Raw genomic sequence first — 144,179 nt, 5'->3', positions numbered from 1 at the left:
GAAGAGATCTCTAGTATTTCCCATTCTATTGTTTTCCTCTTCTTCTTTGCACTGATCGCTGAGGAATGCTTTCTTATCTCTCCTTGGTATTCTTTGGAACTTTGCATTCAAATAATGCCCTGCTGCTGCTGCTGCTGCTAAGTCACTTCAGTCGTGTCTGACTCTGTGCGACCCCATAGGTGGCAGCTCACCAGGCTCCCCCATCCCTGGGACTCTCCAGGCAAGAACACTGGAGTGGGTTGTCATTTCCTTCTCTAATGCATGCAAGTGAAAAGTGAAATGAAGTCGCTCAGTTGTGTCCGACTCCTAGCGACCCCATGGACTGCAGCCTACCAGGCTCCTCCATCCATGGGTTTTGCCAGGGAAGAGTGCTGGAGTGGGTTGCCATTGCCTTCTCCAAATAATGCCCTACAAAGCAGCAAATGGTCTTTTCACATTCCCATCTTTGTACCCCTGTCATGTTCTTGCAAACAAGCTGGTATATTCGATTGTTCACCTTTTAGACCCAGCTGTGATGACCATCTACCTTTTTGACTGAATTACTTTCATCCCTACAGACCTGATTTCCGTGGCTTGACTTCTCTGCCTGGAGTCTCCATATTTAGGTCCCTGCAAGGCTAAAACAAGCAGACAGGTACACTGCCAAGCCCAGGTTCTCAGAGATCTTTTTATATGGTAGCTAAAATGTTGAGAAAAAAGACTTCTACTGGGTCCAGGCTGTGTTAAGACTCCTGCTGGTGTTATCCCATCCTGGGTAAGACAGCAAGCAGGGCATTGATAGGGGAAGGGCTGGAGAAAGAGGTGGAGCTCAGGAGGCCACACTCTCCTCAAAATCACCTGCAGTGAGTATTTTCATTTCTCCCTCCCAGGGGAAGTAGCTGCAGTAACCTTTGAAATCATGGACTGAGCATGCATCCCCAGGGACAAGACTGGCAATACATCATTCCCAGAAGCATCATCGTGATAATCTGAGGTTACTCTCATGCTCCCATTTCTCAGATGGGAAGAGTAAGTCAGTTTCACATAGAGGAGGTCTGTAGTGCTCCTAAGCACCCTACCTGGGCTTGGAAAATTCACTGCCTTCTTGGTGGTCACTGTGATCCTGAGAGCACTGTGGTTGCTCACCTCTAGGATGGTCTAGGTCTTGTCCAGGGATACCTTGTCCAGGTCTGGGGCTTCAGAGATTCAATCTGTAAGTTCATCTCCTTTTGCAGAGGCCATGGGAACTGGGCTCCCCTGAGATGCTGAAGTCTAAGGAGCACCCGGTCAGGGCTGAGTTCTGGCTGCTTGTGATCATATTTAGCCTTTCCCTCTGACTTTCATGGAGAAGGAAATGGCAACCCACTCCAGTACCGTTGCCTGGAAAATCCCATGGACCAAGGAGCCTTGTAGCTTACAGTCCATGGGGTCGCAGAGAGTCGGACGCGACTGAGCGACTTCACTTCACTTCACTTCACTTCTGACTTTAAACACTGCCCTTCTCAGTGAAATATACCTCTTCCCTTCCCTGTATGGGTCTAATTGCTTTACTTCTGTCTCTTCCAGTTGGCTCTAAGCACCATGAGAGAAAGTCTTCCCTTTATATCTAGAACTTGCATAACTCCTGGCACAAAAGGTACAGCCCATAAATGCTGGAGGAAGGAAGAAAAGAATGCAGGAGAAAATCTCCTCATGACTGGAGTGACTATAGAGCTTGGGATGTGAATTCATGATTCACATGTTGTAATCTTGTTGGAATCTTCTTCCTCAATGCATACTCACCTGAATCTTCCGCCCCACCTGCACTTTGAGAGCCTTTGGAACTTGGCCTGCCTGAGTGCTGCAGGGGAATGCTGGCACCGAACTCCTATTCTCATAAATGTGATTGACACTCATGAAATCATGTCCAAAGTCATTGCTGCATCATCTGTGTTACTATCAAATAGACTTGCTTGGACAGTGTTTGTATGCTTTTTGATTAGTGATGTTGAAATATCTAGGGACCCTTGATTAACAGGCAAGCATCTTCTCGCTAATATTCAGCTGTTTCTCTTCCATCAAGTCACTTTTCTGTAGCTGAAGTTCAGTATCTTCACCTCTATAAAAGGAATAATACTTTAGTGATAAAATTGTTAAAGAAGAGCAAGTTATCTTTTTATCAACAATTATTCTGAGCCCACTCACAGGTCACAATTTTAAGTCTCCTCCAGGACAAGTGAGTGATGTGAATGGAATTATTTGGGGTGGAGGTGGAGGCACGGGGTCAATAAGGAATGGTGGAAATAATGGAAACTGGACAGAACACTTTCCCCCTGAGAAGACAGCTGCTCTCCTTTTTCTTAATTCTAGCTTTTTGAAGTGTTTTCCCTTGAGCAGCACCATCTATGCCTTGGAAACCTTGTTGATGCAGATACTCAGGGCCCACCCTGTGCTACTGAATTAGCACTCTGGTGGTAGATATCTGTAATTTGTGTTTGATCAAATAACTAAGGGATTCTGATGCTCACTCAAGTGTGAGACCCATGGCGTTGTTAAATCACAGGACTGTGATGCCAGTGTTTTACTTTTTGAAGCATTGTTAGAATTTTTTTTATATGAAATCTGAGACCCAGGGATTGAACTCACATCTCTTATGTCTTCTTCATTGACTGACCAGTTCTTTACTACTAGTGCCAAATATACTATGTGCTCTCAAAATGAGGTGCTCTTTTATCATCATGTAGTGAGAAAATGGTCACCCATTACTCAGATATGAACATACCTCACAGAGGGCACAGCATCTCAAATGTCTAAACATCTTCTGTTTGCCCTGGGTGCATTCCATCCATTTCAGAATATGGCCTTAGATAGCAGGAAATCCAAAATTGTCATTCTTCAGAAGGAGATACTGAGGAACAGAAGCAGAGATATGATCTGGGGTCCCAGAGGGTTAGATGACTTGTCTTCATCCAGAATGCAATCATGGTTTTGTTCCTGTCCTGTAATTTCTCTAAAGAGACCTGCAGGAGCCAGGACATTTTCGATTGTATGTTTAATTTGATTGGAGGTAATTACTTTACAATATTGTGTTGGTTTTTGACATACATCAGTTTGAATTGGCCAGAGGAATATATGTGTCTCTCTGAACACCCCTCCCACCTCCCTCCCTAATATGTCCACCCGAGTTGTTCCAGAGCACTGTTTTTTTATGCCCTGCTTAATGCATCAATTTGCACTGGTCATGTGTTTTACATATGGCCTTGTACATGTTTTAATGTTATTCTCGCAAATCATCCCTCCATTGCCTTCTCCCAGAGTACAAAGGTCTGTTCTTTACATCTGTGTCTCTTATGCTGCCCTGCATGTAGGATCGTCAGTATTGTCTTTCTAAATTCCATATATATGTATTAATATACAGTATTTGTCTTCCTCTTTCTGACTTGCTTCACTCTGTAGAACAGGCTACGGGTTCATCCACCTTATTAGAACTGACCCAGATGGGCTTCTTTTTACATCTGAGTAATATTCCATTGTGTATATGTACTACAACTTGCTTATCCATTCATCTGCCAATGGACATTTAGGTTGCTTCCATGTCCTAGCTATTGTAAATAGTGCTGCAATGAACATTGGGGTATATGTGTCTGTTACTGTTTCTAGATTTTTGATGAAGACCATTCTGCCCGGTTTGTGATGATACCTCATTGTGGTTTGATTTGCATTTCTCTAAAAATGAGTGAGGTTGAACATCTCTTCAAGTGTTTATTAGCCATCTGTATGTCTTCTTTGGAGAAATGTCTGTTTAGGCTTTTTGCCTGCTGTTTGATTGGGTTGATTTTTCTGGTGTTGAGCTGCATGAACTGCCTGTATATTTTGCAGATTAATTCTTTGTCAGCTGTTTCATTTACTATTATTTTCTCCCATTCTGAGGGCTGTCTTTTCACCTTGCTTATAGTTTCCTTCACTGTGCAAAGGCTTTTAAGTTTAATTAGATCCCATTTGTTTATTTTCATTACTCAGGGAGGTGGGTCATACAGGATCTTGCTGTGATTTATGTTGGAGAGTGTTCTGCTTATGTTTTCCTCTAAGAGTTTTATAGTTTCTGGTCTTATATTTAGGTCTTTAATTCATTTTGAGTTTTCTTTTGTGTACAGTGTTAGAAAGTATTCTAGTTTCATTCTTTCACATGTTCAGTTCAGTTCAGTTGCTCATTCGTGTCCGACTCTTTGTGATCCTGTGACTCACAGCACACCAGGCCTCCCTGTCCATCACCAACTCCCGGAGTTCACTCAAACTCACGTCCATCGAGTTGGTGGTGCCATCCAGCCATCTCATCCTCTGTCGTCCCCTTCTCCTCCTGCCCCCAATCCCTCCCATCATCAGAGTCTTTCCAATGAGTCAACTCTTTGCAGGAGGTGGCCAAAGTACTGGAGTTTCAGCTTCAGCATCATTCCCTAGTTGATCAGTTTTCCCAGCACCACTTGTACAAGACACTGTCTTTCCTAGACTGTATATTTTTGCCTCCTTTGCCAAAGATAAGGGGTCCATAGATGGATGGATTTATCTCTGGGCTTTCTATTTTGTTCCGTTGATCTACATTTCTGTCTTTGTGCCAGTGCATTACTGTTTTGATGACTGTAGCTTTGTAGTATAGCCTGAAGTCAGAAAGGTTGATTTGGGGTCTTTTATGTTTCCATACAATTTGTGAAATTACTTGTTCTAGTTCTGTGAAAAATCATTGGTAATTTGAAAAGGATTGTGTTGAATCTATAGATTGCTTTTGGTAGTAAGTCATTTTCACTATATTGATTCTTCCAATCCAAAAACATGGTATGTATCTCCATCTGTTTGTGTCATCTAAGATTTCTTTCATCATTGTTTTGTAGTTTTTTCTATACCGGTCTTTTTCTTCTTTAGGTAAATTGTTCCTAAATGTTTTATTCTTTTTGTTGTCATTGTGAATGGGATTATTTCCTTAAATTCTCTCCCTGATTTTTCAATGTAACTGTATAAGCTGCAAGGGATTTAGAGCCCACCCTTACACATGAGCAGGGACAGGGGAGATGGAGGGAGAACTAGCCCATCAGGTAGCTTATGTATCTGGGAGCCTCTAACTTGGACTAGAGGAGGACAAGGAGAGGAGGACATGGGAAGAAAAAGACAGACAGATGAGAGGTGGGGGACGAAGAAAAGAGGAGCTTCTGCTATTAGGGAGAGTCTCTGCTGCTCCCTGGCCTCAGGTGGACAGATTGAGGCAGAAATAGGGGCAGGGCAGGAAGGTCTCCTGAACTAGAATCCTCATTCTCCCATCTGCAAGTTGTGTTTCCTGAGCAAGTGGTTTTACCTCTGAGACTCTGATTTCTCCTTGATACAATGGGATGAGAATCTCAGATTTTGTAACAGTGACATGAGGCTAAATAAAGTGGCACATGTGGAATGTCTCAGGAGATAGTAGACAGTCACAGTGCCTTGCAATATGAATTACAGGCTGCTGATCTCCTTCTGTCCTAGGGCAGCTCAGTAATGAGAGCTCCTGCCCTTCTCAAGGGAAAGGGTGTCTTTGCCTGGAAGGCAGCCCCTCCTGTCTTCTTCAGCTCATCATCCAGCTCTGTGCCTGCTTGACATTTGGCTGGATTGCACCTGGGGCTTCTGGGCATGGAACCCAGCTCCCTTCTCCTTGACCTGGAGTGGAGCACACTTTGTGTCTCTGTGTTGTGTGTGCATGTATGTGTTTGTGAGTGGAAGTGCTTTTCTGAGTGTAGTTGAGCTGGAGGGAGGCTAGTGCTACATGATTTCACCTGGGAGTGAATATACAGGAGTGAGTGAAGGGACTGTGGCTGTGTCTTCCCTCACACCTCCCCTGTAGATAACAACTATCAGTGCAGCAGAGTGCATGGGCACAAATTCTGCAGCCAGATCCCTGGGTTCAAAACCTTTTTCTCCACTCGATGGCTGTAACCAACTTACTTTCTTTTGTGTAGCAACAGGTTCCTCCTCTGTAACATGAGGAATTATTAATATTTCCTATGCCACTGATTTAAGGTTTTTGAGAATTAAATCTGTAATTATATGTCAAGTGCTTGGATAATGTCTGACATATAAAAGAATTAACATTTTTCTGTTGTGATTGCTCATACTATTATTATTAATACTACAAAGGACTCTGACTTCTCAGGGAGAAGGAACATATGTCTGCTGTGCCTGTTCCTTTCATAGCAACCCCTGATATGGGCAGCTCTGACCTCACCTGACACCTGAAGACATGAGGACTCTGGGAGATTTCCATCTGCAGACACAAAGATGATAAAAGGCAGAGCTGGTCATAAAAATGAGGTCATGTGACCAGAAGACCCTTGGAGGAGAGAGGATGAGGAAGTGGGTGGATGTGGACAATTTTCTAAGGTCCCCTGAAGTCCACTCAGACAGGCATTTCTCCTGTTTGTGAAACCAGGTGAGGGACGGCAGGTAGTCAGGCTGTGGAGATGTGTTCAGCTCCCTCCTTTCCCTCTGTCCCCTTCCGTTATCTCTTATTCGAAACAGAAAACAGGGTTTCTGCCCCAGGAGGACATCACTTTCCTAGGTAAGTTCCTGCAGGGAACAGCAAGGTAAAGAGCAGGTCCATCCAGTAGAGAAGCTATGGTAATGGTTGAGGGAACGTGTCTGTGTCACACTGGTCTTCTGAGCTAGGTGAGGGTGTTGGGGCAGGGGGGTGGTGGAAATTGATGCCCAGACGTGATGACCCCTACAGGAGGCTGAAAAGGAGGACCTGAGCTTATACACTGCTATTCACTTATTCATCCTGTGATTTGCTCTCATCCACTCGCTGATTGTCCATCACTTGCCATGCACTGCTCTAGGTGCTAGGAACCTCCATGAGTGACCATATTGGACTAAGTTCCACCTGTACAACTACAAAACATGTTTCCATGAGACTCACAAGCAAAGTCAAGTTTAAGAAACACTTATACTGGACATTTATCCCCATCAGGCTGAAGCAAGACCATGGATAGCTGGGGAGTACACACTGTACAATACTGACCCCAGGCCCTTCTCTTCCTCACTCTCCTCCTGACTCTCTTCCAGTCACTGAACTGGGGTGTGAGAAGCTCAGTCAGCTGCCATCTTTCCTCTGGAGTCCACCTACAAGGGCATGAAGATAAGCCAGTTTTGACTTTTGGCAACCCTTCTCGTCCTCCTGGGCACCCTCGTGGCTGGTATACCAGGGTGTGAAACTAGCAACAAGGCCCAGGGCAAGCCCAGGTTCATCTCTCCTCTCTGGAGGTGGGGGATGAGGGGAGTCCATGGAAGGGATTGGATTGCATGGGTGGGATGAGTGCTGCCAACCATCTCTGGATTTCTTCTGGGAAGAGGGCACTTTAACTCCATGAACAATTTTTGACTCTCAAAAGATATTACTATGTGTTCAGCTTTGAATCAAAAGTATCCCAACTAACTCTAGCAGATGAGGGATCCCATCACTGCAACTCTTCCTTCCTGGACACAACCTTCTGTGTACACATCAGTGTAGTGTAATCACTAGATTCACTTTTGTTCTCTGTCATCGTTCATGCCCAGGCTTCCTGAGACTCTTGGAAATTACTGTCTATCTGTAAGTCCTGAGATAAGTCTAGGATAGAAACCTAGATAGCATCTGGATGGGACTGGACTCCAGAACATACCTTCAGGTGTTTAGAGGGTTAGAACTATCATCTCTCAGTTCCTCTGGGGAGAAGAGAGGTTACTGATGCAGAGTTCAGTTTAGAATCAATGGGCAATGAGTCTATCAAGTTTCCTACCTCCAATCTTAAATTAAAATCCGTAAATACTTTGTTCAGAGAGCCTCAGGGCACATGAGGCATCAAGAGATTGTGAGAGGAGGAGAGTCCTGAGAGAGTTTGGAAGCTCAGCAACCATAACTTCCCATTAATGCCCTACAATTTCTCTGTCCCTGGGTTTTTTGCTTTAAAATAACTGGGGACAGTAAGTAAAGGGCTTTCCTGAGCTCTGTGAGAGGTTCCAATAAGTTTCTGAATATGGGAGTTTGGTCATGACACCTCTGAGTTGATCCCAAGTGTAAGGGACAGAAGGACTTGTGTTCGACACTTGAAGTGTGGGCTGACCTAAGCACCAAGCCCCTGATGTCTGTGGTCTGGGTCACCTCTATGGATTTAGAGTCAGAGTGAATTGGCTCCTGAGATTTCAGTGGATATTGGGGAACTGGTTGCTGTTGGAAGAGACCTCACATATTTTGAGTCAGGGAAAAAAAACCCCAGACTCACTCTTGTCTACCATTTGTCTCTGGAGTGAGGGTTAGGGCCCTGGAAGTATACTATGTGGGACCAAGCACTCAGCACCCCGTCCTAGTTCTCTGCATTTTCAGAATATCTGGCAGAATCAGGTACTTGATTAAATGGGTTGTGACAGGATGGCATCTTGTCCTGATCCCACCACCCATATGCTATGTGTCCTGGGGCAAGTCATCCACATTTTCCTCACACTAGCACAGAGACTAGGTTACATGAGCTTTTTGAAAGGATTACCAGTCATTACTATTAAATTTTGCACATTTTTTGTCAAAGGTGTCCATTTTGTACATTGTTTAGTCCAAAAGCCTCCTCTACCTACATTTCTTCACCAACCCTCTAAAAAATTTCTCTGTCACATATGATCATTTCTCTGTTATGAAATTAATCACAGTGTTGAGGGACATTGATCTCTTCCCTCTAGAAGTAACTGTGGGAGAGCAGGAAATGCAGTACTTCCAGGAGTTTGTTCAAGACAGCAGGCTGTTCAATCCAGATGGTACAATATTAGTCAAGTGAAGGTGTTTATTTTGCTGTCCTGTTCAAGAATTATTTCATTATCCTCTCAAGATACAGGATGTTAGAGGAGACTCAAAATTATATAGACTGGCCTCATTATCAAATAGATTAACAGGGATTTTATTATATCCAGTCTATTCAATAACTGTGCACTTGGCATGAGGATGAAATGGGAGATTCATTTACTTGAAAAAATATTTAACAAATACTAGAAGGCAATGGCAACCCACTCTGGTACTCTTGCCTGGAAAATCCCATGGACAGAGGAGCCTGGTGGGCTGCAGTCCATGGGGCCGCTAAGAGTGAGACACGACTGAGTGACTTTTTTTTTTAATGATTTTTGCCCCAGAAGGCATCTTTCTTGGTGTAAGGAAACCACTGTAAACAAACTATCATAAAAATATGTAAGTTCCATATAGTCAGAATTATGGTTTTAAGCAGTAGTCATGTAGGCACATGAGAGTTGGACCATAAAGGAGACTGAGCCCCCCAAAATTGATGTTTTCAAATTGTGGTGCTGGAGAAGACACTTGACACTTGAGAGTTCTGTGGTTGATAAGGACACCAGATCAGTCATTCCACAGAAAATCAACAGTAAATACTCATTGGAAAGACTGAGGCTGAACTGGAAGCTCCGATACTTTGGTCACCTGATGCAAAGAGCTGACTCTTTGGAAAAGATGCTAATGCTGGGAAAGATTGAGAGCAGGAGGAGATGGGGATGACAGAGGATGAGATGGGTGGATGGCATCATTAACTCAACGAACATGAGTTTGAGCAGATTCTGAGAAATAGTGAAGGACAGGGAAGACTGGCATCTACACTCCATGGGGTCCCAAAGAATGGGACATGACTTAGCAAGTGAACAACTACAAACTCTTCCTGAGGGCATCCCTCGTGGATCAGTGATAAAAGTTCTGCCAGTGCGGGAGAATAGGGTAGACAGTTAGTTTGGGAAGATCCCCTGGAGAAGGAAATCCCAATCCACTCCAATATTCTTACCTGGGAAATACCATGGGCAGAGGTGCCTAGATGGCTACTGTCCATGGGGTCACAAAGGAGTCAGACAGGACTTAGGGACTGAACAACAGCAATGGGATAATGACTTGGTATTAAAGAAAAGAGATTGTCTGAAGTAACTCACTATGCTGCTGTGTAGACTTGGGCAAGACATTTCCACTCTCAGAAACACATATTTGTTCTTTATAAAAGAGGATGACGGTGTTTGCACCGTCAAAGAAATCCCCAGCTTTGTTTCCTTTTGAGAAACTTAACATGCTTTGAATGCCACAGAACAAGGCAAATTATTGAGAAGCACATAGAGTTTTAGTTTCCTCAGCTCCTGACTGCTCTTTAAATGTGCTGTCAAGGGTAGAGAATACAAGGAATAAATAGGACTGGATGCTGTGGTTTTACCTTCTTTAAAAGAAGTTCAGCATCAGGAAGTTCCTCGAGTGCCAGAGTGAAGTCACAATCTCTCTTCCAAATATGTCTCCTTTCTCCTCAGAGGTAACCAAAAGCCCTCTTCTTACTTCAGTGAGTGAGCTCACCCAGGTCCAGGCCTTTATCCTCCCCACCATGCCATTATTTGACTCTCTGGTCGAAAGAGTTAAGTGTTAACTATCATCAATACCCAATGTTATTATCATCTCAAAGGACTTTGGCTTTGCCAGAAAAAGAATATATGTCTATGGAGGCCATAGACAGTGCTTTGAAAACAGCCCAGGATGTCAGCAGCATGATCTCATATAACAAATGAAGACAAGGGAAGTTTCAGGCCACAGGTCACACAGTTAGGAAAAGGCAGAGCTGGGACACAAACTGAGGTCCTCTGATCCCAAAACCACTGGTAGCGAGATCAAGGTTGGAGGGAGAGAGTAGGGGGTTGCAAGTGGATGCAGCAAACCCTCTGATTTCTTCTGGTAAATTGGGCAGTTTTCACTCCAGGGACGTTTCTTGACTCTCAGAAGGTCATGTTATGAATCAATTATGAAAAATCAGTGCCTGACCTGACTCTACCAGATTAGGGACCTCATAACTGATACACTATTTCTGGTCACTGCCTTGCCCCTGATCTTACTGTAGTTTCATAAGAAGATCCATATTTGATTCCTGTCTCTGTTCATACTCCGGGCAACCTGAAGGTCTTGGAACTTTATGCATTTTTATAGATCATAAGATGAGTGAAAGATGAGACCAAATATAGAGTCTGGATGGGACTTGACTCCAGAATTTTCCATCAGCTGATTATAGGGTTAAAACTATCACCCCCTCAGTCCCTCTGAGGACCATACACCGTACTGATACAGAGTTTTATCACAAATGGCCAATGATTCTATCAACTTGCCTGGCTCCACCCTCAATTAAAACCCATGAATGCTGGGTTCAGAGTGCCTCGGGGAAGGTGATACCATCAAGGGATTGAGAAGGGGAGAGCCCTGAGAGGGCTTGGGTGCTTGGCAACCCCAACTCCCCATTTACCCAACACTTCTCCTCCATTAGGCTGTTCTTGAGTTTTAATGTTTTATAATACCTGAGAACAGTAAGTAAATGGCTTTCCTGAGTTCTCTGAATATTTCTAATAAGTTATTGAACATGGGAGGTGAATCTGCAAATTTATAGCCAGTTGGTCACACAAGTAAGTGACAGTAGAAACTGTGATCAATACTTGAGAGTGTGGGCCATCCTCAGGGATGGAGCCCTCATCTTGTGACGTCTGGGCCACCTCTGTGGATTTAGTGTCAGAAGTAAATTGACTCTTGGATGCCCAGTGGGTGTGGGGAACTGGTTGCTATTGGCAGAGGTCCACATGTTTGGTGTCAGGGACAAAATGCAGACTCATTTTTTCTACCATTTGTGTCTGAGGTGAGGCTCAGGGACAGGGGAAGGTATTATGTTGAACAAAGAACTCAGAACCACTTCCCAGTTCTCTGCAGTTTCAGAATTCCTGGAGAAGAGGTTACGTGATTAAATGGGTTGTAACTTGTCCTGATTCTAACACTCAAACATTTTGTGTCTTGGGGAAAGTCATTTGCAGTGTCCTCACGTGAACAATTGGCCAGGTTACATGAGTTTTTTGAAAGGACTAGCAGTCATGACTGGAGAAGGAAATGGCAACCCATTCCAACATTCTTGCTGGGAGAACTCCATGAACAGAGGAGCCTAGTAGGCTGCAGTCCATTGGGTTGCAAGGAGTCGGAACTGACTGAGTGATTAACAACATAGTTGATTAACAATATTGTGATAGTTTTGAGTGGTCAGCAAAGCAACTCAGCCGCATATATAAATGTATTCATTCTCCCCTGAACTCTCCTTCCATCCAGGCTGCCGCATAGCACTGAGCAGCGTTCCATGTGCTCTACTGTTGGTTATCCAATGTCACACTTTCTTTTCCAATGGTGAAATGTTTCTACCACACATATATCCAGAAAATAGTATTATAAACCCACAGGCCATTTTCCAGCTCTGATCATTCTCAACATGTGGAGAATATTCATAATAAATATCCTCCCTTTTTGTTCTTTTGGAGTTAATCAGTGGTGTAATGTCAATGGATCTATAGATATTCAGTAACAACACGTAATTATTTCCAGTATTATCTTGTCACTGTGACACCTAATGACATTGGTAATAATGCCCTGGACAGCAGGATATCAACGGCCCTTTTCACATTCACCCCCTGCACCCCTACCATCTCTATTGCAAACAAACTGGTGGTTTCAGTTGTTCACCTTGTAGACCAAACAGTGAGGATCATCTTCCTTTTTGACCAAGATCCTCCCATTTCTGCAGCCCTGTGACCTGACTTCTGTCTGCTATCTCCATACACGAGTCCCTGCAAGGGCAAAATAATCAGATACTTCTACAAGGTCGGGTCTGGGTTCTTGAAGACGTTTGTATTTGGCAACTGCAAAGCAAAGAATAACAATGTAAAGATTAGGGAGGACTGTCCCAGACCCACGGTGATCCCGGACATGACTTAGTGGCTAGAAATAAACTAACACCTTTTCCTGAACACTTACTGCGAGCCCATCTCATAGGTTACAATGTTAATGCCCCTGGAGCAGGTGAGTAATATGGCTGGAGATATTTGGAGTGGGAGTGGAGGCAGGATGGGCAAGAAGAAATGACAGGAATTATGGAAACTGGAGAGAACACTCCCCTCTTGAGAAGAGATCAGCTTTCCTTAGCTTAGTTCACGGCTTTCAGAATGTGATCTCTTGAGCAGCACCCTCAGTCCTGTAAACCTGGCAGATGCAGACTCAGGTCCCAAACATGTCTTACCAAATCAAGCCTCAGAAATTAGAGGTCTCAGATCTGTGTTTAAACAAATGTCTAATGGATCCTGAAGCTCGCTTAGAGTTGAGACCCACTGCTCCCTGGTGGCTCAGATGGTAGAGAATCTGCTTGCAATGCAAACAACCTGAGTTTGATCCCAGCATTGGGAAGACCACCTGGAGAAGGGAATGTGTGTCCACTCCAGTATTCTTGCCTGGAGAAATCCATGGACAGAAGAAGGTTCTTGTTAAATGGACAGACTGTGTTGTCAGATGGTTCAGTTTTTCCAACAATGTGAGCTGTTCATTTTCTATAAAATTTTCCACTGCTAAATTCTGGAAATGATTTGAAATTGTAAATGGTAATTGTAATTGTGTGGGTTAATAATACTTGGATGCTAGCAAAATTTGTAATCTCTTGTTTGTGTTTTTTGCTTTTTAAGCCTGAAAATAATTCTAATAAAAATAGTATTTACAACACCATTTTAAGAAAGTAAACTACTTATTTTGAAAAAGCCAGGTGCTGTTTTATCAATTAGACTGAAATTGACCCCTCATGCTTTGAATATGAATGATGTTCACTGGACAAAGCCTCATAAAATTCTAAACATCTTCTACATACCCCAGATACATTGCATCCTTTCAGGATGTGGCATTAGATAGTATGTAATTCAAATTTCTCATTTTTTAGAGGGAGATACTGAGCATGAGATGAAGAGATATGATGTGATTTCAGAGTTTTGTGTTCTCTGGTTTATCCGGATATAAACCCAGTTATTTTCCTGTCTTGTGATTTCACTGAAGATGCCCCCAGGAATGAGGAAGCTTCCTAATCAAAGATCTCAGTTATACATGACACAAGGAGGGGAGATGTGGAGAGAGGATCGGCCCATAAGGAAGCATCTGTTTCTGGGGACCCGGGTGGGGAGTTGCTGTAAGTGGGCAAAAGTGAGGACAGGACAGGAAGACACTGGTTGAGAAACACAGACAGATGAGAGAGGAGGGGGCAGGTAAGAGGAGTTTGTGCTCTTAGCAGGAGTCTCTGCTGCTCCCTGGTCTCAGGTGGACAGATTGAGCAGGAAGAGGCGAAGGGCCAGGGGACCTCTTGAACTCAAGTCTATTATTGACTTGTACCATCTGCAGGTTGTGTGTCCTGAGCAAGTGGCTTTACCTCTCTGAGCCTTGGCTTTCTCCTTGACACAATGGGATAAAGATCCGGATGTTGGTGCATTCATCTGAGGCTAAATGAAATCATTCTTGTGAAATATCTCAGGAGAGAGCAGACCCTCCCCTTACAATGGTTGTTTTGTGGATAACTTTCCCTCATGTCCCTCTGTCCTGGGGTAACTTGGTAATAAGAGCCCCTGCCCTTCTCAAGGGGGCTACATGGTTTTAACTGCAAGTAAACACACAAGGTGGAGAAGGCAATGGCACCCCACTCCAGTACGCTTGCCTGGCAAATCCCATGGACAGAGGAACCTGGTAGGCTGCAGTCCATGGGGTCTTGAAGAGTCAGAAACGACTGAGCGACTGCACTTTCACTTTTCACTTTCATGCATTGGAGAAGGAAATGGCAACCCACTCCATTGTTCTTGCCTGGAGAATCCCAGGGACGGGGGAGCCTGGTGGGCTGCTGTCTATGGGGTCGCACAGAGTCAGACATGACTGAAGCGACTTAGCAGTAGCAGTAGGAAACACACAAGGATGAGTGAAAGGACTGTGGGTGTGTCACCTCTGACGTGTGCACTTGACTTTACAGCTTGCAATGCAGCAGAGTGTATATGCACAAACTCTGAAGTCAGATCCCTGGGTCTTAATCCCCTCTTAGAAGCTATGATCTAGGCAAATTACTTTATTTCTTGTTATCTCAGGTAACTCCTCAGTCACATGAGGAACTATCAATAGTTTCTCCCCTTTCTTTAAAGACTAATGAAGATTTGATGAGTTTTATGTGTTAGGTGCTTAGGATAATGCCTGCCGAAATGAGGAATTTAAGTTTTACCTAATGTGATTACTCATTATTGCTATTATTACTACCACAAAGGACTTTGACTTCTCCAGAGAAGGAATACATACCTGTTGCCTCCACTGCCACCATGGTAGCTGCATGATGTGGAAAACACAGATCTCATATGAAACCTGAACACATGAGGGTCTGGGAGATTTAAATCATCAGGCAGAAAGTTAGGAATACACAGAGCTGGTATCCTAACAGAGGTCCTATGGCTCTATCAACAATGAGGGAGAGCAGGAGGATGAAGGTGGCTATAGGCAGTCTTCCAAGGTCCCCTGAAGTCCACTCATGCAGGCAGCACTTCTGCTTGCAACGCCAGGAGAGGGACAGCAACTGGTCATGTGGTGGAGATGTATTCAGTTCCCTGCTTCCCTTTGGCCCCCTCCCCTTACTCGTTTTTCAATGCATAAAGAGCGTTACACTCCAGGAGGCCTAACCCTCTCCAGCTCAGTTCCTGCCTGGACTAATACCTGAAAAAGAGCAAGCATCCATCCAGTGGAGAAGCTGTGGCAATGGTTGCAGGAAGCTGTCCTGTGTCACCCCTGTCATCTGAGGTAGGTGAGGGGGGGCAGGGCATTGAGGTCCAGATGTGATGAAAGTAGCACAAGGCTGAAAAGGAGGACCTGGGCTAACACACTGCTATTCACCGATATGTCCTTTGATCCACTCTCATCCCCTCACTGACTGTCCATCATGTGCCACGCATTTCTCAAGGTTCTGAGATGTCTCTGAGTGTCTATATTGGACAAACTCCATCTGTCTGATCACAGTCTGTGCTTACATTAGACCCACAGGCATAATCAAGCCTGATAACTACTGTTTTCTGACTCATTCTCAGACTTGGCCCCAGCAGACAGAAGGCATGGTTAGGAGGGAGATTTCGCAATAAACAGGACTGGCCCAGCTCCTCCCCTGCCTCACTCCCTTCCTCATCCTCTGATCCCACCTCTCAGCCAGGATATTAAAGGCTCAGTCAGTCCATCCCCAGCATCCTCAGGAGCCCTCCTGCAAGGCCACCACCAAGATGAACCGGCTCTGCCTCTCCACAGCCCTTCTCTTTCTCCTGGTTATCTTGGTGGACAGCACCCCAGTGTATGAACACCATACCCAGGACCAAGGTAGGTCCATGCTCACCTCTCCTGTACAGACTGGAGGGAAATGATCGAAGTCCCTGGAAGGGCTGGGGGCCAGCTGTGACCACACTGCTACCAGTCTTCTCTGAATTTCTCCTGTCAGGTTGGGCAAGGTGTTCGTTTGTTCAGTTTTGACAGCATTGGTCTTCCTGATATGCCAGGATATTCCCTAGTTACCAGGGCTGCTCTCTGGTTGTTGTGTGTGGGCTTCACGTTGGGGTGGCTTCTCTTGTTGCAGAGCAGGGACTCTAGGCATCTGGTTTCAGTAGTTGCAGATCACCTGCTTAGTTACCCCAAGGCATGTGGATCCTCCCAACCAGGGACAGAGCCTATGTCCCCCACATTAGAATGTGGATTCCTATCTACTGAACCACCATGGAAGTCTTATGTTGGAAACTTTTTTTTTTAATTTAAATTTATTTATTTTAATTGGAGGCTAATTACTTTACAATATTGTATGTTGGAAAATTTTAACTCAGCTGACATCATGACACTCATGAGTATATCTTTATTTATTTTTTTTAATCTTCTGCCTGGTTTTTTTTTAATATAAATTTATTTATTTTAATTGGAGGTTAATTACTTTATATTAAATATATATCTATCCCACCTAACTCTACCAGATCAGGGCCCATTTCTGAGACTCTATTCCTGGTCCCTGCCTTGTCCGTGAACCTTGCTATAGTGTAGTAACAAAAGCTGCATATTTGATTCTTGTTTTGGTTAATAGCCCAGGCCTCCTAAAACTTAGAATTTACTACTTTATAGCTTATAAGATGAGTCACAAGAGGAGACTCAAGGTAACTTCAGGATGGGGCTGATCTCCAAGAAACTTCAAACATCCATTTCATGGTTTCAGTTTTCACCACGTCTCATTCCTCTCTGTGGAGAGGGGAGGGACGTGAGAATGAGATTAATCACCAGTGGCTGATGGTCCAACCAACATGCTTGTTTAGTGAACCCTAGGAGAAGGAAATGGCAACCCACTTCAGTATTCTTACCTGGAGAATCTCATGGACGGAGGAGCTTGGTGGGCTATAGTCCACAGGTCACAGAGTCGGACACGACTGAGCGAATTCACTGGCTTAGGAAGAAATACATAAAAACTGGGCTCAGAGAGCTTGTATGTTTTTGAATACAGGAAGCTGATGTGAGGGTGCTGTCCTCACTAGGGCACAGAGGCTGGGCACACCACCCTCCCCCTTTGCACACACATCTCTTACATTTTACTGCCTTGAGTTACATTTTGTACAGTTATCTGGGAAGTGTAAGCAAGTGTTTTTCCTAAGTTCAGCCACCGATTCTATTGAACTGTTGACTTTGAAGGTGGGGTCATGGACACCCCAATTTTTGCCATTTGGTCACAAGCATGAGCGACTCGGGACCTCAGGGCTGGCAGCTGAGTTGAGGACTGTCTCGAGTGCTCAACCTGCAGAGTCTTCACTAACTCCACAGATTTCAAATCAGAAGTAAACTGACTTGCCTGACACTCAATGGGTGTTTGGGGACTCGATGCTCTTAAAGGACCACATATTAGTTGTCAGAGTAAAACCCAGACTCACTCTCCCCTGTGATTCGGGAGCTCAGGTGATGCTCCAAAAGGACCTGGAACTGTTCTCAGCTATCTGTATTTTCAAAATTCCTGGCAGAATCAGGTACTGTATCAAATGGGTGATAATGTGACAGTGTCTTGTCCTGACTCAGATAGCTACATGTCATGTCCTAGGGCAAGTCATCAGCTATTTTCTCATTGGAACAGGGGATACATGTTACATGGGTTTTTGAAGAGAAACCAGTCATGAATATTAATAGTTGAATCACATTTCATGGTGAATTTTGTGCATTTTTCACCAAGATGTGTTCATGTGAAAACGATTTCTCTACCTACTTGCTCTAGGTGAGAAAGTATATGTGCCAAAGAGCAATTATTCCTGTATTATGAATATAACCAGAAAAACCTGGATGAGTGAGCAGATCCACTGCAGAGAAAACAAGAAACACACAGCGCCCAGTGTGGGTTTGCCCCTGGGACCAAGGCTGATACAATATTAGAGAAGTCTCCAAGCCATTTCCCTTGTCCTCTTCTGACTATTATTTTATTATCCGTATTGTCCCCTCCTTGTCCAGTGTTGACTGTTACTTTATTATGCATATTTGTTCCTTGTCCTGGTGCATGACCTCAGGCCCCTGAAACTCCTGGAATCTGCTGTCTTTCATAGGTCTGGAGACGAGCCTTAGAAGGAGACCTGAGAAGCGTTCAATAATAGATGTGATTTCCCATGTCATCGATGGTGTGGTTAAAGGTTTGAACTTTTTCCACCTCTGGGGACAGGGGAGGGACTGGGATTGGGAACAATCTTCACTGGCCAACAATTCAGTCAATATGCCTGTTTAGTGAAACTTCAATGAAAATCCACAAATATGACCAATCAAGGAGCTTTTGGGGTGGTATCACACGACAGTGTTATGAGGGTCCGGTGTTCTCTAGGACATGAAGGCTCCTCACACCTCCACTTCTACTCTGCCCTGCAAGTCTCACTCATTTTTGCTGTGCCTAGATTTATCCTTAATAATGACCTGAGATCTGTATGTGCGTGGTCTCCCTGAGTTTGGTCGTCAGATTTATTGAGTTATTGAACATGGAGTGCTGTAATGTTACTTCCAAGTTTTAGCTACTTTGTCAAATCACAACCACTTCACTGTCATCTGAATCGAGGACAGTTTTGAGCCCTCAACGTGCAGAATCTATACTAACTGCCCAGATTTTGAACTGGAATAAAATTGACTTGAAGACACCCAGTGGGTGTTTGGGGAATTTGATATTGTTGCTAGAGACACCACGTATTTGATGTCAAGGAAACCCAAACTCACAGTCTGTGTGCTTTGGGAACTCAGTTGAGTCCTGGGGACAGGGGAGTAATGCAAAAGACACTGCACTTCTGAGACACTGCGTCCAGAAGCTCTCAGCAGTTATTGGTATTATCAGAGTTCCTGGCAGAATAGGACAGTATATCAAATGGGTTGTGACATGACCATATTTTTTCCTGACCTGCTACAAACATGCTGTGTGTACTGGGGCATGTTGTCTAGAACTTCCTCATCTGAACAGCAGATACCTGCTACATGGATTCTTTGAACATATTACTGATCATAAATATAAAGAGTTTATTCACATTCATGGCCAATTTTGGTGATTTTCCTGTGAATATGTTCATTTGAAATAATTTCACTACCTACTTGCTTGGGGCCAGAAAGAATAAGTATGTGCCAAGTTATGATTATTTCTCTGTTATGAAAGTTAATCAGAGCGATCGGGAAAAATGATCAGAGTATCCAGGCCCTTTCACTTGTCCACGTTTGATTATCATTTTATTATGCATATTTGATCCTTTTCCTGGTTCATGGTCCAAGACTCCTGAAAATTTTGGAATTTTTGTCTTTCATAGGTACCAAGATATTTCATGGACTAAAAGGATTGGCTGACATAATCAGTAATGGAATTAAAGGTTTGAAACTCCTTCATGTGTAGGGAGAAGGGAGGGCACTGAGGTTGAGATCAGTCATCGCTGCCCAAAGATTCAATCAATATCACTATTGAAGGAAACCTCACTAAAGTGAAAGAATGAAACTCCATAAATTCTGGCATTCAGAGAGCTTATGGGTGGGAACCAATGCTGGTGATGTGAGGGTGCTGTGCTCTGGGGCATGAACACTCCTCACATCTCCACTCTTTCTTTGTCCTCCATGTCTCTTGCATTGCATTGTTTCTGAGTTTCCTCCTGTATATTATTCTGAGGACAGTAAGTATAGGTTTTCCTGAGTTCAGTCACCGGATTGATTGAGATATTGAGCATGGAGGTGCGGCCATGGAAACTCCCACTTTTAGTTACTTAGTCAGAAGTATGAGTGACTCGAATCACATGGCTGGCATCTGATGTCAGGAGAGTCTTGATACCTCAACCTGTGGCATTGGCACTAACTCCACAGATATGGTATCAGAGTCAATTGACAGTGGGGCACCCACTGGGTATCCGGAATTGGATGGGTTTTGTGCAGAAACCATATTTTTGCAGTCAGGAAAAACCCCAGACTCACCCTGCCTTGTGATTTGAGAGCTCACAGGAGGCTTGGGGAGGTGAGTAGTGAGAGTAGGATACTGCATCTAGAAACTCTTATCAGTTATGTATATTTTCAACCTCCAAGCAGATCTATAGTGTATCAGTGGGTTGTGATATGGCAGTATCTTGTCCTAATCCCACCACCCACTTGCCTGTGTCACACAGCAAGTTATCTGTAGTTTTCTCATCTGAATAGGGGAAGTTTCTTACATGAGGTCTTTGAACTGATGATGAGTCATGAATATAAACAATTTCTTCCCACTTCATAACCAGATTTGTCCATTTTGTACCACAATGTGTTAATCTGAAAACACTTTCTCTACCTACTTGTTTTGGACAATTAAATCTATTTCTTTATCAAATAATGATTATTTCTCTATTATGAAACCTAACTGAAACATGTGGAGACGCTGTGGTGAGAACTGCAGGGAAAGCAAGGAACACAGCCCTTGTGTAGTAGACTGTGGGAACAAGCCTGAGACAATTTTACTAAAATCTCCAGGCTCCTTCCCTCGTCATTTTTGACTGTCATTCTCTTGTCCATTTTTGATCCTTTCCCTGTTTCATGGACCAGGCCTCCTGAAACTCTTGCAATTTACTCTCTTTCATAGGTCAGGTGATGATTTCCGGAACGCAACTCGAGAACCATACAGTCGGAACTCAACTCGAGAACCATACCGTCGAGGAGTTCCTAACACAAATACTCAAAAATGGTAAGAAAGGTTTTGTATTTTCTGCACCTCTGGGGAGAGAGAAGGTCACTGAGTTTGAGATCAATCACCCATGGCCAATGATTTAATCAATAAGCCTGATTCTTGAAACCTCAGTTCAGTCAGTTCAGTTCAGTCGCTCAGTCCTGTCTGACTCTTTGCGACCCCATGGACTGCAGCACGTCAGGCCTTCCTGTCCATCACCATCTATTGGAGCTTACATTTTCACTCTCCTCTTTCACTTTCATCAAGAGACTGTTTAGTTCTTCTTTCCTTTGAAACCTCAAACCTGAATAAATATTGGGATTCAGAGAGTTTTGGGGTGGTGTATACAAATACATGATCTGAGAGTGCTGTGCTCACTAGGGAAGGAAGGCTCTGCCAACCCACAGTCCCCTTCGTCCTACACACCTCCTCTGTTTCACACTTTGTGAATTTTCATATCTATTAATCTAACAACAATCAGTTAGTGTTTTCCTCATTCAGGTCGTCAGTTCAATTCAGTTATTGAACATGGAGATGTGGTCATGGAACCTCCAGATTTTAGCCATTTGGTTACAAGTATAAGTGACTTAGAACACATGGTTGGTACTAAAGTGAGGACAGTTGTGATCCCTCAATGGTCGGTAAATGTACTAATGGCATGGATTTCATATCAGATGTTAAGTGCCTGGAATATGCCCAGGAGTCATTTGGGGACTTGGTTGATGTTAGTCTAGATACCACATATTTGGTGTCAAGGGAAACCCAAACTCACTCTCTGCACTGATTTGGGAACTTAGGTAAGGTTTGTGGACAGGGAAGTAATGAATGTAGGACACTGTCTCCATAAACTCTTACAAATAAATGGTATTTTCAGAATTCCTGGTAGAATCAGGTATTGTATCAGATGGGCTATGACGTGAGAGTATCTTGTTCAGACTCCATCAGCCCTATCCTCTGTGCTCTGGGGCCAGTCATCTGCAATTTCCTCAAATGAATAGCAGAAAAATACACAAGAAATCTTTAAGAGATTATCAGTCATGAATATCAATCATCTATTCATATTTCATGACCAATTTTGTCTATTTTTCACCTGTGTGTTAATCTGAAGAACATCATCTTTGACCTCTTTTGGTCAAGAAAAAATATTAATATGTCAAGTAATGATGATTCCACTATTATTAAAATAAGCAGCAAGACATAGGATCACTGAGCCAGGAAACTGCAGGAACATGAGAAACAGTCTTTTTAAGACAATACGAGGTTAAGACAATACGAGGAAAGTCTCCAAGCTTCTTCACTTGTCCTCTTTTGACTCTTATTTTCTTATTCATATATTTGATCCATATTTGAACCTTGTCTTGCTTCATTGCCCAGGCCTCCTGAAACTCTTGTAATTTCCTCTCTTTGTTAAGTCACGAGACCACTCAGGGAAAGCAACCTAGGAATCTTCAGGTCTGGGCTGGTCCTCCAAAAAACTCAAACACCCACTTAGAGGTTGGAAATTTCACCACTTTCTTGCCAGCACCTCTGGGGAGGAGGGAAGACTCTGAGATAGAGATCAGTCAACAATGGCCACTAACTGAGTCAATACGGCTATTTATTGAAAACCTCCACACAAATCATAAATATTTGGTTTAGAGACATTTTGAGGTTAATGATAACCCATGCAGACTATTTTGCTCTCCTGGGAGGAGAGTGAATGTTAGAGGGAGATTGACCATTATGTTGATGTGCCCCATCTTCAAGGTGATTTTTTACTAAAAAGAAATCATTTATATCCATTCTATTTGATGACTGTGCACTTGTGCAGAGAATGATAATGGGAGTTATTATGTCATTACAGTGCATTGTTCTTGAGGTGGAGAAAAAGCTGGGAAAAAATATGGCAATCTAGCTTGCCTTGTAGTAGGGAGACAAACAATAGCAAAGAGGAGAAATCCTATGGTAGGTTATAAGTGTTTAGAAAGTAGAGAGTGGTGCGTAGAAAGGATGCTGTGCTTTTTCCTCAGTTTCAGAGAAACCGTCTGTGATAAGGAGGCATTGAGGAGAGTCTGCAGAAGTAACGTGTCTGGTCTGTTTGAGCAACAGCTGGGACCTGGCTGGCTGGAGCCGAGTGGGTGGAGGAAGGGGAGGTGAACGGGATGAGGCAGAGATGTCATGGGGGCAGGTCGTGAGGAGCCTTGTGGGCCTTTATAAGAATCAGGGTTTGATCCTCAGAGAAAAGGGGAGTCACTGAGGAGGTGATCTTTGGAGCAATGGGATAGGGCTCAATATCAGAATGTCTGAGGCTGCAGTGCACAGAGTATCCTCTAGGGGGAAAGAGCAGAGACAGAGGCCCAGTGCAGGTGAGCAGGCTGCTGCAGTGGTCCACAGGCAGCGTGATGTATGTTGCTCCCTGGGTGGATCCCAGGTCTCTCTAATCACATGAATGTCTTGCTCTGTTGAGGTTTCTATGGAGGCTTAATTACCTAGTCATGATGCATTAAATCTTTAGCCATGGCAGAGTGTGCAACAGACAACTCTATTATCTTCCCTGAGACTGAGGGAAGGCAAACGGATAGTGGATAGAAGACCACAGTGGAGGGTGTGAATGAAAGTGCCCACCTCCTTGTAGACAATCCTTTCCTGTGCAATAGGAGCCCATTCTGGTTTACAAGGGTCTATCCAAAATCACTGACTTCACATACCAGAAGACGCTTTCACTGTTCTCATCACATTAGAAATACCAAGCTGTTTAGGAACTCAGTGTCAGAAATAGGATCAAAGAAAAACAACTACACCTATATTTCTTCTTATAATCACAATGTCAAAATATTGATAGTTCAACATTCATTTTATTCAGTCCTCCTGAGGGATCAGAAGTAAACACATTGGTATGTTTTCTTTATGCCCTTTCCCATTATAGCATGATTCCTTCACATTTATTTTTTCACAATGGAACATTTTTACTATATACAAAATGCAGACAACAGTATTATAAAACCCAGGTACCCAGACCCAGTAATTATTGACATATAGGGAATGATTTTCACCTGTGACCTCATTTCTTTGCGATAGAATGTATTTCTTCTTTTTGAGCATTTATTTGGTGCTTTTGTTGTTAGTAGCAGGCCACAGCCTCAGTAGTTGTGGCCTGCTGACGTAGATGTCCCTCAGGATGTGGGACTTTAGTTCTCTTACAAAGGGATTGAACCCAGGAATCCTGCATTGGAAGGCAGATTCCTAACCAGTGACCCACCAGGGAAGTCCTCTAGAAGTTTTTGAGGCTAAATAAAGGCATTATATCAATTTTTGTTAAAATACTTCTTGTTGAAATATAGAAATTTACATGATTAATATATTATTTCACCCTTAGCAACAGTCCTAATTATGTCACAGGAAGGTTTTCAAATGGCCTTTTCCATTGAACCATCCTCCTCAAGCCTAGCATTCTCTATCCCAAAGAAACTGGCAGTTCTAGCTGTTGTCCTTGTATGAGCTGTGGTGACCGTCCTCATAACTGAGCCATTGCCCCTCCTTTCCCAGCAGCTTCTAAGCCTGAATTCTGCCTGGAGCCTGAATTAAAGGGTCCCTGCAAGGACCAGATGACCAGATACTTCTACAATGCCACGGCCGGGTACTGCGAGCCATTTGTATATGGCGGCTGTGAAGGGAATAAGAACAACTTCCAGACGTTATCGGACTGCTTAGCGACCTGCTCTCCAGTGACAGTGTCCCTGTGGTAAGACAGGGGGCAGGACACAGGGGCAGGGGAAGGACTGGGGAATGAGGTGGAGCTCAGGGGACCACACGCCAGTCACACCTGCACAGCGTCTTCCTCCTTAATGCTTCCCGGGAGAAGAGGCAGCAGTGTCCTGTGAAACCACACACTGAGCAAGTTCTCCAGGGGTCAGCTTGGCAGAAGGTCAAACCGAGATGCCTTTTATGACAATCTAAGCTAATCACATGCTCTTCCATCTTAGAGAGGAATACTGAGTCAACCACCCTCCAGGGCAGGTCTGCAGTGCTCCTGAGTACTCCACCTTGGCATGGAAATCTCACTTCCTTCTTGTTGGCCATTCGGGTCATGAGGACTATGGTTTCATACTTTTTGTAAAATCTAGCCTCTGTCAAGATGATTGGTGTCCTCGTTGGGGATACAATGATGGCACTCAACAGATTCCTTTCTTTTTGCAGAGGATGTGTGAAGAGTGGTTCCCAGAAAATGTGACGCCCGAGGAGGACCCCTGCAGGGCTGGGCCATGGCTGCTCCTGAAACTGTTCAGTCTCTCGCAGTCCTTCTCTCCCCTACCCTCCACAGCACAACCTATTTGTTTCCTGTCCTCTATTGGTCAACATGTCTGATTCTGTCTCATCCAGCTGGCTCTCAGCACCATGAGAATGTCTTCCCTTTACTCCGAGCACTTAGCTCAGTTCCTGGCACCAAGTAGACAGTTCCTAGTTATTTGAGGGAGAAAGGAAGGAATGTAGGAGCACATTCATCATGACCAGAGTAACTGTAGAGCCTGAAGTTTGACACAGGATTTTTGTCTTAACCCATATGCTCACTACATCCTCCACTTCATCCCCCTCCCTACCATCACTGCTCTTTGTGAATGTCCAAGGTAGAATATCTTGCATCTAGCTGTCAGAATCAGTAATGAGAGAAGTGCTTGTGATGAAGAAGCTTCTTGACCCTAAAACGTTGTTGCAATTTTTCCTTTCTGTAGCTTCAAATACTGTGGTTTATATTTCAATAATGATGCATTTTTAATAAATAATTCAATAAATGCATATTCTAAATTAAACTAACTGGCTTGGAGTCTGTGGCCTGAAACTACAAACCTTACCCAAAAGGGTCCAGGGGAATAGTGGTCTTTCCCACTATTCTGCAACAAAACCAGAAGGAAACAAACAAAGAAACAAACAAACAAAAAACACTGACAAAATACAGGCCTAATCGCAACTTCAAGCAGAGAAGTACCACAACGTTTGCGTCTGCCACCAGCCGGCAAGGGGATGAATAGGGAAGTGCAGGTTGCATGCTTAGAGTATGGATGGGGCCGCAATTCCCCGAGGACAATCTGAGGTAGCTAAGGAGAGATAGCAACCCTAACAGTGAGGTAGACAGAGAAGAAAATAGAGAGAGAGAGAGCGCGAAGGGACTTTTCCATGAAAAGTTCTAACTTAAGGTGCAGCTTGGCTCGCTCACAGAACAAAGGGTTGAGTGAATGCCAAGGAGAGCTAGGCGAGTGCAGACTGGCTCATACCCCTCCAGAAGCAGAGAGGCACGTACATGACAGCCAAAGCTGGAAGGCAAGGGGCAATCACAGGTCGACAGATGGCATCACCCACCAAACTGTGGGCCAGCTCCCAGTCTCTAACCAAGTCTTCCCAGGATCCTGGACAGTTGACATCTGTCTGGATGGCCACAGCCAGAGATCAGCTCCTTAGAAGAGACACATGGCACGCTTGAGATGATGCTCTTATGGAGCACATAGGAAACCAAGAGCCTGGGACTGGGGAGGTGATTAAGACACACAGCCCACCTTGGACAGTGTGCTCACTAAGCACCTGGTCACCTGAGCTCCTTGGACTTGGGAAGGGCACAAAATGTACACCCAAACGAATCTGTGCAATTGTGGAGTACCTGAGAACTTGAACTCTAGCAGCTTAGATCTGGGAAGGGCAGGAAAACATGTGCCCGCTTTGGACAGTTCCTCTGCAGAGCAAGCTGGAGTCTGAGCATTGTAGACCAGGAAAGCACATGTGCCATGAGCTGGGGCAAACCCAGTGTGGTCCATGCACTGCAAGTACTCCCCACACATGCCAATGATATTTTTGCAGTGTTCCACCCTCCCCACAGCAGAACTGAACAAGTGAGCCTAAATAAGTGACCACCTTCTTCTCCTTGTGTCAGGGCAGAAATTAGACACTGGAGAGACTTGCAAACAGAGGAAAGCAAAATAAACCAAGAAGAGAGAACTGCTCTGGAAGTCACAGGTGCAGCAGATTAGAACCCTGTGGTTAGCAATGACTAAGCTTTGAAAAGGGCCTATAGACGCTGAGATGATGTATAAGCTGGAACAGGGAAGCATCTGAAACTGAACTGACCCCACACTGCCCTGAATAGCTCCAGAGAAATGCCTAGATGTATTTTTCCGCTTTCATTTTCTAATTTTTTTAAAAAAAATTATTATGTTCTTATTGTAGCCATGATGTTAAAAGACGCTTACTACTTGGAAGGAAAGTTATGACCAAATTAGACAGCATATTGAAAAGCAGAGACAGTTCTTTGTCAACAAAGGTCCGTCTAGTGAAGGCTATGGTTTTTCCAGGAGTCATGTATGGATGTGAGAGTTGGACTATAAAGACAGCTGAGTGCTGAAAAATTGATGCTTTTGAACTGTGGTGTTGGAGAAGACTCTTGAGAGTTCCTTGGACTGCAAGGAGACCCAACCAGTCCATCCTAAAGGAAATCAGTCCTGAGTGTTCATTGGAAGGAGTGATGTTGAAGCTGAAACTCCGGTATTTTGGCCACCTGCTGCGAAGAGCTCACTCACTTGAAAAACCGTGATGTTGGGAAAGATTGAATGTAGGAGGAGAAGGGGATAACAGAGGATGAGATTGTTGGATGCCATCATTGGCTCAAGGAACATAAGTTTGGGTAAACTCTGGGAGTTGGTGATGGAGAGGGAGGCCTGTGTTCTGCGATGCATGGTGTTGCAAAGACTCAGACAAGACTGAGCAACTGAACTCAACTGAACTCAACTGATTACTCTTTTAATTTTCCGTTTTATAACCTACTATCACCTTCCAAAAAAGACTCTGTTTTTAAAGACAATTTATATATATATAATAAAATTTCTGATTTTGTTTTGTATTTTTAATATTGTATTTTTGAGAGTCTAAAGTGAAGAGGAGCTAAAAAGCCTCTTGATGAAAGTGAAAGAGGAGAACGAAAAAGTTGGCTTAAAGCTCAATGTTCAGAAAACGAAGATCATGGCATCCGGTCTCATCACTTCATGGGAAATAGATGGGGAAACAGTAGAAACAGTGTCAGACTTTATTTTTTTGGGCTCCCAAATCGCTGCAGATGGTGACTGCAGCCATGAAATTAAAAGACGCTTACTCCTTGGAAGAAAAGTGATGACCAACCTAGATAGTATATTCAAAAGAGGAGACATTACTTTGCCAATTAAGGTCCGTCTAGTCAAGGCTATGGTTTTTCCCGTGGTCATGTATGGATGTGAGAGTTGGACTGTGAAGAAGGCTGAGCGCCGAAGAATTGATGCTTTTGAACTGTGGTGTTGGAGAAGATTCTTGAGAGTCCCGTGGACTGCAAGGAGATCCAACCAGTCCATTCTGAAGGAGATCAGCCCTGGGATTTCTTTGGAAGGAATGATGCTAAAGCTGAAACCCCAGTACTTTGGCCACCTCATGTGAAGGGTTGACTCACTGGAAAAGACTTTGATCCTGGGAGGGATTGGGGGCAGGAGAAGAAGGGGATGACCTAGGATGAGATGGCTGGATGGCATCACGGACTCGATGGCCGTGAGTCTGAGTGAACTCCGGGAGATGGTGATGGACAGGGAGGTCTGGCATGCTGCGATTCATGGGGTTGCAAAGAGTCGGACACGACTGAGCAACTGAACTGAACTGAACCTATACTTTAGATTTTTAATCTTTGCTTTTTGGAATTTGTTATCAATTTGGGGCCTTTAAAAATCTAATCTTCAGTACCCATTTTTACTTAGGAATGTGATTACTGAATGATTGCTGTCTCCTCTTTTGGTTTTCCCTTTTCTCCCTCAGGTCACCTCTATCTCATCCCTCTAACTTCTCTTCTCTGCTTAACTCTGTGTCTATCCCTGGGTGTTCAAGGCTGTGAAGAACTCTTAGGGAACTGATACTGGCTAGATTGTTCCCCTCTCCTTTTCACTATCCCTCTTCTTCTCCTGGTCACCTTTATCTGCCTCCTCCTTATTCTCTCCTCTAGGTAACTCTGTGAACCTCTCTTAGTATTCCAGACTGTGGAGTACTCAATTCCCACATAGGAAATTGATTACTGGCTAGACTGCTCTCTCCCATTTTGATTCTCCCTCTTCTCCTCTGTTACCTCCATCTCACTTTCCTCTTCTCTTCTTCATGTAACTCTGTGAACCCCCCTGGGTGTTCTTCACTATGAGGAATCATTTCAACATTAACCTAGATTTATTATCATTGGTGCTGTATGGATGGAGAAGTCTTGAAGCTACTATTATAATAAGACTGAAAGCCAGAGGCAGGAGGCTTAAATCCAAACCTTGAGAACACCAGAAAACTCCTAACTCCAGGGAACATTAATCAACAAGAGCTCATCCAAAAGCCTCCATAACTACACTGAAACCAAGCTCCACCCAAGAGCCAGCAAGTTTCAGAGCAAGACATACCATGCTAATTTTCCAGCAATGCAGGAACATGCCCTGGGCATTAAAATACAGGCTGCCCAAAGTCAAAACAAACCCATAGGCACCTCAAAACTCACAACTGTACACTTCATTTCACTCCAGGGCAAAGAGATCCAACTCCACACACCAGGACCCTGACACAAGCTGCCCTAACCAGGAAACCTTGACAAGCCACTGGTCCAACCCCACCCACAGGGAGAAACCTCCACATTAAAGAGGGATCACAGTCTCCCAGCATACACAAAGGCCACCCCAAACACAGTAAACAAAATGAGAAGGCAGAGAAATATTCTGCAGGTAAAGGAATATAACTGCCCACCAAACCAAACAAAAGAGGAGGAGATAGGATGTCTGCCTGTAAAAGAATTCAGAATAATGATAGTATAGATTACTCAAATCTTGAAAACAAAATGGAGTTACAGATAAATGGAGACAAAGATTGAGATGATGCAAAGAATGTTTAACAAGCACCTACAAGAAATAAAGAAGAGTCATTCAATAATGAATAAAGCAATAACTTAGATAAAAAACACTCTGGAAAGAACCAACAGTAGAACAACTGGGGCAGAAGATAGGATAACTGAAGTTCAAGACAGAATGGTGGAAATAAGTGAAGCAGAGCGGGAAAACGAAAAATAGAATTAAAGGGGTACAATCAAAGAGACCTCTGGGACACTGTTAAATGCCCCAACATTGCAATAATAGGAGTCCCAGAAGAAGACAGAAAGAAAGACCATGAGAAAATACTTGAAGGGAAAATAGTTGAAAATTTCCCTAAAATTAGGAAGGAAAAAGCCATCCAAGTCCAAGAAACCCAGAGAGTCCCAAACCAGATAAACCCAAGCCAAAACACCCCAAGACACATATTAATCAAATTAACGAAGATCAAAGAGCAAATATTAAAATCAGCAAGAGAAAAACAACAAAAAACACACAAGAGGCTTCCCATAAAGGTAACAGCTGATCTTTCAATAGAAACTCCTCAGGCTAGAAGGGAGTGGCAGGACATACTTAAAGTGATGAAAGAGAAAAACCTACAGCCCAGATTACTAGAACCAGCAAGCACCTCATTCAAATATGAAGGAAAAGTCAAAAGTTTTACACACAAGCAAAAGCTGAGAGAATTCAGCACCACCAAACCTACACTACAAAAAATGATAAAGGATCTTCTCTAGACAGAAAACATAGGAAACGTTTATACTCGAACACAAAGCACCAAGCTAATGGCAACAGGATCATACTTATCAATAATTACCTTAAATGTAAATTGGTTGAATGCCCCAGCTAAAGACAAAGACTGGCTGAATGGATACAGAAACAAGACCCCTATATATGCTGTCTGCAAGAAACCCACCTCAAAACAAGGAACACATACAGACTGAAAGTGAAAGGGTGGAAAAAGATATTTCATTCAAAAGGGGGCCAAGAGAAAGCAGGAGTAGCAATACTCATATCAGATAAGGTAGACTTTGAAATAAAGGCAGTGAAAAGAGACAAAGAAGCACACTTCATAATGATCAAAGGATCAATCCAAGAAGAAGATGTCAAAATTATAAATATACGTGAACCCAACATAGGAGCACCACAATATGTAAGCAAATGCAAACACGTATGAAAGGGGAAATTAACAGTAACACAATAATAGTGAGAAGCTTTAATATCCCATGAACACATATGGATAGATCAACTAAACAGAAAACGAACAAGGAAACACAAACTTTAAATGCTACAATGGACCAGTTAGACTTAATTTTTATCTATAGGACATTTCCCTCCAAAACAGTGAATTTCACCCTTTTCTCAGGTGCACATGGGACATTCTCCAGGATAGATAAAGTAATTCGCCTCCAGTTAAAATAAATTAATTAAAAAAAAAAAAAAACCCTCACCACTTCTTGGTATTTTCAGAATTCCTGGCAGAATCGGGTACTTATTTAAATCGATTGTGATAGACTGTGTTGTCTTTTCCTGATTTTATTACCTACATGCTCGATGTCCTGGGACAGTTCTATCTACAGGGTTTTCATGAGAACAGGAAGTCAATGTTTCTAGAGTTTTCTGAAAGGATTATAAGTCATGAGTACAAAGAATTTACACATTTGTGGTCAGTGGCATCTGTTTTCCACCAAACATTTCAGTCTGAAAGACTTGTCGACATACCTACATTTCCTCATACACTTCCAAGAATATATATGTGTCAAATAATGAACATTTTTCTTTTATATAATTAATCAGAGAGTTGAGTGTCTGCTGAGCATCTTCCCTTCAGAGGCAACTTCATGTCGAGCAAGAAATGCAGTGCTTCCTTGAGTTTGCTGTTGGGGCCAAAGACGGCATTTCCCAGGCTGCTATGATATTAGTAAAGACACAATGCCCTTCCTCTTGCTCTATCAGATTATATTTCATTTTCCTATAATGATATAGATGACAGTTACACTCATAATTTTATAGACAGACCTCCTTATCATAGAGACTAACAAGCAGTTTACTCTATCCACTCTCTTCAATGACAAGGCACTTAGCATGAAGTGAAATAGGAGAGTCATTTACTTAGAAATATTTATTGAAAGGTATCCTTTTTCTTCTGAGAGCATAGTTTTTTTGCATAGGGAAACAGCTGTGAAATATATACATATAGTAAAATAATATCCTTCTAGGAGGGAGACACACAATAAAGACAAGGGAAAATCCTATACCAGGTCATGATGAGTGTTGTGAAGAAAGAGATTGATGGGGATAAGGGGGCCAACGAGGGCCAGGGAAATGTTCTGTGATAAGAAGGCCTTGAGGAGAGGCTCCAAAAAACATGCCTGGTGTGATTGAGCAGGAGACAGGACCAGGGTGACTGGAGTTGAGTGCGTTTGGGGGAGGAGAATGGAAAGGGATGAGACAGAGAGGCCACAGGAACAGGTCATGGAGAGCTTTGTAAAACTTTAAACATCAGAATCTGACTCTCAGTCAATGAGAGATTGGTCATGGGACCCATGGGATAGAATTCACTTTGAAACAGGATTCTTGCAGCTGCAGTGTGAAGAGTGGTTTCTAGGGAGTGAAGGCAGAGTCAAAGGCCTCTGGGCAGGCTGCTGCACTGGCCCAAGTGAGCCATGATGGAGTATACCCATATTTTTGCCTGGATTGATCTCAGTTCCTTAGAATACCATGAATACTATGCTCTGTTGAGGCCTGTTGAGGCTTCATCACAAGTCACAATTCACTAAATTTTTAGGCATTTGTGATGCATTTACCTTTCAAACCCTCACCTCTCCTTGAGGTATGAGGGCAAGGAAAAGGCAAAGGTGGAAGTTAGAACTCCACCCTCTAATCAGGTGTTGGTTATCCAAACAACCAACCTCCATTCTTAGGTTCGATTGAGGCTTTGTTTGTCACCTCACTCACATGGTAAAAGGTTCTCTTGGTGCTATCATCGCTTAGGAAATCCAATGGTTTTAGGAGCTCTGGTGCAGGAACAGGACGAATACTAAATTAGTATTTCTTGTGGCTTCTGGTGGCTCAGCTGGTAAAGAATTTCCTGCAATGTGGGAGACCTGGGTTTGACCCCTGGGTTGGGAAATCCCCTGGAAGAGGGAGTTGCTACCCATTCCAGTATTCTAGCCTGGAGAATTCCATTGACTGTATAGTCCATGGAATTGCAAAGAGTCGGACACGACTAATGGACTTTCTTTTTCACATGTAGGTCACAGTCAGTATTCCCTCAATATTTCTTTATTCTGGTGCCATGACCTAAACAAACTGAACACAATGATGGGTTTTATTCCATGCCTTTCTGCATTAAATCATGATGCCATTACTCCTTCCTTTTAATAGTGGAAGCTTTCAAGCAAACACATGTACAGAAAATCGGATTATAAACCCGTGAACCATTGTCCGGCTCCAATCATGATCAACGCATGGAGAATATTCTTTTTTTTTTTTCTTTAATTAATATAATTTTTTATTTTTTTTTATTTTTTATTTATTTATTTATTTTTTTTATTTTTTTATTTTTTTAATTTTTAGTTTTTTATTTTTTAAATTTTAAAATCTTTAATTCTTACATGCATTCCCAAACATGAACCCCCCGCCCACCTCCCTCCCCATAACATCTTTCTGGGTCATCCCCATGCACCAGCCCCAAGCATGCTGCATCCTGCGTCAGACATAGACTGGCGATTCAATTCACATGATAGTATACATGTTAGAATGTCATTCTCCCAAATCATCCCACCCTCTCCCTCTCCCTCTGAGTCCAAAAGTCCGTTATACACATCTGTGTCTCTTTCCCTGTCTTGCATACAGGGTCGTCATTGCCATCTTCCTAAATTCCATATATATGTGTTAGTATACTGTATTGGTGTTTTTCTTTCTGGCTTACTTCACTCTGTATAATCGGCTCCAGTTTCATCCATCTCATCAGAACTGATTCAAATGAATTCTTTTTAACCGCTGAGTAATACTCCATTGTGTATATGTACCACAGCTTTCTTATCCATTCATCTGCTGATGGACATCTAGGTTGTTTCCACGTCCTGGCTATTATAAACAGTGCTGCGATGAACATTGGGGTACATGTGTCTCTTTCAGTTCTGGTTTCCTCGGTGTGTATGCCCAGCAGTGGGATTGCTGGGTCATAAGGTAGTTCTATTTGCAATTTTTTAAGGAATCTCCACACTGTTCTCCAAAGTGGCTGTACTAGTTTGCATTCCCACCAACAGTGTAGGAGGGTTCCCTTTTCTCCACACCCTCTCCAGCATTTATTGCTTGCAGATTTTTGGATCGCAGCCATTCTGACTGGTGTGAAGTGGTACCTCATTGTGGTTTTGATTTGCATTTCTCTAATAATGAGTGATGTTGAGCATCTTTTCATGTGTTTGTTAGCCATCCGTATGTCTTCTTTGGAGAAATGTCTATTTAGTTCTTTGGCCCATTTTTTGATAGGGTCGTTTATTTTTCTGGAGTTGAGCTGCAGAAGTTGCTTGTATATTTTTGAGATTAGTTGTTTGTCAGTTGCTTCATTTGCTATTATTTTCTCCCATTCAGAAGGCTGTCTTTTCACCTTGCTTATAGTTTCCTTTGTTGTGCAGAAGCTTTTAATTTTAATTAGATCCCATTTGTTTATTTTTGCTTTTATTTCCAGTATTCTGGGAGGTGGATCATAGAGGATCCTGCTGTGATTTATGTCTGAGAGTGTTTTGCCTATGTTCTCCTCTAGGAGTTTTATAGTTTCTGATCTTACATTTAGATCTTTAATCCATTTTGAGTTTATTTTTGTGTGGGGTGTTAGAAAGTGATCTAGTTTCATTCTTTTACAAGTGGTTGATCAGTTTTCCCAGCACGACTTGTTAAAGAGATTGTCTTTACTCCATTGTATAGTCTTGCCTCCTTTGTCAAAGATAAGGTGTCCATATGTGTGTGGATTTATCTCTGGGCTTTCTATTTTGTTCCATTGATCTATATGTCTGTCTTTGTGCCAGTACCATACTGTCTTGATGACTGTGGCTTTGTAGTAGAGCCTGAAGTCAGGCAAGTTGATTCCTCCAGTTCCATTCTTCTTTCTCAAGATTGCTTTGGCTATTCGAGGTTTTTTGTATTTCCATACAAATCTTGAAATTATTTGTTCTAGTTCTGTGAAAAATGTGGCTGGTAGCTTGATAGGGATTGCATTGAATTTGTAAATTGCTTTGGGTAGTATACTCATTTTCACTATATTGATTCTTCCAATCCATGAACATGGTATATTTCTCCATCTATTAGTGTCCTCTTTGATTTCTTTCATCAGTGTTTTATAGTTTTCTATATATAGGTCTTTAGTTTCTTTAGGTAGATATATTCCTAAGTATTTTATTCTTTTTGTTGTAATGGTGAATGGAATTGTTTCCTTAATTTCTTTTTCTACTTTCTCATTATTCGTGTATAGGAATGCAAGGGATTTCTGTGTGTTGATTTTATATCCTGCAACTTTACTATATTCATTGATGAGCTCTAGTAATTTTCTGGTGGAGTCTTTAGGGTTTTCCATGTAGAGGATCATGTCATCTGCAAACAGTGAGAGTTTTACTTCTTCTTTTCCAATTTGGATTCCTTTTATTTCTTTTTCTGCTCTGATTGCTGTGGCCAAAACTTCCAGAACTATGTTGAATAGTAGCGGTGAAAGTGGACACCCTTGTCTTGTTCCTGACTTTAGGGGAAATGCTTTCAATTTTTCACCATTGAGGATAATGTTTGCTGTGGGTTTGTCATAGATAGCTTTTATTATGTTGAGGTATGTTCCTTCTATTCCTGCTTTCTGGAGAGTTTTTATCATAAATGGATGTTGAATTTTGTCAAAGGCCTTCTCTGCATCTATTGAGATAATCATATGGTTTTTATTTTTCAATTTGTTAATGTGGTGAATTACATTGATTGATTTGCGGATATTGAAGAATCCTTGCATCCCTGGGATAAAGCCCACTTGGTCATGGTGTATGATCTTTTTAATGTGTTGTTGGATTCTGATTGCTAGAATTTTGTTGAGGATTTTTGCATCTATGTTCATCAGAGATATTGGCCTGTAGTTTTCTTTTTTTGTGACATCTTTGTCAGGTTTTGGTATTAGGGTGATGGTGGCCTCATAGAATGAGTTTGGAAGTTTACCTTCCTCTGCAATTTTCTGGAAGAGTTTGAGTAGGATAGGTGTTAGCTCTTCTCGAAATTTTTGGTAGAATTCAGCTGTGAAGCCATCTGGACCTGGGCTTTTGTTTGCTGGAAGATTTCTGATTACAGTATCAATTTCCGTGCTTGTGATGGGTCTGTTAAGATTTTCTATTTCTTCCTGGTTCAGTTTTGGAAAATTGTACTTTTCTAAGAATTTGTCCATTTCTTCCATGTTGTCCATTTTATTGGCATACAACTGCTGATAGTAGTCTCTTATGATCCTTTGTATTTCTGTGTTGTCTGTTGTGATCTCTCCATTTTCATTTCTAATTTTATTGATTTGATTTTTCTCTCTTTGCTTCTTGATGAGTCTGGCTAATGGTTTGTCAATTTTATTTATCCTTTCAAAGAACCAGCTTTTGGCTTTGTTGATTTTTGCTATGGTCTCTTTTGTTTCTTTTGCATTTATTTCTGCCCTAATTTTTAAGATTTCTTTCCTTCTACTAACTCTGGGGTTCTCCAACTCTTCCTTTTCTAGTTGCTTTAGTTGTAGAGTTAGGTTGTTTATTTGACTTTTTTCTTGCTTCTTGAGGTATGCCTGTATTGCTATGAACTTTCCTCTTAGCACTGCTTTTATAGTGTCCCACAGGTTTTGGGTTGTTGTGTTTTCATTTTCATTAGTTTCTATGCATATTTTGATTTCTTTTTTGATTTCTTCTGTGATTTGTTGGTTATTCAGAAGTGTGTTGTTCAACCTCCATATGTTGGAATTTTTAATAGTTTTTCTCCTGTAATTGAGATCTAATCTTAATGCATTGTGGTCAGAAAAGATGCTTGGAATGATTTCAATTTTTTTGAATTTATCAAGTTTAGATTTATGGCCCAGGATGTGGTCTATCCTGGAGAAGGTTCCATGAGCACTTGAAAAAAAGGTGAAATTCGTTGTTTTGGGGTGAAATGTCCTATAGATATCAATTAGGTCTAACTGATCTAATGTATCATTTAAAGTTTGCGTTTCTTTGTTAATTTTCTGTTTAGTTGATCTGTCCATAGGTGTGAGTGGGGTATTAAAGTCTCCCACTATTATTGTGTTATTGTTGATTTCCCCTTTCATACTTGTTAGCATTTGTCTTACATATTGTGGTGCTCCTATATTGGGTGCATATATATTTATAATTGTTATATCTTCTTCTTGGATTGTTCCTTTGATCATTATGTAGTGGCCTTCTTTGTCTCTTTTCACAGCCTTTGTTTTAAAGTCTATTTTATCGGATATGAGTATTGCCACTCCTGCTTTCTTTTGGTCTCTATTCGCGTGGTATATCTTTTTCCAGCCCTTCACTTTCAGTCTGTATGTGTCCCTTGTTTTGAGGTGGGTCTCTTGTAAGCAGCATATAGAGGGGTCTTGTTTTTGTATCCATTCGGCCAGTCTTTGTCTTTTGGTTGGGGCGTTCAACCCATTTACGTTTAAGGTAATTATTGATAAGTATGATCCCGTTGCCATTTACTTTATTGTTTTGGGTTCGGGTTTATACACCCTTTTCGTGTTTCCTGTCTAGAGGATATCCTTTAGAATTTGTTGGAGAGCTGGTTTGGTGGTGCTGAATTCTCTCAGCTTTTGCTTGTCTGTAAAGCTTTTGATTTCTCCTTCGTATTTGAATGAGATCCTTGCTGGGTACAGTAATCTGGGCTGTAGGTTATTGTCTTTCATCACTTTAAGTATGTCTTGCCATTCCCTCCTGGCCTGAAGAGTTTCTATTGACAGATCAGCTGTTATCCTTATGGGAATCCCCTTGTGTGTTATTTGTTGTTTTTCCCTTGCTGCTTTTAATATTTGTTCTTTGTGTTTGATCTTTGTTAATTTGATTAATATGTGTCTTGGGGTGTTTCGCCTTGGGTTTATCCTATTTGGGACTCTCTGTGTTTCTTGGACTTGGGTGATTATTTCCTTCCCCATTTTAGGGAAGTTTTCAACTATTATCTCCTCAAGGATTTTCTCATGATCTTTCTTTCTGTCTTCTTCTTCTGGGACTCCTATAATTCGAATGTTGGAGCGTTTCATATTGTCCTGGAGGTCTCTGAGATTGTCCTCGTTTCTTTTAATTCGTTTTTCTTGTTTCCTCTCTGATTCATTTATTTCTACCATTCTATCTTCTATTTCACTAATCCTATCTTCTGCCTCCGTTATTCTACTATTTGTTGCCTCCAGAGTGTTTCTGATCTCATTTATTGTGTTATTCATTATATTTTGACTCTTTTTTATTTCTTCTAGGTCCTTGTTAAACCTTTCTTGCATCTTCTCAATCCTTGTCTCTAGGCTATTTATCTGTGTTTCCATTTTGATTTCAAGATTTTGGATCATTTTCACTATCAATATTCGGAATTCCTTCTCTGGTAGATTCCCTACTTCTTCCTCTTTTGTTTGGTTTGGTGGGCAACTCTCCTGTTCCTTTACCTGCTGAGTATTCCTCTGTCTCTTCATCTTGGTTATATTGCTGCGTTTGGGGTGGCCTTTTTATATTCTGATAATTTGTGGAGTTCTCTTTATTATGGAGCTTCCTCACTTTGGGTGGGGTTCTATCAGTGGCTTGTCAAGGTTTCCTGGTTAGGGAGGCTTGTGTTGGAGTTTTGGTGGGTGGAGCTGGGTTTCTTCTCTCTGGAGTGCAGTGGAGTGACCCGTAATGGGTTATGAGACATCAAAGGTTTTGGGATAATTTTGAGCTGCCTGTATATTGAGGCTCAGGGGAGTGTTCCTGTGTTGCTGGAGAATTTGCGTGGTATGTCTTGTTTTGGAACTTGTTGGCCCTTGGGTGGAGCTTGGTTTCAGTGTAGGTATGAAGGCATTTGATGAGCTCCTATTGCTTAATGTTCCCTGAATTCAAGAGTTCTCTAATGTTTTCAGGCTTTGGGTTTAAGCTTCCTGCTTCTGGTTTTCAGTTTTATTTTTAGAGTAGCCTCTAGACTTCTCCATCTATACAGCACCGATGATAAAACATCTAGGTTAAAGATGAAAAGTTTCTCCACCTTGAGGGACACTCAGAGAGGTTCACTGAGTTACAAGGAGAAGAGAAGATGGAGGGGGTAGTTAGAGGTAACTGGAATGAGATGCGGTGAGATCAAGAGAGGAGAGAGCAAGCTAGCCAGTAGTCTCTTCCTTATGTGCGCTCTATAGTCTGGACTGCTCAGAGGTATTTACAGAGTTATACGGGGAAGAGGAGAGGGAGGAAGTAGACAGAGGTGACCAGGAGGATAAGAGAGAGGAATGAGTAGGAGAGAGACAAATCCTGCCAGTAACCAGTTCCTTAGGTGTTCTCTACCGTCTGGAACACACAGAGATTCACAGAGTTGGATAGAGAAGAGATGGGGGAGAAAAGAGACAGAGGCCACCTGGTGGAGAAAAAGGAGAGGCCAGAGGAGGAGAGAGTGGACAAGCCAGTAATCTCGCTCTCAGGTAAACTTGGGTAGTGAAGTTTGGGTTTTTAAATGTACAAAATTGACAACAAAGATTAAAAATCTGGAGTAGAGGTTGGATTTTCAAAGATACAATATTAAAGAAAAGCAGAAGGAAAAAGGAAGAAAGAAAAAAAAAGAATTATTAAAAAACAAACAAACAAACAAACAAAAAAAAACAAAACACCAACAACCATCCAAAGAGTATATATGGTGTTTGCCTTAAAAAAAAAAAAAAGTCTTTTTTTTTTTAAAAAAAATAGTAATACTAGGTTATAGAAATAAAAATTAGAGGAGAAATAGAAGACTTAACAATTAAAAAAAAGCTCGGAAAAAAAGAAAAAAAAAGCAAAAGGCAAAAAAAAAAAAGAATGATTTTAAAAATATTAAAAAATTAAAAATATATCTGGCTCTTCTCTGATGTTATGGGCCGTGTAGGCTCACTTCCAAGGTGGTTTCCTCTGTTTAACTTCTTCTGTTTGCTGGTTTTTAGGCTCACTAGTTCAGTCGCGCTGTGGGGAGGGGGGATGCTGCAAACAAATAGCACTGTCGTATGTACACAGTATCTCTGCCCCGCTTGACCTGTCCTTTCTCGCGGCGCACAAACCGCTCTGGCTCTACGATGCTCAGCCGGGAACCGTCTGGGGCCGGCCCTAGGCTGCGTGCACTTCCCCGGTCCAAGCCGCTCAGGTTCGGCCCTCAGGCAGCCCTCAGAGGCACAAATGCGGCTGGGACTGCGCTTTGTGCCCTTCCCAGGTCCGAGTAGCTCAGGAGTTTGGCGAGCGCAATCGCCGCGGCTTGTCACCTTTTCCGCCGCTGCTGCTCAGCTTTCTGGGTGGACCGCTGGCGCACCCCGTGAAGCAGACTGTGACTGTCCAGCACCCCCAGAAGTCTTAGCAAAGGAGCCTGCTTGCAGTTAGGTAAGTAAAGTTTCTCCGGGTCTGTAATTGACCCTTTCCAGTCCTTACGGCTCTGGCTGCCTGTCCCCGGCGGGGAATGGTCTGCAGCCGGCTTTTTCCGCTCCGTCCTTTGTTCTGTGCTCAGTCCTGGCGGTGTCTTATGTTCGAGCTTTTTGCGTGGTAGCTGTCCCACAGTCTGGTTTGCTAGCCCAAGTTAGATCGTTCTGGTTGCGCGTGGGGCATTCCTGCCCGATTCTTACAAAGCTCTGCAGCCCGCGCCTCCCGCACGTCCCTGCCCTGCCCCCACTTCCCAATGGCGGATGCAGGCGTCTGTGCTGCTTTTCCGCTGGGGGAGTTACTGGTGGGCTTGTAATCTCTTGGTTTTAATTATTTATCTATTTTTCCTTCCTGTTATGTTGCCCTCTGTGTTTCCAAGGCTCGCCACAGACTCGGCAGGGAGAGTGTTTCCTGGTGTTTGGAAACCTCTTTTCTTAAAATTCCCTTCCCGGGACGGGCTTCCCTTCCCGGGACGGAGCTCCCTCCCCACCTCCTTTGTCTCCTTTTTCGTCTTTTATATTTTTTCCTACCTGTTTTGAAGAGAATGGTCTGCTTTTCTGGTTGCCTGATGTCCTCTGCCAGCCTACAGAAGTTGTTTTGTGGAGTTTGGTCGGCGTTGAAATGTTCTTTTGAGGAATTTGTGAGGGAGAACGTGATCTTCCCGTCCTATTCCTCCGCCATCTTTCCCTCCCCCCGAGAATATTCTTAATATGTATCATTTATCCCAGATAATCAGGATGGTGTGATCACACACGTAGAGCCAGACATCCTGGAATGCAAAGTCAAGAGGGCCTTAGAAAGTATCCCTATGAAGAAAGCTAGTGGAGGTGATGGAATTCCAGTTGAGCTGTTTCAAATCCTAAAAGATGATGCTGTGAAAGTGCTACATTCAATATGCTAGCAAGTTTGGGAAAACTCAGCAGTGGCCACAGGATTTTAAAAAGGTCAGTTTTCATTCCAATCCCTAAGAAAGGCAATGCCAAAGAATGCTCAAACTACCACACAATTGCACTCATCTCACATGCAAGTAAGTAACTCTAAAATTCTCCAAACCAGGCTTCAACAGTAGGTGAACCGTGAGCTTCCAGATGTTCAAGCTGCATCTAGAAAAGGCAGGCGGAACCAGAGATCAAATTGCCAACTTCCGCTGGATCATCGAAAAAGCAAGAGAGCCCTGAAAAACATCTATGTCTGCTTTATTCACTATGCCAAAGCCTCTGCCTGTGTGGATCACAAGAAACTGCGGACAATTCTGAAAGAGATGGGACCATCTGATCTGCCTCCTGAGAAATCTCTATGCCAGTTAAGAAGCCACAGTTAGAACTTGACATGGAACACAGACTGGTTGCAAATTGGAAAGGAGTACACCGAGGCTGTATTTTGTCACCCTGCTTATTTAACTTATATTCAGAGTACATCATGAGAAATGACAGACTGGATGAAGCACAAGCTGGAATTAAATTTGCTAGGAGAAATTTCAATAACCTCAGATATGCAGATGATATCACCCTTATAGCAGAAGAGCCTCTTGATGAAAGTGAAAGAGGAGAGTGAAATATTTGACTTAAAATTCAACATTCAGAACACATTAGTTCATGGCATCCAGTCCCATCACTTCATGGTAAATAGATGGGGACAGAATGGAAACAGAGAGCGACTTTATTCTTTGGGGCTCCAAAAATCATTGCAGATGGTGACTGCAGCCATGAAATTAAAAGAAACTTGCTCCTTGGAAGGAAAGTTATGACCAACATAAATAGCATGTTAAAAAGCAGAGACATTACTTTGCCAATGATGATCCATCGAGTCAAAGCTACGGTTTTTCCAGTAGTCATGTATGCATGTGAGAGCTGGACTATAAAGAAAGCTGAAAATGAAAGAATTGATTACTTTTCACTGTGGTGTTGGAGAAGACTCTTGATAGTGCTTTGGACTGTAAGGAGATCCAACCAGTCCATCCTAAAGGAGATCAGTGCTGAGTATTCATTGGAAGTTCTGATGCTAAAGCCAAACTCCAATATTCTGGTTACTGGATATGAAGAATCGACTCATTTGAAAAGACTTTGATTCTGGGAAATATTGAAAGTGGGAGGAGAAGGGATGACAGAGGATGAGGTGGTTGAATGGCATCACTGACTCACTGGGCATGAGTTTGAGTAGACTCCAGAATTTGGTCATGGACAGGGAAGCCTGGTGTACTGCAGTCCATGGGGTCTCTGGGAGTGAGAACCAACTGAGCAACTGAACTGCACTGAACTGGTCTGATCCTTTATTCTTGTTCCATTTGCAGCTAATCGGGGCATCATGTCCATTCATCTATAAATATTCAGTAATGATAGGTAATTATCTATAATATTACCCTGTCAGTCTGAAGCCTAAAAACACTTATAATAATGCCTTACAAAGCTTAAAATGGTCTTTCCACATTCACATCTCTGCACCCCTACCACACTCTTCCAAACAAGCTGGTATATTTGATTGTTCACCTTTTAGACCCAGCTGTGATGACCATCTTCCTATTTGACTAATTTACTTTTGTCCCTACAGATCTGTAGCCTGACTTTTGCCTGGAGCCTCTATATATGGGTCCCTGCAAGGCCAAAACAAGCAGACACATACAATGGCAAGTCCAGATTCTCAGAGATCTTTTTATATGGCAGCTAAAATATTAAGAAAAAAGACTTCAACTGGGGGCCAGGCTGTGTTAAGACCCCTGCTGGTGCTGTCCTATCCTGGGTAAGACAACAAGCAGGGCATGGGATAGGAGAAGGGCTGGAGAAAGAGGTGGAGCTCTGGAGGCCACACACTCCTCAAAACTGCCTCCAGTGAATTGCCTGCAGTGACTATTTTCATTTCTTCCTCCCAGGGGAAGTAGCTGCAGTGACCTCTGAAATCATGGACTGAGCATGCCCCCCAGGGACCAGACGGGGAAAAGGTCACCCTCAGAAGCACCATCCTGATAATTTGAGCTTACTCTCATGCCCCCATTTCTCAGATGGGAAGAGTAAGTCAGTTCCCCATAGAGGAGGTCTGTAGTGCTCCTGAGCACCCTACCTGGGCTTGGAAAATTCACTGCATTCTTGGTGGTCATTGTGATCCTGAGAGCACTGTGGTTGCTCACCTCTAGGATAGTCTAGGTCTTGTCCAGGGATGCCTTGTCCAGGTCTGGGGCTTCAGAGATTCAATCTGCAAGTTCCTCTCCTTTTGAAGAGGGCATGGGAACTGGGCTCCCCTGAGATGCTGAAGTCCAAGGAGCACCCAATCAGGGCTGAATTCTGGCTGCTTGTGATTACATTTAGCCTTTCCCTCTGACTTTCAACACTATCCTCTTCAGTGAAATCTATGTCTTCCCTTCCCTGCATGGGTCTAATTGCTTTACTTCTGTCTCTTCCAGTTGGTTCTAAGCATCATGACAGCAAGTCTTCCCTTTATCCCTAGAACTTTGCATAACTCCTGGCACAAAGGATACAGTCCATAAATATTGGAGGAACGAAGGAAAGATTGCAGAAGAAAATCTCTTCATGACTGGAGTGACTCTAGAACCTGGGATGTGAATTCAGGCTTCACGTGCTGTAATCTTCTTCCTCAGTGCAGTTCAGTTCAGTTCAGTTTAGTCGCTTGGTCGTGTCCGACTGTTTGTGACTGCTTGGACTGCAGCAAGCCAAGCCTCCCTGTTCATGACCATTGAGTCAGTGATGCCATCCAACTATCTCATCCTCTGTTTCCCCCTTCTCCTCCTGCCCTCAATCCTTCCCAGCATCACAGCCTTTTCAAATGAGTCAGCTCTTTGAATCAGCTGGCCAAAGGATTGGTCTTCAGCTTCAACATCAGTTCTCCCAGTGAACAGCCAGGTCTGATCTCCTTTAGGATGGTTGGTTGGATCTTGTTGCAGTCCAAGGGACTCTCAAGAGTCTTCTCCAACACCACAGTGCAAAAGCATCAATTCTTTGGCACTCAGCTTTCTTTACAGTCCAACTCTACCATCCATACAAGACTCATCTTAATCCTCCACCCCACCCCCACTTTGTGAGTCTTTGGAACCTGGCCTGCCTGAATGCTGCTGGAAATGCTGGCACCTAAATCCCATTCTTGTAAATGACATTGAGACCCATGACATCATGTCCAAAGTCTCTGCTGCATCATCTGTGTTGCTATCAAATAGATTTGCCCGGAGGGGCTTGTATGCTTGTGTATTAGTGATGTTGAAATATCTGGGGACACTTGATTAACAGGTTAGCATCTTTTCCCTAATTTTCAGCTGTTTCTCTTCCATCAAGTCACTTTTCCATAGCTGAAGTTCAGTATCTGCCTCTCTAAAAAAAGAATAGTACTTAAGTGATTAGACTGTTAAGGAAGAGCAAGGTATCTTTTTTCAACACCTACTCTGAGCCCACTCTCAGATCACCATTTCAAATCCCCTCCAGGACGAATGAGCAATGTGAATGGAAGTATTTGGGATGGTGATGGAGGCACAGGGACAATAAAAAATGGTGGGGATGATGGAAACGGGACAGAACATGTCCCCTCTTGGAAGACAGCTGGTCTCCTTAGCTTAGTTCATGCTTTTCGAAGTGTGGTCCCTTGAGCAGCACCATCAATGCCTTGGGAATCTTGTTGAAGGAGATACTCAGGGCCCACCCTATGCTACTGAATCAGCATTCTGGTGATAGAGAGCTAAGCTCTGTCTTTGATAATATGGCTATAGGATTCTGATGCTCATTCAAGTGTGAGACCCACAGCCTTGTGTGTGATTTTAAAGTGTGTGTGACACTGGTGTTTACTTTTTCAGCATTGATCAAAAAAATTGTTTATATGTAATCTCTGACCCAGGAATTGAACCCACATGTCTTATGTATTCTGCATTGGCAGACTGGTGCTTTACTACTGCTGCTGCTGCTGCTGCTGGTAAGTCGCTTCAGTGGTGTCCGACTCTGAGCAACCCCATAGATGGCTCCCCGTCCCTGGGATTGTCCAGGCAAGAACACTGGAGTGGGTTGCCATTGCATTCTCCAAGTCATGAAACTGAAAAATGAGAGTGAAGACGTTCAGTCATGTCCGACTCTTAAGGACCCCATGGACTGCACCAACAATATTATGTGGTCCCGTAAGTGAGGTGTTGTTTTATCATCATGTAGTGAGGAAATGGTCACCCATTACTCAGATATGAACATACCTCTCAGAGGGCACAGCATCTCAAATATCTAAACATGTTCTGTCTGCCTTGGGTGCCTTCCATCCATTTCAGAATATGGCCTTAGAGAGTAGGCAATACAAGACAGTCATTTTTCAGAAGAGATAGTGAGGAACAGAAGCAGAGATATAATCTGAGGTCCCAGGGGGTTAGATCACGTGTCTTCATCCAGAATGCAATCACAGTTTTGTTCGTGTCCTGTAATTTCTCTAAAGAGACCTGCAGGAGCCAGGAAGATTTCTTTTTTTGTTTGTTTATTTAATTTGTTGGAGGATAATTACTTTACAACATTGTGTTAGTTTTTGACATACATCAGCATGAACTGCCACAGGCATATATGTGTCCCCGCTCCTGAACACCCCTTCCACCTCTCTCCCCACTCTGTCTACCCGAGTTGTGTCAGAGCACTGTCTTTTGGTGCCCTGCTCAATGCATCAGTGTGCACTGGTCATGTGTTTACTTGAGGCCTTGTACATGTTTCAATGCTATTCTCTCAAATCATCCCTCCATTGACTTCTCTCACTGAGTACCAAGGTCTGTTCTTTACATCTGTGTCTCTTATGCTGTCCTGCAGGTAGGATCGTTGGTATTGTCTTTCTGAATTCCATATATATGTATTAATATACAGTATTTCTCTTTCTTTTTATGATTTACTTTACTCTCTATACTAGGCTCCAGGTTCATCCACCTCATTAAACTGACTCAGATGCTCTCCATTTCATGGTTTAGTAATATTCCATTGTGTATATGTACCACAACTTCCTTAACCGCTCATCTGCCACCGGACATATAGGTTGCTTTCATGTCCTAGCTATTGTAAATAGTTCTGCAGTGAACATTGGGGTACATGTGTCTCTTATTGTTGTAGATGTTTGATGATGGCGTTCTGACTGGTGTGAAATGATACCTCATTGTGGTTTTGATTTGCATTTCTCTAATAATGAGTGAGGTTGAATATTTCTTCATGTGCTTATTAGCCACCTGTAGGTCTTCTTTGGAGAAATGTCTGTTTAGCTCTTTTGCCCACTTTTTGATTGGGTTGTTTGTTTTCTGGTGTTGAGCTGCATGAGCTGCATGTACATTTTGGAGATTAATTCCTTGTCAGCTGTTTCAAAACATTTACTATTATTTTCTCCCATTCCGAGGGCTGTCTTTTCACCTTGCTTATAGATTCTTTCATTGTGCAAAAACTTCTAAGCTTAATTAGGTCTCATTTGTTTATTTTCATTTTTATTTCCATTACTCAGGGAGGTGGGTCATAGTGGACATTGCTGTGATTTATGTTGGAGAGTGTTCTGCCTATGCTTCCCTCTATGAGTCTTATGGTTTCCAGCCTTACATTTAGGTCTTTAATTCATTTTGAGTTTATTTTTGTGTATTAAGTTAGAAAGTGTACTAGTTTCATTCTTTTACATGTAGTTGACAAGTTTTCCCAGTACTACTTTTTGAAGACACTGTCTTTTCTCTAGCATATATTTTTGCCTCCTTTCTCAAAGATAAGGTGTCTGTAGATGTGTGGATTTATGTCTGGACTTTCTATTTTGTTCCATTGATCTATATTTGTGTCTTTGAGCTACTGCATTACTATTTTGATGACTGTAGCTTTGTTCGGTTCAGTTCAGGCGCTCAGTCGTGTCCGACTCTCTGTGACCCCATGAACCGCAGCACACCAGGCCTCACTGTCCATTAGCAACTCTTGGAGTCCACCCAAACCCATGTCCATTTAGACGGTGATGCCATCCAACCATCTCATTCTCTGTTGTCCCCTTCTTCTGCTGCCTTCAATGTTTCCCAGCATCGGGATCTTTTCAAAAGCTAGCTTTGTGGTACAGTCTGAAGTCAGGAAGGTTGATTTGGGCTCCTTTACATTTCCATACAAATTTTGAAATTATTTGTTCTAGTTCTGTGAAAAATACCATTGGTAGTTTGATAGGGATTGTATGGAATCTATAGACTGCTTTGGGTAGTACACTCTTTTTACTATATTGATTTTTCCAATCCAAGAACATTGTATATATCTCCATCTATTTGTGTCATCTAGGATTTGTTTCATTAATGTGTTCTACTTTTCTCTATACATGTCTTTTTCTTCTTTGGGTAAATTTATCCCTAAGAATTTTATTCTTTTTATTGCTATGGTGAATAAGATTCTTTCCTTAATTTCTCCCTCCTGATTTTTCATTGTTAGTGTATAGGAATGCAAGAGATTTAGAGCCCACCTTTGTACATGAGCAGGGACAGGGGAGATGGAGGGAGACCTGGTCCATCAGGTAGCTTGTGGATCTGGGAGCCTCTGACTTAGACTAGAGGAGGACAAGGAGAGGAGGACATGGGGAGAAAAAGACAGACAGATGAGAGAGGAGAGGGGAGAAAAGAGGAGTTTCTGCTATTAGGGGGATTCTCTGTTGCTTCCTGGCCTCGGGTGGACAGATTGAGGCAGAAATAGAGGCAGGGCCAGAAGGTCTCCTGAACTAGAATCCTCATTCTACCATGTGCAAGTTTTGTCTCCTGAGCAAGTGGTTTTACCTTTGAGACTCTGATTTCTCCTTGACACAATGGGATGAGAATCTCAGATTTTGTAACAGTGACATGAGGCTAAATAAAGTGGCACACGTGGAATGTCTCAGGAGAGAGTAGACACTCACAGTGCCTTGCGATGTGAATTACAGGCTGCTGATGTCCTTCTGTCCTGCGGCAGCTCAGTAATGAGAGCTCCTGCCCTTCTCAAGGGAAAGGGTGTCTGTGCTAGGAAGGCAGCCCCCCATGTATTCTGCAGCTCATCACACAGCTCTGTGCCTGCTTGACATTTGGCTGGACTTGCACCTGGGGCTTCTGGGCAAGGAACCCAGCTGCCCTCTCCTTGAGCTGGAGTGGAGCACACTTTGTGTCTCTGTGCTGTGTGTGTGTGCGTGTGTTTGAATGGAAATACTTGTCTGAGTGTAGCTGAGTTGGAGGGATGCTAGTGCTACATATTTCACCTGGGAGTGAATATACACTAGTGAATGAAGGGACACTGTGAGTGTGTCACGCCTCACACCTCCCCTATAAATAACGGCTATCAATGCAGCAGAGTGCATGTGCACAAACTCTGCAGCCAGATCCCTGAGTTCAAAACCTCTCGAACCACTGGATGACTGTAACCAACTTGCTTTATTTTTGCAGCTCAGGTTCCTCCTCTGTAACATGAGGAATTATTAATGCTACCTCATCCCCTAACTTGGAGTTTTTGAGAAGTAAATCTGTAAATACATGTCAAGTGCTTAGATAATGACTGACATATGGAATAATTAACATTTTATCTGTTGTGATTACTCATACTATTATTATTAATACTACAAAGGCTCTGACCTCTCAGGGAGAAGGAACATCTGTCTGCTGTGTCTGTTGCTTCCGTAGCAATCCCTGATGTGGGCAGCGCTGACCTCACCTGACATCTGAAGACAGGAGGACTCTGAGGGATTTCTGTCAGCAGACACAAAGATGGCAAAAGGCAGAGCTTGTCATAAAAAGGAGGTCATGTGACCCCAAAACCACTGGGGTAGAGAAGAAGAGGAAATGAGTGTTTGTAGGCAATCTTCCAAGGTCCCCTGAAGTCCACTCAGGCAGACAGCTCTCTTGTTTGTGAAACCAGGTGAAGCAGAGCAGGTGGTTAGGCTGTACTGACGTGTTCAGCTCCCTACTTCCCCTCTGCCCCCTTCCCTTATTCCTTATTTGAAACAGATAACAGGTTTGCTGCCCCAGGAGGACATCAGTTTCCTAGCTAAGTTCCTGTAGGGAACATCTAGGTAAAGAGCAGGTCCCATCCAGTAGAGAAGCTATGGCAATGGTTGTGGGAATATGTGTGTGTCACACTGGACTTCTGAGCTTGGTGAGGGTGGCGAGGGAGTGGGGGGTGGCGGTTGCTAATTGATGCCCAGACGTGATGACAACACAGAGGCTGAAAGGAGCACCTGAGCTCATATACTGCTGTTCCCATATTCATCCCGTGATTTGCTCTCATCCACTCACTGATTGTCCTTCACATGCCATGCACTGCTTTAGGTGCTAAGATCCTCCCTGAGTGACCATATTGGACTAAATTCCACATGTACAGCTACCAAACATGTATCCATGAGACCCACAAGCAAAGTCAAGTTGAAGAAACATTGATACTGGATGTTTTATGCCATCAGGCTAAAGCTGGACAATAGGTAGTGGGGAGTGTACGCAATCGACAATACTGACCCCAGGCCCTTCTCTTCCTCACTCCCCTCTTTGTCTCTCTTCCAGTCACTGAACTGGGGTGTGAGAAGCTCAGTTAGCTGCCATCTTTCCTAAGGAGGCCTCCTGCAACCATGAAGTTAAGCCAGCTCTGCTTTTTGGCAACCCATCTCACTCTCCTGGATACACTTGTGGCTGGTATACCACGGTGTGAAACTAGCAACAAGGCCCAAGGCAAGTCCAGGCTCATCTCTCCTCTCTGGAGGTGGGGGATGAGGGGAGTCCATGGAAGGGGTTGGGTTACATGGATGGGATGAGTGCTGACAACCATCTCTGGATATCTTCGGGGAAATGGGCAGTTTAACACCATGAACAATTTTTGACTCTCTAAAGATAGTACTATGTGTTCAGCTTTTAATCAAAAGTATCCCAACTAACTCTGTGGGTCCATCACTGCAACTCTTCCTTCCTGGACACAACCTTCTGTGTACACATCAGGGTAGTGTAATCATTACATCCAATTTTGTTCTCTGTCCTCGTTCATGCCCAGGCTTCCTGAGACTCTTGGAAATTACTATCTATCTGTAAGTCATGAGATAAGTCTAGGACAGAAACCTTTGATAGTGTCTGGATGGGACTGGACTCTAGAACATGCCATCAGGTGCTTAGAGGGTTAGAACTATCAACTCCCAGTCCCTCTGGGGAGAGGAGAGGCCACTGATACAGGGTTCAGTCACAAATGGCCAATGATTCTATCAAATTGCCTACCTCCAACTTCAATTAAAACCCATAAATACTTGGTTCAGAGAGCCTCAGGGGAAGTGAGGCTTCAAGAGATTGTGAGGGGAGGAGAGTCCTGAGAGAGTTTGGAAGCTCAGCAGCCCTAACTACCCATTTGCCCTACAATTTATCTGTCCCTGGGTTTTTTGCTTCAAATAACTGGGGACAGTAAGTAAAGGGCTTTCCTGAGCTCTGTGAGAGGTTCCAATAAGTTTCTGAATATGGGAGTTTGGTCATGACACCTCTGAGCTTATAGCCAGTTGATCCCAGGTGTAAGGGACAGAAGGACTTGTGTTGGACACTTGAAGTGTGGGCTGACCTAAGCATCAAGCCCCTGATGTCTGTGGTCTGGGTCACCTCTATGGATTTAGAGTCAGAGTCAATTGACTCCTGAGATTTCAGTGGGTGTGGCGAACTGGTTGCTGTTGGAAGAGACCTCTCATATTTCGAGTCAGGGAAACAACCCAGACTCACTCTTGTTTACTATTTGTCTGCTGTGAGGGTCAGGGCCCTAGAACTATACTATGTGGGGCCAAGCACTCAGAACCCCATTGCTCTTCTCTGCATTTTCAGAATATCTGGCAGAATCAGGTACTTGGTTAATTGGGGTGTGACAGCATGGCATCTTATTCTGATCCCACCACCCACATGCTGTGTGTCCTGGGGCAAGTCATCTGCACTTTCCTTACATGAGCCCAGAGACCAGGTTACATGAGCTTTTTGAAAGTTTATCAGCCATTACTATAACACTTTACACATTTGTTGTTAAAGGTGTCCATTTTCTATCAATTTGGTTTAGTCGAATAGACTCCTTTGCCTACGTTTCCTCACCACCCCTCTAAAATATTTATCTGTCAAATATAATCATTTCTCTGTTATGAAATTAATCAGAATGTTGAGAGTCAGCTGGTCTTCCCTCCAGAGGCAACTGTAGGAAGAACAGGAAGTACAGTACTTCTGGGAGTTTGTTCAAGACAGCAGGCTGTTCTATGCAGATGGTACAATAGTTGTCAAGTGAAGGTGATTCACTTTGCTGTTCTGTTCAAGTATTATTTCATTTTCGAGTCAGGATACAGCATATTCAGTTCAGTTAGTGCAGTCGCTCAGTCATGTCTGACTTTTTGCGACCCCATGAATCACAGCACGCCAGGCCTCCCTGTCTATCACCATCTCCTGGAGTTCACTCAAACTCACGTTCATCGAGTCAGTGATGCCATCCAGTCATCTCATCCTCTATCGTCCCCTTTTCCTCCTGCCCCCAATCCCTCCCAGCATCAGAGTCTTTGCCAATGAGTCAACTCTTCGCATGAGGTGGCAAAAGTACTGGAGTTTCAGCTTTAGCATCATTCCTTCCAAAGAACAGCCAGGGCTGATCTCCTTCAGAATGGACTGGTTGGATCTCCTTGCAGTCCAAGGGACTCTCAAGAGTCTTCTCCGACATCAGTTCAAAAGCACCAATTCTTCAGTGCTCAGCTTTCTTCACAGTCCAACTCTCACATCCATACATGACCACTGGAAAAACCATAGCCTTGACTAGACAGACCTTTGTTGGCAACATAATGTCTTTGCGTTTCAATATACTATCTAGGTTGGTCATAAATTTTCTTCCAAGGAGCAAGTGTCTTTTAATTTCGTGGCTGCTGTCACCATCTGCAGTGATTTTGGTGTTAGGGGAGACTCAAAATTATATAGACAGGCCTCATTATCAAATAGATTATTATTAGTTTTATGATCTCCAGTCTCTTCAATAATGGTGCACTTGGTATGAGTATGAAATGGGAGATTCATTGAATGAAAAATATTAATAAGTACTTATGTTTTTTGTCCCAGGAGGCATCTTTCTTTGTATAGGGAAATAGTGTAAACAAACTGTTAATTTAAAAATGTCCATATAGTCAGAGTTATGGTTTTAAGCAGTAGTCATGTAGGCATGTGAGAGGTGGACCATAAAGAAGGCAGAGGCCCCCAAAATAGATGTTTTCAAATTATGGTGCTGGAGAAGACACTTGAGAGTTCTGCAGTTTACAAGGACATCAATCAGTTGATCCTAAAGAAAATCAACAGTGAATATTCATTGGAAGGACCGAGGCTGAAGCTGAAGCTCCAATACGTTGGCCACCTGATGAGAAGAGCTGACTCATTGGAAAAGATGTTAATGCTGGGAAAGATTGAGAGCAGGAGGACATGGGGATGACAGAGGATGAGATGGGTGGATGACATCTTTGACTCAATGAACATGAGTTTGAGCAGATTCTGAGAGATAGTGAAGGATAGAGAAGACTGGCATCTGCAGTCTGTGGGGTCCCAAAGTGTTAGACGTGACTTAGCGACTGAACTCCAACAAACTCTTCCTGATGGCATCCCTAGTAGCTCGGTGGTAAGCGTTCTTCTGCCAGTGCTGAGGACAGAGTAGATACTCAGTTTGGGAAGATCCTGGAGAAGGAAATCCTAACCCTCTCCAGTATTCTTGCCTGGGAAATCTCATGGGCAGAGGACCTGGAGGACTACAGTCCATAGGGTCACAAAAGAGTCAGACAGGACTTAGGGACTGAACAACAATGATGGGATAAAGACTTGGTATTAAGGAAAAGAGATTGTATTAAGTAACTCACTTGGTAGACTTGGGCAAGACTATCAACTCGCAGAAACCCAGATTCGTTCTTTATAAAAAGGATGATGTCAAAAATATACAAGCAACTTATGCAGCTCAAATCCAGAAAAATAAACGACCCAGTCAAAAAGTGGGCCAAAGAACTAAATAGACATTTCTCCAAAGAAGACATATGGATGGCTAACAAACACATGAAAAGATGCTCAATGTCACTCATTATTAGAGAAATGCAAATCAAGGCCATAATGAGGTACCACTTCACACCAGTCAGAATGGCTGCGATCCAAAAGTCTGCAAGCAATAAATGCTGGAGAGGGTGTGGAAAAAAGGGAACCCTCTTACGCTGTTGGTGGGAATGCAAACTAGTACAGCCACTATGGAGAACAGTGTGGAGATTCCTTTAAAAATTGCAAATAGAACTGCCTTATGACCCAGCAATCCCACTTCTGGGCATACACACCGAGGAAACCAAATTGAAAGAGACACATGTACCCTAATGTTCATCGCAGCACTGTTTATAATAGCCAGGACATGGAAACAACCTAGATGTCCATCAGCAGATGAATGGATAAGAAAGCTGTGGTACATATACACAATGGAGTATTACTCAGCCATTAAAAAGAATACATTTGAATTAGTTCTAATGAGATGGATGAAACTGGAGCCGATTATACAGAGTGAAGTAAGCCAGAAAGAAAAACACCAATACAGTATACTAACACATATATATGGAATTTGGAAAGATGGTAACGATAACCCTGTATGCGAGACAGCAAAAGAGAGACAGATATATAAAACAGTCTTTTGGATGATTTGGGAGAATGGCATTGAAACATGTATACTATCATGTAAGAAACGAATCACCAGTCTATGTTTGATTCAGGATACAGGATGCTTGGGGCTGGTGCATGGGGATGATCCAGAGAGATGATATGGAATGGGAGGTGGGAGTGGGGTTCATGTTTGGGAACGCATGTACACCCGTGGTGGATTCATGTCAAAGTATGGCAAAACCAATACAGTATTGTAAAGTAAAATAAAGTAAAAAAAAAATTAAAAAAAAAAGGATGATGGTGTTTGTTTAAGAAATCCCCAGCTTTGTTTCCTTTTGAGAACCCCAGCATGCTTTGAACACGATGGAATGAGCCAAATTGTTGAGGGGCACATAGAGTTTTAGTTTTTTTGGCTCCTGACTGTTCTTTAAATGTTCTTTAAATGTGCAGTAAATACAAGGAATAAATAAAATTGGGTGCTATCGTTTCCCCTTCTTTAAAAGAAGTTCAGCATCAGGAAGTTCCTCCAGTGCCAGAGTGAAGTCACATCTCTCCTCCAAATATGTCTCCTTCTTTCTCAGAGGTAAGCAAAAGCCCTCTTACTTCAGTGAATGACCTCACCCAGGTCCAGGCCTTTCTCCACCCCACCATGCCATTATTTGACTCTCTGGTCAAAAGAGTTAAGTGTTAACTATCATCATTACTGAATGTTATTATCATTTCAAAGGACTTTGGCTTTGCTGGGAAAATAATATATGTCTATGGAGGCCATAGACACTGCTTTCAAAATGGACCCAGAATGTCAGTAGCATGATCTCATATAACAAAAGAAGATGAGGGAAATTTCAGGCCACAGATCACATAGTTAGGAAAAGGCAGAACTGGGACACAAACTGAGGTCCTCTGACCCTAAAAGCATGGGTGGTGAGACCAGGGTTGGAGGGTGAGAGTAGGGGGTTGCAAGTGGCTCCAGCCACTTCTGGTAAACTGGGCAGTTTTCACTCCAGGGACGTTTCTTGACTCTCAGAAGTTCACGTTATATGCTTAGTTATGAAAAATCAGTGCCTGATATGACTCTACCAGATTAGGGACCTCATAACTGGTACACTATTCCTGATCACTGCCTTGCCCCTGATCCTACTGTAGTGTCATGAGAAGTTCCATATTTGATCCCTGTCTCTGTTCATGCTCCAGGCAACCTGAAAGTCTTGGAACTTTATGTATGTTTATAAATCATGAGATGAGTGAAGGATGGGACCTGAGATAGAGTCTGGATGGGACTGGACTCCAGAATTTTCCATCAGCTGATGATAGGGTTAAAACTATTATCCCTCAGTCCCTCTGAGGACCACACACAGTACTGATACAGAGTTGTATCACAAATGGCCAATGATTGTATCAACTTGCCTGGCTCCACCTTCTATTAAAACCCATGAATGCTGGGTTCAGAGAGCCTCAGGGAAGGTGATACCATCAAGGGATTGAGAAGGGGAGAGTCCTGAGAGGGCTTGGACGCTTGGCACCCCCAACTCCCAAGTTACCCGATCTTCTCCTCCATTAGGCTGTTCCTGAGTTTTAAAGTTTTATAATACCTGGGGACAGTAAGTAAATGGCTTTCCTGAGTTCTCTGAATATTTCTAATAAGTTACTGAACATGGGAGGTGGATCATAGAACCTGCGAATTTATAGCCAGTCGGTCACACATGTAAGTGACAGTAGAAACTGTGATCAACACTTGAGAGTGTGGGCCATCCTCAGGGATGGAGCCCTCATCTTGTGATGTCTGGGCCACCTCTGTGGATTTAGTGTCAGAAGTAAATTGACTCTTGGATGTCCTAGAGTGAGTGTGAGGAACTGGTTGCTGCTGACAAGGATCCACATGTTTGGTGTCAGGGACAAAATGCAGACTCCCTCTTTTCTACCATTTGCATCTGGGTTGAGGCTCAGGGACAGGGGAAGATATTATGTTGAACAGAGCACTCCGAACCCCTTCCCGGGTCTCTGCAGTTTCAGAAATTCTGGAGAAAAGTTGCTTGATTAAATGGGTTGTGACTTGTCCTGAGCCTGACACTCAAACATTTTGTGTCCTGGGGCAAGTCATTTGCAGTGTCCTCACGTGAACAATTGGCCAGGCTACATGAATATTTTGAAAGGAGTAGCAGTCATGACTGGAGAAGGAAATGGCAACCCTCTCCTCTCCAGTATTCTTACCTGGAGAATTCCATGAACCTGGTAGCCTGCAGGGGTCCCAAGGAGTTGGACATGACTGAGTGACTAACAACACAGTTGATTAACAATATTGTGATAGTTTTGGGTGGTCAGCAAAGCAACTCAGCCACATGTATAAATGTATTCATTCTCCCCCAAACTCTGCTCCCATCCAGGCTGCCGCATAGCACTGAGCAGCGTTGCATGTGCTTGCATGTGCTCTTGGTTATCCAATGTCACACTTTCTTTTCCAATGGTGAAATGTTTCCACCACACATACATCCAGTAAATAGTATTATAAACTCACTGGCCATTGTCCAGGTCTGATCATTCTCAACATGTGGAGAATATTCATAGTAAGTATCCTCCCTTTTTGTTCTTTTGGAGTTAATCAGTGGCATAATGTCAATAAATCTATAGATATTAAGTAGCAATACGTAATTACTTATAATATTATCCTGTCACTGTGACACCTAATGACATTGGTAGTAATGCCATGGACAGAAGGATATCAAAGGGCCTTTTCACAGTCACCCCCCTGCACCCCTACCATCTCTATTGCAAACAAACTGGTCGTTTCAGTTGTTCACCTGGTAGACAAACAGTGGGGATCACCTTCCTATTTGACAAAGATCCTCCCAACTCTGCAGCCCTGTGACTGGACTTCTGCCTGCTATCTCCATACACGAGTCCCTGCAAGGCCAAAATATCAGATACTTCTACAAGGCCGGGTCTGGGTTCTTGAAGACATTTGTATTTGGCAGCTGCAAAGCAAAGAATAACAGTGTCAAGATCAGGGAGGTCTGTCCCAGACACATGGTGATCATGTACATGACAGAGTGGCTAAAAATAAACTAACACCTTTTCCTGAACACTTACTGTGAGCCCATCTCATAGGTCACAATGTTAAATGCCCTTGGACTAGGTGAGTAATATGGCTGGACATATTTAGAGTGGGGGTGGAGGCTGGAGGGACAGTAAGGAATGGTGGGGATTATTGAAACCGGAGAAAACGCTCCCCTCCTGAGAAGAGAGCAGCTTTCCTTAGCTTAGTTCACGGCTGTCAGAACGTGGTCCCTTGAGCAGCACCCTCAGTCCCAGAAACCTGGTAGATGCAGATACTCAGGTCCCAACCATGTCTTACCAAATCAAACCTCAGACAGTGGAGGGCTCAGATCCATGTTTCAACAAATGTCTAATGGATTCTGAAGCTCGCTCAGAGTTTAGACCCACTGTCCCTAGTGGCTCAATGGTAAAGAATTTGCCTGCAATGCAGATGACCCGAATTTGATCCCAGCATTGGGAAGATCACCTGGAGAAGGGAATGTGTGTCCACTCCAGTATTCTTGCCTGGAGAATCCCATGGACAGAAGAGGGTTCTTGTTAAATGGCAGGAGTGTGTTGTCAGATCACTTACTTTTTCCAACAATATGAGACGTTCATTTTTTTTTTTTTTTATAAAATCTCCCACTGCTAAATCCTGGAAATGTTTCAAAATTGTAAATGGTACTGTGTGGGTTAAGAATACTTAGATGCTAGCCACATTTGCAATCTCTGCTTTGTGTTTTCCCTTTAAAGACTGAAAATAATTCTAATAAAAATAGTATTCACAACACCATTTTAAGAAAGTAAACTACTTATTTCCAAAGAGCCAGGGGCTGCTTTATCCATTAGCCTGAAATTGACCACATGCTTTGAATATAAATGATGCTCACTGGACAAAGCCTCAGAAAAATCTAAACATCTTCTGCATGCCCAGGATTCATTCCGTCTTTTCCGGATGTGGCATTAGATAGCGTGGAATTGAAATTTCTCATTTTTTAGAGGTAATTACTGAACATGATATGACTGAGCAGAGATATGACCTGATATCAGAGTTTTGGGTTCTCTGGTTTATCCAGATATATACCTTGTGATTTTCCTGTCTTGTGATTTCTCTAAAGATGAGAGAAGACAGGGGAGATAAGAAGAGTTTGTGCTCTTAGAGGGAGTCTACTGCTCCCTGGTCTCAGGTGGACAGATTGAGGCAGGAAGAGGGGAAGGGCCAGAGGGCCTCTTGAACTACAGACTATTAATTATTTTATGATCTGCAAGTTGTGTGTCCTGAGCAAGTGGCTTCCCCTCTTGAGCCACGGCTTTCTCCTTGACGCAATGGGATGAGGATCCAGATGTTTTGGGGTCACCTGAGGCTAAATGAAATCATTCACGTGAAATATCTCAAGAGAGAGCAGACCCTCCCCTCACACTGGCTCTTTTGTGTGTAACTGGCTACTGATGTCCTTCTGTCCTGGGGTAACTCGAAATTAAGACGTACTGCTCTTCTAAAGTATGCTATGTGGCTTTAATACAAGTAAACACACAAGAATGAGCAAAGGGAGTGTGGGTGTGTCTCCCCTGATGTGTGCACTCTGGTTTACAGCTTCCACCGCAGCAGAGTGCATGTGCACAGACTCTCAAGTCAGATCCCTGGGTCCCAATCCCCTCTCTACAACCTATGATCTAAGTAAAATACTTTATTTCCAGTTATCTCAGGTACCTCCTCAATCACATGAGGAAATATCAACAGTTTCTCCCCTTTCTTTAAAAATTTTTGAGGATTCATTGAGTTTTATGTATTAGGTGCTTAGGGTAATGCCTGCCACAATGAGGAATTTATGTTTTCCCTGATGTAATTACTCATTACTGCTATTATTACTACTACAAAGGACTTTCACTTCTCCAGAGAAGATATACATGCCAGGTGCCTCCATTGCTTCCATGGCAGCCACATGATGTGGGAAGCATGGATCTCACATGACAGCAGAAGACATTTGGTTCTGGAGATTTAAATCCTGAGGCACAAAGTTAGGATTACAAGGGCTGTTACCCTAACTAAGATCCTATGGCCCTATCACCAGTGAGGGAGAGCAGGAGGATGAAGGTGGCTATAGGCAGTCTTCCAAGGTCCCCTGAAGTCCATTCATGCAGGCAGCATTTCTGTTTGCAAGACCAGGAGAGGGACAGCAAGTGGTCATGCGATGGAGATGTATTCACTTCCTTCCTAGCCCCCTTCCCTTACTCGTAAGAGGGTTATACTCCAGGACAGCCTCACCTTGTCCAGCTCAGTTCCTGCCTGGACCAATGCCTGAGAAAGAGCAAGCATCCATCCAGTGGAGAAGCTGTGGCAATGGTTGCAGGAAGCTGTCCTGTGTCACCCCTGTCATCTGAGGTAGGTGAGGGGGGTCAGGGCATTGAGGCCCAGATGTGATGAAAGTAGCACAAGGCTGAAAAGGAGGACCTGGGCTAACACACTGCTATTTAGCTATATGTCCTTTGATCCATCTCATCCCCTCACTGGCCATCCACCATGTGCCACGCACTGCTCTAGGTGCTCAGGTGCTCTCTGAAAGTCCATATTGGACAAACTCCATCTGTCTGATCACAATCTTCCTTACTTTAGACCCACAGGCATAATCAAGCTTGATAACTACTGTTCTCAGACTAGTTCTCAGACTTGGCCCCTGCAGACAGAAGGCATGGTTAGGAGGGAAATTTCACAATAAAGAGGACTGAACCAGCTCCTCCCCTGTCTCACTCCCTTCCTCATCCTCTGACCCCACCCCTCAGCCAGGATATTAAAGGCTCAGTCTGTCCATCCCAAGCATCCTCAGGAGCCCTCCTGCAAGGCCACCACCAAGATGAACTGGCTCTGCCTCTCTGCAGCCCTTGTCTTCCTCCTGGTTATCCTGGTGCACAGCACCCCAGTATATGAACACCATACCCAGGACCAAGGTAGGTCCAGGCTCACGTCTCCTGTACAGACTGGAAGGAAATGATGGAAGTCCATGGAAGGGCTGGGGGTCAGTTGTGACCACACTGCTACCAGTCTTCTCTGAATTTCTCCTGTCATGTTGGGCAGGGTGTTTGTTTGTTCAGTTTTGGCAGCACTGGTCTCCCTGATATGCCAGGATATTCCCTAGTTACCAGGGCTGCTCTCTGGTTGTGGTGTGTGGGCTTCACGTTGGGGTGGCTTCTCTTGTGCAGAGCAGGGACTCTAGGCATCTGGGCACAATAGTTGCAGATCACCTGCTTAGTTACCCCAAGGCATGTGGGTCCTCCAAACCAGGGATAGAGCCCATGTCCCCCACATTAGAATGTGGATTCTTACCTACTGGACCACCAGGGAAGTCTTACGTTGGAAACATTTAACTCAGATGACATCATGAAGTTCATGAGGATATCTTTCAACTTTTATATTAAATATATATCTATCCCACCTAACTCTACTGATCAGGCCCCATTTCTGAGACTGTATTCCTGGTCCCTGCCTTGTCCATGGACCTTGCTATAGTGTAGTAACAAAAAGCTGCCTATTCGATCCTTGTTTTGATTAATAGCCCAGGCCTCCTAAAACTTGGAATTTACTGACTTTATAGATTATAAGATGAGTCACAAGAGGAGACTCAAGGAACTTTCAGGATGGGGCTGGTCTCCAAGAAACATCAAACATCCATTTCACAGTTCCAATTTTCCCCACGTCTCATTCCAGTACCTCTGTGGAGAGGGGAGGGACCTGAGAGTGATATCAATCACCAGTGGCTGATGAGCCAACCAATATGCTTGTTTAGTGAACCTTAGGAAGAAATACATGAAAACAGCTTGGAGAGCTTGTGCGTTTTTGAATACAGGCAGCTGATGTGAGGGTGCTGTGCTCACTAGGGCACAGAAGCTGGGAACACCTCCCTCCCCCTTTGCACACACCTCTCTTCCATTTTACTGCCTTGAGTTACACTTTGTACAGTTATCTGGGAAGCATAAGCAAGTGTTTTTCCTAAGTTCATCCCACCAATTCTATTGAGCTGTTGATTTTGAAGGTGGGGTCATGGACATCCCAATTTTTGCCATTTGATCACAAGCATGAGTGACTCAGGACCTCAGGGCTGGCAGCTGAGTTGAGGACGGTCTTGAGTCCTCAACCTGCAGAGTCTGCGCTAACACCACAGATTAAAAATCAGAAGTAAATTAACTTGCTAGACACCCAGTGGGTATCTGGGGACTCTGTTGCTCTTAAAGGACCACATATTTGTTGTCAGAGTAAAACCCAGACTCACTCTCCCCTGTGATTCGGGAGCTCAGGTGATGCTCCAAAAGGGGGGATTCATGAAAGTAGGACCTTGCACCCAGAAACTATTCTCAGTTATCTGTATTTTCAGAGTTCCTGGCAGAATCAGGTACTGTATCAAATGGGTTGTAATGTGACAGTGTCTTGACCTGACCCAGATACCTGCATGTCCTAGGGCAAGTCATCTGCAATTTTCTCATTGAAACAGGGGATACATGTTACATGGGTTTTTGAACAGAAACCAGTCATGAATATAAAGAGTTGAGTCACATTTTATGGTGAATTTTATGCATTTTCTACCAAGATGTGTTCATCTGAAAATGATTTCTCTATCTACTACTCTGGGCAAGAAAGTATATTTAGGTGTCAAAAGGCAATTATTCCTCTATTACGAATATAACCAGAAAAACCTGGGATGAGTGAGAAAACCCATTGCAGAGAAAACAAGAAACACACGGAGCCCAGTGTGGGTTTGCCTCTGGGACCAAGGTAAAGCCTCCAGGCCTTTTCCTTTGTCCTATTTTGACTACTATTTTATTATCAATATTGTCCCCTTCCTTGTCCAGTGTTGACTATTTATTATGCATATTTGATCCTTGTCCTGGTGCATGAGCCCAGCCTCCTGCAACTCCTGGAATCTACTGTCTTTCATAGGTTTGGAGACAAGCCATAGAAGGGGACCTGAGAAGCGTTCAATAATAGATGTGATTTCCCATGTCATCGATGGTGTGGCTAAAGGTCTGAACTTTTTCCACCTCTGGGGAGGGGGGGGGGGCACTGGGTTTGAAAACAATCTCCACTGACCAATGATTCAATCAGTATGCCTGTTTAGTGAAACCTCAATGAAAATCCATACATATGGGCATTCAGGGAGCTTTTGGGTTGGTATCACACAACAGTGATGTGAGGATCCAATGTTTTCTAGGACCTGGAGGCTCCTCACAACTCCACTTCCACTTCGCCCTGCATATTTCACTCACTTATGCTGTGCCTAGATTTATCCTTAATAATAACGTGAGATCCGTATGTGCGAGGTCTTCCTGAGTTTGGTCCTCAGATTTATTGTGTTATTGAACATGGAGTAGGGTAATAGTACTACCAAGCATAGGCTGCTTTGTCAAATAATGACCACTTCACTGTCATCTCAATTGAGGACAGTTTTGAACCCGCAACGTGCAGAATCTATACTAACTCCCCTGATTTTGTATCGGAATAAAATTGACTTGCAGACACCCAGGGGGTGTTTGGGGAATTGGATGTTGTTGCTAGAGACACAACGTATTTGGTTCAGCGAAACCCAAACTCACACTCTGTGTGCTTTGGGAGCTCATGTGAGTCCTGAGGACAGGGGAGTAATGCAAGTGGGATGCTGCACCCAGAAGCTCTCAGCAGTTATTGGTATTTTCAGAGTTCCTGGGAGAATAGGATAGTATATCAAATGGGTTGTGACATGACCAAGTCAGTCTTGTCCTGACTTTCCACACACATGCTGTGTGTCCTGGGGCAAGTCGTTTAGAGCTTCTTCATCTGAACAGCAGATATCTGCTTCAGGGATTCTTTGAATATATTAGCTGTCATAAATATAAAGAATTTATTTACATTCATGGCCAATTTTGGTTATTTTCCTGTGGATATGTTCATTTGAAATAATTTCTCTACCTACTTGCTTGGGGCCAGAAAGAATAATTATGTACCAAGTAATGATTTTTTTTCTCTTATAAAATTTAATCAGAATGACCTGGGAAAAATGATCAGAGTATCCAGGCCCTTTCCCTTGTCCATGTTTGACTATCATTTTACTATCCATATTTGATCCTTTTCCTGGTTCATGGTCCAAGACTCCTGAAAATTTTGGTATTTTTGTCTTTCATAGGTACCAAGATATTTCGTGGGCTAAAAGGATTGGCTGACATAATCAATAATGGAATTCAAGGTTTGAAACTCCTTCACCTGTAGGGAGAAGGGAGGGCACTGAGGTTGAGATCAGTTATCACTGCCCAAAGATTCAATCAATACCCTGGTTGATGGAAACCTCCATTAAAGTTAAAAAATAAAAATAAAATTCTGGCATTCAGCAAGCTTATGGATGGGAACCAATGCTGGTGATGTGAGGGTGCTATGCTCTGGGGCATGAATGCTCCCCACACCTCCACTCTTTCTTTGCCCTCCATATCTCTTCCATTGCACTGTTTCTGAGTTTTCTCCTGTATATTATTCTGAGGACAGTAAGCATAGGTTTTCCTGAGTTCAGTCACCGGTTTGATGTGATATTGAGCATGGAGGCTGGGTCATGTAAACTCCACTTTTAGTTACTTGGTCAGAAGTAAGAGTGTGTCGAACCACATGGCTGACATCTGATGTCAGGAAAGTCTTGATACCTCAACCTGCGGCATGGGCATAACTCCACAGGTATGGGCTCAGAAGTCAATTGACAGTGGGGCACCCACTGGGTATTGGGAATTGGATGGGATTGGTGCAGAAACCATATCTTTGCAGTCAGGAAAACCCCATGCTCACCCTGCCTTGTGATTTGAGGGCTCATGTGGGGCTTGGGGAGCTGAGTAGTGGGAGTAGGACACTGCACCCAGAAACTCTTACCAGTTATCTATATTTTCAAGCTCCTAGCAGAATCAGTAGTGTATCAATGGGTTGTGATATGACAGTATCTTGTCCTGATCCCACCACCCACATGTCTGTGTCACAGGGCAAGTCATCTGTAGTTTCCTCATCTGAATAGGGGAAATTTCTTACATGAGGTCTTTGAACTGATGATGAGCCATGAATATAAACAATTTCTTCCCACTTCATAACCAGATTTGTCCATTTTCCACCACGATATGTTAATCTGAAAACACTTTCTCTATCTACTTTGGACAATTAAAACTATTTCTTTATCAAATAATGATTATTTCTCTATTAAGAGAACAAATTTAAAGATGTGGAGCCACTGAGGAGAGCAACTGCAGGAAAAGCAAGAAACACAGCCCTTGTGTGGTAGGCTGTGCAAACAAGCCTGAGACAATATTACTAAAGTCTCCAGGCTCCTTCTCTTGTCCTTTTTGACTGTCATTTTCTTGTCCATTTTTGATCCTTTCCCTGTTTCAAGGACCAGGCCTCCTGAAACTCTTGCAATTTACTCTCTTTCAGGTCAGGTGATGATTTCTGGAACACAATTCAAGAACCATACAGTCGAGGAGTTCCTAACACAAATACTCAAATACGGTAAGAAAGGTTTTGTATTTTCTCCACCTCTGGGGAGAGGGAAAGTCACTGAGATTGAGATCAATCACCAATGGCCAATGATTCAGCCAATAAGCCTGTTTCTTGAAACCTCATTTCAGTTAGTTCAGTTCAGTCTCTCAGTCATGTCTGACTCTTTGTGACCCCATGGACTGCATCACGGCAGGCCTTCCTGTACATCACCATCTACGGGAGCTTACTTTTTCACTCTCTTCTTTCATCAAGAGGCTCTTTAGATCTCTTTTGCTTTGAAACCTCAAACCTGCATAAATATTGGGATTCAGAGAGTTTTTCGGTGGTAAATACAAATACATGACATGAGAGTGCTGTGCTCATTAGGGCGTGAAGGCTCTGCCAACCTACAGTCCCCCTTCATCCTACACACCTCGTCCATTTCACTCTTTCTGAATTTTCATTTCTATTAATCTGAGAATGGGTTTCCCTCTAGCTCAGTCAGTAAAGACTCTGCCTGCAGTACAGGAGACTTGGGTTTGATCCCTGGGTTTGGAAGATCCCCCTGGAGAAGGAAATAGTAATCTACTCCAATATCCTTGCCTGGAAAATCTCATGGACACAGGAGCCTGGTGGGCTGCAGTCCATGGGCTTGCAAAAAGTTGGGCATGACTGAGCGACTAACACTTACCTTCTTACTTAATCTGAGAACAGTCAGTAAGGGTTTTCCTTAGTCTGGTCATTAGTTCCATTCAGTTATTGAACATGGAGATGTGGTCATGGAACCTCCAAACTTTAGCCATTTGGTCACAAGCATAAGTAACTTTGGACCACACGGTTTATACTAAAATGAGAACAGTTGTGATCCCTCAGTGGGTGGAATCTGTACTAACTGCATGGATTTCATATCACATGTTAAGTGACTGGGGGACACCTAGGAGTCTTTTGGGGAATTGGTTGATGTTAGTCTAGATACCACATATTTGGTGTCAAGGGAAACCCAAACTCACTCTCTGCTGTGATTTGAGAGCTTAGGTGAGGTAAGGTAAGCTTTGCAGACAGGGAAGTAATGAAAGTAGGATGCTGCATCCAGAAACTCTTATAAGTAAACAGTATTTTTAGAATTCCTGGTAGAACCAGGTATTGTATCAGATGGGTTATGATGTGATAGTATCTTATCCTGACTCTACCACCCCTATGCTCTGTGTTCTGGGGCGAGTCATATTCAATTTCCTCAACTGACTAGCAGAAAAATATGCGAGCATTCTTTAACAGATCATCAGTAATGAATATAAATAATCTATCCACATTTCATGACCAATTTTGTCCATTTCCACCAGTGTGTTAATCTGAAGAACATGATCCTTGAGCTCCTTTGGTCAAGAGAAAATATTAATATGTCAAGTAATGACTATTCCTTTAATATTAAAATAAGCAGAAAGATATAGGACCACAGAGCAGAGAAACTGCAGGAACACAAGAAACACAGTCTTTGTCTCATGGGCTCTAGGTTAAGACAATACGAGCAAAGTCTCCAGGCCCTTTCACTTGTCCTCTTTTGACTCTTATTTTCTTATTCATATATTTGATCCATATTTTATCCTTGTCTTGCTTCATTGCCCAGACCTCCTGAAACTCTTGGAATTTCCTTTCTTTGTTAAGTCACAAGACCACTCAGGGAAAGCAACCTAGGAAATCTTCAGGTCTGGGTTGGTCCTCCAAAGAACTCAAACACACATTTAGAGGTTGGAAATTTCACCACTTTCTTGCCAGCACCTCTAGGGAGGAGGGAAGACTCTGAGATTGAGATCAATCAGCAATGGCCACTAACTGAGTCAACATGGCTGTTTATTGAAAACCTCCACACAAATCCATAAATATTTCATTTAAGAGACGTTTTGAGGTTAATGATAACCCATACAGACTATTTTACTATCCTGGAAGGAGACTGGATGTGAGAGGGATATTGACCATTATATTGATGTGCCCCATCATCAAGGTGATTTTTTACTACAAGACACAGGACCACAGAGCAGAGAAACTGCAGGAACACAAGAAACACAGTCTTTGTCTCATGGGCTCTAGGTTAAGACAATACGAGCAAAGTCTCTAGGCCCTTTCACTTGTCCTCTTTTGACTATTATTTTATTATTCATATATTTGATCCATATTTGATCCTTTTCCTGCTTCATTGCCCAGTGCCCACCATCCTGTAGAAAGTCCTTTCCTGTGAAATAGGAGCCCATTATGGTTTATGAGGGTCTTTCCAAAATCACTGACTTCACATACCAGAAGACACTTTTATTGTTCTCATCACATTAGCAATACCAAGATGTTTAGGAACTCAGTGTCAGAAAAAGGATCAAAAAAAAAATCACATATATTTCTTCTTATAATAACAGTATCAACATATTGATAGTTGAACATTCGATTTATTCAGTCCTCCTGAGGGATCATAAGTAACACACTTGTATGTTTTCTTCACGCCCTTTCTCATTATCGCATGATTCCTTCACATTCTTTATTCACAGTGGAAAGTTTTGCCATATACAAACGTGAGAGAACAGTATTATAAAACCCAGGTACCCAGACCTAGTAATTATTGACATACAGGGAATGATTTTCACCTGTGACCTGTTTTCATTGCTATAGAGTTGTGTATTTCTGGGTTTTCTTTTCTTTCTTTCTTTTTTTTTTTTTTTTGAGCATTTATTTGGTGCTTTTGGTGTTAGTTGCAGGCCACAGGCACAGTAGTTGTGGCCTGCTGACCTAGATGTCCCTCAGGATGTGGGACTTTAGTTCTCTTACAAAGGGATTGAACCCAGGACTCCTACATTGGAAGGCTAATTCTTCACCAGTGGCCCACCAGGGAAGTCCCCTAGAAGTTTTTGAGGCTAAGCAAAGGCATTCTTTCAATTTTTGTTAAAATACTTCATAAGGAGATATAGAAGTGTACATGATTAATATATCATGTCACCCCTAGCAGCATTACTAATTCTGTCCTAGAAAGAAGGTTTTCAAATGGCCTTTTCCATCTGACCATCCTCCACAAGCCTGGCATTCTCTGTTGCAAAGAAACTGGCAGTTCTAGCTGTTGTCCTTGTACGAGCTGTGGTGACTGTCCTCATAACTGAGCCATTGCCCCTCCTTTCCTAGCAGCTTCTAAGCCTGAATTCTGCCTGGAGCCTGAATTAAAGGGCCCCTGCAAGGACCAGATGGCCAGGTATTTCTACAATGCCACGGCCGGGTACTGCGAGCCATTTGTATATGGCGGCTGTGAAGGGAACAAGAACAACTTCCAGACGTTATCGGACTGCTTAGCGACCTGCTCTCCAGTGACAGTGTCCCTGTGGTAAGACAGGGGGCAGGACACAGGGGCAGGGGAAGGACTTGGGAACTAGGTGGAGCTCAGGGGACCACAAGCCAGTCACACCTGCCCAGTGTCTTCCTCCTTAATGCTTCCCGGGAGAAGAGGCAGCAGTGTCCTGTGAAACCACACACTGAGCAAGTTCTCCAGGGGTCAGCTTGGCAGAAGGTCAAACCGAGATGCCTTTTATGACACTCTAAGCCTAATCACATGCTCTTCCATCTTAGAGAGGAATACTGAGTCAACCACCCTCCAGGGCAGGTCTGCAGTGCTCCTGAGCACCCCACCTTGCCATAGAAAACTCACTTCCCTCTTTTTGGCCATTTGGATCATGGGGACTATAGTTTCATATTATTTGGAAACTCCAGGCTCTGTCAAGATGATAGGTGTCCATGTCTGGGGCTAAAATGATGGCACTCAACAAGTTCCTTTATTTTTGCAGAGGATATGTGAAGAGTGGTTCCCAGAAAATGTGACACCCGAGAAGGACCCCTGCAGGGCTGGGCCATGGCTGCTTCTGAAACTGTTCAGTCTCTCGCAGTCCTTCTCTCTCCTCCCCTCTTCAGCAGAACCTGTCTAATTCCTTTCTTCTATTGGCCAACATGTCTAATTCTGTCTCATCCAGCTGGCTCTCAGCACCACGAGAATGTCTTCCCTTTATTCCTAGCACTTAGCTCAGCTCCTGGCACCAAGGCAACAGTTCCTAATTATTTGAGAAAGAAAGGAAGGAATGTAGGAGCACATTCGTCATGACCAGAGTAGCTATAGAGCCTGCAGTTTGATGAAGGATTTTTGTCTTCACCCACATCCTCACTGCATCCTCAGCTTCATCCCCCTCCCTACCATCACTGCTCTCTTTGTCGGTGTCCAAAGTGGAATTTCTCACAACCCGTTCTCAGAACCAGTAATGGGAGAAGGGTTTGTGATGTTGAAGCTTCCTGATCCTACTATGATGTTGCAATTTTCCTTTCCATAGCTTCAAACACTGTGGCTATATTTCAATAATAATGCATTTTAAAAAATAATTCAATAATGCATTTCAATAAATGCATATACTAAATTAAACTGAATGGATTGGTGTCTTTTGCTTGAAACTGCAAACCTTACTCAAGAGGGTCCATGGGAATACTGGTCTTTCTCATTGTTCTCCAGACAGTGGGCACCTCCCAGTTCACTGTCCAAAGACTGTGCCCCACCGAGTATAGGAAGCATACACATGACAAAATCATCAACCTCTTAATAGCCACCCCTAAACCTGGGAGATACAAATCTCCACATGAGCTTTCCTTCTAAGTTCAGTCAAATTTGGGGGAAGGTTGTCCTCCTGGATAAGGAGGAGACTCAGGAGACTAGACATGAGGCTCAGTTGTCCACTTTTCTAAGGAATCCGATTCCCTGAAGTCATAGGCGGGAGGGAGTTCTTACTTTAGTTAAAGAAGGGCAACTACCATTTAGTATCCCAGGCTCTGTGTAACCATGTTGACTGCATTATTCTATTAATCATGCTTAGAATCCTGCAAGGAAGAGAATGGCAGCATAGAGATGGCACTTTCCTCCTTTATTCACTTTCTAAGATGGCAGGTCCCTACTCTCCCAAGTAAAGGGATTTTGATGACATTACCCTGCTTTGCTTCTAAAAGATTTAGGATGGATGCACCTGGAGAACAGAGAGTATCTGTTTCAATTCAGATCGGTGAAGTTAGACTTGTGGACCTCAGCAAGTAGGGTATTTAAATAAGTGAGAACACACAGGGTGCTGGTGCTGTTACTCCCTTCCTTGAAATCTTTGGCAAATTCTCAACATTTCTGAGTGGGTTTTTTTTTAGTTATAAAATAAGACCCCAGATCTCAGAGTTAGCGAAAGAAATAACTGGGACTCCAACCGGGTCCTCTGTTCTAAGAACCACTGTTGCAGAGTCCACAGTGGTGGTGGGGTAGTGTTGCAAGCGATTTCCAAGGTCCCTGGGATCCACTCAGGGAGGTAGCTCTCCTGTTGGTGAAACCCGGTGAGGGACAGTGGGTGGTCAGTTCTGGAGACGCTGTTTGTCTCTTCTTCCCTTTTGCCGATTCCCTTTACTTTGTTTCTACCCAGAATATAAGGTTTTGTGCCCCAGATGGAGATGCTCTCCCCCCAGCTCAACATCTGACTGGGCCATTGCCAGGTAAAGAGCTGGTATATTTCCAATAGAGATGCTGCCACAATGATTGCTGGTAGCTTACCTGTGTCATACCTGTTTTCTGAAGTAGGTAGGGTTAATGTAAGACAGGGGGCATTGGTACCCACATGTGATGACACATGCATGAGTCTGTAAAGGAGGACCTGAGCTAACACACTATGGTTTACTTACTTGGCTTTTGATCTGCTCTCATCCACTCACTGGCCATCCAATGCCATGTGCTGCTCTAGGAGCTGGGATGCTCCTTGTGTGACCATATTGCACAAAATTCCACCTGTAGAATCACATTCTGTGTTTTCATTGGACCACAGACAGAGTCAAGTTTGAGAATACGGGTACTTGGCATTTGGACCCGCCAGACAGAAACAAGACAGAGGAGCCTGGCGGTATAGTCCGTGGAAATCTCAGAGTCAGACCAGACTGAGTGACTCAGCAGACATGCATGCACCAGCAGAAGCAGGACAATGGAAGCAGGGGAGATTACACCTTGTACATGACTGATCCCAAACCCTCCATTTCCTCACTCCCCTCCTTCTCACCTGTTCTTACCCATCTGCTGGGATATAAGCTGATCTCTCAGCATCTGTCTTTCCATAGACACCCTCTGCAAGGTCACAAACATGAGCAGACTCTGATCCTCTGTAGCCCTGTTCATTCTCCTGGGCACCATGCTGGACATCATCCCTGGAGGTGAAACAAGCAATGAGGCTCAGAGTAAGTCCCAGCTCACCTCTCCTCTACAGACCAAAGGGAAAGGAGGTGAGTCCATGGAAGGGGCAGGAAGAGGGGTGTGGTGGATGCTGCTAGCCTTCTCTGGATTTCTTCTGGAAAGTAAGCAGTTGAACTCCAGGGACATTTCTTGACTCTCAAAAAATTGTCATTATGTGTTCAGTTTTAAATAAAAATATCCCACCTCATTTTACAGAATCATGAACTTTATCTCTGACACTGTCTATTGCTAGACTCTACCCCATCCCTAAAAACCACTTTAGCATAGTAAAAAGATCCATATTTGATCCTTGCCCTGGTTCATACCCTAGGCCTCCTAAAACACTTGGATTTTATTGTCATTCTCTAAGTAATGAGATCAGTGAAGGATGAGGCCTTAGACAGTGTGTGCACCTGGATTCAGAACATGCTATCAGATGATTAGAGGGTTAAGTGATCAGTCCCCAGTTACTTTGGGGAGAGGAGTGAGTACTGATACTGAGTTCCATTAACAATGGTCAAAGATTCCATCAATTTGCCTCCATCCAATCCTCAATTGAAACTCACCAACGCTAGAATCAGAGAGCTTCAAGGGAGGTGATAACATCAAGGGTTTGTAAGGGAGGCATGTCCTGAGGTGGCATGGAGACTCAGCATTTCCTACTCCTTCTTTGCCTTATGCTCCGTCTCCATTTTGCTGTCCCTGAGTTTTATCATTGATAATGAGTGGCAATAGTATGTAAAGGGCTTATCTGAACTCAGTGAGTGGTTCCGATGTTCAACATGGGAGGTGAGTCAAAGGATCTCAGAAATTATAGCCAATTGTTTACAAGTGTGCATGACCCCAGGGCTCGAACTCCTGAACTATGGGCAGTTCTCAGAGATGGAGTCCTCACCCTGTGGGTACAGAGTCACCTCTGAGGATTTAGCGTCAGAAGTGAATTGACTTCTGGATGCCCAGTTGGTGTGGGGGAACTGGTTCCTGTTGGTAGAGATCCCACTTATTTGGTGTCTGGGACAAACTCAGATTCTCTCTTTTCTACCATTTGTGTCTGGGCCACAGACACTGGGGACTATATTATGTTGAGCCGAGTACGCAAAATCCCTCACTATGGGGGGGTGTGGCAGTCCTAAGATGGCAGAGGAATAGAACTCAGAACCAATTTCTCCACACAAATTCATCAAAAGATTATTTTACTGCTGAGAAGCTTCCACAAAACAACTTTAGAATGCTGGCAGAGGACACCAGGCACCCAGAAAGGCAGCCCATTCTCTTCGAAAGGAGGTAGAACAAAATATAAGAGACAAAAAGAGAGACAAAAGTGTTAGGTATGAAGGCCCATCCCAGGGAGGGAGTCACGGAGAAGTTTCCAAACACCAGGAAACCCTCTCACCAGAGGGTCTGTGGAGGAGTTTTGTAATTTCAGAGGACAACATAACTGGAAGGAGAAACACACACACACACACACACACACACACACACGTACAGAATACGCGGCTAATGGCATGTCCCAGAGAAGAAATAATGGACCGGGCCTGAATGCCCTGAGGACAGTATGAGGGAGCTAATGTGATCCCAACCAAAACTTTGGGATAGCCAGAGAAAGAGAAAAAAAAAAAAAGAGAGAGAGAGAGAGAGAGAACTTTCCCGTGAAAAACTCTAACCTAAGGCGCAGCCTGGCCCGCTCACAGAACAAAAGATTGAGCGAATACCAAAGGAGAGCTAACCGAGAATGGACCAGCCCATCCCCCTGCCAGAGGCAGAGAGGCAGGTGGGCACTAGCCAGAGCCAGAAGGCAAGGGGAAATCTCTGCCCCAGAGATGGCATCCTCTACCTAACTGTGAGCAGGCTCCCAGTTGCTAACCAAGTCTTCCTGGGATCCTGGACAGTTGACATCTTCCAAGAAGGTCGAAGCCTAATATCAGCTCCCCAGAGGAGACACAGGGCATGCCTTAGCCGGTGCTTTGCAGTGCATCTGGGAAACCAAGAGGCTTGGACTGGGGAGGTGATTAAGACATGCAACCCACCTGGGACAGTGCACTCACCAAGCACCTGGTCTCCTGAGCTCCTCAGACCTGGGAAGGGCACAGAACGCATGCCCAACTGAGTCTATGCCTTTGTGGAGTATCTGAGAACCTGAACCAGAGCAGCTTAGACCTGGGAAGTGCACAAAACCCAGGGCTCACTTTGGATAGTTCCCCTGCAGAACCACCAGGAGCCTGAGCATAGTAGACTGGGAAGGCACACAACCCATGAGCTGGGGCAAACCCAGTGTGGTCCATACACTGCAAGCACTCCCTACACAAACCAGTGATATTTGTTTGCAGTGTTCCTCCCTCCCCACAGCACAACTGAACAAGTGAAACTAAATAAGTGACCACCTTCGCCCTTTCGTGTTAGGGCAGAAATTAGACATTGAAGAGACTTGCAAACAGAGGAAGCCAAAATAAACAAAGAAGAGGGAACCGCTTTGGAAGTGACAGGTGCAACAGATTAAAACCCTGTAATTAGCATTGACTAAGCATTGAAAGTGGTGTATAGACCTTGAGAAGAAGTATAAGCTGGAACAGGGAACTATCTGAAACTGAACTGACCCCACACTGCCCTTTACAGCTCCAGAGAAATTCCTAAATATATTTTTACTATTATCATTTTTCAATTTAAAATAATTTTTTATTTTTAAGTTTTTTATTACTCCTTTAATTTTCCTTTTTATAACCTACTGCTGCTACTGCTGCTAAGTTGATACAGTCGTGTCCAACTCTGTGCGACCCCATAGACGGCAGCACACTAGGTTCCTCTGTCTCTGGGATTCTCCAGGCAAGAATACTGGAGTGGGTTGCCATTTCCTTCTCCAATGCATGAAAGTGGAAAGCAAAAGTGAAGTCGTTCAGTCGTGCCTGCTCTTAGCAACCCCATGGACTGCAGCCTACCAGGCTCCTCTGTCCATGGGATTTTCCAGGCATGAGTACTGGAGTGGGGTGCCATTGCCTTCTCCGTTATAACCTACTACTACCTTGCAAAAAATACCCTATTTTTAAAGCAAATTTCATATACATATATTTTATAATTTTTGTGATTGATTTTTTTTTGGTATTTTTTGTTTTGTTTTGTATTTTTAATATCGCATCTTTGTGAGTCTAACCTCTGCTCTAGATTTTTAATGTCTGGGTTTTGGTATTTGTTATCAATTTTCTACCATTAAGAATCTAATCTTCGGTACCCATTTTTACTTAGGGGTGTGATTCCTGGCTTGATTGCTCTCTCCTCTTTTGAATCTCCCTTTTCTCCCCCATGTCACCTCTATCTCTTCCCTCTCCCTTCTTTTCTCTACTGAACTCTGTGAATCTCTTTGGATGTTGAGGGCTGTGGAGAACACTTAAATAACTGATTACTGCCTAGATTGGTTGCTCCCCTTTTCAGTCCCTCTCTTGTCCTTCTGGTCAACTCTCTTTCCCTGCTCCCTTTTCTCTCCTCCATGTAACTCTGAATCTCTCTGGGTGTCCCTCATTGTGGAGAATTTTTCACCATTAACCTAGATGTTTTATCATCTGTGCTGTATGGATGGAGAAGTATTGAGGCTACTGTAAGAATAAGACTAAAAGTCTGAGGCAAGAAGCTTAAATACAAAACTTGAGAACCCCAGAAAACTCCTGGCTCCAAAGAACATTAATTGACAAGAGCTCATCCAAAAGCCTCCATACCTACACTGAAATCAAGATCCACCCAAGAGCCAACATGTTCCAAAGCAGTACATACCACACTAATTCTCCAGAAACGCAGGAACATAGCCCTGTACATTAAAATACAGGCTGCCCAAGGTTACACCAAACCCACAGACACCTAAAAACTCACTACTGGACACTTAATTGCACTCCAGAAAGGAGAGATTCAGCTCCACCCACCAGAACACCCCGCAAGCCTCCCTATCCAGGAAACATTGACAAGCCAATAGTCCAACCCCAGCCACAGGGAGCAACCTCCACAATAAAGAGGAACCACAAACTTCCAGCATACAGAAAGGCCACCCCAAGCACAGCAATCTAAACAAAATGACAAGGCAGAGAAATATTCAGCAGGTAAAGGAACATGATAACCAAACCAAACAAAAGAGGAGGAGATAGGGAGTCTACCTGAAAAAGAATTCAGAATAATGATAGAGAAGATGATCCAAAATCTTGAAAACAAAGTGGAGTTAAAGATATATAGACTAGAAACAAGGATTGAGAAGACAAAAGACATGTTTAACAAGGACCTAGAAGAAATAAAAAAGAGTCAATCAATAATTAATAATGCAATAACTGAGATAAAAACTGCTCTGAGAGAACCAACAGTAGAATAACTGAAGCAGAAGATAGGAAAAGTGAGATGGAAGATAGAATGGAGGAAATAAATGAAGCAGAAAGGAAAAAAGAAAAATGAATTAAAAGAAATGAGAACAACCTCAAGAGATCTCTGGGACAATGTTAAATGCCCCAACATTTAAATCATAGGAGTCCCAGAAGAAGAAGACAAAAAGAAAGAGCGTGAGAAAATACTTGAGGGTATAATAGTTGAAAACTTCCATACAATGGGGAAGGAAAAGGCCACCCAAGTCCAACGAATCAAGAGTTCCAAACAGGTTAAACCCAAGCTGGAACACCTAAAGACACATATTAATCAAATTAATGAAGATCAAACACAAAGAGCAAATATTAAAAGCAGCAAAATAAAAACAACAAATAACACACAAGGGGATTCCCATAAGGATAACAGCTGATCTCTCAATAGAAACTCTTCAGGCTAGAAGGGAATGGCAGGACATACTTAAAGTGATGAAAGAGAAAAATCTACATCCCAGTATACTATACCCATTAAGGATCTCATTCAAATATGAAGGAAAAATCAAAAGCTTTACAGACAAGCAAAAGCTGAGCGAAGTCAACACCACCAAACCAGCTCTTCAACAAATGTTAAAGGACCTTCTCTAGACAGGAAACACAGAAAGTGTTTCTAACTCAAACCCAAAACAACCAACTAAATGGCAACAGGATCATACTTATCAATAATTACCTTAAATATAAATGGGTTGAATGCCCCAACCAAAAGACAAAGACTGACTGAATGGATGCAAAAAAAGAGACCCACCTACAGGAGACTCACCTCCAAACAAGAGACACAACAGACCGAAAGTGAAGGGCTGGAAAACAATATTTCATGCAAATGGTGACCAACTAAGAGCAGGAGTAGCTATACTCATATCAGATAAAATAGACTTTAAAATAAAGGACATGAAAAGAGACAAAGAAGGAAACTACATAACGATCAAAGGTTCATTCCAAGAAGATATAACAATTATAAATATATATGCACCCAACTTAGGAGCACTGCATATGTAAGGCAAATGATAACAAAACAAGTCTTGAGAGTCCCTTGGACTGCAAGGAGATCCAACCAGTCCATTCTAAAGGAGATCAACCCTGGGATTTCTTTGGAAGGAATGATGCTAAAGCTGAAACTCCAGTACTTTGGCCACCTCATGTGAAGAGTTGATTCATTGGAAAAGACTCTGATGGTGGGAGGGATTGGGGGCAGGAGGAGAAGGGGACGACAGAGTATGAGATGGCTGGATGGCATCATGGACTCGATGGACATGAGTCTGAGTGAACTCTGGGAGATGGTGATGGACAGGGAGGCCTGACGTGCTGTGATTCATGGAGTTGCAAAGAGTCGGACACGACTGAGCGACTGAACTGACTGAACTGATGAAAGGGGAAATTAACAGTAACACAATAATAGTGGGAGACTTTAATACCCCATGCACACCTACGGATAGATCAACTCAACAGAAGATTGACAAGGAAACACGAACTTTAAAGGATGCAATGGACCAGTTAGACCTAATTGATATCTATAGGACATTTCACTCCAAAACAATGAATTTCACTTTTTTCTCAAGTGCACACAGGATATTATTCAGGATAAATCACATCCTGGGCCATAAATCTAGCCTTAGTAAATTCAAAAAAAACTGAAATCATTTCAAGCATATTTTCTGATCACAATGCAGTAAGATTAGATATGAACTACAGGAAAAAAAAAAACTATTGAAAATACAAACATATGGAGGCTAAACAACATGCTTCAGAATAACCAACAAATCATGAAAGAAATCAGAAAATAAATGTGAAGCCACTCAGTTGTAGCTAACTCTTTGCAACCCCTTGGACTGTAGCCTACCAGGCTCCTCTGTCCATGGGATTTTCCAGGCACTAGTACTGGAATGGATTGCCATTTCCTTCTCCAGGGGATCTTCCTGACCCAGGGATCAAACCTGGATCTCCTGCATTGTAGACAGACGTTTTACTGTCTGAGCCACCAGGGAGGTCACCGAAAATAAATCAACATATCCATATAAATGAATGAAAATGAAAATATGAGAACCCAAAACCTATGGGATTCAGTAAAAGTAGTGCTAAGAGGAAGGTTCATAGCAATCCAAGCTTACCTCAATAAAGAAGAGAAAAATCAAATACATAACCTAACCACATCTAAAACAACTAGAAAAAGAAGAAATGAGGAATCCCAGGTTAATAGAAGGAAAGAAATCATAAAAATTAGAGCAGAAATAATTGAAAAAGAGACAATGGAGACTATAGCAAAAATCAACAAAACTAAAAACTGGTTCTTTGAGATGGTAAATAAAATAGACACACAGTTTAGCTCAGTTCAGTTCAGTCGCTCAGTCGTGTCCGACTCTTTGCGACCCCATGAATCGTAGCACGCCAGGCCTCCCTGTCCATCACCAACTCCCGGAGTTCACTCAGACTCGCGTCCATCGAGTCCATGATGCCATCCAGCCATCTCATACTCTGTCGTCCCCTTCTCCTCCTGCCCCCAATCCCTCCCAGTATCAGAGTCTTTTCCAATGAGTCAACTCTTCACATGCGGTGGCCACTACTGGAGTTTTAGCTTTAGCATCATTCCTTCCAAAGAAATCCCAGGGCTGATCTCCTTCAGAATGGACTGGTTGGATCTCCTTGCAGTCCAAGGGACTCTCAACAGTCTTCTCCAACACCACAGTTCAAAAGCATCAATTCTAAAGTGCTCAGCCTTCTTCACAGTCCAACTCTCACATCCATACATGACTACTGGAAAAACCATAGCCTTTACAAGACGGACCTTAGTCGGCAAAGTAATGTCTCTGCTTTTGAATATGCTATGTAGGTTGGTCATAACTTTTCTTTCAAGGAGTAAGCATCTTAATTTCATGACATACAGTTAGGTAGACTCAAAAAGAAAGAAAAGGAGAATAATCAAATCAACAATATTAGAAATGAAAACAGAAAAATCATAACAGACAACATAGACATACAAAAGATCATAAGAGACTACTGTCACTAAGAGACTACTGGAACTATATGCCAATAAAATGAACTACTAGGAAGAAATGGAAGAATTCTTAGAAAAGTATAACCTTCCAAAATTGAACCAGGGAGAAATAGAAAATCTTAACAGACCCATCACAAGCACCAAAATCGAAACTAATAAAAAAAATCTTCCAACAAACAAAAGCCCAGGACCAGATGGATTCACAGCTGAAATTTACCAAAACTTTAGAGAAGAGTTAACTCCTATCCTACTCAAACTCTTCCAGAATATTGCATAGGAAGGTAAACTGCCAAACTCATTCTATGAGGCCACCATCACCCTAATACCAAAATCATACAAAGATGCCACACACACAAAAAAGAAAACTACAGGCCAATATCATTGATGAATATAGATGCAAAAATCCTTCACAAAATTCTGGCAAACAGAATCTAACAACATTTAAAAAGATCGTACATCATGACCAAGTGGGGTTTATCCTAGGGATGCAAGGATTCTTCAATATTGGCAAACCAATTAATGTGATACACCACATTAACAAATTGAAAGATTAAAAACCATATGATTATCTCAATAGATGCAGATAAAGTGTTTGACAAAATTCAATACCCATTTATGATTTAAAAAAAAAACCCTCCAGAAAACAGGCATAGAAGGAATATACATCAACATAATAAAAGCCATATATGATAAACCCACAGCAAACATTATCCTCAATGGTGAAAAATTGGAAACATTTCCCCAAAAGTCAGGAATGAGACAAGGGTGCCCACTCTTATCATTACTATTCAACATAGTTTTGGTAGTTTTAGCCACAGCAAACAGAGAAGAAAAGGAAATGAAAGGAATTCAGATTGGAAAAGATGAAGTAAAACTCTCAGTTTGCAGATGACACCGTCCTCTACATAGAAAACTCTAAAGACACCACCAGAAAATTACTAGAGCTAGTCAATGAATATAGTAAATATGCAAGATAGAAAATTAACACACAGAAGTCCCTTGCATTCCTATACACTAACAATGAGAAAACAGAAAGAGAAATTAAGGAAACAATTCCATTTACCAGCACAACGAAAAAATAAAATACTTAGGAATAAATCTACCTAAAGAAACAAAAGACATATATGTAGAAAACTATAAAACACTGATGAAAGAAATCAAAGATGACAGAAATAGACGGAGAAATATACCATGTTCATGGATTGGAAGAATCAATATAGTGGAAATGAGTATACTTTCCAAAGCAATCTATAGATTCAATGCAATCCCTATCAAGCAACCAATGGTATTTTTCAGAGAACTAGAACAAATGATTTCACAATTTGTATGGAAATGCAGAAAACCTCAAACAGCCAAAACAATCTTGAGAAAGAAGAATGGAATGGGAGGAATCAACCTGCCTGACTTCAGACTATACTGCAAAGTTACAGTCATCAAGACAGTATGGCACTGGCACAAAGACAGAAATATAGATCCATGGAACAAAATAGAAAGCCTAGAGATAAATCCAGGCACACATGGACACCTAATCTTTGACAGAGGAGGCAAGAATACACAATGGAGAAAAGACAATCTCTTTAACAAGTGGTGCTGGGAAAACTGGTCAACCACTTGTAAAAGAATGAAACTAGAACACTTTCTAACACCATACACAAAAATAAGCTCAAAATGGACTACAGATCTAAATGTAAGACCATGAATTATAAAACTCCAAGAAGAAAACATAAGCAAAACCCTCTCTGACATAAATCACAGCAGGATCCTTTATGTTCAACCCCCCAGAGAAATGGCAATAAAAGCAAAAATAAACAAATGGGACCTAATTAAACTTAAAAGCTTTTGCACAATGAAATAAACTCTAAGCAAGGTGAAAAGACAGCCTTCAGAATTGAAGAAAATAATAACAAATGAAGCAACTGACAAAGAATTAATCTCAAAAATATACAAGCATCTCATGAAGCTCAATACCAGAAAAATAAATGACCCAATCAAAAAATGGGCTGAAGAGATAAACAGACATTTCTCCACAGAAGTCATACAGATGGCTAACAAACACATGAAAAGATGGTCAATATCACTCATTATCAGAGAAATGCAATCAAAACCACAATGAGTTACCATCTCACACCAGTCAGAATGGCTGCTATCAAAAATTTTACAAACAATAAATGCTGGAGAAGGTGCAGAGGAAAGGGAACCCTCTACACTGTTGCTGGGAATGCAAACTTGTACAGCCACTATGGAAAACAGTGCAAATATTCCTTATAACCTGGAAATAGAACTGCCATATGACCCAGAAATCCCATTGCTGGGCATGCACACCGAGGAAACCAGAGTTGAAAGTGACACGTCTACCCCAATGTTCATCAGAGCACTGTTTACAATAGCTAGGATATGGAAGCAATCTAAATGCCCATTGGCAGACAAATGGATAAAAAGGCTGTGGTACATATATTCAGCAATTTTTAAAAAACGCATTTGAATCAGTTCTAATGAGGTGGATGAAACTTGAGCCTATTATACAGAGTGATGTAAGTCAAAAAGAAAGCCACCAGTACAGTATATTAATGCATATATATGGAATTTAGCAAATGGTAACGATGAAAGAGGAGAGTGAAAAAGTTGGCTTAAAGCTCAACATTCGGAAAATGAAGATCATGGCATCTGGTCCCATCACTTCATGGCGAATAGATGGGGAAACAGTGGAAACAGTGTCAGGCTTTATTTTGGGGGCTCCAAAATCACTGCAGATGTTGATTGCAGCCATGAAATTAAAAGACACTGACTCCTTGGAAGGAAAGTTATGACCAACCTAGATAGCATATTCAAAAGCAGAGACATTACTTTGCCAACAAAGGTCTGTCTAGTCAAGGCTATGATTTTTCCAGTGGTCATGTATGGATGTGAGAGTTGGACTGTAAAGAAAGCTGAACACCAAAGAATTTATGCTTTTGAACTGCGGTGTTGGAGAAGACTCTTGAGAGTCCTTTGGACTGCAAGGAGGTCCAACTAGTCCATCCTAAAGGAGATCAGTCCTGGGTGCTCATTGGAAGGACTGATGCTAAAGCTGAAACTCCAATACTTTGGCCACCTCATGAGAAGAGTTGACTCATTGGAAAAGACCCTGATGCTGGGAGGGATTGGGGGCAGGAGGAGAAGGGGACGACAGAGTATGGGGTGGCTGGATGGCATCACCGACTAAATGGAAATGAGTCTGAGTGAACTCCGGGAGTTGGTGATGGACAGGGAGGCCTGGCATGCTGTGATTTATGGGGTCGCAAAGAACTGGACGCGACTGAGCGACTGAACTGAACTGAACTAAACTGAACAATGACCCTATATATGAGACAGCAAAAGAAACACAGATATAAAGAACAGACTTTTGGACTCTGTGGGAGAAGGTAAGGGTGGGATGATTTGAGAGAATAGCATTAAAACATATATATTACCGTATGTGAAACAGATCACCAGTCCAGGTTCAATACATGAGACAGGGCGATCAGGGATGTTGTACTGGGATGACCCTGAGGGATGGGATGGGGAGGTAGTTAGGAGGAGGATTCAGGATGGGGAACACATGTACACCCATGGCTGATTCATGTCAATGCATGGCAAAAAAAACACTACAATATTGTAAACTAATTAGCCTCCAATTAAAAAAAAAAAAAACACCTGACCACTTCTTGGCATTTTCAGAATTCCTGGCAGAATTGGGTACTTATTTAAATGGACTGTGACAGACTGTCTTTGTCTTGTCTTGATCGTATTACCTACATGCTCTGTGTCCTGGGACAGTTCCATCTGCAGTTTTTTCATGAGAGCAGGAAGTCATGTTTTTAGAGTTTTTAGAAAGAATTACCAGTCATGAGTACAAAGAATTCACACACTTGTCAGGGACGTGTGTTTTCCACCAAATGTTTTAGTCTGAAAGACTTGTCAACATACCTACATTTCCTCATGACACTTCCAAAAATAAATATGTGTTAAATAATGATCATTTCTCTGTTATGAAATAAATCAGAGAGTTGAGTGGCAGCTGAGCATCTTCTCTCCAGAGGCAACTGCAGGTTGAGCAAGAAAGGCATTACTTTCTTGAGTTTGCTCATGGGGCCAAGACTGCTTTTTCCAGGCTGCTATGATATTACTCAAGACACAGTGCCCTTCCTCTTGCTCCCCTATCAGACTTTATTTCATTTTCTTTTAATGACAGTTACATTCATAATTTTATAAACAGGCCTCATCATCATAGGGACTAACAAGAATTTTACTCTAACCACTTTCTTCAATGACAAGGCACTTAGCATGAGTATAAAATAGGAGAGTCATTTACCTAGAAATATTTATCAAAATGTATCCTTTTGGTTCTGAGAGCATAGTGTTTTGTGTAGGGAAACAGCTGTTGAAAAAAAATATGTATATATAGTAAAATAATATCCTTCTAGGAGGGAGACACACAATAAAGACAAGGGAAAATCCTATACCAGGTCATGATGAGTGTTGTGAAGAAAGAGAATGGTGGGGATAAAGGAGGCCAGCGAGGGCCAGGGAAATGCTTTGTGATAAGGAGGCCTTGAGGAGAGGCTCTCAAAATCGTCCCTGGTGTGATTGAGCAGCAGACAAGCCCAGGGTATCTGGGACTGAGTGCGTTGAGGGGAAGGAGAATGGAAAGGGATGAGACAGAGAGGCCACAGGGACAAATCATGAAGAAAGAGCTTTGTAAAACTTTAAAAATCAGAATCTGACTCTCAGGCAATGAGGAATTGGTCATGAGACTCATGGATAGAATTCACTTTGAAACAGGATTCTTGTGGCTGCAGTGTAGAGAGTGGTCTCTAGGGGGCAAAGGCAGAGTCAGAGGCCTCTGGGCAGGCTGTTGCACTGATCCAAGTGAGCCATGTTGGAGTATACCCATATTTTTGCCTGGATTGATCTCAGTTCCTTAGAATACCATGGATAACATGCTCTGTTGAGGTTTCTTTAGAGGCTTTATCACAAATCACAATTCATTAAATTTTTAGGCATTTGTGATGGGTTTACCTTTCAAACCCTCACCTCTCCTTGAGGTATGGGGGCAGGGAAAAGGTGAAGGTGGAAGTTAAAACTCCACTCCCTAATCAGGTGTTGGTTATCCAGACAACCAACATCCACTCTAAGGTTCGATTGATGCTTTGTTTGTCACCTCACTCACATGGTAAAATGTTCCCTTGGTGCTGTCATCTCTTAGGAAATCCACTAGTTTTAGGAGCTCTGGTCCAGGAACAGGAAGAATATTAAATTAATATTTCTGATGGCTTCTGGTGGCTCAGCTGGTAAAAAGTTCACCTGCAATGTACAAGATCTGGGTTTGATCTCTGGCTTGGGAAGATCCCCTGGAGAAGGGAATGGCTACCCATTCTGGTATTGTGGCCTGGAGAATTCCATGGACTGTATAGTCCATGGGGTTGCAAAGAGTCAGATACAACTGAGTGACTTTCATTTTCACAGATAGGTCACAGTATAAGTATTCCCTCAATATTTCTTTATTCCAGTGCCAATAGCTAAACAAAGTGAACACAATGATGGGTTTTCTTCCATGCCTTTCTTCATTAAATCATGATGCCTTCACACTTTCTTTATAAAAGTGGAAGCTTTCAACCAAACACATGTACAGAAAATAGTATTATAAACCCGTGGACCATTGTCCAGCTCCAATCATGATCAACATATGGAGAATATTCTTAATATGTATCTTTTATCCCAGATAATCTGGATGGTGTGATCACACACCTAGAGCCAGACATCCTGGAATGTGAAGTCAAGGGAGCCTTAGGAAGCATCATTATGAACAAAGCTAGCGGAGGTGAGGGAATTCTAGCTGAGCTATTTCAAATCCTACAAGATGATGCTCTGAAAGTTGCACTCAATATGTCAGCAAATTTGGGAAAACTCAGCAGTGACCACAGGATTGCAAAAGGTCAGGTTTCATTCCAATCCCTAAGAAAGGCAATGTCAAAGAATGCTCAAACTACTGCATAATTGCACTCATTTCACACACTAGCAAGGTAGTGCTCAAATACTCCAAGCCAGGCCTCAATGTTATGTGAACTGTGAGCTTCCAGATGTTCAAGCTGGATTTAGAAAAGGCAGAGGAACCAGAGATAAAATTGCCAACAACCACTGGATCATCGAAAAAGCAAGAGAGTTCCAGAAAAACATCTATTTCTGCTTTGTTGACTATGCCAAAGCCTTTGACTGTGTGGATCACAATAAACTGTGGCAAATTCTGAAAGAGATGGGAATACCAGACCACCTGACCTGCCTCTTGAGAAACCTGTATATAGGTCAGAAAGCAACAGTTAGAACTGGACATGGAACAGCAGACTGGTTCCAAATAGGGAAAGGAGTACTTCAGGGCCATATATTGTCACCCTGCTTATTTAACTTATATGCAGAGTACATCATAAGGAACGCTGGGCTGGATGATGCATAAGCTGGAATCAAGATTTCTGGGAAAAACATCAATAACCTCAGATATGCAGATGAAACCACCCTTATGGCAGAAAGTGAAGAAGATGTAAAGAGCCTCTTGATACAATTGAAAGAGGAGAGTGAAAAAGTTGGCTTATAGCTCAACATTCAGAAAACAATGATCATGGCTTCTGGTCCCATCACTTCATGGCAACTAGATGGAAAAACAGTGGAAATTGTGGCAGATTTTATTTTTTGGGCTCCAGAATCACTGCAGATGGTGACTGCAGACATGAAACAAAAAGAGGCTTACTTCTTCAAAGGAAAGTTATGACCAACCTAGACAGCATATTAAAAAGCAGAGACATTAGTTTGTCAACAAAGATCCATCTAGTCAAGGTATGGTTTTTCCAGTAGTCATGTATGGATGTGAGAGTTGGACTATAAAGACAGCTGAGTGCTGTAGAATTGATGCTTTTGAGCTGTGGTATTGGAGAAAACTCTTAAGAGTCCCTTGGACTACAAGGAGATCCAAACAGTCCATCTTAAAGGAGATTAGTCCTCAATGATCATTGGAAGGACTGATGTTGAAGCTGAAAACCCAATACTTTGGCCACCTGATGTGAAGAGCTGACTCATTTGAAAAGTCCCTGATGCTGGGAAAGATGGAAAATAAGAGGAGAAGGGGACAACAGAGGATGAGATCGTTGGGTGGCATCACCAACTCAATGGACATGAGTTTAGGTGAACTCCTGGAGTTGGTGATAGTCAAGGAGGTCTGGCGTGCTGTAGTCCATGGGGTTACAAAAAGTCGGACACGATTGAGTGACTGAACTGAACTGAGGGGCTTGTTAGGACTTCCCTGTGGCTCAGGGGTAAAGTATCTGCCTGAAATGCAGGAGTCACGTGAAACGCCATTTCAATCTCTGGGTAGGGAAGATCCCTTGGAGGAGGGCATGGCAACCCACTCCAGTATTTTTGCCTGGAGAATCCCATCCCAGACAGGAGTCTGGTGGTCTACAGTCAAAAAGAGAGCATGCACAGGGGCCTGGTTACCAGGTTCTTTTATGGATCAGAGAAAAGGGAGGAGGTGAGGAAAAGAGAGCAAAAAACTATTCAATCCTTGCAAATGTCCCCTAGAATGACAAGCCTCAGGCAGGGGAGTGTTTAGTTTCACCTCTTTACCGTCTTTTACAGGTGGGTGACTCAGCTTATCTCCCTGAGGCAGGCCATTTATGCCTACAATAACAAGAAATCTGCAGGATGAGGGTTAAAGTCATAGAAGCAGATCCAGCCTAAGTTCAAAATTAACCCTTCCAGTTACAAAATCAAGCCCATTACTTTGGGATGCTGTGGATGCACTTGAGAGAATGAATAGAGAATTCTCTGCTCTGTGCCCCTGGGTGATAGATGCTCAAAGATTCAGGGCTCCTCCTATGATCATCAGTATGACACCCACCTCCCAGTAGGAACTTCTGGATCCTATTTCATGCCTGTGTTGAAATAAATATCTAGACTCAAGTTGTCCAAGGTGCCAGGTCAGCAAACGGAAAAATAATTCTGTTTTTGTAAATGATCTACAGTTCTTTGAGTCCTTGGGAGTGGAGACTGCCCACTTCATGAAATGTTAAGAAAAGTTTGAACTATCTTTTTTAATCATTTTTTTTCCTTAATCATTTTTAATGTGGAAAATGCCTATTTTCTTCTGAGGTCTGGGACTTCCCTGAGGTCTAGGGCACAGGCAATGTATGTCCATGTGCCAGAGCACAGTAAAAACTCCCAGACAGGAGTGAGCTTCTCTGGTTGGTAACACCAAGGACATGTTGGGTTGAGGGAACCCAACAAGCAAAAGCTTGGGCCTGTGTTCTTCCAGGTTCACCCCTTGCACTTTCTCCCTTCATTGATTCTTCTCTGCATCCATTTGCTATTAACTCAAGTATTAAAAAAACACCTTTGTGTCCTGTGAGTCCTTTCATGAATTAAACCTGAGTGTTGAGAAATGGAATATTTCCTACCATATCGGCAAACAAAGGATGTCACAGTTGTCCATAACTGGAATGTGAGGGAACTCAGTAAGGAAAGAATACTCTCCATCTAAACAGATAAATGACAGCAGCCACTTCCTAAGGTGAGCCTTGATGAAACTCATGATATAAAAACACAGAATACTGGCCCCTGATAGACGAGATGCATATCAAAGGAATGATTTCAGTGAGCCCAGATTCTTGCATCTTTTCACACATAGAAAAGTGCTAAATTCCTTAATTTGGAATACTTGGTTTTCATTAATTTTCAATAATCCTTTGACATTCAGTCTACCTGCTCTTTGTTGCAAAAGTTCTATATAACCTGACTCCCTCTCCACCCCAACCCTTGCCTCCTCATAGCAATTCTCTGAGGGTTACCTGACATGCTGCTTCTTAAAGTCCTAAAAAATCCCACTGGATAAAACATAACTCTCAACTTTAAGATTGTGAATTTTTTTTTAGTCTACGGTGGTCTTAGGGATTCTAAGCACAAATATTTGTGCTGTAGCACAAACTAGTTGAAGCCCCCTCATTATGTTTGTCCTTATTAAGCCCTTATGCTTTCCACCCATTCAAGTCGACAGTTGTTTACCCCCCTCTCTTTCTTGCTTAATTGCATGCTGAAAGTGATTGCCCTCTAGCTACAACTGTATTATGCACCTGATGTTTACTTCTCCAAGACAACATTCCTTAACACTTGCCCTTTGTGAGCATTCTCCATCCAGAAAAAATGTCTCAGAATGATAACTTTGAGACGACCAGAACCTGTTCCAGAACCACCTAACGATCTCATTGTCTCCAAGAGAAAAGAAGAATGCAAGACTACATCAGCTCCATCCTTATCTTCAGCCCTATTTTGTAGCCACAAACTATAAGACTCCTTCCTACTTCCCAGGAAGGGGCGGGGGGACACTGTCTTGAGTTTTGGCCTGCTGTGCCTGGCAAAGTAATAAAGCTGCTCCTTTCTACTCCTGCAAAGCTCTGTCTCTGTGTTTTCTGTTTGGTACAGGTGAACAGAGGCTGGGTTTTCAGCAACAGTTTCTCTTATTTTCCCCAAATAAAAATTACATCCATAGAAGTTAAATAATTTGTCTGGATCACACAGATCATGAGCAAAGCTGGAATTTAAATTCCTCTATCACCAATGATGAGGCTTTTAACAACTACTAAACCACATGTGAAGCTAACCTAACGTAACTGATTTCTCATATAGAAAACTCAAATGGAAAAGAAAACTTATTTCAAGATGGAGTATTGGTTTGGCCAAAAAGTCTCATAAGATGTTACAGAAAAACCCAAACAACTTTCTGGCCAATGAAATCAGTACGAGAAAATTTCCCTTTAAAAATATGTAGATTAAAAAAGCATTCCATATTTCAGTACCCTCCCCCCACCCAAAATGATACAGAATGATCCCCAAATATGTTATCTTGAGAATAAGCAACGAGGTTTTTGTTTAGGCTTTCAGGTAGGGGGAAAAAGTCATCTCTAAGGCAGAAAAGCATTCTGGCCACTTAATGGGGACACTCCATGGTAGGATTCAGTCAAGGTCCACAGTTGTTCTGGGGAAAGAGAATCTGATCAAGAGTTTTTTATCCCCTTGAATTGTCCCTGAACTGCCAGGCTGAAAGGGGGAGTTGGGGGGAAATGGATACATGTTCACATACGGCTGAGTCCCTACACTGTTCACCTGTGACTATTTCAACTTTGTTAATCAGCTATAACCCAAACAAGATAAAAAGTTTTAAAAAATTGTCCTTCAAGTATAAAGGCAATATGCAAAACCTAAGGGAAAAGAATACCTATAAACCCTTTGTTTTTGTAGAATTGCTTAATCTACCTAACAAAATGTTTATGAGGATACCTTGTAAAGACACTGACTTCACGTGGTGGAATTTGACTGTCCACCATGATAGCCATCAGCCACATCTGATTACTGAGCACAGAAAATGTGACTGTACCCTAAGTGCAAAATACACTGAGATTCCAGATAGTATAAAGAAAAATAAAAATCATATTGCTCTTTATTATATGTTGATTATGTGTTGAAATTGCCCTATTTTGGATTTACTGAGTTGTTCTTTAGTCGCTCAGTAGTGTCTGACTCTGTGACCCCACAGACTGCAGCTTGTCTGGCTTCCCTGTACTTCACCATCTCACGAAGTTGCTCAGACTCATGTGCATTGAGTAGATGATGCCATCCAATCATCTCATTCTCTGTCTTGGGTTAAATAAACTATTATAAAAAGTAGTTTTATATCTTTCTTTTTACTCTTTAAAATATTGCTACTTAAAAAAAATGCTAGGAATTTCCTGTCAGTTCAGTGGTTTAAACTCAGTACTTTCACTGCCCTGGAGGCCCGGGATTAGCTCACTAGATGAAGAACTAAGTAATTCCATGTGCAGCACAGCCCCCCAAAAATGCTGGTACTAGAAAATTTAAAAGTCTCTTTGTGGCTTGCATTATGTTTCTGCTGCACAGCACTATGGTAGATTGTGTGTGGGGGGGGTGATTTTGCCTTTTGCTTATGCTATTCATATTCACTATAGCTTGATCTTTTCGAAATAAATATGATGATGTATGCTGTGCCAAGTTGCTTTAGTTGTGTCCAGCTCTCTGAGACCCTATGGATCATAGCCTTCCAGGCTCCTCTGTCCATGGGATTCTTCAGGCAAGAATACTGGAGTGGGCCGCTATGCCCTCCTCCAGGGGATCTTCCTGACCCAGGGATGGAACCCAATTCTCTTATGTCTACTGCATTGGCAAACAGGTTCTTTACCATTAGCACCATCTGGGGAGCCCATGATGATATATATGAAACAATAAACTCATTATCCCAAAGTGAAATAAATAAGCCAATGAACAAAGAGCTGTGCTCTCACTCTTGGGATGTTGAGACACTAGCTGGGAGGTTCTGGATGGGAACCAATAATAATAGAATGGAGAAGAGCTGTGCTGGGCTTTCAGGGACAGCGTGGTCCAGCCCACCTGTTTTACAGACAGGGAAGCTGAGGTCTCCAAAAAGTCCCCTTTTAGTGCAAGGTCACAGGGACTCAAGTCTGCAGTAGATGAAGCTGGGGAACACATTCCAGATGCTACAGAAGCACCATCCTAGAGGACTTGCCCAATGTCCAGGAAGAATCCATCCAAGGACACTGGCATTGCCTCCAGGTAAGAAGTCCAGTTCTTGCAGCCGACACCTCTGGCCCAGGGTGCTTCTTATTCTAAGTAACAAAAAGCATAATACTTCCCTTATTTCAGCTGCAGCTATAAGTTCCAGCCTCCCAGCTTCACCCCAGAACATGAAGCTACTCACACCATGAAGCTCAGCTGCCTACTTGCCCTTTGCCTCACCCTCTGCCTGGTGGGCTTGGCAAGCTCAGGAGATACCTCAGGTGAGCTGAGGTGCTGGACACAGGGTCCCTGATCATAGCCTCGTGGGGGAGTATTGGGTCCAACCAGCCATCTGGTCACTTCCACCTCAAGAGAAAACAAAGACCTAGACATGGGAAGAAGTTCCCTGTGGTCAGCTTTCAGTCTTAGAAAAATCTGGGGCCAGACCTCCCAGATGTCTCTTTGACATCAGCAAATTTTAATTTTTCTTAAAAAGCAAGACATATGTTTAAAAAAGACAAACCATATGTAAATGTGTAAAGTTTAAAAAGTGGGTCCCCTGTTTCACACAGCCCCAACAATCCTGCTCTCCAGAATCCTACTCCCTAGAATTCTTAAGAAACAAAGAGATATTGATGATCTTTGAACAGGAGGCCAGATTCTCAAACTTGGCTGCACATGCAAGTCCTCTGAGGTCTCTCTGGGTCCCACATTCAAAAATTCTGATATAATGAGTCTGGGACAAAGCCTGGGCATCAGGGTTTTTTTTTTAAGTCCCTCAAGAGGTTCTAATATTCTAACCAAGACTGAGAATTTGCTGCCTAAATAGAAGATCTCAAGTTCCTTTCTACAATGCCTCTTCCCTATTCCAGGTTAAACTTCTCCTAGGAAATCCAGCATGGTCAAGGTCACTCTCATTGGGGATTCACAAAATGGTTTGGTGGAGCTGAGTTGACCCATGTGCTTATAAATTTGAGGAATGCTGTCCTGATCAGGGAAAGGGTCATTCTCAAAGTGCTGTGTGCTATATCCATAAAAAGATACACCGAGGCCCTGAGTGTCCAAGGCAGATGGTTGAGGGAGGGTGTGTGTGTGTGTGTGTGTGTGTGTGTGTGTGTGTGTGTGTGTGTGTGTGTGTATGTTTGATAAATCACTGGGTTTGATACCCAAAGCTAGATGTGAAAGGAGTTAAAATCACAAGTGATTCAGTAAAAGAGGCCAGTTTCTTTATTTGCTGATTACCCATGATATTAAAGGTTATTTAATATGAATATCTTTTTCCTGGCAGTGAAAAATGACACTTGCTCATTGTCATTCAACTGACACTAAAAAGAATTTTAGAAAATAAAAGTCATTTGAAATGCTACCACCCAGAGATAACTGCTCTAAATATATTGAGGAATAACCTTCATGCCATCATTATATGGGCTTATATGTATATTTATAGCCATAGGAACACATCAGGTGTCTTATTTTACAATTTGTTTTTTTATTCAACAAAAGATAAATGCCTCTCTCCATGTTGTTGTATATCATCAACTCTATGCTTTTTAATGACTGCATAATGGTCTACTGATCCTCTGTTGGTAAACATGTATATTTTTTCTAAATTAGAAACTTTTCCCATTATAAACAAAGCTCCAACCAATATCTTGATGTCAAGTTATGAGGGGATACAGCACTTGGGATTTGAAATTGGATCTGAGTTTAAACCCCAGGCCTCTCTCAACTTACAGGCTTTATGATTTGGGGAAGATTCCCAAACCTCTCCAAGCGTTGCTTTCTACATTTGTGAAATGGAGACAGTAATACCCTCTCTGTTTGGTTGTTTAACTAATGGCAAGTATAGCAAACGCCTAGGAGGGTGCTTGGTGTAGAGTAGGTGCTGGGAAAAAAGTGTTGATCAGTTCATTAACAAGACACATCAGTGACCATTCTGTTCTTTCTTACCCTTGCAGACAATCTTCAATTAGAGGCCTCCCAAGAGTTATTTCAAACCACCTCTGCCATGTGCCAGCTTCCCGCCACCCCCCCAAGTCAGAGTTCCAGGTAAAGCTTCTTTGTTCTGATACTTCTATACCTCCACATCCAATGTGTGTGAGCCCTTTACTTATGGTGGTTATCAGGGCAATTATAAGAATTTTGAAACCACAGAGATGTGTTTGATGGTTTTTCAATCTGCTAGTGAAGCCTCTGATAGACACAGGAAGAGTAATGGAGGTGATAGGATGCTGGGTGTGAAGGGAGAGGGTATTGGTGAGGATGCTGATGGTGATGCAGGGGTTTATGTTAATATGGGAGTTGGTGATGATGAGAACACCTGTCACTGAGTGCTGGGGTGTGAAGGTGTTAGAGGTGTAGACAGCATGGCTTTGGTGGATGATGACTCGGATAGTAAAGACGAAGGGAAGATTGGTTATTGTAGCAAGCCCTCTTAAAATACGTGGTGAGGGGTCTTCCCTGGTGGTCCAATGTGGAGGGCCTGGATTTGATCCCAGATCAGGGAACCAGATCCCTCATGCTACAACTAAAGATAGCCCACGGCACACCTAAGACTCAGTGCAACCAGATAAATAAAAATAAGTAAATAAAATACGTAGTGGGGCTGGCAGAGGTGAAGACAGAAATGTAACCTTTATGGGTGATCCTGTTGGCGGAGGTGATGAACGTGGTTGTAGTAATGATCACGGTGGGACGTGATAGAAGTGAGGAGGTCCCCAGGGTGGTGGATGTTGAAGGGGTTGGATAAGGAGTCCAGCTTGATGGCTCTGGCTCTAGGATGCCAATGGGCCAGCCAAGAAGGGAGCGGGCTGTCGTCTCCATCACAGAGACCGAGAACAAAAACTGCTGACGATGACACCTGCATGTTCCCAGGCATTGACCAAAAGCTGGCTTGGCTGCTTTTCCTGCTCAGAGGCCATTTTGAACCCATCCTGTAACCCTCCAGGATAGGGTCAATAAAGTGTTCAAAGTTCATGTGGCCTGAAACCTTCCTACAAGGGCCCTGGGCTTGTCCTCAAAAATCGCTCACAGTCACAGGGGTGATCAAACTTGCATCACTCCACGCCCAGCCTTCCAGGTCCTCACTGTCCTGTGTTCCTAGAATGAAGACAGGACAAAGGACAAAAGTTCCCCTTTCACCAGGGGGTCCTCAAGGAAGCCAGACTGAATGGAAATTTGGGGACCTTGGATGTCTGTTCCTGGATCCTGGCCTGCTGCTCTTTCTTATCCAGGGTTACATGATGAGCCAGAATGTTCTTCCTATCCAGCAGGAACCATGGCCTGGAGGAGTGTGGAAGGGGTACAAATTCAGGGAATCTTGGTTTTCTCTTCTCCACCCAGAATAATACTGGAAAAAATTTTTTATATATTTTTAAAATTGTGGTAAAATATATACAACATGTAGCTTCCCAGGTGTCACAGTGGTAAAGAATCTGCCCGCCAATGAAGGAGACCCAAGAGATGTGGGTTCAATCCCTGAGCCCAGAAGATCCCCTGAAGGAGGAAAATGCAACCCGCTCAAGTATTCTTGCCTGGAAAATCCCTTGGATAGAGGAAACTGGTAGGCTAAAATCCATGGGGTGGAAAAGCGTCAGACACAACTGAGCACACACAACACATATACTACATGAAATTTACCATTTTAACCATTTCTAAGTATACCACTGAAAGGTTGTTGCTGAACAAAAAGACGCCAGGATTCTTGGCCTCTGGAGGAGAAGAATTCAATCCGGGGCCAGAGACGAGGCTTATCACTCAGAGCTTTTGTGTAATAAAGTTTTATTAAAGTATAAAGGAGATAGAGAAAGCTTCTGACATAGGCATCAGAAGGGGGCAGAAAGAGTACCCTCCTGCTAGTCTTCAGCTGAATGTTATATAGTCACTAGCAGTCTGTTAATGAAAGAATGTCTTAAAACTCAGAATGGCACCAGGCCCCTCACCCATAAGATGCATTTTGGGATAATCTTGATACCAGATGATTCATCCCAGGCCATAAAATGATCAACTTGAATCTTGTAGAAGGGCAGATTACCATACAAATAATTTCCTTTACATAGATGAGGGGAACAATATCTGAGTATAACATACTGGTTTGTCAAGTAGGTTCTGAGCCATTAGGCAGAACCGACTTGAGGACAGAGTTTGGGGTAAATGCATAGTACATTAACATAGCTTAAGACAAACATTTCCATAAAAAATGCATTGGTTATCTCAAGGTTTGAGAATAGTTAACTTCAGGTGAAACCAGGTGTCATTATGGCAACACAATATTTTAAGAGAAACCTCCTTTTAAATTTATATAGAGAAAAAAAATATCGCTAGTTTGTTTCCTCCTGCCACTTAAGATAGATAAAAATGTCTGATACTTGCAGGCTATTTCCTCCATTTGGAGACGGCTGGCTGTTACCTCTCACCATTTAGTGGCATCACATAAACACACATTGTTGTGCTGCTGTGAGCATCACTCACCTCCAGAACTTTTTCATCTTCCCATACTGAAATTTTGTACCCATTAAAAATTAACTCCACTTTCTCCCTACCTGCAATCCCTGGGTGCCGCCACTCTAATTTCTGTCTCTATGAGTTTAACTACTTCAGAAACCTCATATACATGGAAGCATACAGTACTTGTCCTTTTGTGACTGGCTTGTTTCACATAGCAGCATGTCCTCAAGTTTCAACCATGTTGTAGCCTATATCAAAATTTATGTTCTTTTTATGTATTTATTTATTGGTTCATTTCTTTTAGTTGTTTGTTTTGGCTGCTCTGGGATCTTAGTTCTCTGACCAGGGATTGAACCTGTGCCTCCTTGCACTGGGAGCTCAGAGTCTTAGCCACTGGACCACCAGTGGCTAAGAAGTCCCGTACTCACCTGGGAAATCCCATACTCACCTGCATTCTTATGTCACACAAGGGGTGTTTATTGCTTGCAAATAACCTTGAGTAAAACATCTTGACCCAGTTGCTTTTGCCCACGGTCTAGACTAGCTCACTCATGCCACCTCTTGTCTTACACACGCACACACATCGTTTGTACATTCTAGAAGCTCTTGGAAAACCTTCAGAGGGAACCTGAACAGTTCCATCTCTGTTAGCTGTACACTGGATGGGTGCACTGTATTAAAGACCCTGCACTCATACTGGTGGGGTTTCTAGAGAGCCCCTCGCCTTACCCATCCCTACCTCTAGACCCCAGGCCCCAAGCCACAGTAGCCCACACCCATTCATACAATTATGTTTGTTGACTGAGCACTGACAGCTTGTCCTGAGTGCTGATGCCTTCAGGTAGAGGAGAGCCACTATGCGTCCAAGAAGCTCCTCGTCTAATGGAAGTTAAAGGACAGTAACAACCAGGGAGATAAGGAATATGAAAGCTGACCAGGGAGGGGAGGGGTACCTACAGAACCTTGGTGTGTCAAGGAAGCCTTCCTGGAGGAAACAACATGTCACTTGGTTTCGTAAATAGAGTAGACTTGGCAGTTGAGAGGAGCGTGGTGATTAGTGGAGCAAGGCATTCCGTTTGATGGGTAATTCACAAAAAGCCCAGGATGGGAAAACTAAGGGGGGGGGGTGGGGCGGACCGCAAGCAGTGTACACTCTTGACAACCGTGTCAGAGGAAGAGAACGAAGGTGGGGGCAGGGCAGACACTTGCCAGAGGACTCGTTTCACAGGAATCTGGGGTTACACAGCCAGGACGTGGGCAGGGGCAGGCTTCAATCCAAGGGCTTCAAAGCCTGGGGGTGGTCTGAGGACCACCCAGAACACAAACTCCTGAGGAGCCAGATAAAAACTGAAAGGCTGGGCTCCGCCCAAACTGACTGAATTCACGGGTCTGGATCCCAGGAACCTGCGTTATTTCGCAAGAGCCCCAAATGGCTGCAATGCAGCGTCTGGTTGGAAAATGCTCACCCAAAGCTCTTCTGTGTCTCCAGCATCTCTCCAGCGCGACCCCTGGTGACAGGGGGCTGGCTCTCAGGGCTCCTCAAAGGCACAGGATTGTTCACTGTCATGGCCGTGGAGATGCTGACATAAACACTCCCCGTCAAACCCAGGGAGTTCTGGGAACCATTCAGAGGAGGATGCCCGGGGAGGAGAGAAGCAGGAGATGAGAAGGAATTTCTGGCAGGGGTGGGAGGAGGCAGGGGCCTCTGGTTGGTTGGCTGGTTGTTTTCTTGATGGGGGAGGGGATCAGACAGGAAATCCAGTTCCGGTACCTGCCAAACGCTCCCTAGGCCCCACCTCTCCCCAGGCCTCAAGGACAGGAAACAAAGAATCAAGGAATTAGATACTTTTTATTCCACAACCAGTAAGCTCCACCTACCACACAGTGGTATGAATATTTTAGCAAATCCTGTTACCCAGGCCAGCGCTGTACAACAGAACTTTCTGTAGTGGCGGGAACATTCATCCCCATGATGCCCAGTACAGCAGCCACTAATCACGTGTGGCTACTGAGCACTTGAAATGTGGCTAGTACACCTGAGGAAATGCACTTTCAGTTTAAATTAATTTAAATTCAAACGCCATGTCTGACTGATGGCTACTGTCCTGAACAGTACAGCTCTAAGTTTCCGGGTGGGGAGAGGGGAGATGCCTCAGGCTGGTCGGATGAGGTTGGCCAGCCACTTGGCCAGGCCACCCTTTCTCGGCTCTTTGATATGGAAGGTGCGGGTGAATAGGCTGTAGGAAGAGCCATGGTGCACGACCACCACTATGCATGTGAGGCAGATGACGTTGTAGGGTATGCTGAAGTCTGACGTGGGCAGGCTTACCAGCAGAGGCTCCAAATAGAGCCTCACGAAATAGCTCGAGTTGTGGGAGACTCAGAAGCTGGGTGCCAGGAGCGGGAAGTGAGGCAGGACTGGCTACTTCCCCTCATCTCAATCCACCCCACCCCATCCCCTCTCTCTGACCACACAGGGCCAATTTCAGAGATGCAGGTTTTCAAGGCTTTCTTAGCCTCAAAGCCTTTTAAAACTCAATACAGAATTCAGGAAGATCCCCTGGAGACAGAAATGGCAACCCACTCCAGTATTGTTGCCTGGAAATTCCACAGACAGAGGAGCCTGGAGGGCTACAGTCCAGGGGTTTGCGCTTTATCAGTGCAAACATGGTTCTCAAAAGTACCCAAACCTGCTTATTGCTTAAGACAGACGCCATCATTATATTTCACAAAGAAAAAATCTATGACTCAGAGAGGTGAAGTGGCTTGCCCAACATCACACAACAACATAGTGAGTTACTGAAGCTAATCTTTCATTAATTCAAGTAATTTCATTTAATGATGAAAGTCCTTTCATGATGCTGCTATAAACTAATAGCTATTAATAAAAATTAACATATATTTATAGTATTACTATTACTTCTATCAGATCTGACATTCATTAAATGGTTATTCTGCCAGGACTTGGACAAAGCATTTAACAAATACAACTTTTTTATTCTCATCAAACACTATGAGATTGATAGAGAAAGAGAAAAGCAACCTCTGAGTGTCAGGACCTGAGCTGGGTACTACAATAGCCCTATGCTCTTCTGCCCAGCATAAATATTTTCCAAAATTTCGACATCAGATGAGGCCATTCTGCATTTGTGAAAGATCTAGACTAAATCAGGACTTTTGATTATCATGTCTGAGCACTGACAAAAGGAGCTAAATTACACAAAGCACCAGTGTGACCTAGCACCTTCCTGTCTTGAATGATTGCTACTTCTTGACCAAGCACAGCTCTCACCTCTATCTAGTCTCCCCTTATTAGAGTTAAAATCAAGATACCCATTTAGAGAACTGTCCCACTTCTTCACAGCCTTCATCCATGTAAGAAAGATATGATTTTTTCTATCAAAGAAGCGATTCATTCTTAGAATAGTTGAACAGAAAGGTATATAGCCTAAAATGGCAGCTAGCTGGCAATCCTTTGTTCTTTTCACTTCCTGATTCTCCTTCCTCACAAGAACGTTTTGGCAGGCTAATTTCACAGGCTTTGTCCTGGCACACTAATTTTGCAGGCTTTAGCCTGGACATGCTCAAAGAACTAAAAGGGTGGGAAAAATAGTTACTATAAGTCGTCCAATCAAAAATTTAGGCAACATCAAGAAAGACTGTAACTCTGTGACTCTCAGACTATGAGGAGCCAGAGGAGGGAACCTGCGTCTTACGAATAAAAACTGAAGGGACTTCCGGCTCTGTGTGCTTGCTCCCAGACCTTCCTCTGTAGCGTGCCCTTCTGTAGAAGTAAAGACTACCTTGTGGAGCCATTTTTGATTGTCTTTTCTATTCCCGCAACACAGCTTTGAGAGCATTTCCAACATCCAGAGCAAAGCCAAATTCCTGAAACCCTCCCCCAAGTCACCTAACACAGCCCACATCCTGTACGTTCTTTCTAACGTTGTCTTAATGAGACAGCATATTGTTCCAAGATGATTCCTGTAGGCTGCTGTGAGTAATAAATCCAACGAGTTCAACTGGGAATAGGGCATTAAACTAGGAATGGGGTGTTTCTACTGGTCTCTGGCTAGAAATATTAACAAGTAAGATTGTTATCTTTATTTTATAACTAAAGAAAAGAGAGCTCAGAGGTGCTGAGAAATTTGCCCAAGACTACATGGGAATAATAGCATCAGCACCATCTGTGTTCTTGTTTATTGAGATACTGTGCCTACTGTGGTCTCCATGGCTCACTTTACTCATCTGTCATGAAACAGATATTCTGTTTTCCCAAAATGCCTCAATCCTACATCTTCTCTGACACAGAGCAGGAAAACATAATCAACATGCCTCTACTTAATGTCTCATTAAGACAACATTAGAAAGAACTTACAGGATGTGGGCTGTGTTAGGTGACTTGGGGGAGGGTTTCAGGAATTTGGCTTTGCTCTGGATGTTGGAAATGCTCTCAAAGCTGTGTTGCGGGAATAGAACAGACAATCAAAAATGGCTCCGCAAGATAGTCTTTACTTCTACAGAAGGGCAGGCTACAGAAGAAGGTCTGGGAGCAAGCACACAGAGCCGAAAGTCCCTTCAGAGTGGGAGTGGGAAGAGAGTGGGAAGCTGCCATGTTAGGAAATAAATGCAGCAGCTAAGTGTCATCTTTATGCCTTCATTTCCTCTCTTGAAGGACTCTTAGGATGGTTAATAGAACAATGCAGGCAAAATGCAGGCTAACACAGAGCCTGGGGCACTAAAGGGTACTTGCTCTTCTTTAACTGAACTAAGAAACCTCCTCCCCACAAGTCACCTTGGGGTATTGGATTCTTTAGAAAAGTGGACAATAGAGGCTAAAGGCCATTCTCCTTCTGAGAGTCCAGTAGGACAATTTGCCCCCAAATTTGACTGAACTTAGAAGAAAGGAATAAAAGCTGTCATGTAGAGGTGTCTGTCTCCCAGTTTTTGTGTAGCATGGGGGCCTATTGAGAGGCCGATGATGCTATAATGGATTCGCTTCCTATACCCAGTAGTGCACAGTCTGTGGACTGGGAAACAGGAGGTGCCCACTACTCTGCAGAACAGGGAGAAGGACCGCCATTTCCATGGACCCTATTGGTTAAGGTTTGTAGTTGCAAACTCCAGTCAGTTTAATTTTGAATATGCATTTGTTGAAATATAAGCCACAGTGGGTAAAGCCACAGAAAAGAAAATGCAGCATCATTGTGGGGTCAAGGAGCTTCTTGATCCCAAACTCTTCTCTCATAACTGATGCTGAAAACTGGAGGCTGGGAATTCCACCTTGGCCATGCACAAGGAGAGTGGTGATGGTGGGGAGGAGGTTGAAGGTGAGGATGCTGTGAGGATGGGGGTTAAAACAAAAATCCTGCCATAAAACTGCCGGCTCTATAGTTACTCATATACTCATGGGGAATGTGTTTCTGCATCCCTTCCTTCTTTCCTCAAATAATTATGAACTGTCTCCTTAGCCAGGAACCGTGTAAAGTGCTAGGGATAAAGGGAAGACACGTTCTTATGGTGCTGAGAGCCAACTGGATGAGACAGAATTAAGACATGTAGACCCATGGAGGAAAGGAAATGGACGCGTCTGGCTGATGAGGGTAGAGGAGAGAACTGCGAGGAGACTGAACTGTTTCAGAAGCAGCCAAAGCCCAGCCCTGCAGGGGTCCTCCTCAGACTTCAGGGTTTCTGGGGACCACTTTTTGCATGTTCTCTGCAAAAAAAAAAAAAAGAACTTGCTGAGTGCCAACATTGTAGGCCTAGACATCATTCTAGGCCTGTCATCTTGACAGATCCTATATTTTCCAAAAAATATGGAACTATGGTCCCATGACCCAAATCATGAACAAGCCTAGGTGGGGTGCTCAGGAACACTGCAGACCTGCCCTGGAGGGTGTCAGTGTTCCCAACTGAGAAGAGAAGCATGTGATCAGTCTGAGATGATCACAAAGAGGCCTCCGGGGTTGACCTTCTGCCATTCTCTCCCTGGAGAGCTGGCTCAGTTTGGGTTTCACAGGACACTGCAGCCTCTTCTGGCAGCAGAGAGGAGGAAGACACTGTGCAGGGTGAATGGTGTGTGGTCCACTGAGCTCCGCCCCTTTCCACAGCCCTTCCCCTCCCCCTGTGCCCTGGCCCCTGCCTTACTACAAGGACCCTGCCCCTTGACTGCAGGTCTTCATGCAGTCCTCTAACATTAGGAAGTTGTTTTTGTTCCCTCCGAGGCTGCCATATGTAAACTGCTCACAGTCACCGGTCTCAGCATTATAGAAGTACCTGGGCCTCAAGGCCTTGCCGTGACCTGTTACTTTAGGCTCCAGGCAGAAGGCAGGCTTAGAATCTGCTGGAATGAGAGGGGAATCATCAGTTATGAGGATAGTCATCACAGCTCGGTAAGAGGTCAACAATTAGAACCACTAGTTTGTTTGGAATAGAGAATGTTAGGGTTGTGGGGGGTGGTCAAATTGAAAAGCCCATTTGAATTGAAAGCCCAAATTGAAAAACCTCTTTCTGGAACATAATTATGAATGTTACTAGGTGTGACATGATACAGTTGTAGTTGTTCATTCGCTCAGTCGTGTTGGACTCTTTTGTGACCCCATGGACTGCAGCCAGGCTTCCCTGTCCTTTACCATCTCCTGGATACAGTAATCATGTACAGATGTGTACTTTCTCATGAAGTGAAGTGAAGTCGCTCAGTCGTGTCCGACTCTTTGTGACCCCATGGACTGTAACTTACAAGGCTCCTCTGTCCATGGAATTTTCCAGGCAAGAGTACTGGAGTGGATTGCCATTTCCTCCTCCAGGGGATCTTCCCGACCCAGGGATCGGACCTAGGGATCAAACCCAGGGATCGAACCCAGGTCTCCCTCATTGCAGGTAGACACTTTACTCTCTGAGCCACCAGGGAAGCAGTACCAAGCAAAACTGGGATAATGCCTTTGATTAGCCTTTAAACTTCTATAAGGCTTCCCTGGTGGTCCAGTGGTTAAGAATCTGCCTTCCAAGAAAGAAATTCTGGGTTCAATCCATTGTCAGAAAACTAAACCCCAAATACTGTAGGCACTAATTTGGTATACCATAACTACTGAACCTGGGGTCTGCAACTAATAACTAACTCATCCCAATAAATACAGAAATGCTCAAAAAAAAAAAAAACCCCACAACTCTACAACATAAACAGGTTACAGGTAAGAAATATTCCTTATGTGTCAATAATTACTGGGTCTGGATGCCTGAGTTTTATAATACTATTAATATTCTCTGCACTTATGTATATGTTTATTAATAAAATTTTAATAAAATCATTAATAAAAATTTTGAAGGAATCACGCTATAATGGAAAAAGGCATGAAGAAAACATACCACTGTGTTTACTTTGGTTACCTCACAGGGATTCTATAAATTGAATATTGATACTATTGATATTGTGACTGTAAGAAGAAATGTACGTATTTGTTTTTTCATCCTTTTCCTGACACTGTTCCTAAAAATCTTAATATTTCTTATGTGATGAGAACAATAAAAGGGTCTTTTGGTATGTGAAGTTGATGAGTTTGGAAGACCCTCATTAGCCCAGAAAATTGAAACGTGAAAGTGAAGTCGCTCAGTCGTTTCCGACTCTTTGTAACCCCATGGACTGTAGCCTACCAGGCTCCCCTGTCCATGGGATTCTCCAGGCAAGAATGCTAGAGTGGGTTTCTGTGCCCTTCTCCAGGGGATCTTCCTGACCCAGGGATTGAACCCAGGTCTCCCACTTTGGCAGGTGGGTTCTTTACCACTAGCACCACCTGGGAAGTGGTAATAATCATTATATGGCACCTAAATATACTTTCTTACTCAAAACAAGTAGGTAGAGAAATTGTTTCCAGATTAAACTTTTTGGTGAAAAATGCCCAAAATTCACCATGAAATGTGATTAAAATCTTTATATTCATGACTCGTAATCTCTTCAAAAACCCATGTAACATGCATCCCCTGTTCAGATGAGAAAATTGCAGATGTCTTGCCCCAGGACATGGCATGTGAGTGGCAGGGCCAGGAAAGATACTCTCAAATTACAACTCATCTGGTACACTACCTGATTCTGCCAGGAAATCTGGAAAAATAGATAACTGAGAACAGTTTCTGGATGCAATGTCCTATTGTCATTGCTCCCCCTTTTTAGAGCATCTCTGAGCCCCTGAATCACAAGGGAGAAGGAGTCTGGGTTTTTCCCAGACAACAAATATGTGCTGTCCCTACAAACACAAGCCAATTTCCCAAACACCCATTGGGTGTCCCACTAGTCCATTTACTTCTGATTTGAAATTCATGGAGTTACTGAAGATTTTGCAGGTTACGGGCTCAAGACTGTACTCAGTTCAGATGCCAGCTATGAGGTCCTGAGTCACTCATGCTTGTAAGCAAATGGCTAAAATCAGGGAATCCGTATCCCACCTTCAAATTCAACAACTAAATAGAGTCTGCAGCTAAACTGAGGAAAACTTTGCTTACTCTTCCCAGATTGATATACAAAATATAATTCAAGGCAGTAAAATGGAAGAGATGTGTGGGGGTGGGGGTGTGCCCAGCCTCTGTCCTCTAGTGAGCAGAACATCCTTACATTATCTTCCTGTATTTACCAACTCACAAGCTTCCTGACCCCAGAATTTATATATTTCCTCCTAGATTTCACTAAACAGGCATAGTGGTTGCATCATTAGTCATTGGTGATGGCTGTCACTCTCAGTGAACTTGCCTCTCCCCAGAGGTGCAGAAACTACAAACCTTTATTCTCTTCTTTGAGCGTTTGTGTTGGGAACACCTCTACTGTATGGTTCTCCAGTTGCCTTCCAGAAATCATCATCTGACCTATGACAGAGAGTAAATTACAAGAGTTCCCAGGAGGCCTGGTCCATGAAACAGGGAAGGATCAACGTGGATAAGAAAACAACAGTCAAAAAAGGACAAGGGAAAGGGCCCGGAGACTTGTAATATTGTACCAGCTTTGGTCCCACAGCCTACTATACAAGGGCTGTTTCTTGCTTTCCCTGAAGTTGCTTTCCTCCGTGGTTCCACATCTTTTAATTAGTTTTTAATAATAGAGGAATAATCATTACTTGATAAAGAAATATTTTTATTGTCCAAAGCAAGTAGGTAGAGAAATGCTTTTCAGATCAACATATTGTGGTGGAAAATGGACAAATCTGGCCATCAAAAGTGAATAAACTTTGTATTCGTGAATCATCATCTGTTCAAAGAACTCATGTAACATGTTTCCCTTGTTCAGATGAGGAAACTGCAAATGAAATTTCCTTGTGTGTTGCCCCAGCACACAAGCATGCGGGTGGCCTCATCAGGACAAGATACTGTCAGGTCACAACCCATTTGATACGCTACTGATCTGCTGGAAACTTGAAAATACAGATAACTGGTAAGAGTTTCTGGGGAGAAGTGTCCTACTTTCACTACTCACCTCTCCCCAAGCCTCATCCATTCAGTTCAGTCGCTCAGTCGTGTCCGACTCTTTGCAACCCCATGAATTGCAGCATGCCAGGCCTCCCTGTCCATCACCATCTCCCAGAGTTCACTCAGACTCATGTCCATCAAATCCGTGATGCCATCCAGCCATCTCATCCTCGGTCGTCCCCTTCTCCTTCTGCCCCCAATCCCTCCCAGCATCAGAGTCTTTTCCAATGAGTCAGCTCTTCGCATGAGGTGTCCAAAGTACGGGAGCTTCAGCTTTAGCATCATTCCTTCAAAGAAATCCCAGGGTTGATCTTCAGAATGAACTGGTTGGATCTCCTTGCAGTCCAAGGGACTCTCAAGAGTCTTCTCCAACATCACAGTTCAAACGCACCAATTCTTCAGCACTCAGCCTTCTTCACAGTCCAACTCTCACATCCATACATGACTACTGGAAAAACCATAGCCTTGACTAGATGGACCTTTGTTGGCAAAGTAATGTCTCTGCTTTTGAATATGCTATCTAGGTTGGTCATAACTTTTCTTCCAAGGAGTAAGCATCTTTTAATTTCATGGCTGCAGTCACCATCTGCCTCATGTGAGCCCTCAGATCACAGGGGAGGGTGAATCTGGTTTTTTCCCTGACATGAAATACAGTTTCTCCACAAACACCATCCAGTTGTTCCCAACACCCAACAGGTGATCCACAGTCCGCTGACTTCTGATACCGTATCTGTGGAGTTAGTGCTGATTCCACAGGTTGAGGGATCAATATTGTCCTGACTTCAGATGTCAGCCATGTGTTCTCGAGTGACTCACGCTCTTGACCAAGTGACTAAAGGTGGGAGTTTCCATGACCCCACCTCAATGCTCAAACAATAGAATTGGCGAACGAGCTCAGAAAGATCCTTATTGTTCTAAAGTTAATGTACAGGATAAAACTCAGGAACCACGAACTGGAAGAGATGTTTAGGGCAAAGGAGGAGTGGAGGTGGGCAGAGCCTCCATGTCCTGGGAGCACAGCACCCTCACATCACCACCGTTGGTTTCTACTTCATAAGCTCTCTGAGCCTATATTGATGGTTTGGTTTTTTTTTAGATTTCACTTAATAGACATATTTATTAAATCATTGGCCAGTGGTGACCAATCTCAAACTCAGAGCCCTCCCTTCTCCCCATAAGTAAAGAAAGTTCAAACCTTTACTCATTGTTTGAGCCAGTCCTTTTATTTCATCGAATCCCATTCCTTTAAAAAGCTTGGCAACTATAAAAGATAAAAATTCCAACATTTTCAGGAGTCTTGGACCATGAACCAGGAAAGGATCAAACATGGATAATAAAATGATAGTCAAAAGTGGATAAGGGAAAAGGCCTGGAGATTTTGCTAATATGGTATCAGCTTTGGTCCCATGAACCAGCTACACAAGGGCTGTGTTTCATTCTTTCCCTGCAGTTACTCTTCTCGGGGGTCCCAGGTCTTTCTGATTAATTTTTATAATAAGGGATAATCATTATTTGACACATAAATATACTTTCTGGCCCCAAGGAAGTAGGTAGAGGAATTTTTTTAAATGTACGTATTGTGGTGGAAAATGATGAAATTGGCCATGGCATGCAAATAAACTCTTTATATTTATTTCTGGTAATATGTTCAAAGAATCCATGTAGCATGTACCTGCTATTCAGATGAGGAAACTGTAGATGACTTGTCCCAGAACACGCAGCATGTGGGTGGCAGGGTTGGGACAAGAAATTGCCCTGTCTCAACTCATTTGATATATTACACTATTCTGCCAGGAACTCTGAAAATATTGATAATTTGTGAGAGTTTCTGGATGCAGCGTGCTGTTTTCATTACTCCCCTTCCCAAGACTCTCGCCAGCTCCCAAGGCACAGGGAGAGTGAGTCTGGGTTACCCTGACACCAAATATGTGGTGTCCCCTGTAAGAAATCCAATACCCCAAACACCCAGTAAAGGTACAAGTCAATTTACTTCTGATATAAACTGAAGGAGTTAGCACAGAGTCTGCATGTTGAGGGCTCAAAGCTGTCCTCAGTTCAGATGACAATGAAGTGTTAGTGATTTGATAAAGTATATAAAACACAAAAGTTTCATTACCCCACTCCATGTTCAATAACTCAGTAAATCTGATGACCAAACTCAGGAAGACCACTCAAATATGGTTCTCACATTATTATAAAGGATAAATCTAGGCATAGCAAAATGAGTGAGATGTGCAAGGCAAAGTGGAAGTGGAAGTGTGGGGAGTCTCCACGCCCTAGAGAACACTGGGCCTTCAAATCATCGCAGTGTGTTGCCACCCGAAAAGCTCCCTGAATGCTCACATTCATGGATTTGTATTGAGGTTTCACTAAACAGGGATATTGACTGAATCATTGGCCAGTGGTGACTGTTCTCAATCTCAGTGTCCTCTCCTCTCCCCAGAGGTGCAAGAAGTTCAAACCTGTAACCACAGCATCGATGAAAACTGAAATCAAATCTATTACTGAACGCTTCTCAAGTCTCCTTCCATGGCTTGTCTCCAGACCTATGAAAGACAGTAAATTCCAGGAGTTTCAGGAGGCCTGGCCCATGAACCAGGAAAAGGATCAAATATACATTATAAAATAATAGCAGTTAACAGGGGATAGGACAAATATGGATAATAAAATCACAGTCAAAAGAGGACAAAGGAAAGGTCCTGACTGCTGCTGCTGCTGCTAAGTCGCTTCAGTCGTGTCCAACTCTGTGTGATCCCATAGATGGCAGCCCACCAGGCTCCCCTGTCCCTGAGATTCTCCAGGCAAGACCACTGGAGTGGGTTGCCATTTCCTTCTCCAGACTTTACTAATATTCTATCAGCCTTGGTCCCAGGGGTTTTCTCTGCAGTGGCTCTGCTTATTCATCAGGGTTGTTTTTCATATTAGAGGAATAATCATTATTTGAACCTAAATATCTTTCTTGCCCAAAGCAAGTAGGTAGAGAAATTGTTTTCAGATTAACACATCTTGGTGGAAAATGTGCAGAATTCACCATGAAATGTGAGTCAACTCTTTATATTCATAACTGGTAATCTGTTCAAAACCCCATACAACATGTACCCCTCTTCAGATGAGAAAATTGCAGATGACTTACCCACATGGCACGTGGGTGGTAGGGCCAGAACAAGATACTATCATGTTGCAACCCACTTGGTACACTACCTGATTCTACCAGGAATTCTGAAAATACAGATAACTGAGAACAGTTTCTGGGTGCAATGTCCTGCTTTCATTACTCCTGCTTTTGGAGCATCACCTGAATCCCCAAATCACAGTGAATCTGGGTTTTTCTTTGACAACAAATATGTGGTATCTTTACCTACAGCAACCAGTTTCCCAAACACCCACTGGGTGTCCAGCAAATCAGTTTACTTCTGATTTGAAATCTGTGGAGTTACTGCCGATTCTGCATGTTGAGGGCTCAAGACCATCCTCAGTTCAGATGCCAGCCATGAGGTTCAGAGTCACTCATGCTTGTGATCAAATAGGGAAAATCGGGGTATCCATGACCTCACTTTCAAATTCAACAGCGCCATAGAACTGCCTGCTAAATTTTGGAAAATGCCTTGCTAACTATCCCCAAATTAATATACAAAATATAACTCAGGCAAGTAGAGTGGAGGAAATTTATATGGCAAAGAGGGAGGGAGGTGTGCCCAGCCTCTGTGCCCTAGGGAGCAGAGCACCCTCATGTCATCTTCTTGTATTCACCAATTCACAAGCCCTCTGAGACCAGTATTTATGTACTTCTTTCCAGGGTTCACTAAGCACCCGTATTGGATGGATCATCTGCTGTTGGTGATTGATGTCACTCTCGGTTCCCTCCCCTGTGCTCAGAGGTGCTAGAATGAGAGGTGGTGAAAACTGTAACCTCAAAATGGATATTTGAGGTTTCTTGGAGATCAACTGCATCTTGAGGTTACCTTGAGTCACATTTTTTTTACTTTTTCTATAAAGTCAGTAAATTCCAAGAATTTTTAGGAGTCCTGGACCATTAACCAAGAGAAGGATCAAATATGCAACTTTCTATTACTACACTACAATGAGGTTCAGGGACAAGGTAGGGACCAGGAATAGAGAGTCTTAGAAATGGGGTGCCTGATCTGGTAGACTTGGGTGGGATATATGCATATTTAACATGAAATTTAATATATATCCTTATGAGAATCATGATGTCAATGGAGATAAAAGTTTGCAAATTCAGACTTCCCTCGTGGTCCAGGAGGTAAGAATTGGTCTGCCAATTCAGGGAACATGAGTTTGATTCCTGGTTTGAGACGATTCCACATGCCTTGGGGCAACTAAGCAGGTGATCTGCAACTACTGAGCCCAGATGCCTAGAGTCCCTGATCTGCACGAGAGAAGCCACCACGATGAGAAGCCCACACACCACAATGAGAAAGTAACCCTGTAACTAGAGAATATTCTCTCATAGGGAGGAAGACCAATGCTGCCAAAAGCAACCAGACAAACAAAAATCCTGGCCAATGTGACAGGAGAAATCCAGAGAGGGTTGGAAGCACCCACCTAACACCTGTCTTCTCCATTCCATGGACTTCCATCATTTCCCCAGAACCTATAGAGGAGAGGTGAGCCTGGACCTACCTTGGTCCTGGGTCTGGTGTTCATACACTGGAGAGCTGTCCACCAGGATAACCAGGAGGAAAAGAAGGGCTGCAGAGAGGCAGAGCTGGCTCATCTTGGTAGCCTTACAGGAGAGCTCCTGAGGATGCTGGGGACGGATTGAGCTTCTAATACCCTGGCTGAGGGGTGGGATCAGGCAATGAGAAGGGGAGTGGGGAAAGGGAGGAGCTGGGTCAGTCTTGTTTATTGCAAAATCTCTCTCCAAGGCATGCCTCCTGCTTCTGTCTGCTGGGGCCAAATGTCCAGTAACAGCAGTTCTCAGATTTGCCTATGCCTATGGTCTCATGTAGACACAGATTGTGGTCAGACAGATGCAGTTTTGTCCAATATGATCCCTCAGGGAGCATCTCAGCACCTACGGTAGTGCATGGCACACGATATATGGCCAGCGGGTAGATGAGAGCAAATCACAAGACATGTGAGTGAAAAGTAGTGTGTTAGCCCAGGTCCTCATTTTCAGCCTCGTGCAGGTGTCACCACATCTGGGCCTCCGTGCCCTGACCCCCCTCACCTACCTCAGATCACAGGTGTGACACAGGTCACCTTCCTACAATCACTGCCCCAGCTTCTCCGCTGGATGGACATTTGCCCTTCACCAGGCATTGGTCCGGGCAGGAACTTAGCTGGAGGTGATTTCACTCTGGCATATAAGCCTGTATATGCAGTGAAAAAGCAATAAGGGGAGGGGACAGAGGGGAACCGGTGAGCTGAACATGTCTCCACTGCGTAACCAATAGCTGCCCCTCACGTAGTTTCACCAACAGGAGAACTGCCTGCCTAAGTGGACTTCAGGGGACCTTGGATGATCACCTGGAGTCTCCCCCTTACTCCTGCTCTCTCCCTCAGTGTGGGGGCCACCTCTGCATTTTCCTAACTTTGTTCCTGAGGATTTAAATCTCCTAGAATCCCGTGTCTTCAGGTATCATATGAGATTGACGCTGCCCACATCATGTGGTTGCTGTGAAATCAATGGATGTAACAGGCATATATTCCTTCTCCTTGAGAAGTCAATGTCCTTTGCAGTGTTATTAATAACAGTAATGAGTAATTACTCCAGGTAAAACTTAAATTCTTCATTGTGGCATGCAGGTGGCTCAGAGGTTAAAGCGTCTGCCTGTGCCTGCCTGCAATGCTGGAGACCTGAGTTCAATTCCTGGGTCGGGAAGATCCCCTGGAGAAGGAAATGGCAACCCACTCCAGTATTCTTGCCTGGAAAATGCCATGGACAGAGGAGCCGGTGGGCTGCAGTCCACGGGGTCGCAAAGAGTCAGACACAACTGAGCGACTTCACTTCACTTATGGCAACCCACTCCAGTATTCTTGCCTGGAGGATCCCAGGGACAGGGGAGCCTAGTGGGCTGCTGTCTATGGGGTTGCACAGAGTTGGACACGACTGAAGCAACTTAGCAGCATCCTAAGCACCTGACAAATATAACTCATCTAATCCTCAAAAAAAGAATGCTCAGACTACCGCACAATTGCACTCATCTCACATGCTAGTAAAGTAATGCTCAAAATTCTCCAAGCCAGACTTCAACAATACATGAACTGTGAAATTCCTGATGTTCAAGCTGGTTTTAGAAAAGGCAGAGAAACCAGAGATCAAATTGCCAACATCCGCTGGATCATGGAAAAAGCAAGAGAGTTCCAGAAAAACATCTATTTCTGCTTTATTGACTATGCTGAAGCCTTTGACTGTGTGGATCATAATGAACTGTGGAAAATTCTGAAAGAGATGGGAATACCAGACCACCTGATCTGCCTCTTGAGAAATCTGTATGCAGGTCAGGAAGCAACAGTTAGAACTGGACATGGAACAACAGACTGGTTCCAATAGGAAAAGGAGTATGTCAAGGCTGTATATTGTCACCCTGCTTATTTAACTTCTATGCAGAGTACATCATGAGAAACGCTGGGCTGGAAGAAACACAAGCTGGAATCAAGATTGCCAGGAGAAATATCAATCACCTCAGATATGCAGATGACACCACCCTTATGGCAGAAAGTGAAGAGGAGCTAAAAAGCCTCTTGATGAAAGTGAAAAAGGAGAGTGAAAAAGTTGGCTTAAAGCTCAACATTCAGAAAACAAAGATCATGGCATCTGGTTCCATCACTTCATGGGAAATAGATGGGGAAACAGTGGAAACAGTGTCAGACTTTATTTTTAGGGGCTCCAAAATCACTGCAGATGGTGACTGCAGCCATGAAATTAAAAGAAGCTTGCTCCTTGGAAGAAAAGTTATGACCAACCTAGATAGCATATTCAAAAGCAGGGACATTACTTGCCAACAAAGGTCCATCTAGTCAAGGCTATGGTTTTTCCTGTGGTCACGTATAGATGTGAGAGTTGGACTGTGAAGAAGGCTGAGCACCAAAGAATTGATGCTTTTGAACTGTGGTGTTGGAGAAGACTGTTGAGAGTCCCTTGGACTGCAAGGAGATCCAACCAGTCCATTCTGAAGGAGATCAGCCCTGGGATTTCTTTGGAGGGAATGATGCTGAAGCTGAAACTCCAGTACTTTGGCCAGCTCATGCGAAGAGTTGACTCACTGGAAAAGACTATAATGCTGGGAGGGATTGGGGGCAGGAGGAGAAGGGGACGACCCAGGATAAGATGGCTGGATGGCCTCACGGACTCGATGGACATGAGTCTGAGTGAACTCCAGGAAATGGTGATGAACAGGGAGGCCTGGTGTGCTGCGATTCATGGGGTCACAATGAGTCGGACACGACTGAGCGACTGAACGGAACTGAATTGAATCCTCAAAAATCTTTAAAGGGGAAAAACTGTTAAAATGTCCTCATGTTACCTAGGAAGTACCTGAGATAACAAGAAATAAAGTAATCTCCTTAGCTCATAACTTGTAGAGAGAGTCAAAGGCCTGACCATCAAGAGTCTGTGCACATGCACTCGGCCGCTCTGCAAGCTGTAAATCACTGTGCACATGTGAGGGGGGTTGTTGTCAATCAGTTGGTCAGTCACGTTCAACTCTCTGAGACCCCATGGACTGCAGCCCATCCTCTACCCCTCTACCATGCTGCCTCCTGTCTTAGCCCAGGCCCTGATAGCACCACTGTGGGTCAGGATAGTCCTCCCCAATCTTGACATTGTTCTTCTTTGCTTTGAAGCTGAAAAATACAAAGGACTCGAAGATCCCAGACTTGGTCTTATAAATGTATCTGGTTATTTTAGCCTTGCAGGGATCTGTGTATGGAGATTGCAGGCAGAAGTCAGGCTACAGGGTTGTAAAGATGGGAGGATCTTGGTCAAATAGAGGATGGTAATCACTGTTTGATCTACCAGGTGAACAACTGAAACCACCCGTTTCTTTGCAATAGAGATGGTAGGGGTGCAGGGGGTGAATGTGAAAAGGCCCTTTGATATCCTTCTGTCCAAGGCATTATTACCAATGTTGTTAGGCATCACAGAGACAAGATAATGCTGCAAATAATTACATATTGTTGCTGAATATCTATAGGTTAATTGGCATAATGCCACTGACTAGCTCCAAAAGAACAAAAATAGAGGATGCCTATTAGGAATACTCTCCACATGTTGGTAATGATTAGAGCTGGACAATGGTCTGTGGGTTTATAATACTATTTTCTGGATGTGTGTGATAGAAACTTTTCACCATTACAAAATAAACTGTGGAGTTGGATAACCAACAAGACCTATTGTACAGCACATGTAAAGCCTCTCAGTGTTGCGTGGCATGTTGGATGGGAGGAGAGTTTAGGGGAGAATGAATACCTGTGTATGTATGGCTGCGCCCCTTTGCTGACCACCTGAAACTATCACAATATTGTTAATTGACTATACTCCAGTACAAAATAAAGAGTTAAAAGAAAAAGTGGGAAGGCATTATGCTGTACTAGAGAAATGCATGGAAGAAGGGCCACCAGTGTGTTCACTTCGGTTACATCGTGGGCACTGGAATAATGGCATATTGAGGCAATATTGACACAGTGACGTATATAAGAAATTTCCTGCTCTCCCTGCACTTGCCTCTGCAGGGCAGAAGCTCATTTGCCACTCAGTGTTCTGATGAATTTCATAACAGAAATGATGATGATTTAATAGATAAGCTTTTTTAGAGGGGTGAAGAAATGTAGGTATACAAGTCTTTTGGAGTAAAACATTCTGGTGGAAAACGGACACTGTTGACCACAAATGTGCAGACTTTTTTGTACTCATGACTGGTGATCCTTTGAAAAAATTCATGTAACTGGGTCCCCATGTTCAGGTGAGGAAACTGCAGATGACTTGCCCCAGGACAAAAAGCATTTGAGTGTTAGGATCAGGATAAGTCACAACCCGTTTAATCAATACTTTATTCTGCCAATGCAGAGAATAGGGAAGGGGTTCTGAGTGCTCTGCCCCACATAATATAATTGCAGAGCCTGACCCTCATAGTAGACACAAATGGTAGAGAAGAGTCAGTTTGAGATTTGTCCCTGATTCCAAACATGCAGGGTCTCCACTAACAGTACCCAGTTCTCTCAAAACCACTGGGCATCTAGGAGTCAATTCACTTCTGACACTAAATCCACAGAGGTGACCCAGATCTCACAAGGGAGGGCTTGGTCTCTGAGGACTGTCATACTTTCAAGTGTTGATGACAAATCCTGCTGTCGCTTATATGTGTGATCAACTGGCTATAAATTCAGAGGTTCCATGACCCATCTGCCATATTTAATTATTTATTAGAAACCCTCACAGAACTCAGAAAAGCCCTTTACCTACTGCCCCAAGTTATTATAAAGCATAAAACTCAGGGAAAGCCAAATGGAGAAGTGTAGGATAAATAGAGAGTTGGAGATGCTGAGCCTCTAGGCCCTCTTAGGGTTCTTCCTGCTCTCCATCTCTTGATGGGATCACTTCCTCTGAAGCTCTCTGAACCAAATGTTGATGTGTGTTAACTGAGGTTTGGAAGTAAGAAAGCTGATTGAATCTTTGGCCACTGGTAATTAAACTCAGTATCAGTCCCCTCTCCTGTTCCCAGAGGGAATAGGGGTTAATAGTTTAAACCCTCTAATTACCTGATGGTGTGTTCTGGAGTCCAGTCCCATCCAGACTCTATCTCAGGTCCCATCCTTCACTCATCTCATTATTTTGAATATACAGAAAATTCCAAATGTTTCAGGGGTCCTGGGGCATGAAGAGAGACAGGGATCAAATTTGCAACTTGTCATGACACTGCCAGAGAAGGCAATGGCAATCCACTCCAGTACTCTTGCCTGGAGAATCCCAGGGAAGATGGAGCCTGGTGGGCTGCCGTCTATGGAGTCGCACAGAGTCGGACACGACTGAAGCGACTTAGCAGCAGCAGAAGCATGACACTACAGTAGGTACAAGGCAGTGACCAGGACTAGGATCTCGGTTATGAGGTCCCTGATCTGATAGAGTCAAGTAGGATTTTGTTGTTGTTGTTGTTGTTTACACTAAACACATAATTATACCTTTTGAGACCAAGAAATCTTTCTGCATTAGTGAAGTGAGGTAGCTCAGTCGTGTCCGACTCTTAGCGATCCCATGGACTGTAGCCTACTAGGCTCCTCCGTCCATGGGATTCTCCAGGCAAGAGTACTAGAGTGGGTTGCCATTGCCTTCACCTGCATTAAAAATGCCTAATTTACCAGAAGAAATCCAGGGAGGCTTTGCTGCAGCCACTTGTAACCCCCTACTCTCTCCCCTCAACCCTGGTCACGCCACCTGTGCTTTGGGGGTCAGAGGACCTCAGTTTGTGTCCCAGTTCTGCCTTTTCCTAACTGTGTGATCTGTGGCCTGAAATTTCCCTCGTTTTCATTTGTTATGTGAGATCATGCTGCTAACATGGTGGGACTGTTTTGAAAGCAGTGTCTATGGCCTCCATAGACATATATTCTTTTCCCAGCAAAGCCAAAGTCCTTTGAAATAATAATGGGTAATTATGATAGTTAACACTAACTCTTTTGACCAGAGAGTCAAATAATGGCAAGGTGGGGTGGAAAAGGGGCTGGACCTGGGTAAGGTCACTCACTGAAGCAAGAAGGCTTTCAGTTACCTCTAAGAAAGAAGGAGACCTGTTTGGAAGAGAGACCGTGACTCCACTATGACACTCAGGGAACTTCCTGATGGTGAACTTCAATTCTATTTGTTCCTTTATTTACTATAGTTGACAGCACATTTAAGGAGCAGTAGGAGCTGAGGAGCCTAAAACTCTATTTGGTTCTAGACAATTTGCCTTGTTCTGTGGTGTTCAAAGCACATTAGTGAGTAATCAACACGATTTTCAGAAGTAACCAAGTCTGATGATTTCTTAATGCAGACACCATCATTCTCTTTTACAAAAAAAGAATCTGTGTTTACAGGAGATGAAATGACTTGCCCAAGACCACACAGCAGCATAGTGAGTTACTTAAGCAAATCTCTTTTCATTAATTCCAAGCCATTATCCCACTGTTGTTGTTGTTTAGTCCCTAAGTCCTGTCTGACTCTTTTGTGGCCCCATGGTCCATAGCCCTCCAGACTCCTCTGTCTGTGGGATTTCCCAGGCAAGAATACTGGAGTGGATTGCCATTGCCTTCTCCAGGGGAATCTCCCCAATCCAGGGGTCTAACCTGCTCTCCTGCGTTGGCAGGCAGGCTCTTACCCCTGATGGAATAAAGGCCGTTACCTCCTGAAGGATGCCCTCAGGAGAAGTGTGTTGTTGTTCAGTTGCTAAGTCATGTTCCACTCTTTGGGACGCTATGGACTGCACCATTCCAGGCTTCCCTGTCCTTCACTGTCTCCAGGAATTTGCTCAAACTCATGTTCATTGAAACAATGATGCCATCCAACCATCTCATCTTCTGTTGTCCCCTTCTCCTCTTGCTTTTCATCTTTCCCAGCATCATGGTCTTTTCCAGTGAGTCAGCTCTTCAAATCAGGTGGCCAAAGTACTGAAACTTCAGCTTTAGCATCAGTCCTTCCAATGTGTATTCAGGGTTGATTTCCTTTATCATTGACTGGTTTGATCTCCTTGCTGTTCAAGGGACTCTGAAGAGTCTTCTCCAGCACCACAATTTGAAAGCATCAATTCTTTGGCACCCAGCCTTCTTTAGGGCCCAACTCTCACATCCATACATGACTATTGGAAAACTAGTCATAGCTTTGACTATATGACCTTTGTTGGCAAAGTGATGTCTCTGGTTTTTCATATGCTGTCTAGGTGTGCCATAGCTTTTCTTCCAAGGAGCAAGTGTCTTTTAATTCCATGGCTGCAGTCTCTATCTGCATTGATTTTGGAGCTCAAGAGAATAAAGTCTGTTACTGTTTCCATTTTTTCCTCATTTATTTGCCATGAAGTGATGGGACCAGGTGACATTATCTTAGTTCTCTGAATGTTGAGTTTTAAGCCAGATTTTTCACTTTCTTCTTTCACTCTCATCATGAGGCTCATTGTTTCCTCTTCATTTTCTGCCTCAGAGTGGTATCATCTGCATATATGAGGTTGTTGATATTTCTCTGGAGAATCTTAATTTCAGCTTGTGATTCATCCAGCCCAGCATTTCGCATGATGTACTCTGCATATAAGTTAAATAAGGAGAGTGACAATACACAGCCTTGACACACTCCTTTCCCAATTTTGCACCAGTCTGTTAGTCAATGTCTGGTTCTTACTGTAGCTTCTTGCATACAGGTGTCTCAAGAGATATGTGAAGTGTTTTCCACAGTTTCCTGTGATCCATACAGTTGAAGATTTTAGCATTATCAATGAGAGCGGAAGTAGATAGATGTTTTTCTGGAAATCTCTTGCTTTTTATATGATCCAAAGGATGTTTGCAGTTTGATCTCTGGTTCCTCTTCCCTTTCTAAATCCAGCTTGTACATCAGGAAGTTCTCAGTTCACATATTGCTAAAGCCAAGCTTGAAGGATTTTGAGCATTATCTAGCTAGCATGTGAAATGAGCACAATGTATGGTCATTTGAACATTCTTTGGCATTTCCCTTCTTTCTGGTTGGGATACAAAGTGACATTTTCCAGTTCTGTGGCCACTGTAGAGTTTTCCAAATTTGCTGATGTGTTGAGTGTAGCACTTTAACAGCATCATCTTTTAGGATTTTAAATAGCTTAGCTGGAATTCCATCACCTCCACTAGCTTAGTTCATAGTAATACTTCTTAAGACCCACTTGAATTCACACTCCAAGAAAAGGTAGCTTGTTCTTATTCATCAGTCTTATGAGTGAAGTATCATTATTCCTATTCTGGGGCTTCCCAAGTGGCTCAGTGGTAAAGAATCCACCGGCCAACGCAGGAGACACAGAAGACTCTGGTTTGATCCATGTGTCCAAAAGATCCCCTGGAGGAGGAAATGGCAACCCACACCAGTATTCTTGCCTGGAAAATCCCATGAACAGAGGAACCTGGCTGGTTACAGTCCATGGAATGGCAAAGAGTCAGACATCTCCTAGCAACTGAGCACACACACACATTCCCATTTTAGAGACGAAGAAATGAAATTCACTTAAGGAAAAGTTTCTTGTTGGAAGCAAAACTGCTGAAAATCAGAAGGAAGACACTTACATAATGTGTTAGTCATAGGTCACAATTTTTTCAGTATTACTAACACAAAAACAACACTCAAGCAAAGCAACCCGATGCTAACGTAGATGATGAATTGAATGCTGGACATGACTTCATGTATGATAAATCATATTGATTAAGAAAAGAAGGAAGATTCCAGCAGTTTCGGCTACAGGAGTAGCAACAGTCAGGGATCCAGGTTCCAGAAGGTACTGCTGCAACCACAGGGCCACAGGGATGGGAGGATCTCAGTCAAATAAGGAGGATGGTCATCACAGTTCAGTCTACGAGGTGCACAGCTGGGACACTAGTTTGTTTCCAGTAAAGATGTTAGGGGTGCATGGGTGTGAATGTGAAAAGGCCATTTGATATCCTCTGTTCAGGGCATTATTATTAAGCATTGTTAGGTGTCACACTGACAGGGTAGTACTGTAGGTAATTATATACTATTACTGAATATCTATAGATTAATTGGCAAAAATGCCACTGAGTAGCTCCAAAATAACAAACACGGAGGATATGCATCAAGAATATTCTCCACACGTTGATGATGATTAGAGCTGGACAATGGTCTGTGGGTTTGCAATACTATTTTCTGGACATGTGTGTGGTTCAAACTTTTCGCCATTAGAAAAGAAAGTGTGAAGGTGAATAACCAACAAGGACCTACTGTATAGAAGGTCCTTGTTGGTTATTCATAGAACTCTGCACAGTGCTATGTGGCAGTCTGGGTGGGAGGGGAGTTTGGGGGAAAATGGATACATGTATTTATGGCTGAGGCTCTTTGCTGTCCACCTGAAACTATCACGATATTGTTAATTAACTATACTCCAATACAAAATAAGGAGTTTTTTTGTTTGTTTGTTTGTTTTAAGTCTGAAGGCATCATGCTGTACTGGAAAAATGTGTGGAAGAAAAGCCACCAGAGTATTCATTTTGATTACATCATGGGCACTGGAATAATGGAATATTGAAAGAATATTGATACTTTGACTATATAAGAAATACTAATTTGGCCTTTTCCCCATTCATGGCACAGAGCTTGCAGTTTCCTGAGAGATGACAGCAACAGGGAGTCTCTTATCATGTGAGGGAGGTGACTAGGAAACCCTGCACCTAACCCCAAAATGGGATTGGTTGCCTGGGTAACCAACACTTGATTAGGGAGTGGGAATTTTCATTTCCACCTTTCCCCTTCCCTGCCCCCACAACTCAGAGAGGGAAGAGGGGTGGGGGGGTGAGTTCAACACAAATGCTTAAAGATTTAATGATTCATGATTTTTGATGAAGACTCTGCAGAAACCTTAACAGGGCAAGTCATTCATGTTCTTCTAAAGAACTGCGATCTACCCAAGGAACAACACAGGTACACTCGCCACCATGGCTCACTGGACCACTGCAGCAGCCTGCCCAGGGGTCTCTGTCTCTGCTCTTATTTCTGAGGAGCCACTCTCCACTCTACAGACTCAGGGATCCTCTTCAAACTTGAGTCCTATCACATAGCTCCCATGACCAATCCCTCAGTGATTCTCCAGCTCTCCCAGAGTCAAATTCAGATTTTTATAAAGTCCTACAAGGCTTCTCATGACCTGCCCCCATGGCCTCTCTGCCTCATCCCCTTCCACTCCCTCCCTTCACCCCCTCAGCTCCAGCCACCCTGGTTCTGGTTGCTGCTCAAACACACCAGGCTCATTTTTGGCAGCCTCTGCTCAAGGCCTTCTTATTACAGAGTGTTTCCCTGGCCCTTTAAGCCTCCTGAAATCCCATCACTCTCTTACTTCATGGCATCCATCACCATCTGCCATGGGACTTTCCCCTGTCTTCACTGTCTGTCAGCCGCTTAGAAGGCATATTATTTTACTTTATTTTGTTTACAGCTGGTTCCCTACACCAGGAAATATTCCTTCTATGGCAAAAAGCACAAATATTTGATAAATATTTTTCAAGTAAATGAATCTTCCATTTCATACTCATGCCAAGTGCATAGTCATTAAAGAGACTGGATATAATAAAATTTCTGTTAGTCTATTTGATGATGATGCTTGTCTATATAATTCTGAGTCTTCTCTAACATCCTATGTCCTGATAGCATAATGAAATAGTAGTCTGACAGGACAGCAGGGTGAAGCACCTTGCGTTGATTAATACTGTACCAACCTGGAAAGAAGTCTTTGCACCTTGAGAAAACTCTAGGAAGTACTGCATTTCTTGATCTTACTGCAGTTACCGCTGGAGGGATGAAGTTTAGCTGTCTCTCAAAGTTTTGATTAATTGAATAACAGAGAAATGATAATTTGACACATAAATTTCTTTTGAATGGGTGGTAAGGAAATGTAGATAGACGAGTGTTTTAGACTAAAACATTTTGGTTGAAAACGGACATCATTGTCCATAAATTTGCAGACTTTTATACTCATTACTGGTAGTCCTTTCAAAAAACTCTCATAACCTAGTCTCCCTGTTCAGATGAGGTAATGATAGATGACTTGCCCCACAGCACACAGCATGTGAGTGGCAGGATCAGGACAAGACACTATTCTGTCACAATTCACTTAATCAAGTACCTGATTCTGCCAGAAATTCTGATAATGCAGAGAACTGGGAAGGGGTTCTGAGTGCTCTGCCCCACATAATATAGCCCCAGAGCCCCTGACCCTCACACCAGGCACAAATGGGAGAGAAGAGTGAGTCTGGGTTTCTTCCCAGACTCGAAATATGCAGGGTCTCTGCCAACAGCAACCAGTTCCATAACACCCACTGAAATTCCAGGAGTCAAGTCACTTCCGACACTAAATCCATAGAGGTGACCCAGACCCCACTGGGTGAGGGCTCCATTTCTGAGGATGGCTACCTTTCAAGTGTTGATCACAAGTCCTGGGGTCATTTATACAAATGACCAATGAACTACAAACTCAGAGGTTATAGACCCACTTCCCACATTCAAGGATGCGTTAGAATCACTCACAGAGCTCAGGAAAGCCCTTTACTTACTGTCCTCAGTTATTATAAAGCATAAAGAAATGTAGATGTGTAGGGCAAATGGGGACTGGAGGGTGCCGAACCTCCAAGCCCTCTCAGGACTTTTCCCTCTCACAAATGTCCACTCCCCTGAGGCTCTCTGAACCCAGGAGTCAGGGTTTTAATTGAGGGTTGGAGGTAGGCAAGTTGACAGAATCATTGGCCATTGGTGACTGCACTCAGTATCAGTGGCCTCTCCTCTCCCCAGAGGGACTGGGAGGTGATAGTTCTAACCCTCTAAGCACCTGATGGCATGTTCTGGAGTCCAGTCCCATCCAGACGCTATGTAGGTTTCCATCCTAGACTTATCTCATGACTTACAGATAGACAGTAATTTCCAAGAGTCTCAGGAAGCCTGGGCATGAATGAGGTCAGAAAATAAAAGTGGATCTAGGGATTACACTACACTGAGGAAGGGAAGTTATGACCAACCTAGATAGCATATTGAAAAACAGAGACATTACTTTGCCAACAAAGGTCCATCTAGTCAAGGCTATGGTTTTTCCAGTGGTCATGTATGGATGTGAGAGTTGGACTCTGAAGAAAGCTGAGTGCTGAAGAATTGATGCTTTTGAACTGTGGTGTTGGAGAAGACTCTTGAGAGTCCCTTGGACTTCAAGGAGATCCAACCAGTCCATCCTAAAGGAGATCAGTCCTGGGTGTTCTTTGGAAGGAATGATGCTAAAGCTGAAACTCCAATACTTTGGCCACCTCATGTGAAGAGTTGACTCATTGGAAAGGACTCTGATGCTGGGAGGGGTTGGGGGCAGGAGGAGAAGGGGACAACAGAGGATGAGATGGCTGGATGGCATCACCAACTCGATGGACGTGAGTTTGAGTGAACTCCAGGAGATGGTGATGGATAGGGAGGCCTGGCATGCTGCAATTCATGGGGTCGCAAAGAGTCGGACACGACTGAGCGACCGAACTGAACTGAACTGAACTGAGGTGTACACAGAAGGTTGTGTCCAGGAAGGAAGAGTTTCAGTGATGGGGTCCCTCATCTGCTAGTTAGTTGGAGTACTTTTGTTTAAAAAACTGAGCACATAGTAATACCTTTTAAAGAGTCAAAAATTGTTCATGGAGTTAAACTGCCCATTTCCCAGAAGATATCCAGAGATGGCTGGCAGCACTCACCCCACCCATGCAACCCAACTCTTTCCATGGACTCTGTCATCCCCCACCTCCAGAGAGGAGAGATGAGCCCAGACTTGCCCTGGGCCTGGTTGCTATTTTCACACCCTGGTATACTGGCCATGAGGGTGCCCAGGAGGGTGAGATGGGTTGCCAAAAAGCAGAGCTGGCTTATCTTCATGGCCTGGTAGATGGGCTCCTGAGGAAAGATGGCAGCTGACTGAGCTTCTGACACCCAAGCTCAGTGACTGGAAGAGAGACAAGGAGGGGAATGAGGAAGAAAAGGGCCCGGGGTCAATATTGTACAGTGTGTATCCCCCTGCTATCCATTGTCCTGTTTCAGCCTGCTGGGGAAAATTGTCCAGCATCAGTGCTGCTTAAGCTTGACTTTGCTTGTGGGTCTCATGGAAACATGATTTGTAGTTGTACAGGTGGAACTTTGTCCAATATGGTCACTCAGGGCGGATCCTAGCACCTAAAACAGTGCATGGCATGAATGGACAATCAGTGAGTGGATGAGAACAAATTACAGGATGAGTAAGTGAGCAGCAGTGTATGAGCTCAGGCCCTCCTTTTCAGCCTCCTGTAGGGGTCATCACATCTGGGCATCACATCTGGATATCAGTTACTTCCCTCCCCCCACACCCTCACCTAGCTCAGAAGACCAGATGAAACAGACACTTTCCTGCATCCATTGCTACAGCTTCTCTACTGGATGGAGACCTGCTCTTTATCTGGCTGTTTCCTGTAGGAACTTAGCTGTGAAGGTGATGTCCTGCTGGGGCAACAACCTTGTTTTCTGTTTCAAACAAGGACTAAGGGAAGGGGGCAGAGGGTAAGGAGGGAGCTGAACACGTCTCCACAGCCTGACCACCTGCTCTCCTTCACCTGGCTTCACAAACAGGAGAGATGCCTGCCTGAGTGGACTTCAGGGGACCTTGGAAGATTTCCCGCAACCGCCCACTTCCTCCTCCTCTCTCCTCCAGTGGATTTTTGGGGTCACATGATCTCATTTTTATGGCCAGCTCTGCCTTTTGCCATCTTCATGTCTGCCGATGGAAATCTCCCAGAGTCCTTCTGTCTTCAGATGTCAGGTGAGGTCAGCACTGCCCACATCACGGGGTTGCTATGGAAGCAATGGACACAGCAGACATATGTTCCTTCTCCCTGAGAAGTCAGAGTCCTTTGTAGTATTAATAATAAAAGTACGAGTAATCACAACAGATAAAATGTAAATTCTTTTATATGTCAGTCATTATCCAAGCACCTGACACATAGTTACAGATTTAATTCTCAGAATCTCTGAATTAGGGGATGAGGAAGTATTGATAATTGCTCATGTTACAGAGGAGGAACCTGAGCTACACAAATAAAGTAAGTTGGTTACAGTCATTGAGTGGTTCGAGAGGTTTTGAACCCAGGGATCTGGCTGCAGAGTTTGTGCACATGCACTCTGCTGCATTGATAGCTGTTATCTACAGGGGAGATGTGAGGGGTGACACACCCACGGTCCCTTCACTCACTCCTGTATGTTCACTCCCAGTTACAATCACGTAGCACTAGCCTCCCTCTGCACTCAGACAAGCATTTTCCACTCATGTGCACTCATGCACGCACACACACACACACAGACACACACACCCTGTGCTCCACTCCAGGCTCAAGGAGGAGGGAGCTGGACTCAGTGCCCAGAAGCCCCAGGAGCAAGTCCAGCCAAACGTCAAGCAGGCACAGAGCTGGGTGATGAGCTGCAAAGGACTCAGGGGGCTGCCTTCCTGCATAGACACCCTTCCCCTGGAGAAGGGCTGCTGCTGCTGCTAAGCTGCTTCAGTCGTGTCCGACTCTGTGCGACCCCATAGACGGCAGCCCACCAGCTTCCGCCGTCCCTGGGATTCTCAAAGCAAGAACACTGGAGTGGGTTGCCATTTCCTTCTCCAGTGCATGAAAGTGAAAAGTGAAAATGAAGTCATTCAGTCGTCTCCAACTCTTGGCAACCCCATGGACTGCAGCCTCCCAGGCTCCTCTGCCCATGAGATTTTCCAGGCAAGAGTACTGGAGTGGGCTGCCATTGAGAAGGGCAGGAGCTCTCAATACCAAGCTGCCCCAGGACAGAAGGGCATCAGTAGCCAGTAATTCACCAAACAAGCCACTGTGAGTGGAGGATCTACTCTCTCCTGAGACATGTCACATGGATGATTTCATTTAGCGTCATGTCCATCCTACAATATCTAGGATTCTCACCCCATTGTGTCAAGGAGAAAGCAGAGGCTCAGAGGTGAAGCCACATGCCCAGGACACAAACCTGCAGACGGTACAACGAGGATTCTAGTTCAGGAGGCCCTCTGGTGCTTCTCCTCTTCCTGCCTCAGTCTCTGCATCTGAGACCAAGGAGTAGAAGAGACTCCCCTTAATATCAAAAACTCCTCTTTTCTGCACCCCCATCTGTCTGGGTTTTTCTCCCAGTGTCCCCCGCTCATGTTCCCCCCTCACTCTGGTCCAAGTTAGAGACCTCAAGATCCACGAGCCCCCTGATGGGCTAGTTCTCCCTCCCCGTCCCTGCTCCCTGCTCACGGAAATGTAGTCTCTAGTTAGAAACAGTCCTAGCCCCTGCAGGCCTCTTTACAGAAATTATAGGACAGGAACAAAGCTATAGCTGACTTCTGGATGAAGACAAGTGATCTAACCCTCTGGGACCCCAGATCATATCTCTGTTTCTTTTTTTCTCAGTATTTCCTTCTGAAAAATGACAATCTAGGATTCCATGCTATCTAAGGCTGCATCTTCAAATGGATGGAATGATCTTGGGGCAGACAGAAGATATTTAGATATTTGAGATTCTGTGCCCTCTGAGAGGTACATTCATATTCAAGTAATAGGTGACCATTTTCTCACTACATGATGAAACAGCACCTCAATTTTTGGACCACATAGCATGTTTCTTAAAGATTATTATCAGGATTAAAAAGAAGAGCATAAACCAGAGGTTTCAAAACTGGCTAGAATATATGTATGGTGAGCCCACAGAGTATAGTTTACCATTTTAAATATTTATACAATTTCACAATGGAAATTTTCATATAAAAAATTATATGAATGCTGGAAAAAGTTAACAAACTTGGATCACAGTCCTGTAATTTAACAAGGGTCAAGGGTCTAAAACTTGCATAAGCATCAGAATCCCTTAGCCATTTAGTCAAACACAGATTTGAGATCTTCATCCTCACAGTTTTGATTCAGAAGCACAGGTTGGGACCTGAGTAGCTACATCAACAAGGTTCCCCAGGTGCTGAGGGTGCTGCTCAAAGGAACCCATATAGTAAACTAAAGAGAGTGGTTCTACTCTCAGGAGGGGAGCATTCCCTCCAGTTTCCATAATCACCACCATTCTTTATGGTCCCCATGCTTCCATTTATATTACTCCCATGTCCTGGAGGGCATTTAAACTTGTGACCTGTCATGTGGGCTCACAGTAAGTATTGAAAAAGAGATAGTTTATTCTTCTTTAACAGTCTTATCACCTAAGTATTATTATTCTTTTTTAAAGATGGAGATACCGACTACAGATGGAGATACTGAACTACAGAAAAGTAACTTGCTGGAAAGACAAACTGCTGAAAATCAGGAGGAAGACACTTGCCTGTTAGTCAAGTGTCTCCTGTTAGTCAACGTCACTAATACACAAGCATACAAACACCACCCATGCAAATCTATTTGATATTAACACAGATGATGCATCAAAGATTTTGGACATGACTTCCTGAATGTCAATCATATTTACAAGAATATAAGGTGGTCCCAGCCTTTCTGGCAGCATCCAGGCAGCCAGGTTTCCAAGGCTCTGAAAGTGCTGCTGGGTGGAGGATGAAGGTTGGGATGTAGAGACAAAGAAGATTGCAGCAAGAATCATGAGTTCACATCCCAGGCTCTACTTTCACTGCTTCACGAGGAGCTTTTCTCCTGCACTGTTTCCATCCTTCTGTATTTGTGGACTGTGTCCTATGTGCCTGGAACTGTGCATGGTTCTAGGGATAAAGGGAAGTTGTATTCTCATGGTGCTTAGAGCCAACTGGATGAGACAGGAGTAAAGCATGTACTATTATGGGAGAGAGAAAAGAGGCAGATTTCTGCTGAGGATGTAGGGTTGAGAAGCAAGATGGAAAGGCCGAATATTATCACAAGCAGCCAGAGCTCAGCCCTGACTAGGTGCTCCTTGGACTTCAGCCTCTCAGAGGAGCCCAGTTCCCATGGCCTCTGCAAAAGGAGAGGAACTTGCTGTTTGAATCTCTGAAGCCCCAGACCTGTACACTGGGTACCTGGACAGAACCTAAACCTTCCTAGAAATGAGCAACCACAGTGCTCTCAGGATCACAATGGCCACCAAGAAGGAAGTAATTTTTAATTATTTAAGAAAGGAGTTCTAATTCCTACCTTCTACTTTTCCCTGCCCCCACACCTCAAGGAAAGGAGAGGGTTTGAAGAGTGAGTCCATCACAAATGGCTAAAGATTTAATGAATCATGATTGTGATGAAGTCTCCTCCGAAACCTCAACAGAGTACATTATTCATGTTTTTCTAGTGAACTGAGATCGACTCAGGGAACAATATGGGTACACACTCCATCATGGCTCACTGGACTCCTGCAGCAGCCTGCCCAGGGCCCTCTGTTTCTGCCCTTCGCCCCTTAGAGGCTATTCTTCAGCTGCAGCTGCAGGATCCTGTTTCAAAGTGAATCCTAGCCTATGATCCCCATGACCAATCCCTTAGTGACTCTGGTTTTCTGAGAGTCAGATCCTGATTCTTAAGGTTCTAAAAGGCTCTCTGTGATCTGTCCCCATAGCCTCTCTGTCTGGTCCCCTTCCGCTTCACTCCCCCTTAATCCACTCAGCTCCAGTCCCCCTAGTCCTGTCTGCCTCTCAAACACACTAAGCACATTTTTTGACAGACTCTGCTCAATGCCTCTTTATCACAGAGGGTTTCCCTGACCCTCTACCACCTTCTGAATCCCCATCACTCCCTTTCTTCATGACTCTCATCAAGACCTGGCATAGGATTTTCCCATTTTTATTGTCTGTCTCCCTCCTAGAAGGATATATTATTATCATTTACCACATTTTGTTTACAGCTGTTTCCCTACTCAAGAAACTATGCTCTCAGAACCAAAAGGATAAATTTTGATAAGTATTTCTAAGTAAACGACTCTCCTATTTAATACTCATACTAAGGGCCCCATCACTGAAGAGAGTGGATAAAGTAAAATTCCTGTGAGTCTCTATGATGATGAGCCTTGTCTATAATGATGCATGTAACTGTCATTGATATCATTATAGGAAAATAAAATATAGTCTGATAGGGGAGCAAGAGGAAGAACACTGAGTCTTAACTAACATTGTACCAGCGTGGAAAAAGCAGTCTTGACCCCACAAGCAAACTCAAGGAAGTACTGCATCTTGCTCTGCCTGCAGTTAACTTTGGAGGGAGTAGCCCTCATAGTCAACAAAAGAGTCTGCAATTCAGGACTTGAGTGCAACTTCAAAAATGACAGCTGTTCTTGGGTCGTTTCCAAGGCAAGCCATTCAACATCACAGTAATTCAAGTCTATCCCCCTACCACTGATGCTGAAGAAACTGAAGTTGATCCGTTCTATGAAGACATACAAGAACTCTGATAACTAACAACAACAACAAAAAATGTTCTATTCATCATTGGAGATTGGAATTCAAAAGTAGGAAGTCAAGAGATACTTGGAGTAACAGGCAAGTTTGACCTTGGAGAACAAAATGAAACAAGGCAACTAGCTGAATTCTGCCAAGAGAATGCATGGTCATAGCCCATACCCTTTCTCAACAACACAAGAGACGATTTTACACATGGACATCGCCAAATGGTCAACGCTGAAATCAAATCGGTTCCGTTCTTTGTAGCTGAAGATGGAGAAACTGTGTAGAGTCAGTAAAAGCAAGGCCTGAAACTGACTGTGGCTCAGATCATCAGAGTCTTATAACAAAACTTAGGCTTAAACTAAAAAAGAGGGAAAACTACTAGCCAAGTATGACTTCAATCCAATCCACTGTGAATATGTAGTGGATGTAACAAATAGATTCAAGGGATTAGAACTTGTAAACAGCATGCCTGAAGACTTATGTTCGGAGGTCCGTAATACTGTACAGAAGGCCACAAACAAAACTATTCCAAAGCAAAAGAAAAGCAAGAAGACAAAGCGGAATATTTCAGTGGTCTCTGGCTGGAAACACTGAAAAGTACGAGTCTTATCATTATTTATACTAAAGAAAGCAAAGCTCAGAGATGTTGAGAATTTGCCCAAGACTGGAAAGATGTGAAAAACAGCACCAACACACCCTGTGTGTTCCCATTGATTCAAATGCTAATGCTACTACTTGCGGAGGTCTCCATGACAAACTTTACTAGTCTGTGGTGAAACACATACGGTCTGTTTCCAAAGTTGCCTTCATTCTAAATCTTCCCAGAAGCAGAGCAGGAAAGCATCATCCAAGTCCCTTTGCTTGGAAGAGTTGAACCTGCTATGTTAGGCACTGAATACAGCAGCTAAGTGCCATCTCTACGCCTCTTCCGTTTCCTCCATTGATGGATTCTTAGCATGATTAATGGAAAAATGTAGGCAAAATGCTAACACAGAGCCAGGGATACTAAACAGTAGTTGACCTTTCTTTACCTGAAGTATGAACCCTCCTCCCCACATGTGACCTCAGGGAATCAGATTTCTTAGATAAGTGAACAACTGAGTCTCATACCCATTCTCCTTCTGAGAGTCAGGAGGACAACCTGCCCCCCAGTTTGACTGAGATTAAAAGTAACAAGGAAAAGTTTTCAAGTTGATGTGTGTATCTCTCAGGGTTCTCTGTAACCTGTGGATGATATTAAGGAGTCAATGATGGTATAATGGGTTTGCTTCCTATACCCAATAGAGCATAGTCTCCGGAAAAGGGAATGGGAGGTGTCCACTGTCTGCAGAACAGTTAGCAAGACCACCATTTCCATGGACACTATTTGTTAAGGTTTGTAATTATAAACAACAGACTCCAGTCAGTTTAATTTTAAATATACATTTACTGAAATATAAACCATAGTCTTTGGTGCTACAGAAATGAAAATTGCAACATCATTGTGTGGAAAAGGGGCTTTTTTAAACCAAACTCTGCTCTCATTACTGATGTTGAGAACTGAATGCTGGAAATTCCTCCTTGGCCACCCACAAGGAGAGCAGTGATGGTGGGAACCGGGATGAAGGTGAAGATGCCTTGAAGATGGGGATGAAAACAAAAATCCTGTGTTACACCGCAGGCTCTACAGTTACTCTGGTCATGAGCAATGTGCTCCTACATTCCTTCCTTCTTTCCTCAAATAAGTATAAACTGTCTCATTGGTGTCAGGAACTGGGTGAAGAGCTAGGGGTAAAGGGAAAACATGCTCTCATGGTGTTGAGAACCAGCTGGATGAGACAGAATTAGACATGTTGACCAATGGAGGAAAGGAAAATGCAGGCTCTGCTAAGGATGGTCGGGGAGAGAAGGACTGTGAGGAGACTGAAGGGGTTCAGACGCAGCCACAGCCCAGCCCTGCAGGGCTCCTCCTTGGACCTGAGAGTTTCCAAATCCACTCTTCACATGTCCTCTGCAAAAAGAAAGGAAGTTGTTGAGTGCCATCAGTGTAGACCCAGACCTGGACAATGATCAGCTCAATAGATCCCGTATTTTTAAAAAAATATGGAACCACATTCCCAAATCATGAACAAGAAGGAAGTGAGATTTCCAAGACTATGTAGGGCACTCAGAAGCAGTGCAGTCCCACCCTGGAGGGTGGCTGAATCAGTGTTCCCAACTGAGAAAGAGGAGCATATATTCAGGTTGAGATGATCACAAAGAGGCATCAGGGGTTGACCTTCTGCCATCCTCTCCCTGGAGAACTTGCTCAGTGTGGGTTTTACAGGACACTGCAGCCTTTCCTCCTGGCAGCAGCAAGGAGGAGGACATCCTGCAGGGTGGATGGTGTGTGGCCCCCGGAGCTCCACCCCTTTCCCCAGCCCTTCCCCCTGTGCCCTGGCCCCTGTCTTACCACAGAGACCCTGCCTCTTGAGAGCAGGTCTTCATGCAGTCCTCTAAATTTTCGAAGTTGTTTCCATTCCCTTCACAGCCAGTGTACACAAACTGCTCACAGAGGCCAGTCTGGGTGTTGTAGAAGTACCTGGTCATTGTGGCATTGCAGTCACCTGTTACTTTAGGCTCCAGGCAAAGGGCAGGCTTAGAAGCTGCTGGAATGAGAGGGGCAGTGGCTCAGTTATGAGGATGCTCATCAAGCTCCATACAAGGACAACAACTAGAATCCCCAGTTTGTTTGCCATAGAGAATGTTAAGGGTGTGGAGGAATGCCAGATTGAAAAGACCATTTGAGAACCTCCTTTCTGGAACAGAATCATGAATGTTGCCAGGGATGACATGGTGTAAAAACGTATATGTCCTCATGAAGTCCTCTAAGGAGATTTGGTATAGTGCCTGAATAGCCTTAAAACATCTGTAAGGTATCCAAGGCCGTCCAGTGGTTAAGAATCTGGCTTCCAGTACTGGAGTCATATGTTCAATCCCTGTCAGGAAACTAAACTCTCCGGTGCTGTAGACACTAAGGCAGCAGGGCATAAATTCTTTGTATTCATGACTGGTAACCTGTTCAAAGAATGCATGTAACTCATTTCTCCTCTTCAGATGAGGAAACTGCAGATAACTTTCCCAGGAACAGAGCATGTGGGTGGTAGAGTCAGGACAAATTGCTATGATGTCACAACCCATCTGATACAATACCTGATTCTACCAGGAATTCAGAAAATACAGCACACTTGTAAGAGTATCTGGAGTCAGTGTCCTACGTTCATCACTTGCTTGTACCCAAGGTAACGATAGCTCCCAGTCACGGGCCAGAGTATGCCTGGGTTTCTCCTAACACAAATCTGTGATGTCTTTACCATCAACCAATTCCCCTACACCCAGTGGGCGTCCCCCATTTAATTGCTGTCTGATATGAAATCCATGCAGTCTGTGCAGACCCCACAGGTTAAGCGCTTAAGACTGTCCTCGGTTTAGTGCCAGACACGTGGTCCCTACTTACTTTGGCTTGTGACCAAATGGCTAAAATGGGGAAGTCCATGACCTCACCTCCATCTTCAATAACTGATGGTTACTTCTGACCAAACTGAGGAAGATACTTACTTGCTGTTCTTAGATGAATATACATGAAACATTCACAAAGAGTGAAATGGAGGAGACGTGTAAGGCAAAGGGATGTGTGTCTGTGGAGATTCCATTCCCTTGTGAGCACAGCACCCTCACAATCATATTCACCACCTAGAAAGCTCTCTGAACCCAAATATTTATGCACTGTTGAGGTTTCAAGAAACAGGCTTATTGATTGAAGCATTGGTGTTTGGTCATTGATCTGAATCTCAGTGCCTGTCCTTCTTCCCCGAAGCGCAGAAACTACAAACCTTTATTCTCCTCATTGAGTGTTGAGTATTCAATCTTGAGTGTTTGGTATTCCTCTAGTGTATGGTTATCAAACTGTATTCCGGAAATCATCACTTGACCTATGAAACAGAGTAAATTTCAAGAGTTTCAGGAGGCCTGCTTCATGAAACAGGAAAAGGGTCAATCATGGATATGATAATAACAGTCAAAAGACAACAGGGAAAGGGCCCGGAGACTTCTGCAGTATTCTCTGCTTTCATCCCACATCCTCCTTCACAAATGCTGTTGCTTGGTCCCCTGCCATTGCCTTCCTCCGTGATTCAACGTCTTTTGATTTCTTGTAATAATACAGGAGTAAATATTATTTGATAGAGAAATATTTTGGCTGGGCCAGAGCAATTAGGCAGAGAACTTCTTTCAGAGTAACACGTATCTGGACACGTGAATAGTCTTTCTGTTCATAACTCGTCCTCTATTCGAAGAACTCATGTAACATGTTTCCCCTGCTCACATGAGGAAACTGAAGATGACTTTCCCCAGGACACAAGCATGTATCCTCTTAATCACTGTTTTCAAACTAGTGTCTAAGAGAAAACTCAGAAACAGTGAAATGGATGAGAAATTTTTAGGGTACGGTAAGAGTGGAGTTAGGTGGAGTGTCCACACCCTCCTGAGCAGAGCACCCTCACCTCAGGACCATTTGTTCCCCCTTCCTAAGCTCTCTCAGCCAATATTGATGGATTTGTGCTGAGGGTTCACTCAACAGGCATAACTATTGAATTGTCAGCCAGTGGTACTGATCTCAGTCTCAGTGAGTGCCCTCCTCTCTCCCAACAGGTGCAGAAAGTTCAAACCTTTAATGGCTTTAGTGATTATTTCAGCCAATCCTGTTAGTATTCCAGCTCCCTTCTCAATAATCTTGGTACCTATGAAAGAACAGATTTCAAGTTTTCAGAAATATTGAACCATGAACCAGGACAAGTTTCAAACATGGAAAATAAAATCATAGGCAAAAATGGACAAAGAAAAAGGCCTGAAGAATTTGCTAATATTGTACCAGCCTTGGTCCCATCAGCCCAAGGACGCAGATAGTGAAATCTTTTCAGGGATCTATCCTTATGGGAAATGACCAAACTTGGCCATGAAAGAGAATAAGCTCTTTAGTTTTATGACTGGTAAACATTCAAAGAACTCCTTTAGCACATCTTTACTGTTCAGATGAGAACTAGAGATGACTAGCCTGAGGACACATAGCAAGAGGCTGATAGGGACCAAAATAGATATTCCCTGTCAAAACCCACTTGATATACTATCCTATTCGGCCAGGAACTCTGAAAATATCGATAAATGCTGAGAGCGTCGGGGTGCAGTGTCCTACTTTCATTAGTCCCCTGTCCCCAGGACTCACCTGAGCTTCCAAAGCACAGGGAGGGTGAATCTCGGTTTCCCTGACACCAAATCTGTGATGCGTCAAGAAACAACATGCAATTCCTCCAAATACCTGCTGGGTGCCCCACAGGGCCATTTAATTCTGACAGCAAATCTAGGGAGTTAGTATAGATTGTGCAGGTGGAGGGCTCAGAGCTGTCCTCAGTTCAGATGCCAGCCATGTTATCCCGAGTCACTCCTGATTTGACAAAGTGTCTAAAACTGGGAAGTTCCATGACCCCACTCCATGTTCAAGAACTCAGTAAATCAGATGACCATTCTAAGGAGGACCACTCACATAGTGGTGTCTTATATTCATGAAGGATGAATCTAGGCACAGAGAGATGAGTGAGAAGTGCGGGGCAAGGTGGAAGTGGAGTGTGAAGAGCCTACATTCCCTAGAAAGCACGGGACCCTTACATCACCGCCATGTGCTACAAACCCAAACGCTCTCTGAATCACATATTTATGGATTCTTATTGAGGTTTCATCAAATAGGCATTGGGATTGAATCATTGGCCGATGGTGCCTGTTCTCATTCTCAATGCTCTTTCCTCTCCCCAGAGTTGCAGAAAGTTCATACCTGTAGCCACACCGTTGATGATACTTGTAACCACATCTGTTACTGAACGCTTCTCAAGTCCCCTTCTGTGGCTTGTCTTCAGACCTATGAAAGACAGGAAATTCCAACAGTTTCAGCAAGCCTGGGGCATGAACCAACTAAGGATGAAATATGCACAGTAAATGGTAGTCTACTGTGAACAAGAGAGGGTATAAATATGGATAATAAACAATAGTCAAAAGGGGACATGGGAAAGGGCCTGGAGACTTTCCTAATAATATCTCAGCTTTGGTATCAGGAGTCATCCTACATGGGGCTCTTTCTTACATTCACTCTAGAGCATTCATCCCAGGTATTTCTATTTATTTTTCATGAAAGAGGAATACTCATTATTTGATGTCCAAATATTCTTTCCCACCTAAAGTAAATAGTTAAAGACATTGTTTTAGATGAACACATCTTGGCGAAACATGCACAATTTTCACCATGAAATATTTATGCACTGCTGAGGTTTCAAGAATTAGGCTAACTGATTGAAGTGCTGGTCATTGATCAGAACCTCAGTGCCCTTCCCTCTTCCCCAAGGTGCAGAAACTACAAACCATTATTCTCCTCACTGAGTGTTGAGTATTCAAGCTGGAGTGTTGGCAATTCCTCTAGTGTATGGTTATCAAATTGAATTCTGGAAATCATCACCTGACCTATGAAAGAGAATAAATTTCTAGAGTTTCAGGAGGCCTGGTGCATGAAACAGGAAAAGATCAAACATGGATAAGATAATAACAGTCAAAAGACAACAAGGGAAAGGGCCTGGAGACTTCCGTTATATTGTATCAGCCTTGTTCCCACAGGCTACCCCACAAGAGCTGCGTTTCTTGCTTTCCCTGCTCTGTGGTTCCACATCTTTTGATTACTGTAAATAATACAGGAATAAACATTATTTGATAAAGAAACAGTTTTACTCAGCCAAAGCAAGTAGGTAGAGAATTATTTTCAGAAAAAACATTGTGGTAAAAAATGGAGAAATCTGGTCATGAATAAAGTCTTTCTATTCATAACTCATCATCTGTTCTAGGAACTCATGCACATGTTTCCGCTGTTCAGATGAGGAAACTGCAGATGACTTGCCGCAGGACACAAGCCTGTGGGTGGCCTGGTCAGGACAATATACTGTCATGTCACAACCCAAATGATGCACTACTGATGGCTAGGAACTCAACAATACAGAGAACTGGAGAGACTTTCCAGGTCCAGGGTCTTAGTTTCACTACTCACCTCTCCGCAAGCCTCACCTGAGGCCTCAAATCACAGGAGAGGGTGAATCTGAGGTTTTCCTGGCACTAAATACATGGTTTTTCCCTCAACCATCCAATTCCCAACACCCAGTGGGCCGCCCACTGTCCACTGACTTCTGATACCATGTCTGTGGAGTCAGGGCCAATGGTTGAGGTATCCAGAATGCCCTGACTTCAGAGGCCAGCCATGTGTTCTCAAGTTATCATGCTTCTGACTAAGTGACTAAAACTCGAAAATTCCATGACTCCACCTCCATGGTCAAACACTCAGTGGAACAAGCGACCAAACTCAGGAAAACTCAACCACTGTTTTCACATTAATATCTAGGAGAAAACTCAGAAACAGTGAAATGGAGGAGATCTTTAGGGCGCGGGAGGAGTGGAGTAGGCAGAGTGTCCACGCCCTCCTGAGCAGAGCACCCTCACCTCAGGACCATTTGTTCCCCCTTCCTAAACTCTCTCAGCCAATATTGATGGATTTGTGCTGAGGATTCACTCAACAGGTGTAAGTGTTGAATTGTTAGCCAGTGGTGCTGATCTCAGTCTCAGTGAGTGCCCTCCTCTCTCCCAACAGGTGCAGAAAGTTCAAACCTTTAATGGCTTTAGTGATTATTTCAGCCAATCCTGTCAGTATTCCGGCTCCCTTCTCAATAATCTTGGTACCTATGAAAGAACAGATTTCAAATTTTCAGAAATATTGAACCATGAACCAGGACAAGTTTCAAATATGGAAAATAAAATCATAGGTAAAAGTGGACAAAGAAAAAGGCCTGAAGAATTTGCTAATATTGTACCAGCCTTGGTCCTATGAGCCCAAGGAAGCAGATAGAGAATCTTCTCATGTCTCTATCCTGGTGGAAAATGACCAAACTTGGCCATGAAAGAGAATAAGCTGTTTAGTTTTATGACTGGTAAATGTTCAAAGAACTCCGTTAGCACTTCTTTACTGTTCAGATGAAGACTAGAGATGACTAGCCTGAGGACACACAGCAAGAGGCTGATAGGGTCCAAAATAGATATTCCCTGTCAAAACCCACTTGATACACTATCCTCTTCGGCCAGGAACTCTGAACATATGGGTAAATGCTGAGAACTTCGGGGTGCAGTCTCCTACTAGTCCCCTGTCCCCAGGATTCACCCGAGCTTCCAAAGCACAGGGAGGGTGAGTCTGGCTTTCTCTGACACCAAATCTGTGATGTGTCAAGAAACAACATGCAATTCCTCCAAATACCTGCTGGGTGCCCCACAGGGCCATTTAATTCTGACAGCAAATCCAGGGAGTTAGTAGAGATAGTGCAAGTGGAGGGCTCAGAACTGTCCTCAGTTCAGATGCCAGCAACGTTATCCCGAGTCACTCCTGATTTGACAAAGTGTCTAAAACTGGGAAGTTCCATTTTCAACAACTCAGTAAAATGATGACCATACTCATGAAGAGCACTTACATCGGGATGTCATGTTATCATAAGGGTAAATCTAGGCACAGCAAAATCTGTGAGATTTGCAAGGCAAAGTGGAAGTGTGGGGAGACTCCACATCCTCGACAACACACAACCCTCACATCACCGCTGTGTATTACCACCCAGAATGGTCCCTGAATGCCCATATTTATGGATTCTTACTGAGGTTTCACTAAGCAGGCATTTTGATTGAATCATTATTCAGTGTTGCCTAATCTCAATCTCAGTGTCCCCTTCCCTCCCGAGAGTAGCAGAAAGTTCATACCTGTAGCCACACCGTTAATGATACCTGAAACCACATCTATTACTGAACGTTTCTCGGGTCCCCTTCTATGGCTTGTCTCCAGACCTATGAAAGACAGGAAATTCCAACAGTTTCAGCAAACTGGGGCATGAAGCAAGTAAGGATCAAATATGCCAATCAAATAGTAGTCAACAGTGGATGAGGGAGAAGACAAATAAGCATAATGAGGAATAGTCAAAAGGGGACATGGGAAAGGGCCTGGACACTTTCCTAATTGTCTCAGCCTTGGTCCATTGGTCAGCCTACAGAGGGCTACTTCTTACATTCCCTGCAGCACATTCATTGCAGGTCTTTCTGATTAGTTTTCATGATAGAAGAACACTCATTATTTGACATGCAAATGTTCCTTCTTACCCAAAGTAAGTAGTAAAGTAAATTTTTTCAGATTTTTTCAGATTAACACATATTGGTGGAAAATGTACAAAATTCAGCATGAAATTTGATTCACCTCCTTATACATATGAATGGTAATCGGTTCAAAACCCGTGTGACATACATCCCCTGTTTGAGAAGAAAATTGCAGATGACCTGCCCCAGGCATGTGTGTGGCAGGGCCAGGACAAGATACTAGCATGTTACAACCCATTTGATACACTCCCTGATTCTCCCAGGAACTCTGAAAATACAGACAGCTGAGAACAGTTTCTGGCTGCAATGTGAACATTCATTACTCCCCATTTTTGGAGCATCACCTGAGCCCCAAATCACAGGGCACAGTGATTCTGGGTTTTCCCCTGACACCAAATACGTGGTGTCTCTCCCAACAGCATTCAGTTCCCCAAACAGCCACTGGGTGTGCAACAAGTCCATTTACATGTGATGGGAACTGATGGAGCTACTGCAGATTCTGCAGGTTGAGGGCTGAAAACTCAGTTCAGATGCCAGCCATCAGGTCCCAAGTCAATCATGCTTGTGACCAAATAATTAAAAAGGGGATTGTGGGTCCATGACCCCTTCTTCAAATTCAACAACTCAATAGAACCAGTGGCTGAACTTCGGAAAACCATTGTTTAAATCCCCAAAATAGAACTCAAGGCAGAAAAATGGAAGAGATGTGCCGGCAAAGAAGGAGGGAGCTGTGCCCAGCCTCTGTGCCCTAGTGAGCACAGCACCCTCACATCAGCTTCCTGTATTCACCAACCCACAAGCTCTCTGAGCCCTGTTCATATGTATTTCTCCCTAGGGTTCACTAAGCAGGCATGTTGGTTGGATTAGCAGCCACTGTAATTGATCTCACTCTCAGTTCCCTCCCTTCTCCTCAGAGGTGCTGGAGTGACAGTTGTTGAAAACTGTAAACAGTAAAGGCATGCTTGTCATTTCTTGGACACCTACCACATCTAGAAGTTCCCTTGAGTTGCCTTGTCTCATCTCATAACATCTAACAGCAGGAAACTCCAGCAGTTTTAGGAGACCTAGGCCATTTAACTAAGAGATGGTACAAATTTGAAGCTTTCTACTACTATGCAGGGCTTTCCTGGTGGCTCAGCTGGTAAAGAAACCACCTGCATTGCTGGAGACCAGGCTTCAATCCTTGTGCTGGGAAAACCTTCTGGAGAAGGCAAAGGGATCCCATTCCAGGATTCCAGCTTGGAGATATGTATATATATGTAATAAAATAAAATAAAATTGTAATATATATCCTCATGATAGTCAACATATCAGTGGAGTCAAATCTTTGCACTTTAAGTCCTCCCTGATGGTCCAGTAGATAAGAATGCACATGCTAAGGCAGGGGACATGGGTTCTGTCCCTGGTCAGGAAGATTCCACATGCCTGGTGGCAACTAAGAAAGTAAACTGAAACTTACGAGCCCAAATTCCTAGAGCCCTTGCTCTGCAACCAGAGAAGCCACTCCTGCAAGAAGCCCACACACCACAACCAGAGAGCAGACCACGGAACTAGAGAATATCCTTTCACAAGGAGGAAGACTCTGCTGCCAAAACCAAAGAAACAGACAGTAATCCTGACCAACATGACAGGAGATATCTAGAAATGCTTGGCAATACCCACTCCACACCTGCCCCGCCCCCTTCCATGGACTTCTATCATTTTCCCAGAAGCTGTAGAGGAGAGGTGAGGCTGGACCTACCTTCATCCTGGATATGGTATATATTCAGCGGGGTGCTGTCCACCAGGATAACCAGGAGGAAGAGAAGGGCTGTGGAGAGGCAGAGCCGTCTCATCTTGGTGGCCTTGCAGGAGGGCTCCTGAGGATGCTGAGGATGGACACACTGAGCTTTTAATATTCTGGCTGAGTCGTGAGATCAGGTGATAAGGAGGGGAGTGGGCAAGGGGAGGAGTTGAGTCAGTCCTGTTTATTGCATAATCTCCCTACCTAACCATGCCTCCTGCATCTGTCTGCAGGGCTCAAATGCCCAGTAAGAGCACTTATCACTTGATGATGCCTGTGGGTCTTGTGTAAACACAGATTGTGATCAGACAGATGGAGTGTGTCCTATATGGACAGTCAGGGAGCATCCCAGCCCCTAGAGCAGTGCCTGGCATGTGATGAACGATAAGTAGGTGGATGAGGGCAGATCAGAGGGCAGATCAGTAACCAGCGATGTGGTAACCAGGTCCTCCACTCCAGCCTCCTGCAGGTGTCGTCTCACCTGGACCTCAGTGTCCTGACCCCCTCCCCTACCTCAGATGGCAACTGTGACACAGCTCACCTTCCTGCAGCCGTTGCCGCAGCTTCTCTGGTGGATGGACACTTGCACTTGTCCAGACCTTGGTCCAGGAAGGGGCTTAGCTGGTGAAGGTGATGTTGTCCTGGGCAATTACCGTCTTTATGTATCAAACAATGAGTAATGGAGGGTGGCTGAGGGGAAACAGGGAGCGGAATCTGTCTCCACAGCATGTCCAGCAGTCACCCCTCACCTGGTTTCACCAACAGGAGAGCAGTCAGTCTCCCTGAGTGGACATCAGGAGACCTCAGAACACCATAGCCACCCACTTCCTCCTGCTCTCTCCCTCTCTGTCGATGGGGCCATAGGACCTCAGTTTGGGTACCAGCTCTGCATTGTCCTACCTTTTTGCCTGAGGATTTAAACCTCTCAGAACCCCGTGTCTTCAGGAGTCACATGAGACCCGTGCTCTGTACCCATGTGGTTGCCATGGAAGCAATGGATGCAACAGGCAGATATTCCTCCTCCCTAGAAGGCAAATCCTTCCTAGTACTAATAAAAACAGTAATGAGTAACTTCTCCAGGCAAAACTTCAATTCTTTAATGTAAGTAGCATTATTCTAGACACGTGAAATATGTCATTAGTCTAATTCTAAAAAATCTTTAAAGAAAGGGGGAGAAACTGTTAACATATCCTCGTACTACTGAGGAGGGACCTGAGGTGAAAAGAAATAAGGTAATTAGCCTAGATCATAGCTTGTAGAGAGGATTTGGGCCCCATGATCTGACTTCGAGTCTGTGCACATGCACTCTGCTGCACTGCAAGCTGGAAATTAGAGTGCACACACGCCACACCACCAGCCCTTCACTCTCTCTTGTTTATCACTTGTAGTTACAAACATGGAGCACTGCTGAGGATGGCGGGCACTCTCAACACCAAGCTGGCTTAGTACACATGTGGAACAGCAGTGTGTTACTCACAAAACAAGCCACTGTGTGTCGAGGGTCTCCTCCCTTCTGAGACATTTCACGTGCGTGATTTCATTTAGCCTCATGTCAATCCTACAACATCTGGGATTCTCGCCCTTTGTGTCAAGCAGAAAGCAGAGGCTCAGAGGTAAAGCCACTTGCTAAAGACACGCAACCCGCTGATGGTAAAGCAAGGATTCGTATTCAGGACGTGCTCCAGCCCTGCCCCTCTTTCTGAGTCAATCTCTGCATCTGAGACCAGGGAGTAGCTGAGACTCTCCCTAAAAGAAACTCCTCTTTCCTCTCTTCTCATCTCTCATCAGTCTGTCTTTCTCTCCCAATACCCTCCCCTCCTGATCCTCCTCACTCTTGCCCTAATTAGAGGCCCCCTGGGTCCACAAGCCTTCTGAAGGGCCAGTTCTCACTCCAGCGCCCCTCTCCCTGTTCATGGATGTCTGGTCTCTAATTAGAAACCGCCCTGGCCCCTGCAGGCCTCTTTAGAGAAATTGAAGAGCAGGAACAAACAGTCGCTGTGTACTGGATGAAGACAAGCGACCCCAACCCTCTGGGACCCCAGGTCATACTCTGCTTCTGTTCCTCAATATCTCTATCTGAATAATGAGAACCTTTGAATCCTTGGTATCAAAGGTCACATGTTCAAATGGACGGAATGCACCTGGGGCAGACAGAAGATGTTCAGATATTTAAGATGCTGTGCCGTCAGAGAGGTATGTTCATATCCGAGTAATGGCTGATTACTTTCTGCTATATGATAAACGAGCACCTGACTTTTGGAACCCTGCAGTATCTTTCTCCAGATTATTTTCAAAATTAAAAAGGAATGTAACCAGACGATGCACATCTGGCTACAACATATGTATCGTTAACTGCAGAGTTCATTTTATAATTTTAGGAATGTATAAGATTTCACAGTGGGACATTTCATTAAAAAAAATTTCTATCAATGTAAGACAAGTAAACAAACTGGCATCACAGTCCTGGTATTTAGCAAGGACCATGGGTCTCAAGTGTGAGTGAGCATCAGAATTCCTTAGTCATTTGGTCAAACACAGATTTGAGATCCTCATCCCCAGAATTTTGATTCAGTAGCGCAGGTTGGGACCTGACTAGCTGCATCAACAAGGTTCCCAATGTGCTGAGGGTGTTTCTCCATGAACCTCCTTTTGAAAACCATGGACTAAGCTAAAGAAGAGCAACCCTCTTCTTAAGAAGGGACCATTCTCTCCAGTTTCCAGAAGTCCCATCACTCCTTATTGTCTGTTTGCCTTCACCCCAACTCCAAATACTTCCATTCCCATTACTCATCTGTCCAGGAGGGCATTTAAAATTGTGACCTGTGATGAGGGCCCACAGTAAGTGTTGATAAAAAGATACCTTGCTGTTCTTTAAGGGCTTCTCTGGTGGCGCAGAAGTTAAAGCATCTGCCTGCAATGTGGGAGACCTGGGTTCGATCCCTGGGTCGGGAAGATCCCCTGGAAAAGGAAATGGCAACCCACTCCAGTATTCTTGCCCAGAGAATACCATGGACAGAGGAGCCTGGTGGGCTACAGTACATGGGGTCACAAAGAGTCGGACAAAACCGAGCAACTTCCCTTCACTTCACTTCACTTCATTCCTATTTTAGAGATGAAGATATTGAACTATAGCAATGAAAAACAGATTTTCTGGAAGACAAACAGATGAAAATCAGGAGGAAGACACTTACCTGTTTTTCAAGTGTTCCCAGATGTTTCAGTTTCACTAGTACACAAACAAGCACAACCCACGCAAACCTATTTGATATTAACACAGATGATGCATCAAAGATATTGGACATAACTTCATGAGTTCACATCATATTTACAAGAATAGGAGGTGGCCCCAGCCTCTCTAACAACATCTGGGCAGCCACATTCCAAGCTTCTTCATGTGCTGGCGGGTTGAGGATGACGTTGAGGATGCAGTGAGGAAGACGATTACAGCAAGAATCACGGATTCACATCCCAGACTCTACTTTCACTGCAGTCATGAAGAGCTTTTCTCCTGCACAGTTGCCATCCTTACTTAAATATATATGGACTATCCTCTGTGCCTGGAGCTGTGCAAAGCTCTAGGGATAAAAGGAGGTCCTGCTGTCATGGTGCTTAGAGCCAACTGGATGAGGCAAGAGTAAAGCAAGCAGTCATATGGGAGACAGGAAAGAAGCAGATTCCTGCTAAGGAAGGTGGGGTTTAGAAGCAAGATGGAAAGGCTGAATATTATCACAAGCAACCAGAGCTCAGCCCTGACTGGGTCCTCCTTGGACCTCAGCATCTCAGGAGAGCCCAGTTCCCATGGCCTCTGCAAAGGAGAGGAACTTGCTAACTGAAACTCTGAAGCCCTGACCCAGACACTGAGTACCTGGGCGGGATCTAAACCATCCTAGAAATGAGCAACCACAGTGCTCTCAATATCAGAATGGCCAATAAAAAGAAAGTGAATTTTTGAGCTGAGGTGGCTCAGTAGACCTACTGACCTGCTCTGTGGCATGGCTGACTTTCTCTTCCCATGTAACCAAGGGCAGCATGAGAGTAAGCTCGGATTATCAGGATGGTGCTTCTAGGGCTGACTGTTTGCCAAGTTGGCACCTGGAGGACAATGCTCAGCCCATGATTTCTAAGGGCACTGCAGCCACTTCTCCAGGGAGGCAGCAAGGAAAATCATCACTATGGGTGCTTTAGAGGAATGTATACACTCCTGAGGTCCAGCTCTTTTCCCAGGCCTTCCCCTCTGCCTATACTGTGCCTGCTATCTTTCCCAGGATAGGATAGCACCTGCAGGGGCTCTAACACAGCCTGGCCCCCATTGTAGTCTGCGTTCTTAACATTTTAGCTACCATACACAAAAATCTCCCAGAACCCTGGACTGGTGTTGTAGCTGTGTCTGCTTAGTTTGGCCTTGCAGGGACCCATGAATGGATGCTCCAGCCATAGGTCAGGCCATAGGGCAGTAGGGATGGGAGCATCTTGGTGAAATAGGAGGATGGTCATCACAGCTGGCTCTAAAAAGTAAATACAGATAATACCAGTTTGTCTGCAATAGAAACTGGTAGGGGTGTGTGTGAAAGGCCCTTTCATATCCTGTGTAGTAGGACATTATTATTCATATTGTCAGGCTTCAGATCGACAGGATGATACTGTAAACAATTGCATATCCTTACTGATATTTATACATGAGTTGGCATGTTGCCACTGATTAGCTTCAAGTAGAACAAGAATAAAAGATACATATTAAGAACATTCTCCTCATGTTGATTATGACTGGTACAGGACAATGGTCCATGAGTTTATAATACTAATATCTGTACATGTATATAGCTGAAAGCTTCTGGTAAAAAGAAGAAAGTGTGAAGCCATCATGATTTAATGGACGAAGGCATGGAAGCAAACCCCTCACTGTGTTCACTTTGTTTACTTCATGGGCACTCGAATTATGGAATATTGAGGAAGGAATGATATTTTGAAATTAAAAAAAATAAATATATAATATATATAATTTATAAGATATATATATATAATTTATAATATATATAAATTATAAGAAATATAATTGGTCTCTTACCATTCCTGAAACCAAGCTCCTAAAATAATTGGAATTCCTAGGAGAGGACAGCACCCAGAGAGTCTCTCATGAAGTGAGAGAGTGACTAGCAAAGCCTCAATCTAACCTTAGACTGGGGATTTGTTGCCTGGATAACCAACTCATGATTTGGTGGTTGAATTCTTTCTTTTTTTTTCTGAATTTATAAATACTTTATTTGTAGGATAATTGCTTTACAGATTTTATTGTTTATTGTCAAATATCAACATGAGTCAGTGATAGGTATAGGTTTTCATTCCCACCTTCTGCTTTTCCCTGACCCCAAACCTCAAGGAGAGTTGAGAGTTTCAAGGCTGAATACATCACAAATGGCTAAAGATTTGATGAATCCTGATTTGTGATGATTCCTCCACAGAAGTCTCAATACAGCAAGTTATTCATGTTATTCTAATGAACTGAGATCAATCCAGGCAATAATATGGATATACACTTCATCATGGCTCACCTGGAAAGTTCAGCAGGCTGCCAAGAGGCCTTTATCTCTGCCCTTCACCCCCTAGAGGCCACTCTCCACACTACAGCCACCATGGTCCTGTTTCAAAGCGAATCATATCACGTGGTTCCCATGACCAGTCCCTCAGTGACCCCCTAGCTTTCTGAGAGTCATATTCTGATTTTTAAAATTCTACAAGCCTCTTCATGACTTGTCCCCAGGCCCCTTCTGTCTCATCCCATCCACTCCTCTGCCCCTCAACCCTCTCAGCCTCAGCCACTCTGGTCCTGGTTGCTGCTCTAACACTCAGGCACTTCTTTGCACAGCTCTGCCCAAAGCTTCCTTATCACAGAGTATTTCCCTGACCCTTGCCACCCTCCTAATCCCCAACACTCCTCAACACTCATCATATCTGGTATAAGATATTCCCCAGTCTTCACTGTGTGTGTCCCTCCTTAAATTGTATATTATTTTACTGTATTTTGTTTAGAGCTGTTTCCCTACTGAAACAGCTATGCTCTCAGAGTCAAAAAGATACATTTTGATAAATATTTCTCAAGTCAATGGCTCTTCTATTTCATACTCATGCCAAGTGCACCATCATTGTAGAGAGCGGATAAAGTAAGAATTCCATTAGTTTCTATGATGATCAGGCATATCTACATAATTATGAGCAAAAATGTCATCTATATCATTATAGGAAAACAAAATATAGTCTGTTAGGTGAGCATAGAGAAGGCCATTGAGTTTTTACTAAAATCATACCAGCCTGGGAAAAGCAGTCTTGGCCCCAAGAGCAAATTCATCAAAGGGCTTCATTTCTTGCTCTGCCTGCAGTTGCCTCTGAAGAGAAGACCCTCAGCTGTCACTCAACTCTCTGATTAATTTCATCACAAAAAATGATCATTATTTGACACTTTTTTTTTTTTTTTTTGCATATGT

The 144,179-nt window shown here is 43.4% G+C and overlaps 4 protein-coding genes across 4 annotated transcripts; 2 read left to right on the top strand and 2 right to left on the bottom strand.

Moving 5' to 3' along the window:
* Positions 1-16,095: 16,095 nt before the first annotated feature.
* Positions 16,096-24,742, top strand: LOC138417268 (trophoblast Kunitz domain protein 1-like). Its single transcript, XM_069547077.1, has 5 exons — positions 16,096-16,189; positions 18,424-18,507; positions 19,651-19,710; positions 20,934-21,035; positions 24,543-24,742. Exons 1-5 carry the CDS (start codon positions 16,096-16,098, stop codon positions 24,740-24,742), a joined length of 540 nt encoding a protein of 179 aa, XP_069403178.1.
* Positions 24,743-59,922: 35,180 nt separating this feature from the next.
* Positions 59,923-92,081, top strand: LOC138417267 (trophoblast Kunitz domain protein 1-like). The gene is made up of 8 exons (XM_069547076.1): positions 59,923-60,016; positions 62,001-62,084; positions 63,220-63,279; positions 64,494-64,568; positions 67,695-67,890; positions 89,899-90,032; positions 91,710-91,800; positions 91,937-92,081. Exons 1-8 carry the CDS (start codon positions 59,923-59,925, stop codon positions 92,079-92,081), a joined length of 879 nt encoding a protein of 292 aa, XP_069403177.1.
* Positions 92,082-99,912: 7,831 nt separating this feature from the next.
* LOC138416833 (trophoblast Kunitz domain protein 1-like) lies at positions 99,913-108,385 on the bottom strand. The gene is made up of 6 exons (XM_069546331.1): positions 108,292-108,385; positions 106,110-106,193; positions 104,849-104,908; positions 102,967-103,050; positions 100,345-100,540; position 99,913 (listed from the first exon to the last, which is right to left on the bottom strand). Coding segments are annotated over exons 1-6 (519 nt in total).
* Positions 108,386-128,101: 19,716 nt separating this feature from the next.
* LOC138416832 (trophoblast Kunitz domain protein 1) lies at positions 128,102-137,771 on the bottom strand. Its single transcript, XM_069546329.1, has 9 exons — positions 137,659-137,771; positions 135,531-135,614; positions 134,400-134,471; positions 133,116-133,214; positions 132,535-132,618; positions 131,378-131,449; positions 130,544-130,642; positions 129,124-129,316; positions 128,102-128,682 (listed from the first exon to the last, which is right to left on the bottom strand). Coding segments are annotated over exons 1-9 (798 nt in total). The 5' UTR covers positions 137,753-137,771; the 3' UTR covers positions 128,102-128,681.
* Positions 137,772-144,179: the final 6,408 nt, after the last annotated feature.

This window comes from Ovis canadensis, chromosome 13 (assembly GCF_042477335.2).
Source record: "Ovis canadensis isolate MfBH-ARS-UI-01 breed Bighorn chromosome 13, ARS-UI_OviCan_v2, whole genome shotgun sequence".
NCBI lineage: Eukaryota > Metazoa > Chordata > Mammalia > Artiodactyla > Bovidae > Ovis > Ovis canadensis.
The sequence above is the reverse complement of the archived record's forward strand: the minus strand, read 5'-3'. Positions and strand labels throughout refer to the sequence as shown.

What these genes read in the sequence shown, in the direction of transcription:
- LOC138417268 (XM_069547077.1), top strand. Translation starts at nt 16,096, where the DNA reads ATGAACCGGCTCTGCCTCTCCACAGCCCTTCTCTTTCTCCTGGTTATC. An exon ending in ACACCATACCCAGGACCAAG is followed by an intron (nt 16,190 to 18,423) that starts GTAGGTCCATGC and finishes TGTCTTTCATAG; the next exon opens with GTCTGGAGACGAGCCTTAGA. An exon ending in CATCGATGGTGTGGTTAAAG is followed by an intron (nt 18,508 to 19,650) that starts GTTTGAACTTTT and finishes TGTCTTTCATAG; the next exon opens with GTACCAAGATATTTCATGGA.
- LOC138417267 (XM_069547076.1), top strand. Translation starts at nt 59,923, where the DNA reads ATGAACTGGCTCTGCCTCTCTGCAGCCCTTGTCTTCCTCCTGGTTATC. An exon ending in ACACCATACCCAGGACCAAG is followed by an intron (nt 60,017 to 62,000) that starts GTAGGTCCAGGC and finishes TGTCTTTCATAG; the next exon opens with GTTTGGAGACAAGCCATAGA. An exon ending in AATCAATAATGGAATTCAAG is followed by an intron (nt 63,280 to 64,493) that starts GTTTGAAACTCC and finishes ACTCTCTTTCAG; the next exon opens with GTCAGGTGATGATTTCTGGA.
- LOC138416833 (XM_069546331.1), bottom strand. Translation starts at nt 108,385, where the DNA reads ATGAGCCAGCTCTGCCTCTCTGCAGCCCTTCTTTTCCTCCTGGTTATC. An exon ending in ACACCAGACCCAGGACCAAG is followed by an intron (nt 106,194 to 108,291) that starts GTAGGTCCAGGC and finishes TGTCTTTCATAG; the next exon opens with GTCTGGAGACAAGCCATGGA. An exon ending in AGGACTGGCTCAAACAATGA is followed by an intron (nt 103,051 to 104,848) that starts GTAAAGGTTTGA and finishes TCTCTGTCATAG; the next exon opens with GTCAGATGATGATTTCTGGA.
- LOC138416832 (XM_069546329.1), bottom strand. Translation starts at nt 137,752, where the DNA reads ATGAGACGGCTCTGCCTCTCCACAGCCCTTCTCTTCCTCCTGGTTATC. An exon ending in CATCAACGGTGTGGCTACAG is followed by an intron (nt 131,450 to 132,534) that starts GTATGAACTTTC and finishes GTTCTTTCATAG; the next exon opens with GTACCAAGATTATTGAGAAG. An exon ending in ACTCAATGAGGAGAATAAAG is followed by an intron (nt 129,317 to 130,543) that starts GTTTGTAGTTTC and finishes TCATTCCAGCAG; the next exon opens with CTTCTAAGCCTGCCCTTTGC.